The 144,179-nt window shown below is 42.8% G+C and overlaps 2 protein-coding genes across 4 annotated transcripts; one reads left to right on the plus strand and one right to left on the minus strand.

Moving 5' to 3' along the window:
• The first annotated feature begins 30,789 nt into the window (after positions 1–30,789).
• ERO1B (endoplasmic reticulum oxidoreductase 1 beta) lies at positions 30,790–76,444 on the plus strand. Of its 2 annotated transcripts, XM_081296946.1 has the most exons (16): positions 30,790–31,216; positions 41,803–41,922; positions 47,375–47,458; positions 50,868–50,909; positions 52,602–52,684; positions 56,193–56,266; positions 60,479–60,599; positions 60,699–60,745; positions 63,508–63,519; positions 65,828–65,854; positions 68,084–68,176; positions 68,297–68,543; positions 69,365–69,434; positions 69,605–69,691; positions 71,068–71,201; positions 73,526–76,444. In XM_081296946.1, exons 1-16 carry the CDS (start codon positions 31,115–31,117, stop codon positions 73,584–73,586), a joined length of 1,404 nt encoding a protein of 467 aa, XP_081153072.1. In that variant the 5' UTR covers positions 30,790–31,114; the 3' UTR covers positions 73,587–76,444. The 2 variants fall into 2 exon arrangements, with proteins under 2 accessions (XP_081153072.1, XP_081153071.1); XM_081296945.1 differs by lacking the exons at positions 63,508–63,519; positions 65,828–65,854; positions 68,084–68,176; ... (3 more) ...; positions 71,068–71,201; positions 73,526–76,444 and adding an exon at positions 61,059–61,149 and having other exon boundaries at positions 30,804–31,216.
• Positions 76,445–85,567: 9,123 nt separating this feature from the next.
• On the minus strand, positions 85,568–121,429 carry GPR137B (G protein-coupled receptor 137B). 2 transcript variants are annotated; one of them, XM_081299664.1, is made up of 7 exons: positions 120,763–121,429; positions 103,620–103,669; positions 95,217–95,439; positions 93,157–93,207; positions 90,757–90,885; positions 89,525–89,649; positions 85,568–87,964 (listed from the first exon to the last, which is right to left on the minus strand). In XM_081299664.1, exons 1-7 carry the CDS (start codon positions 121,174–121,176, stop codon positions 87,853–87,855), a joined length of 1,104 nt encoding a protein of 367 aa, XP_081155790.1. In that variant the 5' UTR covers positions 121,177–121,429; the 3' UTR covers positions 85,568–87,852. The 2 variants fall into 2 exon arrangements, with proteins under 2 accessions (XP_081155790.1, XP_081155789.1); XM_081299663.1 differs by having other exon boundaries at positions 93,157–93,306.
• Positions 121,430–144,179: the final 22,750 nt, after the last annotated feature.

The following is a 144,179-nucleotide window of genomic DNA, read 5'->3' on the forward strand; positions in this document are numbered from 1 at the left end:
GCACCAGGAGCCACAGTTATTGGCCATGCACTTGTTCAGCCCCATTCCAGGCCCTGCACTGCAATGCAGTGAGATACAGAGAGATGAAGTGTGAGCTCTGCTGTCGCAAAGCTGTAACCTGGCGACTCCTTTCACCGTCCGTCCCCATTCTGCCTTCTCAAGTCACTGTCCCATGCACCTACAGGATTGAAAATGTCTGAATCTATAAAATGACCAGTGTCCCCAGTGGGCTCCTGAGGCTGGCCTTGCCTTGAGTGGAGAAAAAGAGGCAGGGCATTTGGGCCTTTTCATTCACTAGCTATTTTGTAATCTGGTGGTAGTTTCTGGTTTCTGAAGGTGGGTGTGATAATTACAATGGCCAAGATGTTGTTTGTAAGAAGATTGGAAAATTGTGGAAGAACAGTGAGCCTAAGTGATCCTTCTCACTCTTGGGAGACAAGCAGATCCCAGGAATATGGCTAGTTACTGAGGAATGGCGAGGTGCTTCATGGAGTGGTTTGGAAAGAGGAAGCAATGGGAACATCTCTGTACTATTAACTGGCTTCCTGTGCAGGGCCTCTGTTGAGCATGGCCTTAGGGATGCAACAAGCTTTGCCAGCCATTGAACTTGAAGTGTTTTTCATCCTGAGCACAGCATGCACTCCTCTCTAACCTAGACAGTATGTTATAAAAGCAAACTTTCTTCAGGCTGACAATTTTCATTTTGTATCTTCATTCCTTCATTCATTCATTCATTCATTTTGTAGTACTAGGAATTGAAAACAGGGTCTTACACATGCTAGGCAAGTAGTCTACCACTGAGCTATATTGCCAGCCCCTTTCTCAATTTTATTTTGAGATGGACTTGCAAAGTTGCCAAGGTTGACCGACCTCAAACTTGTGATCCTCCTGCCTCAGCCTCCCAAGCAGCTGGGATTCCAGGTGTGCTACCGTGCCCAGCTCAGCTTGTTTTGTATCCTCTTTTAGAACTGAAAATCATTTTAAATGAATCCCAAATTTAACTAATTTATCTTTACTTTCTGTTCAGTAAAGTCAACCTCAGTTTTATAGCTCCACAAATATTTAAGGAAAACCCTGAACTCATTGTACTTACTTTTTCTGTTGTGCACTTGCCAAGGAAAGGAGAAAGTAAGTATCAGAAATCTTATCACCAACCACAAATTGCAATCTATCCCAAAGTCAGGATGTAATTCTCCACATAAATCACCAGCCTCCTTAGAAGTCTCACCTGACTTATAAAATCACTTTTGCGCCATATAAATAAGAGCAGTTACCAGGCACCATCTAGTTTATTAACCACCACTCAGCTAGTCCCAGAAGTGCAAATGAATTGCTTGTAAAACATTTTAATCTCATCACCTTGGCCCTAATATAGAATTACCTGATTCCTAAATCAAGAACTCACAAAATTTTCATTAATAGCCCTTGGTTGTTACATGGAAATGTAAGTGTCCAGAGCAATTTTCCTAATTCATACAGCTGTTTAACCATTATAGTAATTTTTAACAGTAAGACAGCCTGTGAGGAGGGTTATTCACGAAAGGAACTTCCCTGCACTCTGGGCGATAACCCTGGCCGAGGGGTCACATTAGCGACGTGTCTGGAGGCTGGTGGACCTTCCAACAGTGGGACAACAAACCTGTGTAAAGGTGCTACAATCCTGCTTCTCAATGGGGTTCTGTCACCTTGTATGCCATCGTTCCTGACTCAGAAGGCATTGTCAGAGATCAGATGGACAGCAGTTAGTTTACAGATCTCAACTGGCTTTGTCTTTTTATTCTAGATAAGGCAGCTCTTCATTCCATAAAGCAGGACAAGTGTACCCATGAGCTGAGTAGAGAGATGAGTCTGTAGGTGGGAAAGGAATGAAGAAAGAAGAGGCTGGTCACTGGGAAGTCACTTTGCTCATCAGACAGGGACAGGGAAACAGAAGTAGGACACAGCTGACTGGGGACACGGGGTTACCCCAGGTTGGTGTTTTGTGTAAGGATCAAGGCAGAGAGAATGCCATCCTCTTGCCAATCAAAACTGGCCTGTGTGGGAAACCTGGCTGTTGTCTTTTTAATCCTGATTTCTCAGAAAGTCAGATAAATAGCTGGGTTTCAGCTTGGTCACTGGAACTTCAGCACAAGTGACTCCATTTTGATCTTCAGCCTGGTCTGTTGGGGCCTGGTGCAGGAGCTTCTTCTGATACAATGGTCTCCTGAAGTTTTTATGTAACAGTGTGAACAACTTCTCAGAGGGAATTTTCATGCTGTCGAAAATACTTTCAATGGGGCTGTGGATGTAGCTCAGTGTGAGAGCAACTGCCTAGTGTGCATGAGGCCCTGGTTTCCTCCCCTAGCACCATCACACACACACAAAGTAATCTTAAATGCTGTGTCTGAAAAAAATCAGTAGGTACAGTTTAAGCCCTACACTGGTCAGAGTAATCAATGACTGGCAGAGTGGCTCGCTTGTGCAAAAATTCAGCAGGAGCCAAAAGAGCACAAAACAAGGAGTGGATATTGTTTGCAGACAGTTTTCCACAAGTCTCTCAGATGTTGTTGAGACACTGAAAGCCTTTGTTTCCAACTATCTTTCCAGTGGTGTCTGGTAGTGAACACCCTTGAAACATACAGTTGTGTTAGCCAGCTCCCCATCACTGTGACAAAATACCTGGCATAATCAATTTATAAAGAGAAAAGGTTTTGGGGCACGGTGGCACACACCTATAATCTCAGCTACTTGAGTGTCTGAGGCAAAAGGATGGCAAGTGCAAGACCAGCCTTGGCTATTTACCCAAGACCCTATCTCAAAATAAAAAAATAAAACAAAAAGATTAGGAATGTTGTTCAGTGGTAAAGCACCCCTAAATTCAATTCCCACTTAAAAAACAAAACAAAACAGGTTTATTTCATGTGCTGTTTTGGAGTTTCCTGTCTATGATTAACTGACCTATGGCTTTTGGGCCTGTGGCACAGCATTACATTATGATGAGAGCATGTGTTGGAGCCAGACCTCTCACTCCATGGCTCGGGAATTAAGAAGAGGAAGAGACTGGGTTCCACAGTTCCCTTTGAGGGCACCCCTATGTCTTCAAGACCTCCCACTAGGTCCTCCTCTCAAAGTCTCTACCATTCCCAGGAACCCCAAGCTGAAGACCGAGCTTCAACCACAGGCTTTGGGAGCTGTGTTTTGAGATCCAACTGCAGGAGAGGCAGTGTCTCTTTCCAGAATAAAAGGTGGGTTTGTTTACTACCTACTTTGGGGAAGGATTATACAGGCTTATAAAAGGTATGGGTTCCCTGTGCTCAGGGTTCCTCAGCTGCCATGCAAACCTATACTGCATGCAGAGCTGGCCCTTGGGTTCCTCCATGTCCCTTGGGGGACCGACATGGATATGAAGCTCAATCCACCTGCTGTGCTATGGTAACAAGATCCTTTGATCCTGATCTCAACACCTGGTAATGTCTGCCAGCATCCAGGAAGCTGTAGCAAGTCATCTGCTTAGCTCAGGGAGGGTGAAGTTGTAGTCCTAGATAAAAGGTCAAGTAGGCAGTTAACTTGCAAAAATGGAGTTCACAGGATTGTGGTGGGAACACCCCTAATTTGCAGATGGAGAATGTGAACCTTGGACAGGAGCAGCTTATTGAGGGTTATGCTAAGGTCACAGCAGAGCTGAAAATAGAACCATGTCTATATGTTAATAGCTAAGCAGCTTATCTGAGGTCATGGCAAGTCTGTGGCAAAGCTGAACCAGAACCAAGTCTGTGCTTATGGCTAAGCCTGGGGTGAAGCAGACTGTCCTGGGTTTGATCTTGGTTCTTCTCTTTATAACTTCTTGTTTTGTGACCCTGGTGGATAATTTGATTTGGGGTAATAATAGTATATGCCCCAGAGAGTTATTCTGAATCTTAAATCTTGTCACAATTCTCAATTTTTAAGCTTTATCACAATTCTTGGTGTACACAAATACATGCATACACACACACACACACAAATGTGAGGCATTAATATTAAAATAACTTACTAGCAGGCTGAGGTTGAAGCTCAGCTGTAGAGCACTAACCTAGCATGTGGAAGGCTCTGGGTTCAATCCTTAGCACCACATAAAAATAAATAAATAAAATAAAGGTATTAAAAAAATAACTTACCAGAGCCAGACATGGTGGCACATGCCTGTAATCCCACTGACTCAGGAAGCTGAGGCAGGAGGATCACAAATTCAAGGCCAGACCCAGCAACTTAGTGAGATCCTGTCTCAAAATAAAAAAATAAAAAGAATTGAAGATATAGTGGCAAAGAGTCCCTGGGTTCAATCTCCAGTACCCACCCCTCAAAAAAAAAAAAAGATAATTAGCTAATTGATTAGTGCATTCGTGCCTCCTATTGATTGGCTCTGGTGTCAGGAGTTCATTAAAACAGAGTTGTCCTATGAGAACCCAAGCCCATCAGAGAACACAGCAGAAACCCAGCCCCTGGGAGGTTTCTTCTCTGCTGAGCCTCTGCCTCTGCACCTGCGTTCAATCTATAGCCCTGCAGAAGACAAAAGCCAAACCAAAATTGATTTATTGACTCAGCACAGGGACAGGGACATTCCACAGGGACCACAGGCTGCTGCTTGATGTGAGGGAGAGATGTGTCTTGCCACTGCTGGGCTCCTGATGGGTTGGCGGCCAGCCTAGGGAAGCAGAGGTCAGATCTGGGTTGGCTGCTGTGTGTGGTGCAGGTTTGTACAAGTAGGGGCTACTCAGGAGGGAGGTGTCACAAGGCAGGGTGCCTTAGTCACCGGGCACCCCCAGGAACAGATGGGGACAGCAAAGCAGGCCCACAGGCGTCACTGGTGAGAGCAGCGGCTGCTCAGAGAGGTTCTCGTGGAATTCCAAGCACAACTGTAGGCAGTCGGTGTTTTAGCTTTCTGGTTCCCAGTCATGTCCATGTTTTAATGTTGACAGACTTACTCTTTCAGAGTGTTCTCCATCGGAATGTGACATGTTTGTATGTGCAATTGTGGAAACTGCCAAAGGTCCAGAGTCCGTCATGGGTCACAGGTTGGGGAACTCCAGCCTTGTTCCCATCCTGGGCGGCTCTCCAAGGGTTCACATACATTGGCTTGTTGTTTATTCTTAAATTTTAACTGTTTAGGCCAGGCACGGTGGCACACATCTGTAATCCCAGTTTGAGGAAGGAGGATTGTAAATTCAAGGCCAATCTCAGCAATTTAGCAAGGAGGATTGTAAATTCAAGGCCAATCTCAGCAATTTAGCAAGTCCCTGTTGCAAAATAAAAACAGAAATAAAAAAGGTCTGGAAATATAGCTCAGTGGTAAAGTGCCCCTGGGTTCAATCCCCAGTACTATTACAAAATTTTTTGAGTGCTTATGAGTGTTAAATTACGGTAAAATAAAAGCCCTTAATTGGCTTTTGGTGAAAATGCTGCAGAAGTTACACCTAGAAGTTACTGATGAACTTCTAAGAACTGCCAATTTGTGTGTCGCTAGGCAAAAAGAGAGAAGTATTTCTGCCCCCTATTTTGGAAAGTCTGAGCCAAGTGCTAGGGTGAGCAGGTTCCCAGGACTCTAATTTGAGGTAGAGAACTTGGAGACTCCATACAGGGAGGCCCTCCAGAAGTCTTGTATCCTTGGGCTTTTCTAGAAGCAAAACTTGGCTTGAGGTCCAGACTTTGGAGGGAGGACCTAGGACCATGTGGCACATAAGGGCATGCTCTCTGGCCAGGCTAAGCTCTGGAAGGATGCAGCTCAGGCCAGCCTGGAACCTCCTCTGGTGTTGAGGGTTGTATAATCTCCACTCACCAGGTACGTGGTAAATTTGGCTCTTTTGGGAGGCTGTGCAGGGCCTCAAATTCAGGGAACAGAAAAAAACTGGCTTTTGTGTTTCCTCCTCCTCCTCCTCTTTTCCCCATGTTATGATTTTCTTTCTTTTCTGCTTTTCTGTGCTGGGGGTCAAACCCAGGGTCTTGTTCATGCTATGCAAGTGCTTACCACTGAGTTTAACCTCAGTCCTGCATTTATCTTTAAAACCCTTTAGAAATTGAAAAACAGAAATCCTGGTTTTTATATCTGACCATGTATCTACCTTTATCAGAGATCTTCAAGTTACTGTCTAGCATACTTTCATTTCAAACTTGAGGACTCCCTTCAACACTTACTATAGGGCAAGTCTAGTAATAAAATACAATTTTAAAATCTGGAAATGTCTTAATTTCTCCCTCATTTTTTGAAAAGTTTTGCTGGCAATATAATTCTCAGATGACAATTTGAATATGATGTGTCTCAGTGTGGATCTCCTTCCTTCTTGGAGTTTACTAGGCTTCTTGATGTATAGATTTATGTCTCTCATCAGACTTGGAGAGTTTTCAGCTATTATTTGTTCATAGAAAATCTGTTCCTTTCTCTATTAGCCTTCTTAGATTTCCAAAATGACTATATTGGTCTGCTGAATGGTGTCCCATAATTTTGTTATGAGGAGATGCCTCAGAAAGCACTCTAAGTCTGAATTTCAAATCAAAAGAGAGCTTTATTTACCTGGCCAGGGACTATCACCCACTTCAGAGACTCAAATTCTGTGGGAGAACAGCTGCTTCCTGGTCCATCCAAAGAGAATATAAGGACAAAAACCACAGCTCAGTCACTTGCTTATCATCATGTAAGCTAGCCAATCATAGAAATTAAAACATTAATAAGTGGTGAAAGGCGAGTGACTCACCAGAGATGGAGATTCTACCAAGAGATTTTTTGGGGGGCTGCCCAAAGGGGAAGAAAAGGAGAGGCAGAGAGCAGGGAGAGAAGAGGAGGAGGGAAGAGAGGGAGAGGGAGAGGAAGAGAGCAGAGAAAAAGAGAGCAGAGAGAGGAGAGAAAGAAGAGGAAGAGGGCAGAGAGCGTGAGCTTGCAAACTTTGGCTTCAGAAGGGTTGCGTAGGCTATGCGGTGGGTGCTGATTGGCAGGGTGACTAAGGAATGGCAAGAGGACATTGTGTCCTGTGGAAATTGGTAGAGAAAACTTTTGAATTTGGCTCCCTTTGGAGAGGAGGGGGAGGGATAAGGGATTGTGTGATGTTCTTGGGGAGAGGGAACCTCAACTTCAGTGGAGAGTCTCCCACACACCCAACAAGTGGGACCTGTGGGCTCTAGGCAGGACTAGAATTTTACAGTCAGCAAGCAAGCTGTAAAAAGAAGCAAAAAAAAAAAAAAAAAAACAAAAAAAAAACCTCTAGCTTTGCAGTTCAGTTGACCACAGTCCTGGGATCAAGCAGGTGCTATACTGTCGCACACTGAATTTGGGCGGGGGTTTCGGGGGGGAGTACTTCAAAGTCATGTAGACCCACAAGGGCATTCACACCCAGGATGCAGCTCACCATGACCACTGCTGAAACTTGAGTAGGGTACAATTTTTGGAGTACAAAGTACAGAAAGACAATTTTTATAAGAAAACAGCTTTCATTTCAGTTTCTCAGAAACAGCTCTTGTAACAGTTTTCTATAGAAGGCAGCAAAATGGAGTCTTAGGCCTGTCTATGACAGTTTTTGCTTTATAATTGTCTTATCTCACTTATCAAAATCTTATATCTATAATCTATATTTCTTACTAATCTGTAACCTACAATTTACACTCTTATTGATTGTATTTATCAATTCACACCACAACAATTTAGCTTCACTGAAGAAGCACAAACATTGGAATTCCTAGACAAAGGCTTTAAAACAATTGTTTTTCTTTAGTGTTTTTCTTTTTGTTTCTCTGACTTAAAAATAACCTGTCTCCATGTCTACATTTTCAAGTCTGCTGTTGAACCCTCTCTACTTTACAAATTATTGTGTTATTCTGCTCCAAAATTTATGTTTGCTTCTTTTAAAAAAAAAATAATTTTGATCCGTTGATATTCCTGTTTCTTTTGTATGTCTTCCTAGTTTCCTTTAGTCATTATACATGTTTTTCTTTAAGCTCTTTGAGCACATTTAAGACAATTGGTTTAAAGCCTTTGTCTAGTAATTCCAATGTCTATGCTTCTTCGGTGATGGGTTTTGGAGATTTATTTTACAGTTTTGAATGGGACATGGTTTTGTGTTTCTTTGTATGCTTTTTGTGGTTGTTTGTTTGTTTGTTTTGAAAACCTGGCATTTGGGAAAAACCAGTCTTTGCAGCCTGATCTTTTCTGGGAAGGACCTTTACTAATTATTAGCACAGCAAGTTCTGAGACTCGACGTCAGCCCAGGACTTCTTAGGGCTTTGGGAGCATATTTCCTGTCTGGGCCTGTGTGTTCACTTATTTTACCCCTCCCCCCCAATACACACAACACACAGCTGCAGGGACATGCCCTGATTTTCCGGTCTGAGCCCAGCTTCTTCTCAGGGTCTTGGATGTTCTGTTGTATTTCTCTACCCATAATGCCTCATGCCAGGTGTTGGAGGCCCACAGTTCCCTGCAGCTTTCACAGGCAATGGTGCCTGCCACCCTTTTCCCAGCCTGCTCTCTGAGCCATGCTGCCTTTCCCTCATTTAAGGACACTAATATAAAACTATCTTATTATTATTTAGTTTTTAAATTTAAATTTTTTTTTTTAGTTATAGGTGGACACAATATCTTTATTTTATTTTTATGTGGTGCTGAGGATCGAACCCAGTGCCTCACACATGGTAGATGAGCGCTCTACCTCTGAGCCACAACCCCAGCCCTAGTTTTAAAATTTTTAATTTGGGCAAGGATAGCTGGGAAGGCTGTGAATGGGATAGAGAAATTTGAGAGTCCTGTGCTATGAGAAGGCCAAGTCAGCGTTGGTACCATGTGATGATTCTCAAGCAAAGGGCTACCAAAAGGCTGGGTGCCAAAGAGACCTCAGGATGCTGGGCTTAAAAGACTGTTGGTCGGTTGCTCCCTGAGAAGTTCCCTCTGGGATATGAATTAGAGTCCTGTCTCTCGACTAGTTGTGCAGCATTGGCCTGTTCATTCTTGATTCTGTCACTGCATGACTTGGGTCATTAGTTTATGGCAGTTGTGTCCAGTACCCTTGCCCCTATGGCTTCCTCCATCTGTAGAAGACAGGAGCTCAACAAGCCTTTCACCTCAGCAAAGTTGGCCGTTGAGGAAAAGCACTCGGAGTGGGCAGTGGCCATCCTCATTCCAGGAATGATGGGTGCATCATCCCCACCCGGCAGGGGGAGAAGGTGGAACCATTGGCTGTATCCGATAACCAACTGCATTCTATCATCAGCCTAGAGATGGATGAGGTAAGGGTGTGAGAGCAACAGTCCTCCTGATACACAATGGAATTTCCTTGGGAAATTTGGGTTAGCACACAAAAAGACACAAGCTATTTTGAACTAATATTTACTTCTTAATTGTAGATGATTGTTATTTGTGACATTAATGCTCTGGATCACAGTAAATAACACTTTATGAAATTCATATATACCTGTTGGAAGATGTTAGAAAGACTTATGCTGAATGATCAAAAGAGATGTCAAATTATTACAAGGAAACAGAGAGAGGCTACTACAGGTTTAAAATTAATATACAACATTGTTTACCTCATCTTGGCCTTTGAAAAACTTGCCTTCTTGTTTTTATTTTTCTAATCCTGATAAAAAAAAAAAAAAAAGCAGGGCCTGGGGTTGTGGCTTAGCAGTAGAGCACTCACCTAGCACGTGTGAGGTCCGGGGTTTGATCCTCAGCACCACATAAAGATAGATAAATAAATAAATAAAATAAAATGATTGTGTCCAACTACAACTGAAAAATAAATATTTTTTAAAATGTGAGAAAGGTGCTGAGATTGAGACACTAGCCCCAGAGGGGACTCTCATCTCTGTCATTTGTGTCTTTCCCCTTGTGTCACTAACTTCTACATCAACAATACGTAATACGATGAATATTGTGCCCTCTAAAATGTGAGAATAGCCCCTAACATGTACCCTGTGACAGGAAAGACCCTGGGAGCAGTGGATCCAGAAGGACAAGACCAACATCTGCCTAATAAAGTTCACTCCCGTCTCTCACTGTCCTTTTTTGCTTTTTTTATGGGCAATAATGCCCTCAGGCTTGCAAATAGCTGCCAATCCTGCTATAAAAATAACTGTTCTTTGTTCCATGAGCTCACAAAGCTAAACCTGACTTAATGGGTTCAAGAGGAGAAGGGATCCAAAATTTATTTCTCATTTGAGTTTCAGTGAAACCTCGCATGGCAGAATCCTTACTGGACTCTGTCTATCCTTCTCCACTGCCATCCCCAACCACTGCCCCCTGTTCACATCTACAGGTTTGCTGAAGGCACAGCCACTTTGGTGCCACCCAGCCTTCCCCTATCCCCAGGTATTGTTCCAGAGTTAACACCTGCCCCAGGCCCAGTCAGTCAAAGTCACCAACACATTCCCCTCACAGATGAGGTGACTTAGGTGCGAGATGGAAGAAGCCTGGGAGCCGAGGGTGTCCACGCCCTGCCACATAGTCGGGAAGCAGAAAGGTCTGGTCTGCAATGAGAGATGGCAGTGGAGAGATGTTGAGAGAGGCCTGGAGGGCAGAGAAAGAGCGAGTCCTGCAGCATCAGGTTGTTCATTTTTGATTTGTTTCTGAAATTAGACATCTTTGTTTTCCTGTTTGAATAAGCCAACTTAAAGAACAATACAATAAAGACATAAGACAAGATGGATGTATTTCAAAGAAAGCACTTTGCTGTTTGCTACAATCTGAAGACAAAACAGAAAGCAGAAAGATTTGTTCCAAATCAATGTTAATATATCGATGAGTCATTAGTATTTTGGAACCAAGTACTTTCTGTGCCTTCTTTACTAATGTCTTTCTTAGAAGAAAGATAATAAACAGTACAAGGCATAATAATTGAGGTAGTTTTGCACAAAAGAAAAGGAACAGCACCTGGAGCCAGACTCTCTGGTATGAATCCCAAGTCTACCACTTTCTAGATGTGACCTGGGCAGGAGACCCAACTTCTCTAAGAATTTTGAGGGTTGCCAGAAGAACTAGTTGTTGGTGCACATAAGGCACTGATAACACTGACCGGCATGCACAAAATACTGAATGAATGACAACTATAAGTGGGTCCCTGTTGACGAGGTGCCTGGAGTTGGAGGGGCCGGGTGTACTAGGTGGGGGAGTCTCACTGACCAGAACACCAGGAGGGCTCTCCTTGGACCAGAACCAGCAACGTTGCGAATACCTTGAAATCAGCTCTCTGCCCCCTGGCCCTCCCTTACATTTCAGAAGGCTATTTTTAATCACCAAGCATTGCAGAGCATTCATATTTAATGAGAATAATCTGTATTTCATGAAGATACTTCACCTTCTGCACAGTTTTCACAAAAGGACTAAAAATTGTTTTTAAAATATTTTTTTTAATTAGATAATACCAGGTATGGCAGTACATGCCTATAATCCCAGGTACTCAGGAGGCTGAGGCAGGAAGTTTGAGGCTAGCCTGGGCAACTTAGTAAGCCCCCTGCCTCAAAATAAAATAAGGACCCCACATTCCAGGCTCACCCATGTGTGGCAAATGGCAAGGATGCATTCTTATTTAGGATTGGATGTATTCTTCTGTGTATATGTACCATGGTTTTTCTATCCATTCATCTGTCAACAGACACAGAAATTCCCTCCTGGACAGAGACCCAAAGGAGATGGAATCACCCCCCTCATTCAGTTTCCTGCCCTGCGGAGTTTACTGCAGCATTATTTTGGTGACCTTTTTGGAGGAAGTTATAACATCCTTTGTTAATGAAAGCCCACTTTCCCTCTTGCTGCCTTTTCCAGAGTCATATTTAAACCATCTAAAAGAGATCTTTGGGATATTGCAGAAACAGGATTCTCATTTTACTTAGCAAAAATAAGTCTTTTAAAATCTTAGATGTGTTTTTCTGAAACAGGCAGGAGAAAGACTGTAAAGACAAGGTGTCCTGGTGCTTTCGGCTAATAAAGTGAGTTTTTGCAATGCAGACACTGGTGAAGTTAGAGAGCAAGGCTATAAGGTCATCGATGGTGAGGTGATCATCACAGCGATGGTGTAGATATTAGAGCTTAGGTGACTATGTCAAATTTCTACAACAAACAAATTTTAAATCATATCTCCCTATAATATATACAGTATCTGTTATGGTTTAGATAGGAAGTATCCCCCATAAGCTCATGTGTGAGAAGATGCAAGAAAGCTTAGAGATGAAAAGAACTTGATCAGCATTGATCCCCTGATAAGGGTTAACTGGGTGGTAACCGTAGGCTGGTGGTATGTGGCTAGAGGAGCTGGGAGTGTGTTGTCAAGGTTTGTACTTTCTCATGGTGAGGACAGCTCTGTTTCTCTGCTTCCTGGTGCAATGTTCTGAGCCGCTTCCCTCCACCACACTTATATGACATGATGTTTTTCTTCACCTGCAGCCTCGAGTAATGGAACGGGTGTTGTGATGGGCAAAAGTGCAACATCTGCAGTCAAGAGGAGAGATAAAGAATGTCCACACACTTCTGCCCTTTTCAATGTTTTATTTACTCAAATCACTTAATACAGGGCTGGGTTGTGGCTCAGTGGTAAAGTGCTCACCTAGCACATGCAAGGCCCCGAGCTCAATCCTCATTACCACATAAGAATAAATAAATAAATTAATTAATTAAAGGTATTGTGTCCACTACAACTTAAAAATAAATATTTTAAAAAATCACTTAATACAATTTCATTCTACAGGTTCTTAATCAAGGAATGATAATTCTTAATACTGGGCACCTCAATAGACACAATCAATTCAAAGCAAACAATTCTAAGTTAACTCTAAGCACTGCAAACACACTTAATCATGACAGGCCTATTAAGGACATTGCCTCTGTGTGCTAAGCTTAAGTGCTAGATTTCCAAGTCTTAAGTCTTAGATCTTAAGTCCACTTACTCAGACCACGGTGATCAAGTCAGGAACCCATAGAGGCTTCTCCTGGGGTGGAGCCGATGGTTGGTTGGGGAGATGGCTGTCAGGAGAAGTGCTTTTCTCACCAGAGAAACTGCTGTAGAGTTTGAGGGTGGTGAGAACAATGCAGAGGATCAGGCAGAGGAGAAGAGTTGGGATGTCAGTCAAGATCCTCATCAGGCTCTCAGGCTTGTGTGCATCAGTGTAGGTTGGTTGAAAGTCTGTTCATTTGCTCCAACATTTATAGTAAATTTTGGGAGCTTCTGCTCACCCTTGGGTCCCTATCAGCTGTTACCAGGTTTCTTAGTGACATCTTTCATTTTTAGAGAGAACATATGGTCTGGATTTCCACCCTGATATCACACTTCTGACTCTTATCAGGCTTACGATAAATGATATGTGACTTCACCCTAACTCTTACCAGGATTGTGGAAAGCGACTTGATTTTATCAGGCTATGTCTGATGACATATCTGAGGGCTCTGTGGTTTGCCTGGTGAGACTTCAGGTTTATTTTAAGATGGAGTTTTAAAATGGAGTTGCTTAGACTAAGGCCTAAGGCCATCCTTACAGCGAGCTATCTATGAATGAGACCTCTGAAACTGTGAGTCCCCAGATAAACTTTTCTTCCTCTAAAATTGTTCTTGTCAAGTCTTTTTCTCACAGCAGTGAAAAAGCTGACTAAAACAGTCTCTTAAGACAAACTTGTAACCTTAGGCCCAGTTACGGGTTAAATTCTACAGGACAGGGCAAAACATTTTGGCACTCAAAAAAAACAGATCCTTAAAAGACCATGTTTTACCTTTTATAAAAACAAAAACTCAGGCTGGGGTTGTGGCTCAACTGTAGAGTCCTTGACTAGCACGTATGAGACCCTGGGTTTGATCTGCTCAGCACCACATGAAAATAAATAAATAAAATAAAGATATTGTGTCCAACTATTACTAAAAAATAAATTAATAATAATAATAATAAAACTCAGGGGCTGTGGTTGTAGCTCAGTGGTAGAGCACTTGCCTTGCATGTGTGAGGCACTGGGTTCAATCCTCAGCACCACATAAACATAAATAAGCAAAATAAAGGTATTGTGTCCACCTACAACTAAGAAAAATATTTTTTAAAAAAACCTCAACTTTGTGGTGCTAAGACTCAGAATGCGTTCTGAAGTTTACCCATTTGGCAAATATCCTTTTCTCTTGGTGTTATCATGGTAACTCATAAGTAAATATTTTCCAGCATCTCTTTTTTCTCTGTCTGTGGGTGATGGCAAGTTCAGTGTTGCATTTTTAGTTTTTTTTAAATTTTCATTTGGTACAGAGTATTGAACCCAGAGGCTGCTGAGCACATCCCAGTTCTATTTATTTATTTATTTATTTATTTATTTATTCATTCATTCATTCATTCAGTCAGTCAGTCAGTCATGCGACAGGATCTCACTAAGTTCTGAGGCTGGCTTTGATCTTGTGATCCTCTTGACCTTGTGATCCTCTTGCCTCAGCCTCCTGAGTCTCTGGGATTACAGGTATGTACCACTGCACCAGGCATTGGCGCTGCATTTTTAAAAAATGCCTGCATCATTGATTGCATCCCTCAAGGCAATACTATCCTAATGTGGTTTTTGCCCATGGCTTCAAACTTAATAAGAGCTAAGTCAAAGTATCTAGTATTTGTACTTTTATTTTTCCATACAGGGCATCAATTCTAGAATGGTCATCTGAGATTCCTGTGGGGTCAAGTGGAAAATTAAAGCAAAATCAATGGTTATCATTATGGCAAATGTGAGGGGGAGCCATGATAAGTCACAGGGAGCTGTCACAAGGTATAGAACACACATACAAGACAACCATGCAGAGCAGCTCACCACGAGTGGTAGGTGAATATGATCCACCAGGTTTGCATTGGACTACAAAGGTGAGATTGCTTGGCCTGTGGCAGTGAGGCCGGCTGCACCTCAAGGTAAAAGGTGCACTTGAGCTGGGACTTGAGGGACCCGAGGAGTAGAAGGATTAGAGTGGGAGGGACCAGCCAACATGGAAGGAGGATGGGGATAATTCCAGGAGAAAAGGGCTGGAGTGGGTTGATTAGACTCGAGTGCTTTCAGATGTATCAATCTGTGTATACCTTCACAACATCCCTGGCAAGAGTGAGACATAACTACTGACTCCCTTGGCCCCATCCAGAGCTGCTGAGCAGTCACTGTGGCCACAGTGCCATCTCCCTATACCAGGACTCTTCCACCTTCAGTCATCTTGTGTCACAGACTTTCCAACTGATTTCCTCTCTCAGATGGAGTACTTCCCTTCAGTGTAGGTTAGGATGCTTCAGCTCTCCTGTTAGCCAAAGAACTAACCGAATCTCCACCTTCCTTGCTAGTGAAAGGAAATGGTCCCTGACTCATGCATTCAACACCAACTGGCTGTGTGATTTGGGGCAACTCCTCCTCTCCTCCAGTTTGTAACGACTTGCAGTTGCTTGCAGTTTGTTGACTTTTTCTTAAATTAGGTTGTAAACTTTTATTACAAATTAAAAATGAAGTTCTTATAATCATAACTTGATCAGATATGAAACAGTTTAAAAAATCTTTAAGGGTGCCGCACCTGCCCACAGCTGCCACCAGTCAGTCTGTTCAAATTAAGAGGGACTGATTAGGCTTTTGCTTAATTTCTTGGTATCTCAGCATGACCTGGAGTTACTGGGAGAATTCAATCATTGCCACTTGCACAGTGAGAAGTGAAGTAACGGCAACGCTGTAGGTGCTGCCGTCTAATCCAGCTTGAGTTGCAATAGAGCATTGGGTTAGGGAAGGTACAAAATTGCATGATAGGAATAGGAAGGAAGAGGCTGCAAGAATTCACTGCTTTATTTCTCAAATCTTGGGGGACTGTTTGTGGGACTTGCATCTTGAAGGTGTTTGACAAGAGGATCATAATTTTGACTCTGGCTAAATACATGTACTGCTATCAGTATAATCAGCACAATCTACTAGCTCTGATAGTTGGTTACATTTCTAACAATTTTGTGGATTAGCTATTGCAAGCTTGGACCCAATGGTACTCATGTTGCACCATACAAATAGATAAGAAACCCCTGGAATGGTGTAGAGCAAAGGTTCTCAGACAACTGGGCAGTGTCTATAAACATTTTTTACTGTAAGAATTTGGAGGGTGCTACAGACTCTTACTGGATAGAGGTGCTGTTAAATATTCCACAAAGAGCAGGACACCCCAACTCCCAACAAAAGAAGCCCTTGGCCCAGAATGTCTATAGATTGTTTCAATCAGCTTTTGCTTCACTGTGACCAAAATAGCCAAGAAAAACAACTTAGAGGAGGGCAAGTTTATTTGGGGCTTACCATTTCAGGGGTCTTAATCCATAGAAGGCTGACTCCTTTGCTCTGGGCCCAAGATGAGGCAGCATATCATGGTCGAAAGGCCCAGTGGAGAAAAACTGCTCAGCTCAGGGGGTGGGGGTGGGGGTGCGGCGGTGTGAGGAAGCCGAGAGACAAAGAGGAAGGAATCCCAGGGAAGATGCATGCCTTTGTGACCCACCTTCTCCAATCGTGCCACACCTGCCTACAGCTATCACCAGTCAGTCTGTTCAAACTAGGAGGGACTGATTAGGTGACAGCTCTCACTTCACCTTTGACTATTCATTGCATTAACAGGAGCTTTTGGGGGCCACCTCATATGCAAATGCTGATGTAGAGCAAGGAATACCAAGACTTAGAATGAGGGAGATTCTGACTTGATGCCATATGTGTGACTCTCTCATCCATGCCCTCACTATGTCTCCAACAAGGTCAAGATTATTTATATCACATTGCAGAGGAGGTTTTTAATTAAGGAGGCAAGACAACCTGAGGGTTATATTAGTCTCCCTTTTGCCTTGCCAATCCCACATGCTTGTGGATATATTAATTTTAGTGGCAGAGCTTCAAGTTATATGAAAGCTCAGAAATATGGACTTTTCATCACCAAAGCTGCCACTGCTGAGTGCATAATTTTCCAATTTGCTGACCACCATGATTCATACTGAATCCCCAATCTTGAGATGACCAGCAATCTGGTAGTAAGCCAGGGACTTTGAACTTCTTTCTTCTGGGAAAGGAGAATGATCTTTCCTTCACTAGGACAGGCCCATTCTCATCTGAATTTGCCTTTTCCATCTGTCCTGTCTGCCAGCATCATTATCTGTGGATCCTCTTTTGCAATAGGAAATGATCAAGAAAGAAGCAAGGGGGTGTCATTTGGGACCGTAAAACACAGTGCCAACTTCCAAATTGGAAAGAATGATCAAAAGACTTTTAAAGATCCTAAATTGGATAAAAATTGTTTTACAATGTCTGAAACTTGACTGCTTACAGAAAGAGAAGTGTTATGAAATTGCAAAGAGATCTGTTACATTGCAGGTGGGGTGTTTGGTCGACAGTTGAAAAGTTATGTAACAAAGAAATTTCTTTCTTTCTTTGTTTTTCTTTTTTATTTTTCTTCTTCTTTTTTTTAGTAATTTAGAAAAGTAGAATTGTGCTTTGTGCAATGTGCTTTTAAAATAAATTGGAAATGCATTGGTTAAACCTAGGAGGAAGGATCTGATAACCCTGATTAAATATTAAAGCAATGCTGCAAAGAAAACTGCAAAGAAGACTACCTTCCCTCGTGATCACAAATTGACTGCTAGTGGCTTGCTGGACACCATGCTTCTTCACTTACCTCTGTCCCAGTCACAGAATGACAGCCCATCCCATATGTCTCCCTGTACCAAAGGGGTCACTTTTCCTAGTCTGAACCACTAGTAGTTGCTAGGGGGTGTCATGCACCAATTGGCTTGGACTGAAGTTTCTGACATTACTATTATAAGGCTGATGGAATCACCATATTTGACTGAGACGAATCAGGACCCCATTCCTGTGTCATCTCTTGTGTCTCACGAGTTGTGAGGGGAACAAATGAATTATGGTGGAAGTTTGGGTTCTGATGCCAAGAGAGAAGGCAGGGATGGATGCTGAGGGAAGAGCTTCTGTGAGGGGCAAGCTCCTCTTTCCCTTGCAGAGGTCACGCTCAAGTATATCCCAACACGGGGACCCTAACTCCCTTCTTGTCTGTTTTCCTGGTTGTACAAAAAGCCAGACACAAGCAGGTGGCAGTGCCAGCTTCTGTTTCGGTGAAGAACTTCGTGCGTCTTGGAGTGGGGCTGAGAAGGGAGAAGAAGCCTTCCGACCTGCAGAGCCAGGAGTCCTGAGAAAAGGAAGCAAGTGGTCTCGAGTAGCCATCAGGAGAGAGTCCTCCTGTCTGTCCATCTCCCAACTTTACTTTTGGGCTCCCCTATTTGTGCATTCCACCAAGATAAAATCATAAAACGATGGATTCAAATTAATTCAAAGCATGCACTGTATCCGAGAGGTGGCAGCCAGTCCTCTACTGTGCGGCTCCTGGTAGCACAGCTAAAGCTGACCCACAGAGGATCACACAGGGACTCTGACCCAAATGAACCTGGAATCCACTCTTCCTTCTAATTTCCTGTTCATGGGTTTTTATTCAGTTTCAGGTGGGTTTCTGTTACTTGTTTGTTTTTATTTGCCCAAAACATCCAAATTGATACACTGTGATGGGAGCAGGTGGGGGGCCTGAAGAGAACAGTGAGAATCTGGGAAGGGCCTGGGGCTCTTCCTTCCACACTATTCCTGCTAGCAGAGGTGCACAAAGACCACTCACCCTACACCACAGAGAGCCCTTGGGTGGGGAGTTTGGCCCTTTACCAAGCACAGATCCCTGTAGAGCGCTGACTAGGTGGGACTGCAGCAGCAGGAGAACAGGAGTGCCAGCTGTGTTCTTGTGACCAATCTTAATCTAAGTTTCTGTTTCCTTCATTTCTTCTTTTTTGTTAACATTTCACTTCTATTTCTATTGGCATTATTATTTCCCCATTATTAGCAGGTGTTTGGGCAGTGATAAAGTTCACTATGGACTTCAAATCATCAAGATAGGACTGCAATGGAATAAGAGGTCGAATGGAACTTATTGAGAGATCATAAACTCAGAACCAAGTTTTTTTTTTTTTTAACCTGTGCTGTGCTAGGGATTGAACCCAGGGCCTTGTAAGTCACTGAGTTACGACCTCAGCTAAATTTTTACTTTCAGATACAAAAGACGGCATGACTTTGGGTCACCTTTCATTGAAGAGGGGACAGGAGTGTTTACAATTATATGTGGAAACTCGTAAGCCCTGGGACAGGAAATTTTTGGAAAGCCTCAGAAATCCTCAGAAGGATTTGTGAGGGCACATGACTAGGCTGGTGTTGGAATACAGGTGTGTCTCTTTCTGCCCAGTGCCTGTCGTTTGGAGAAGTGTGTTCACCTACTCCATGTGGCTCTTAGTCCAGGTCCTTCATGAAGCAGATGGCAAGATGGGATTAATTTGTGTAAAGAAATGTATGTGGGGAAATGCCTGACAAGAAAATGGGGAGGAAGCCAGGAGAGGCTGGGAGAGCACCAGACTCAGTCTGATGAAAGAAGAGGGGAAACAGGAAGGAAGACGGGGTAGAACAGTCTTAGAATAAAGCACAGCTCTGAAGTCTGTTCCAGGGAGTCTTGCTCCTCGAATCTGCCTTTCCCAAGAAGGGGCTTGCCTCGTACTCCTACTGGGGCGATTGTTGACTAGGAGCTGCCTGAGAGGGAACCTAGGCTCAGTGCTATCCTCAGATGGATTTCAGAGCAGCCTCAGGCTCTCAATCATTTAGGTCCCCTGCCACTGGGGATTTGAGAGGTGTATCCCCATCAGCTGAGCAGTCAGTCACAGGAGGGAGCACCCTGGCTCCCCCCACACACACAGGGGAATGAGACTAAGTTGGGCCAACACACACCTCTCAGGAATTTAAACCTCCCTGGAGGAAACTCACAGAGGCCTTGAGGTGTCAGAGTCCCACAGTGGCACGGTCTCTGGGGAATACCCCAGCTGCCTTGATTCCATTTTGAGAAACTTAATGGGTCCGCCCTTTGATATGTGAAGTTTTCAGTATAGTTCCAATACCCGCATACCTCTTTGTTTTAAAATTTTTTAGAATTATTTTTATTGCTTGTAAATTTCCAAGAACCCTAGTGGAGGTGGGGGAAAGGGAGCTAGTTTTTTAAAATAAATGTTTTTAGAGATATATAAAAGGAGGCTGTACTCCTTGAACAAGCTTACAACATGACGATAACAAATCAACTAAATCGAATAAAGTGCTACTCTGCACACTTGATGGTAACAAAATACTTGAACTTTATCTGGAAAAATACACCAAAATATTAACAGATGTTACTTAAGACAGTTAGATGGTAGTAGACTATCACTTCTACATTAGCTGTTTTTTTATTATATTTAAAACTTTTAAAAAAAGCATTAAAAATGAAGAATTATTACAAAACATTTTATACACAAAATTGCTAAGAACAATATGCTGAAGACTTGTGATATGATAAGCAAATGAGAAGTGACTCTGGATCCTCTCTCACGGCAGAGTTCTCTCCCCACCAAAACAAGCGTTGACTTTAAACTTGGGGCTGCTTTGCCTGGGTGTCGCTTTGTTCCTCTACTCCACATGTACATAATGACAAATGATATAAAGTATTGTTAGATTTTAAAATTTATTTATATAATGTTACATCGTTGATATTCTTCTGAAAAGCTAATTTTTCTGTTAAGCATTATGTTCAAGGTCTCATCCATGCCTGTGGTTCGTTAGGAAGTATTTCACTGAATGAGCATACCATGATTGATTCATTCTCTTCTCCATGAGCAGTAAGAAGGATTCCACTTTTCTGCAATTATAAACCTGCTTCTGAGCATTGTGCACCTGTACAAGAATTTCCATGCCTAAGAGCATGTTTGCTGTGCCCTAAGGTATTAACATTTGAACTATACTAGGTGTTGCCAGTTCCTCTCTTAATAACTATTAGAATTTACTTTCCCTGTCAAACATACAGAAGATTTCTCATAGCTCCATGTCACTGAAATACTTGGTATCATTAGCTTATTAATGTGGTATATCCTACAATGGAATATTATTGGGCAGTAAAAAGGAGTGAAGGGCTGATACACGCTACAACACGAGTGAATCTTGAAAGTATTAACTAAATGAAAGAAGTTGGCCTCAAAGGCCACATATTGTGTGATTCCATTTCCGTTGAGATGACATGTCAAAGACAGAGACACAAGTAGATTAGTGACTGCCTGAGGCTGAGGGAGTCCTAGGAAATGGGGCATGAATGCCAGTGGGTAGAGGGTTTCTTTGGGGAGTGACGGAAATGTTCTAAAACGGGTTGTGGTGATACTTTTACAACTCTGTGAATATGCCCGAAACCACTGAGCTGCACATTTCAAATGGGTGAATTGTATGGTATATAAATTTTATCTCAAGAAAGCTATTCAAAAAATGTTTAGAGACTGCTGGTGTCAATAAGTTAGGAAATACTTGCAACAGTAATGGATTAATTAGTGGAGAAATAGGAAATAAAAAGCTATAGCTTTTCATTGTTTTATTGGAGGTAGAGTTTGAAAGAATGTAAAAATAGAGGTGACTAAGAGTGCACCCCAGATGGACTTCTGGACAAATGGTATTATGAACTGAAGTGATGCCAACGTAAGAGAGGGTGCAGATTTTGTTGGTGCCACTTGTGTCACCAACCGCTACAATTTCAGAGCCTGCCAAAGCCTACTGATGTTGAGTGACAAAGTGCTTTGGTATTTTCTAAAATGCACTAAGTAGATGGCTTGCCTGCCCACCCTCCTTCTCTCTTTCCTTCCTTCCTTCACTTCCTCTCTACCTCCCTTTCTTCCCTTCTGATGTACTGTGGTTACAGTATTTTGTGAAAATAGAGGTGAACAAAGATCACGAGTTGTCTTATTGTAAGTATTTTAAAAGACAAAGTAATGTGTGTATAAATATGATTCTCCCAGGATTAGGTCTGCAAAAACAAGACTTCAAATGACAATGTGCACTTCTTGTTCTCTTTGGATGGCGCACCTGTTTATCAGCAACATTTTCTCATTCCTAGTTGGAAAATGATAAGTCATGTTGCTTTTTATGTGGTACAAAACAAGCTCCAAGAGACGCCAAATATAACATAAACCTATAATTACTGATTACTTATGGGAGAGGAAATAATCTTAATTACGGTGTTGATGATGCTACTATTTTGGTTCATAACCACTTAAATATGAATGGGTTTTCATTATATATGGGACTATAACTATAGATTTTCCACATATCTTGATTGTGTTTAACTGTTGTCAGAAATGAGTTGTGAAATATAACTCAAAGTACTTCAGAGTAAGATATTCTCTTAGAAAGTATCAAATCAAGGAAATATCTAATACCACATATCCCAGTTTGGAATTTGAAAACTTTCTCATGAAGAACATTCTCTGTTCCCAAGCATTTGGGAGGCTAAAGCAGGAGGATCCCTTCAGCCCAGGAGTTCAAGGCATTCCTGAATGAGACCCCCATCTGGGGAAAAAAAAAAAACTTATGTACATACTATTTCGTGAGCTTTCAAGAAACATTCCCTTAATAAGAGCAAAAGCTGATCGACATTATAGCTTTCTGCAGGTATGACATTTGGGGCATATTACCTATACAATTCTGGCATCTTATTAATTTCTCCAAAGGGTCATCTGTGAAATAAAAAACGTAACCCCAAACCTTACGATGTATATATTTTCTGCTGTGAAGATGATTTATTATCAAGCAAGTCCTGCCAAAAGGCCACTTGACCAAACAGTTCTTCTGGGTTCCTCACTCATACCGTTTCCTTAATGGCCTCCAGGGAGATGTTAGCACTTAAGCAAGGTGAAGTTGTTTCCCTTTACACCTGGACGAGGTCTCTAATTGAGTGAATGCCATGAACAGTCTTCATGCAGAAAGTTGCTAGGCATCTGGTGCCAACGACTGACGTCAGGCAGGAGAGGAGAGGCCGGAATAGAGATGTCCGCTTCACTAGCTATGAGGAATGGGGATGTCAAAACATTAGTGGAATGGGCTGTGGGGGCGGAGGGGGTGATGGGGAGGTGGCACACATGCCCATTCTAATGGCAGCAACATCTGCTGGGCTAGTGCTTTGGATATAAATCTGAACTGTCCTTATTGCTAAATGCCAGTAACTAACTCAACTTTTTAAAAAAATCTGTGGTTCAACACTTTGCAAGCCAAACAAGATAGTTCTGTGAGCCATGTGAGGTCTCAGGCCATCAGTTTCAAACCATAAGAACATAACATTTCCCACAGGAAGTTGAAGAATCTTGAGGACAAAAGTTGCTCTTTCTCAGGCAAACCCATAGCCAATGGTGCAAGGAATTCTTGCCTCTGGTCTTTGTGCATATCCACAATTAAGCTTTGCACAAAGCTTTCTGTGAACGAGGCCAGCTCCCTCCCCGAAAATGGAGTTCAAAGGCAATGTTCAATTCTTTTAACAGTTTTAGAATAATCAGAGTCACAAGTTAATCTCCTAAGTTGAATAAAATCATGGGGCTGTTGGCATTATTTCTGCCATAGCTGTAAGAGCAGAAGAATCATGAGATATTTGCTCTTCTCTCCTCTACATATTGATTAGTACTTGGCCTCTTTACTGACAAGTCCCTGGAAGCCTGGAGTATGACTGCTGGGGCAGAGGTCAGGAGCACCACTAGAATCTAATCTTCCACTATTGGGCCCTGCCGCAGTCGGCTAGGTCAAATAACCAGGAGGTGACAAGCAACTTGAAGGTTGAAGCGGGAACTGCTTTACTCAGTGGGAAACTCAGTGGGAACTGAGCGGGAACTCAAGGTAGCTGGCACACAAGGTAGCGGGCACCCAAGGTAGCGGGCACCCAAGGTAACAGGAGCCGCTTTATTGTGGAGCAGCAGAGGTATATATACCTAATTGATTACACACACCTTGACTCAATTAGCATCATCCAGATACAACAATCAGCCAATAAGGAATCTCCACCATCTTAATGGCTCGGTGGCGTTGCCTCACAAACCACTCCTCCTGGCAAACTGCCAGGTGCCATCTTGACTTGATTTGCGATCCCCAACAGGGGCCATTGTAGTTCTGTAGTGATTAGGAACATGAGCTCTGGTCGATTTTTTTGTTGGGGGGGCAGTGCTGGGGATTGAACTCAGGAGCACTCGACCACTGAGCTACATCCCCAGCCCTATTTTGTATTTTATTTAGAGTCAGGGTCTCACTGAGTTGCTGAGCACTTCACTTTTGCTGAGACTGGCTTTGAACTGCCTCAACCTTCTGAGATGCTGGGATTACCAGCATATGCCACTGTGCTCAGCTCTGGTCAAATTTTTACTCCCCCTCTGGCTTCAAGGCAGTCTGAACTTAGGCAAATTGAACCGTAAAATGGGGATAAAAAATACCTACCTATGAAGTAGGTTGTGTATTATGATTAATACATTGGTTGTTAGTGCTTATGGGGAAATATTATTTTGGAAAGTTGAGGAAACTTTTATCATCAAGCTGCCTTTATGTGGAGATTGATGACTATTATTTGAGCACCTGCTACTTAGAAGGCCTTTGCTAATAGAGAAATGTCTAATTGATATAAATGGGGTTTTTGTTTTCGGTGCTGGGGATTGAACCCAGGGGCCCTTAAACACTGAGCCCCATCTAGCCTTCAAATTTTTACTCCCTCACTTGCTTCAAAAGTGAGGCTCAGAGAAGCTACTTGGCTTGTCCAAAGTCCCACTACTAAGAAAAAAAAAGTAAATAGTACTGTAATTTGAATTTCAGTTTGTCTAATCCCAAAGATAGTATTGGTATTGTGGTCTTTTTACCCTACTCCTCAAATTTCTATAATGATGTTAGGTTTATTTGATTATTTAATACAAGTGATTTGTGTATGAGCAGGTTTTGCTGCAAATCCTGGTTGCATTTGAATAGAGTATATTAGGGTAATTGATGGAGATAATTCTAGGCAAAGAGCCTTCTAAATTATTAAAACACAGTGGAGCCGGGTGTGGTGGCACACACCTCCAAGTGGCTTGGGAGGCTGAGGCAGGAGGATCAGGAGTTCAAATAGAGCCTCAGCAAAAGCGAGGTGCTAAGCTACTCAGTGAGACCCTGTCTATAAATGAAATACAAAATAGGGCTGGGGACATGGCTCAGTGGTTAAGTGCCCCTGGGTTCAATCCCCAGTACCAAAAACAAAAACCCCATTTATATCAGTTAGACATTTCTCTATCAGTAAAGGCCTTCTAAGTAGCAGGTGCTCAAATAATAGTCATCAATCTCCACATAAAGGCAGCTTGATGATGATCATTTATAGATAAGGACACTAAGGCTGGAGATGAAAGACTTGAACAGGTCGTTCAGTGAGTTGGAAACAGATAGCTAGACTCAAGTCCACATGTGTCAGCGGATAGACCTGTGACCCCTGAACAGGAACTTCTGGTACCAAATTCCACCCTGCCTCTTGCTTCTTCTATTGCTTTGGGGAATTACAAATTCTTTCTGTGTTTCGACTTCCTCCTTTCTGAAATAGCAGAAGAGTGGCACTTGCCTCAACACCTACTTGTTCTGACCCACGGAAAGCATTTGCCACAAAGCCTGGCACACAGCAGGCACAGCAGTGGCAGCTCTCACTGAGACTGAATGCCAGCACAGTGCACATTCAGCTGTCAGTCATTCAACAAAGACATGAGCAAAAACTGATTAAAGTGGACTGTTTTATTCCTGTGTCCTCGAACAGGGATGAAGGAACTCTCTGGAGTACCTTTCACAAGGCACACATCCTGTTTTTTTTTTTTTTTTTTTTTTTTTTTTTTTTTTTTTTTAAAGAGAGAGTGAGAGAGGAGAGAGAGAGAGAGAGAATTTTTAATATTTATTTATTTTTTTTAGTTCTCGGCGGACACAACATCTTTGTTGGTATGTGGTGCTGAGGATCGAACCCGGGCCGCACGCATGCCAGGCGAGCGCGCTACCGCTGAGCCACATCCCCAGCCCAACACATCCTGTTTTCGAGGGTTTTCCCTACATGATCCCATTGCCTCCTAATAGCCCCACCTCTAAATACCATCACATTAGGGTCAACACATTCTAGGGGGCATAGCATTAGGTGTACAGCAGTCACAGAGTCTCGATTTTCTTCCATAATTCCACAGTGCTGAAGACAGTTTTCTTATCTCTGATTTAGCTCAGGGTTCCTGGTTGCAGCCAGATTTAAAGTCCCCACACTCCTTTCTCATAATTTTGGTCAGAAGACTAAATTGCTGACCATTAATGTTTAGTAAGGTAACTGGACACAACTACTCTTGAAACTCTCTATTGAAAGCACACTGGGAAGGTACAATGAAGAGAGATCACTGGAGGGTAGTGATTGGATATTTGGTTCTGTTTAAATCTATGTGGTTAGAATTTATTCCAGCTGATAACAGACTTTTCCCTTTGTGACAAAAACTTAAGGATAGAAAAGTTTACTTTTAAAATGATTTCCTTTAGGAAAAGAAGAATGAATAGATGGAGCACAGGGGATTTTTAGGGCAGCAAACTTATACTGAATGATTCTATAATGGTGGATACCAACACCCCATCAGACATCTGTCCTAACCCTAGAATGTTCAACATAGGAACAAACCCTAATGTAAAGTACCAACTTTGGTTGAAATGGTTTGTCAGTGCTGGCTAATTGACTGTAACAAATGTACCTTTCTGGGAGTGGTGTTGACAGAAGGGAGGTTTGCATGTGTGTAGGAGGGGTACATGGGAACTCTCTGTACTTTCCACTTAATTTCACTGTGAACCTAAAACTACTTTTAAAGATTAAGTCTATTTTAAAAATTATTTCAATTCTAAAAAAAAGCTTTCTGATGTAAACATGTTTATGAACAAGCAGAACTTCATGATTTTTAAAATGTTCTTTTTGTTTTTAAAAATCTTAGAGCCATTTTAAAAAAATAAGTTAGTAAGTAAATTTATTAGAAGCACAAAGAAGGGATTTGATAAGAGAACCTCTGTGGTAAATTATTTTGTATAGTGAATAAATTTGATGTTTTGTTTTGTTTTAGTCTGTATGATAAAACAAAACAAAACATCAAATTCATTGATAAATCCAGGGATGCTTTGAGCATCACAGACTAGAAATTCCAGATTTTAAAGATATCTTTAAAACAGAACCCTGGGGGCTGGGGTTGTGGCTCAGTGGTACAGCGCTTGTTTAGCATGTGCAATACACTGGGTTCGATTCTCAGCACTGCATATAAATAAGTAAATAAAATAAAGGTTCATGACCAACTAATAAAAATATTTTAAAAAAACCACAACAGAAGAAACTTGGGGTACAGACTCTCTCAAACAGTTGCAAAGAACTCTCAGAAATGACTGGATGTTTTCTCTGTATTTTCTGATTGTTTTATAACTTTGTGCAACCGCAGACTGGTAAAAGGAGGTAGAATATTCTAAGAAATAGGCAGATGAAGGAGTGTAACTCACTGATAGAACACTTGCCTAGCATATGCAGGGCCCTGGGTTCAGTCCCCAGCACTGGAAAGAAAAGAAAAGAGAGGGGGGGAGGGAGGGAGGGGAAAGGAAAGGAAAGGAAGGGAAAGGAAAGGAAAGGAGGAAGGAAGGAAGGAAGGAAGGAAGGAAAGAAGGAAGGAAGGAAGGAAGGAAGGAAGGAAGGGCGAGCGAGCCTGATGATTTTATGGGATAGAATAGAAAGAGAATCCCTGCAGTTGTGGGGGACTAGGAGAGGTATAATTGGCCCTTTTCATTCTTGGAGGATGAGATGATTCTCTAGAATGTAGTTTACTATGGTGGCTCCTTCCACTCCTGAGGGTGACTGTGGACTGTCACAAACAAGGAGAATTCCACTGAGATTCCAGTTGTAAGAGGTATCAGATAAGAGGCACTTCTAGTGCCTTGCACAGTATGTACTAAGCATATATCTTTTTTCCGGGGCGGTGGGGGGGGCGGGGAAGCACTGGGTTTTTGATGAAACATTCTAAATGGAGAATGGTTGTCCTTTTCAAGTAGCAAAAGATCCTTGCAGAATGTGACTCTGTGAGAGGGTGTCAGAAGTCCCTAAATAGAACAGAAATCGTAATAAATGGAAACCAACGAGCAGGTGATTCTGTTAGGGTCAAGTGGAATCCAGACCCAAGTCAAGATGCTGGCAAGTGAGCGAGAATGACAGAGGAGCTCAGGTCCCACCAAGCTAGGGCTGTGCAGTGCTATCCACAGGCACTGGGGACTGGGAGAGGGGGACTGCGAGGCCCTAGGGGCAGGCGCGTGTCCCCTGGAGAAGCAGCAAGAGGGGAGGGTGTGGCAGCTGACTGGACTCCATGCACACACTTGCTTAAGCTTCTGGAAAAACAGCTTAATTTGGCTTCCCAATGGTTCGGGGTACAGATTGCAGAAGGAAAGAACTCAGGCAGTACCCACACTGAACTATACCATCCCCCCAGCCACCTTCAATGCCCTTGACCTCCTCTGCCTGTCTCTGTCTGCAGTCCCCACCTCCGTGGCCTTGTTCCTGTTTCCTGTGATGCTTATTTTCACACTGTAGAAACCCATGGTATTGGCCTTCCCGGTGTTCAGTCCCATCCACATGGGCCCTGCGTGTGGATGCAGGGGAGAGCACAGTGGGTAGAAGTCAAGTAGTCCCGGTGTGCAGGTGGAACATACATTTTTGTGATTATGTGAAGGCTTTTGCATTATAGAAGTTAGGTGGGAATTAGAAATTGGCAGAATTATGATTCTAGTTTTCCCAACTTGGATTTTCCCTCTCACCAAATCATACATTAACTTCTATGATGTTTGTTATATAAAAGATTTTATCCGAGTTACATATATCACCTTGTAAACACCTTTAGAAATGGCAGTACTTTTAACTGATTCACACTTATCAGCTTTAATGCCATTCAGTGAAAATACTTGAGAGTATCACAGCTGAGTAAATATTAAAGAAAAACAAAGAAAACTTTAGGTAGAATGACTATAAAAAGTAATAAGCCAGCCAAGTTCTTTGATTTAAATTACTTTTAATCCCTATTACTTGTCAAAAGAAAAGGGGAAGAAATCCCCTTAGTAAAATTCAGAAATGTGATCACCAAGCAAAAACTCCCTTCTAACTAAGTCTCAAATAGAAATCCAGTTTTTTAAAAATTGCAGTGGTCAGTTGTTGACACACCAGGACAATCTACAAACACAGTTGTTCAAACACAACAGATTGCCCTCACTCTGCAGATCCATTAATCACAATTCAGCTTGCTATCAGAGAGAAAGTGACTGGTGTTATTAAATTTCCACCCCATTACCTTGACTTTTATTTAGAGCCATTCATCAATAATTTCCCTCTTCACTGGAAGCCACAAGTTAACCAAGCCAGAAAGTCATCAAAGAAATACAACAGACTTGATAATATCTTGGAAATGTAAATGGTTAGTGTGATTTTGTTAATTCACAAAGTTTCTTAACCATCTCAGTCATCTATTTAAGATACTTTTTAAGCCTTTGCTTCAAAGCCCATCAGCTAAAATACATCAAGTAGCATAAGAGGAAAACTCTTGAAGTAACAGTATCCAGCAATTGGCCTCCTCCAGTGTGACAAATTGTTCACTCTTTTTAACGGTCCCCCAAATCCACCTCTATTTAAGGAACCACAACTCCTTAATGATAGACTGCTAGTTTCATTTCACTTGGTTGTTCAAGAAACTCCTAGTTTCATTTCACTGACAGAACTGACTTCATGAGCAGGTGACATGGGCAGTCACTATGGCCCTGCATTTCGTTTAACACTCTGCTTTTCCTGTCACAACATTCTTCACATTTTTTGAAGAAGGGCCTTACATTTTCATTTTACACTAAGCTCCCCAGATTCTATAGCAGGTCCTAAGGAAAGATGTGAAAGTGCTCTGAAAAGTGTTTGCTAAATTTATTAATGTCCTGCCTCCAATTAATGTCCCATGTTCTCATCTCTGGAACCTGTGAATGTTGTCCTATATGGCAAAAGATACTTTGTAGATGGATTAAGTTAAGGATTTTGAGATAGATTATCCTGGATTATCTGGGTGGATCTAGTGCAATCACAAGAGTTCTTATATGAAGGAGGCAGTAGAGTTAGGATGGAAAGTCATGTAAGGGCGGAAGCAGAGTAAAGGGGATAGTGACTGTTATATGAGGTCATGAGTCAAGGAATGCAGGTGGCCTCTAGAAGCTGGAAAACCAAGGAAACATCTCCTAGAGTTTCCAAAGAGAACACAGCTCTGCAGATCCAGTTTGGACTTCTGACTTCCAGAATGCAGGATAATAAATTTGTTTTTAGTCATTTAATTTGTGGTAATTTGTTATAGCAGCCATGAAAAAATAATACATACTACATGAAGTGATGTGTTGCTCATTTTGTAGAAATCAAAGATGTTGATAAGCAAATAGCAGCTACCACTTATTGAGCACTTCCTATGTGCTATGCACTGTACTAAGCTCTTTATACATTTATGAAATCCTAGAACAATATTTGAGGTGGAAATTAAAGCCATATAACTAACTAGAATGTGTCAGATTTGGGATCCAGGTTCAGTCTAAGTCACTCCAAGTCTTCCTGTGCGTTTATCTTCGTTCCCATATTTCCCAGTAAACTTTGGCCTGTCCTCATGCTTTAACGTGCATTATGTGTGCACGTGTCACTGCAGCCGTAGGGGTGGGACCCGGCAGGAGGTGACATCCACTGGGGAGTCTGAAGGAGGAGGTGCTGAATGCCGAATCCACCTCGTCAAGACGCTGCTGGCGTCCAGGCAGCCGAAGGAGACACGAGGCTACAGGAAAGCGAAGGAGACTTTGCGGCTCAGGCCGCTCGGGAGACTCCCTGCTCCTCGCCCGCCCGCGGGTGTTTTGGAGCCCGCGTGGTCTTGCCTCATTGGCTGCCGCGGGCCCGAGAGGCGGGGCAGCCTCCGCCTACTAGCTCGCGATCTGTGGTGCGGCGCCGCGGGGGCCGCCGGGACCACAACTCCCAGAAGGCCGCGCGCTGGGGGCGTGTCCGCGGCCGAGGACGCGGGGGGCGGGGCCGGCGGGGCATGAAGCGGGGGCGCGCGGCGCTCCTACCTCAGTCGCTGCTGCCGGGTGCCCGAGAGCGTCCCCTGCTTCCGACCGGCACACAGACCTCCGCCCCTGGAGGCGCTCCGCCGCCCGCCACCATCCTCGGGGGTAGTCGTCCGGCAGCTCGCCTCGACGGGCCCGGCCGGCCTCGGCGGGGGAGGACAGCATGAGTCGGGGGGCCCGCCGGGCCGGCGCCGGGCAGGGGGCGGCGGCCGCGGTGCAGCTGCTGGTTTCTCTCAGCTTCCTGCCGCGCGTCGTCGAGGCCCAGGTGAGCCGGGCGGGGGCCGGCCGGGGGCCCTCGGTCCGCCGTGAGTTGGAGGCCGGGGCGCAGGTGCGGGAGGGAGCGGGGCGGGGGCGCGCCGACAGGTGCGGGAACGGCGGCGAACCCCGGCGGAGCGCGGGGCGGCCCTCGGCGGTGGCCGTCGGCAGCGGAAGGGGCGACGTCTCCGAACCGCTCCCGCGGGTGTCCTGGCGATGTTTCGGCGGCCGGGAGCGCGGCTGGTTGGGACGGGATGGAACCGCGGCCGTCGTGGAGGAGGGCGCACGGAAGTGGGACACCCCCCTGGCCTCCGGGCGCCACCCGGGCCGAGGCAGCGACCCGCCCAACGGACCCCGCGCTCGCCTGGAGGAGTGCGGTAGGCAGGCAGCGCGCCCCGACTTCCTCCGAGGCGGGCGCGGGAGAGCACTCGGCTTTGCCCTTGTCCGGCGCCTGGGTCCAAGAAGTGGCGCCGTCAGATGAGCCGAGTACTCGAGCTGGGGTCCGTGGTCTGGGCTCGTGCGGGGAGCCCTTGCCCTGCCAGTCTCGGGGTAGGGGGTGTTCCCAGAGTGCTGAAGTCGGAGGGTTAGCCGACCCTCTCGGCGTCTTCTATTTATAATTCTAGCAAACTGCCAGGTGCTGCCAGGTCTTCTCTGCACCTGCTGCAAAGTGGCAGCTTTGTTGTGAGGAAGGAAAAAAAAAAAGTCTCAGGTGGCCTGATAATGAGGGGAGATGTGAAGCAATTAATGCTAGTTGCTAAGAAAAATTGACGGTAACTGAGTGTAACTACGCAAACAATTTTTTCTTACTTTATTTGGACACTTTTTCTTGGCTTTATGTTGTCCAGCACTAAATCCCAGAATGCCATACATTTGTGGGCATGTTTGAATAATTTTCAAAAGAATGATTTGATAAAAATAAAAGGGGCAGGCTGGGGATATAGCTCAGTTGGTAGAGTGCTTGCCTAGCATGCACAAGGCCCTAGGTTCAATCCTCAGCACCACCCTCCAAAATAAATAAATAAATAGATAGGCGAATTTTTGGTATGAGTAAAGAGCAAATTAAAATGCAGATTTTGTGGCCCTACTTCCAGAAGTTCTGATTAAGTGAATCGAGACAATGACGTAGAAATCAGCATTTAAAATAAGCCTTGCAGATAACTGTAGTGCCGTTACTCTTTTGACCATCTCTTGGACTCGGCTTGGCAAACACTGAAATTGTGGAAGTCTGGACTTATCTACCAGATTTACGAAAAGTAAAATTTCCACAGTGTCTTTGGCAAAATTTTTTCTAATTACTAATTGAGTGGAATTTACATTTATGTATTTTTCTAAAATGGGATTTCTTGTTTTCTATTTTTACATAGCATATATTAATTGTATACTTAATCACTAGAAACTTTTAGGTTTCTTCACCTACCACTAATTATGTATAATTAATTTTAAAATTTTACCTGTATTTTTTTAAAATTTTATTTTTTTAGGTGTAGATAAATGCAGTACCATATTTATTATGCAGTGCCATTATTTATTTTATGTGGTGCTGAGGATGGAACCCAGTGCCTCATATGTGCGAGGCAAGTGCTCTACCACTGAGCTACAGCCCCAGCCTTTCACCTGTACTTATAATTTCCTTATATCCAAGTGAATATATATATAGTTCAACAGTTAAACATTTGTGTTTAAAGTAGTATCATGCCAAATAGACTTCAAGTGGATATATTTTTTATTTCCAGTGGTACTTTCTTTCTTTTTTTTTTTTTTAAAGAGAGAGTGAGAGAGGAGAGTTTTTAATATTTATTTTTTAGTTCTCAGCGGACACAACATCTTTGTTGGTATGTGGTGCTGAGGATCGAACCCGGGCCGCACGCACACCAGGCGAGCGCGCTACCGCTTGAGCCACATCCCTAGCCCGGTACTTTCTTTTTTTGAAAAAATATTTTATTTTTTAGTTGATCACAACACCTTTATTTTGTTTATTTATTTTTATGTGGTGCTGAGGATCGAACCCAGGGCCTGCACCCGCTAGGTGAGGAGGCTACTGCTCAGCTACAACCCCAGCCCCTCAAGTGATACTTTCTAATGTAGTGTCTGATTATATTTAGACAGTACTTTAACCCAAAACATGCTTAGTTATACATTATCCTATTGTGTTTGGTACATCTCTCAGAACTTGGGCCATAGTGGTAACTGAAGTTCAGAGAACTTGAGTGATGTTAAATTGGAGCCCTACTACAGACTTCTTTTTGCTTTATACAGTTTTTTTCAGTGTATTTGTTTCCCTGCAGTATAGAAAAGCAGAGAGAGAGAACTAAGTAGAGCTAAGTTCTTTCTCTTCTTGAATATATACTAAATTGGTAAAAAAAAATAGTAAAGCTGAAGGAAATAATTAGAATTTTTGAAAAATGCCTCTGTTCACAAGGAAATAGTCATTTAAGGATATATATATATATATATAAAATGAAAGCAAGGAAAAATTTTTGAGCACACAAAATATTTGTATCCCATGCTCCATTTTCTTATAAATGTGAACATGTAGGAGCTGAGGCTTTGGCTCAGCGGTAGCTCACTTGCCTGGCATGTGTGAGGCACTGGGTTCGAGTCTCAGATTATTTATTTGTTTATTTATATGTGGTGCTAACAATTAAAAAAAATCTTAAAAATGTAACTATGCTTTGTAGTACAGTACGGTGAGCTAAACAAATAAGTACAAGTAAGTGATAGAACAGTATTTCTAGAAAAAGTAATTTCAACTGGGGATATTGGAAATCCTAAAGGCCTTTCTGAGGAGGCATGAATTCAAGGAACCTTCAAAGACTCAGGCAAACTGAAAGCCAGCCGATTATGCTCTACCAGTACATTACTCTGGAGATTCTCTCAAACCCTTGGAGCTTCTGCTATAACAGTTTTATGGGGTGGACTGGGCAAGAAATAATACCTATGTCTGCCCAAAGAGAGGAAACTGATGAGAGACTCCATTTTAAACTTGTAGTCCAAAAAGCTACATCCTCAACATAAGAGATGAGTAATGAATCCTGCCATAAGAGGAAAGTAAAGAAACTTGCTAGAGGAGGGGGGGAAAACTCCCTTGAGAATTTGTAAGCCAGCCCTTACAAGGTTTGCAGGCTTACTTCATACCACTTACGCTAGGAAAGGTTTCATGTAGAAAATTTAATTTATAGCAGTTCCAAGTTTGTATTCCCCAGGTTACCAGGGAAAGCAAATATCCATTCCCTCTGGAGAAATTTAATTTTAACTCAATCATAAAGAATTTTTGAAGATAAAGTGTCAGGAAGAATAAACATAATAGTTTTTTAAAAATCTGAAAACAGGGCACCATGAATCAGGTGCAGATCTTGACCTGCAATGGGTCCCCCTAATCATTTTATGATATTTCAGTTTTATGGTGGTATGAAAACAACAATCATTCAGCACAAACTGTACTCTTTTCATGGGTAGTTGTCACTCTCTCAATGCTGAGCAATGGCAGTGGGCTATAGCTCCCTTGTGAGCATGAGCGTAAACCCCTGTATTACACAGGATACTGTGTTTCTAAGCTGTGATATCTTGTAAGTTAGGTGTCACAAAGGCATTTCCACTTGATAATTTAAATTTCCAGGATGTATTCATGTTGTAAGTTGAGGAGCATCTGTATTAGAAACAGAAACATAATGACCTTAGATCTGAAATTATCAGATAGTTGAATATCTTTGATTACTATGTTTAAATAAAAAAAAGAAGCTTGAAAGTATAGAAATGGAATAAGAAATTTAAAGAATGACCAAAAGGATTAAAAAATAATAGGTAAAGAAATAAAATTTCAATGGATGGATTAAATAACTGATTATACCCATCTGAAGAAATGATTTTTTTTTTCCAGTACTAGGAATTCAACCCAGTGGTGCTCTACTACTGAGCTACATTCCCAGCCCTTTTTATTTTTTATGTTGAGACAGGGTCTTCTAGGTTGCCTGTCCTTGAACTTGAGTTCTTCTGCCTCAGTCTCTTGAGTAGCTAAGATCACAGGCATTCACCACTGTACCTGGCTTGAAGAAATGATTATTGAATTAGCCATTTCCTGTCTTTTTTTTTTCCATCACTTTCTCTTCCATCCTTACTCTCGGCTTCATGCGGAACAGAATTGGAGCAATCAGAAGAGAACTTCCACAGAGTAATTCACATCTATCCACTTACAAGTCTCTTTACCTATAGGTTTGATTTCCTATTGGTTACCATGGATGAACTATTCATGAATAGTTCTTGTCAAAAACCAGTTCCTCCACATATATTAGGGCCCATATCTTTCCCCTTCAAGGACATGGTTCCAACAGTGTTCCCTTTCTCTTTTGGATCATTGGTTTTTACTTCTCTAATGAAATGTTACTGTCATCATAAAACAAGTATTGGGATAAGGGTGTAGCTCATTAGAAGAACACTTCCCCAGCCCTGGATTTGATCCCCAGTACAAAAACAAAAATATTGTTTACATCTTCTTTGTTGATCCACTCTTCTTTTCTGCCCCATTTTTCTTGTTCTTTCAAGAAAAATTGAAAAGCATTGTCTTTATTCCTCCTATTTCTCTTTGTTCCATTCCAGTCAGACTTTTGTCCCTAACACTCTCTGAAACTGCTCTCATCAAGATTACCAGTGTCCTTGTTGCTAAGGCCAGTAGTTTTCAAACCTCAGCTTTACCTTTTGACAGCATTTTTCATAGCTCCTCATTGACATTTCTTGGAGTACTTTCTTCTTTTTTTTAATATTTATTTTTTTAGTTTTAGGTGGACACAATATCTTTTATTTCTTTTTATGTGGTGGTGAGAATTGAACCCAGTGCCTCATGCATGCTAGGCGAGCGCACTACCACTTGAGCCACATCCCCAGTGTCAGTGTCTCTTCCTGACCAGCAGGAGAAGCGGGGAAAGCATGCCCTGACCAGGATGAGCCAAGAAAGGCAAAGGTCCACTGGCCACCAGCACCCAGCCCTCCCTTGCCGGAGGACAATCTGATGCGCCAGGGAGTCAAAGCAGGATCTCCTTTATTGAGGAAGTACACACAGCTTATATACTGCACAGGAACCAATCAGGATAAAAGTCAGAGGGGTGGAGTGAGTTCACGTGTATACCCATCCCATGGTCTGTAAGGGAAGGCACGAGCTGTCCACGAGGGCAGAAGAGTCCTGGACCTATCCTGGTGGTGGTCTGTTTTTTCGCTCACCACACACAGCACCGCCTCCTGGTTGATCGCCAGGTGCCTTCCCAGCCACATGTGCGGCCCCAAGATTGGGAAGCGGGCAGCAAGTCATGCCCTATACCCAGCCCATACTTTCTTCTTTTGACATTCAGGATACAATAACTGGCTGGTCTGAGTGCAGTGGTGTTTACAGTACTTTACTAGTGTCCTTCCCGTGTGATGGACCAGTCTTTCTTAGTATCCTTTGCTTGTTCCTCCTCTGCCCTTGACTGCCAGTCATTTAAACTTCAGAGTTCACATTTTGTACTGTTTCTTTTTCACCTCATCTAGTCTCTTGCATTTAAATACCATACCATCAGTATTTCTAACAGATTTAAGTCTCCAGATTAGTATTCTCAATTCTACATCTGTGTTATCTAACTTTTCTTTTAACATCTCTACTTGGGTGACTAATAAGTATCAATAATAAGACTTGATTATTAGGAAATTGCTGATTTTTCCTCTCAAATTTACTCTTCCCAAGACCTTCCCCTTATACATGTTCCAGCAAACCTGGCCTGCTTGTTCTTCAAACATTGCAAGTATGTTTGTTTATTATTTATGCGCACAGTATAACTGTATAATTTGACCAACATGCAAGTGTTTTCTTCCCTCATGGTATTTGTACTTTTGTGTTCATACAGTTCACCCATCTCTTCATATCTTAGTTTCTGCTGAAGTGTCACTTTATCTGACATGTCCCCTTATCTAAAATGTCCCCATCTCTGATCATAGTATATACAAGAAAAACCTCTCTTTCCTCAGCTGATAGTCCATATTACTTTTACCCTTTGCTTAAGACTTTCCAGTAGCTTCCTGCCTCACTCAGTGTGGTATATTGTGAATATACATTTGGTTTTTGTTTGATTGCTGGCAGAGCTCCTAAAATGCTTGGAATTTTCTAAGTGATGAAAGTATTAAGTGATAATATATTGTTCACAATGAGTCCCTTTCAATCATACCTGAGTTTATGCTAATGAGGTGACTTAGGGTGAAGCTCGTATTTAGCCTCATGATGAGCATGATCACCAGAAAGACCAAATGATTCAACTCTGGAGCTGTTGAGAGTTGATGAACTTGTGGGGTATGAAAACAGGTACTGGGAGGGTGATGAGGAGAGGGCATAGAAGCTCAAACCATCTCCTACTAATACTCTCCCATTTGGTTGTTTCTGAGTTGTTTCCTTCATAATAAATTGATTAAAAGGTAATTAAAGTGCTTTTCTGAGTTCTATGAATCATTCTAACAAATTACTGGACCTGAAAAAGGGGATCCTGGGACCCAGATTTATAGTCAGTCAGTTAGAAGAACGAGTGGCCCAGGGTTTGAGATTGGTTTGAAGTTGGGGCAGTCTTTTGGGACTTGTGCCTTAACTGATTAGAGTTGGCACTGATTCTGGATAGTTGGTATCTAACAATTCAATTCTGATACTTAGTCTCTTAGATCTGGAGACTTGGTTGGTGTGAGCAAATACCCTAGACTCAGTAAACTAAAGTCTTACAATGGTCTCCTTTATTTTCTCCCATTCTCTTATAGAATATAAGCTCCTCAAGGGCAGAGATTTTAGTTTTTTTCTAAGTCCATATTCTCAGCATGTAGAATGATACAAAGTTTGATAGTAAATGAGTAAGTGGAGGGTAAATGCAAATAAATTATTCACAAGGAAATCTCAAGAGACGACAGGATAATAAATATTAAAGAGAACTCCAGAGACATAATAGGATAGAGGCAGAAGGTCTAATAGAATAGGAAAAAATTTGTATTGATTCCTTGTAGTAGGTCAGTATGAAAAGGACAAGTGAACTGAAGATGACATTGCACACAATAATAAATACAAATGTCTCCTAAAACATGAACATAGTGCCTCATTAGTGCAAACAAACATAAACCAGATACCATTCCACACTTTAATATTAGATTGGCAAAAATTAAAGAATAGATTAATATCAAATATTAGGATATAGCTCATCATTAATGCCAATCCATTGATGGTGACATAATAAATTGTTAGATGGGTCTGGGGATGTGGCTTAAGCGGCAGCGTGCTTGCCTGGCACGCGTGCGGCCCGGGTTGGATCATCAGCACCACATACAAAGATGTTGTGTGTGCCGAGAACTAAAAAAAAAAATAAAATATTTAAAAACAATTGTTAGAACTATTTTGGAAATCAGCCTGTTCTTCCCTAGTAAAGCTGAAATATACTTACTGCACTCTACTCCTAATCATTACAACCTGGACAAATTCCTGCATATGTATACCACCATACATATACAAAAATATTCGCATAGCATTTGTAGATCCTAAGTATGTTGTATTATTTTCTTATTGTTGCTACAAATCAACACAAACTTAGTGACTTAAAACAACATAAATTTATCTCCTACTTTTGGGGGTTAGAAATCTGAAAATGAAAAAAAAAATAAATTCTGATATTGTGATCTAAACTTACTTCCTAAGTACTGAACCATTTAGACCATTATCCTACTGCCTGCCTTTGCATTATGCTTGTCAAAATTCTGTTATTTGTCTAAGTTCTCAAGACACCTCCCTTTTGCAACATTTTGTGCTATAAAACTGTAGTCCTAGGGGGAAAAAAAAAAAGAAATCTGAAAATGGTTTTACAGGGTTAAAAATCAAGATATCAGCAAGGTGGCATTCCTTCTGGAGACGCTGGTGGTGGGGGATCCAGTCTTCTAGAGGCTTCTGTAATCTTTGGCTTGTGACTTCTTCCTCTATCTTCAAAGCCAACAATGCAGCATTTTCTCTAACTCTTCTTTTACAAGGAACTTTGTAACTGTTGTACTTAATAATCTATATAGTTTTCCCATCTCAAGATCCTTAATTATATCTTTAAAGTCCTTTTTGTAATGTGAAATAACATTGCAAAGCTGCAGAAATTAGGGCCTGGATATCTTTGGGAGGGCCATTCTGCCTACTGTGTGAATCAATAATAGAATGAATAAATTGTGATTATTTTCATATAATGCAACACTTTTAACTGGGAAAATGAATGCACTACTATAAAACGAATCATTATGGACAGATGTCAAAATAAAATGTTAGCAACAGGAGTACATTACAGAAGAATTCTCATATTTCATTAACATTAAATTTCAAAAATGGGGGAAAATTCTTAAATACATTGTTTTACAGGGAACAGTAAAGCAGTGTTTTTTTTTTTTTTTTTTTTTTTTTTTTTAAGAGATGGTGTCTCACTAGGTTGCCTATACTGCCACTGAACTCCTAGGCTCAAGCTATCCTCTTGCCTCAGCCTCCTAAATTGAACAAAGTGAACAACTCAAGAAAAATGCATAAGAAATAGTGATTACTGGGCTGGGGTTGTAGCTCAGTGATAGAGTGCTTGCTTAGCATGTGTGAGGCACTGGGTTTGATCCTCAACACATAAAGACAAATAAATGTATCCATCTACAACTAAAAAATATTAAAAAGGGAAATAGTGATTACTAGATAAAATACTTTAAAATCTAGAGAGTATTTTGGTTTGCATTTTGATTCCCTCACCCCATTGTTATCAGGCTAGAATTTTAAGTCTTGTAAGTAGTGAGAACAATGAAATGAAACAAAGCATAAAGAACTCCAGAACCAAATTCTTGATAATGATCCCTTATTCTTTATCTCGAGATAATATAGCTCTTAACTTTATGTTGTAGGGAGTTTGGGGCCACCTTTACACTCCTCCGGAGAAGGATATAACTAGCAAGGGCTAGTTTCCATTCCTGGATCACTAAATAGCCTGTAGCAGCCTGGGGCCCGTTTTTGTTCTCAGTTGAAAATTTGAAAGGAAATAGTTGTAAGTTCATATACAATTTAAAAAATAAACTGGCTGGGATTGTGACTCAGCGGTAGAGCGCTTGCCTAGCATGCGCAGGGCCCTGGGTTCGATCCTCAGCACCACATAAAAATAAATGAATGGGAAAAAGGTATTGTGTTCAACTACAACTAAAAAAATAAATATTAAAAAAAATCAGAAATGCCATGTCCTTTTTATCCAGTTATCCCCCTGTAACAGCTTGTGAACATATCTGGTATCATAAGGAGGACATGTTAGTAATAGAATCTGTAGACTTTATTCAGATTCCTCCAGTTTTACTTGCCTCATTTGTATGTGTTCTGTACAACTTTATCACCTGTAGCTATGAGAATCTACCACCACAGTAAAAAATACTCAATGATTTCCTTAACACTTTTAGAAGTCCTTCCTGTTGGTTTTTTTGTAACCATACTACCTCATCCTCACCTGACTCCCCACTCCCACTCTGTCCTCTACTATAGTCCTTAAAGCCTGGCAACTAAAATCTTTTCTGCATTTCTAAAAATTTTTCATTTCAATAATATTCTAAATGGAGTCATACAGTTTTAAAACTTTGGGGATTGACTTTTTTACTTGGGATAATTCCTGGAAGATTCATCAAAGTCACATATCAGTCGGTCGGTCTCATTTTTAACTTAGCAAAGAATGATTATGGAATTTTTGAATTTTGAATTCACTTTGTAAATACTAAATTTTCTTCTTGGCTTAATGGATACTTTGAGTAGTGGACAGGAGCATGAATTTTAAAGTCTGGTGTGGATTTGGGGATAAGTTTCATTTTTACTTTGGAAAAATTAGGTTTGCCAAAGTTTAATTTCCTTTTATGTAAAATGAGGATAATAGTACCTTATGTATAGGATACTTTTAAAAGTAAATGAAGAGGCATATTAAAAGAATACTGTGAGCCCAGGGAAATGGTTCATGCCTGTAATCAGATGAGTCTGTAGCCTGAGGCAGGAGGATCTCAAGTTCTAGGTCAGCCTTAGTAACTTAGTGAGACTCTGTATTGAAATTAAAAAGGACCTGAGGAGGGCTGGGCTGTAGCTCAGTGGAAGAACGCTTGCCTAACATGTGTGAGGCACTAGGTTCAATCCTTAGCATGACATAAAAACAAAGGTATTCTACAACAACAACAAAAAGAAAATGATCTGAGGATGCAGCAGTGTTGTTCTAGTCTGTGACCTCTGGGACAGTCTGGGAAGAGATTGCTTTAGATTTCAGTGGCTACTTGGATTTTACGTGTGTGTAGGTAAAGGAAGGAGAATTCTCCCCGCCCCCATTTATTTATTTATTTATTTATTTGTTTGTTTATTGTAGTTGGACATAATGTCTTTATTGTTTTTATGTGGTGCTGAGGATCGAACTCAGTGCCTCATGCATGTGAGGCAGGCGCTCTACCACTGAGCTATAACCCCAGCCCTGAGAATTCTTATTTTTCATTTTGACCATTAATCTTTTATATAATAAAGCAAATCTATAAAGGTTGAAATATCAGTAATTTACATATTTAAATTTTATGTACATATGCAAATTTTAGGTGGTTGGAGTTCTGGACGATTGCCTATGTGATATTGCCAGCATTGACAATTTCAATACCTACAAAATCTTCCCCAAAATAAAACAATTGCAAGAGCGAGACTATTTTCGTTATTACAAGGTAAGGTTGTAATTTTTTATTCTTTTGATTACAGAGATTTCTATAATGCTGTCTCTAGATGTGAATTTTATGATGCTTTGGAAAATCCATTTTGCTTCCTCTCAGCACCCTGTATGTTTTTTATCATTTGACTATATTGAGTATGATAGTGAAAACCTGTTGGTTTTATTAAACATTAAGAATCTGAGCCAAGTGCTACAGTTACCTAAAACTCTGGGTAGAAGAGGAGAGGAGTGGGTAGCCATGGAAGAGAAGAGGAGGCAGGATGAGCTGAAGCGGATTGAGAGAACAGGCAGAAGCCCAAGAGGGCATACTGAAGTGAAGGCTCCCGAGAGCCTGCTGATCTCCCAAGTCTAGGAGAATAAAGCTTCCTCCTATGTGGGGGGGGTTGGGGGAGTAGTCTGAGCCTCCTTCCTCTGGGGAATTCCTGAGCTTTTAGTTTTGGTTTTGAGGCACACCATTCCTCCCTTTATAGAAGCTGAAAATGCAAGAGACTTACTTTGTCCACCTTCCTTTAAAGTAGGTCCTGCCATCTGGACACACTACTAGACTTTGGGTTGTGCTGATGGCCTCACAGCTGAGTGCTGGCATTGTTGGCAATGCAAAGTAGGGCAGCAGAAGATGTGGATTGAATATGTCTGTCAGAGGGCTGGCAAGCCAGGCTGAGGCCACAAGTCCAACATCACCATACTGCAGAATTGGTTCTGAAATCTAGTAGTAGTACTACTTTAAACCCTCACAAAGTACTAATATTAGTTTAAGATAGCAGCAGCCTTTAAATATGGCAATAGTCAATATTCCTAAGAACAATTATTTTGAATTTTAGAAAACTATTTTAAAAACTGTTTTAGGGGCTTTACCTTTGTTTTTCCTCTCAGGATTCATTTGATTTATAATTTACTTGATTTTCATTTTTAGTTTATTCTAAAAATTGAGCATGATGATTATCTTCTTATCCTGATTCTAGATAGACTATCTTAATCCTTTAAGTATTTTTGAGGGTAAAGAAACACCATCTCTTCTAATTTGTCTTCCTGTACAACCTAAAAAACTGCGAAGAGACGTTGTACAGGAAGATAAAAAGTAAAGATTTAATACCTCCCCCATCTGCTTTTTTAGTCAGGACCAAGACTGTTCAAAAAATATGAATATTTCTGCTTCATACAAAATTCCTTAGGGATGTAGATTCTATGAATTTATTCCAAAGAGTAATCTGTACCTAGACAAATTATTTAGTGTCTTTTAATCTAGGCATTTTACATTCAAAGGAGACAGTACTTCCAATTCCCACCACTAAATCTATGAGTCTGTGTTGGGAGATAATTTCTCATGCTTCCTTCCTACTATTAGATTAAATTATATGAAATTGTTGCCTAAATGGTTGAAAAATGGTTACATATGGTTCAGTCTAATACAGTGGAGAAAGCATTTCTTCTGTCAAAGACTGTTTTCACAGAAAGTTCAGGACACATCTCCACTTAATCTCTCATAATCCCCATTCTTTCACCCTTTCTGTTTTGGGGTTTCATCTTCTATTTCTTTATCTCTACAAGGCCTGGTCAGTAGGTATACTCAGATATTTGAATGAGTGGATATCTCATTTAATCATCACACTCAAATGTTAATATTATCCACATTTTTCGAATGAAGAAATAATGTTTTAGGTATCCTAGGTAGGGTACTTTTATTGGCTAGCAAAACAGTTTCAGAAAAGCTATGGAATAATTTACAAAAATGAATATACTTCAGAAAAGATGAAACTACAGCAATCACTAATGAACCATTTACCTTTTTTTTTTATTTTTTAGTTGTCAATGGACCTTTATTTTTTATTTATTTATATGTAGTGTTGAAAATCGAACCCAGTGCTAGGCAAGTGCTCTTCCACTGAGCTATAACCCCAGTCCCCATTTACCTATATTTTTGTAACAAAATTTCTGGAGGAGGGAGCCTTGATTATTTCCAGTACGTTCATGTGAACCCTTCATCCAAAGAAGAAAGGACACCTTAGTTGATAATGCATTTGCATGAATATAAGACAAGTCATTGTTTCTCAAAGGTAAATTAGGGGACTGTTACAGAAAAAGGAAAAAATGGAAGGTGGATAGGCAAAAATAGCAATATATAATAACATATAATAGCTATTTGTAATAATAGCTGCTCAATATATAATCTCATCTTTTCTCTTATCCATGTGGTTTAAAAAATGTTCCTGCAACGCAGTGAAATTCTTAGGTATATAGACAAAATATACTCATACTCTCGCCCAAAAGAGAGTAATGCCCTATTCTAGTTTATTGCACTTAGAACCAATTCTAGAGTGTTAGTGATAGCTACTCCTCTTGTAATTCTGCCTACCTGTGAAATTAATAAAAAGGAAATTTAACCAGTCCTAGTATACTCTACATACGATAAGTGGCAACAAAGGAAAGCTAAGAGGTTAGTTTTAAACACATATTTATAATTCAACAAGCAAGGAAATAAAGATAGAAACAACAGTCTACCTTTATTTGTAGCAAAGTGGAATGCAGCCTTGCCAAGGTGGATCTCTTCAGCTGAGGTTGTCTGCCTTCAACATTTCCAGAAGCTAGGGTAATTATAAGCTCTTCATCCTGGAAGGAGGTCTGACTAGTGTGTTACGGTGTCTGCCACAGTTCACTTCTTGGCACTGTTCATTAGTTAGCTTTTGTTGCATAATAAATGAGCCAAAATTTAGTATCTTATAAGTAGTGCCAACTGAGAAGGTGTCATTTGAGGAAAATCTAAAGGAGGTAAGAAAGCAGACTAAGTGGATATTTGGAGAAAGAACATTCTAGGCAAAGGCAAGAGCAAAATCCCTGAGATTGCAGTGTGCCTGTATTTGAGGAACAGCAAGGTCAGTGAACAAGGGGAGGAGAGCAGGGCCACCAGATCATGTAAGGGATGATCAGTCACTGTGAGGTGAGTTGGTGGATTTTAAGCACTTGCCAAAAGATCACTCTGAAACATTGAAAATGAATTGTAAAAGAATAAGGAGTAAGAAGGGGAAACTAGAGAAAGGCAATGGCAGTGATCCAGGAGAGATGAGATGATGGCTTGCGTCACTGTACTAACAACGATGGAAGTGGTAATTGTTGAATCGAGTGTTTCTTATTTTTCTTTATTTTTTAACTTGCCTTAGAAAAAGTCTCCTATTATTGTAATTGCATTCTGTTCCTCCCTTTAGATTTATTGATATTTGCTTTATATATTTAGGTTTTCTAATGTTGGTACATGTATATTTATAATTTTTATAACTTCTTAATGAATTAACCCCTTTATCATGATATGATTTTCTTTGCCTCTTTTTATAGTTTTTTTAAATCATTTTTTATATTTATTTTTTAGTTTTTAGGTGGACACAGTATCTTTATTTTTTATTTTTATGTGGTGTTGAGGATCGAACCCAATGCCCCGCGCATGCCAGGCGAGCATGCTACCGCTTGAGCCACATCCCCAGCCCTCTTTTTATAGTTTTTGACTCAGTTTATTTTAGAAGCCTATACCTGTCCTCTAATAGTATCTTTCCATCTCTTCATTTTCAGTCTCTGTGTTCTTAGAGTGAACATAAGTCTCTTGTAGGTAGCATATAGTTAGATCTTGTTTTTTTTTTTTTTTTTTTTTTCTTTTTCCTGTGGTACCAGGGATTGAACTCAGGGCAACTGAGCCACATCCCCAGCCCTGTTTTGTATTTTATTTAGAGACAGGGTCCCACTGAATTGCTTAGTGCCTTGCCATTGCTGAGGCTGGCTTTGAACTTGTGATCCTCCTTCTGAGCTGCTGGGATAACAGGTGTGCGCCACCATGTCAGGCCTACTCAGTCTTTTGATTAGAGAGAATCCATTTAAACTCAAGATAATAATCTTGATAATAATCAGTAAAAGACTTACTGTTGCCATTTTGTTAATTGTTTTCTGGTTATTTTTAAGATCCTTTGTTCTTTTCTTTCTCTCTTGATGCCTTTGTGGTTTGATGATTCTTAGTGGTATTCCCTGAATACTTATTTTTTAATCTTTTGTGTGTCCATGAAGGGTTTTGCTTTGTGTTAGGAATGGGGCTTACACAGAATTTTGGAGCAGGCTGTTTTAAGATGATAACAATTTAAATTTGATCTCTTGCATAAACTGTATACTTTTACTATGCCCCCACAATTTATTTGGTACTGGGGGTTGAATCTACCATTGAGCTGTATCTCTACCCCTTTCTTAAATTTATATTTTGAGATCAGATCTTTATAAGTTACCTATATTGGTCTTGAATTTTCCATTCTTCTGCCTCAGCTTCTGGAGTAGCTGGGATTACAGATGTATGCCAGAGAGGTGAGTAAGAGGCCAGTTTAGGGAAGGGCCCTGTGGAGCTTGCTGATGACTGGATTTGCTTTAAGGGTTATGGGAAGTCAGAGAAAGATTCTTGACTGGGATTGATGGGATATGATTTGCTTTGTGAACTAACTATGGAATAGATGGTGTGTGGAATAGATGGTGTGTGGAATAGATGGTGTGTGGAATAGATGGTGTGTGGAATAGATGGTGGTAGAAGCAGGGAGACTATTAGAGTAGCTTAGGAGTTAAGTGTTGATAGGGGAGGTAGTGAAAAGTAGATAATTATATAAAGGGAGGAAATGAATAAATAATCTAGATCTTTGGTATAGGCAATCCATCTGTCTAATTGAATTACCAGGTTCCCGTTATGTGTAGAATATGAAAACATAGAGATTTTATCATGCTTAAATTGTCTTATATGACCTGCTGGCCTCTTTCTATCCTTATTTCTGTTCCCCTCTAAACATGAGCCCAACTAATGGTTCTCAGTTCCCAGAACCATCCAAGCTCTTTATTGCCTTATTCAGATGCCTGTTCCACCAGCTTTCATTTCTCCTGAAATGTTACCTGAGTCCTCAGAAGCCGCCATCCACCAGCCTGTTACACAACTCTGGGTTTTCTTTTGTAATTCTGAGCTAAACTTGAAATTAAATAAACATACACTAATTTAATTTCTCTTTCCTTCAGTATATTTTAAGTTCAGGAGGAGTTCTTTTCCTGCTTCTGTTTCCCTGGATCCTAGCCCAGTGATTGACATACTGCATATGCTCAGTACATACTCCTTCAGAAAATGGATGCATAAGAGAACCCTGAAAAGAAGGTTGGAAGACTATATAGTAGTCCTAAATTGCTGTCAGGTGTTCTTCAGAAGAGCAGTGAATTTGAAAGTTGTTCAAGTGTCACAGGACTAATAGCCATTTATTTCAAAAATTGATATTACATTTGGGTGTCTGAAAAAACTCAGTCATTTAAAATCTGAACTGTATAGGTGCCATACAAAAGGAAGCTTTTTCTGCCTACTCACTACCATGTCACAGGTAGTCAGTGACATTTGACAAACATTCTGTAATTATAATACATGTTCACCAAAAATAATTTATTCTTTTTCTCAGGTTAATCTGAAGCGACCATGTCCTTTCTGGGCAGAAGATGGCCACTGTTCAATAAAAGACTGTCATGTGGAACCCTGCCCAGAGGTATAATAAATAAATAAAAATAAAACAATAGCAAAAAACTTGCTTTCTCTTGACTTGAAATAAACATAACCTCTTTATTTTAGACTGATGTCAATGGATTTGAACTTAAAAAATTCACATGCTTTCAGCTCTGCTTTATAACCAGATTATTGAACATTTATTTTATACTTGTCACTAAAATGGGTTTAGAGATACTTTTGGATTGGAAGTATACGTACTCTGTTTCTGAAATGGAAGGAAGGAAAATCAGAGCCTGATGTTGGATTAGATACACTATTATTGGCTTTTATTTCATACTTTATTGAATGTTTATATCTTGTTTCATAGACCAAAATGGGGGGAAAAAGTACTGGATACTATACTTCAAATTTAGGATGGGAATTTCAGTGGGTAAAGTGAGAACATTTCAGATTTGGAATTGTGTTTTCATTTGGCCTTTAACAAGTTTTTTTGTCCTTAAAAATAGTAAAAGAAAGGGTTGAGGTTGTGGCTCAGTGGTAGAGTGCTCGCCTAGCACATGTGAGGCACTGGGTTAAAACCTCAGCACCACATAAAAAATGAAATAAAGATATTATGTCCACCTACAACTAAAAAATAAATATATTTTTAAAAAAGATGGTAAATTAAAAGAAATAGTAAAAAAGAAAAGCATGGGACTGATGTCCATTCTAAAAGGAAAATTCTTTTTTTTTTTGTACTAGAGATTTAACCTAAGGATGCTTTCCACTAAGCTACATCTTCAGCCCTTTTTGTTTTTTAAATTATTTATATATATATTTTAATTGTTGATGAACCTTTATTTAATTTATTTATTTATATGTGGTGCTGAGGATCAGACTTACTGCCTCGTACATGCTAGGCAAGTGCTCTACCATTGAGCCACATGCCTAGCCCACCCCTTTTTATTTTGAGATGGGGATGTCACTAATTTGCTGAAGCTAGCTGGCTTTGAACTTGCAGTTCTCCTGCCTCAGCCTCCAGAGTCCCTGGGATTACAGGTGTGCACCACTTTACCTGGAAAATTATTTTTGAAACTTTTTTTTTTACTTTTGAGACAATGCTTTGCTAAATTGCCAAGGCCTGCCTTGAACTTGTGTTCCTCCTGAGTCAGCCTCCCAAGTCACTGCAAGTTGCTGGGAAATGAAATTGACCAAATTATTCTATTCTATTGTGTGCATGTATAAACATGTAACAATGAATCCCAATGTTATGTGTAATTGTAATGCACCAGTAAAAAGGTAAAAAAGAAACTGTTTCTTACCATAAAATTAACATCAGTAAAATACTGATGTCTAATCTATAAAACTGAATTATAGCAAAAACTGTTAAAAAAAAGTTTATACATATGGTAGGCAAGTGCTCTGTCACTAAGCTCCACATCCAGCCCTGCTTTGCCCATTTTTAAATGAAGTTGTTTTCTTACTCTTGAGTTGTGAATTGTAAGTTATTTGGCTTTGATATAGATTATGTATTTCTAAATTGTTTGCTTTTCAAGTCAATTCACTGTCTATCACGGATTATCTTCCTTTTTTAAGTTTCTAGTAATAATAAACTGTTTAGTCAGCTTTTTTGCTGCTGTGACAGAAAGACTTGACAAGAATTTTAGAGAAGGAAAAGTTTGGTGCTCATGGTTTTAGAGATTTCAATGCTCTAGTCTGACGCTTATGGTCTCAGAGGTACTCTGTTGCTCTGGGTCTGAGGTGAGGCACAACACCATGGTGGAAAGGTTTTGGAGGAGGAAAGCAGCTCAGACATGGCAATCAGGAAGTGAGGAGAGAGCTCCATTAACTAGGGGAAAAAATATAAACCACAAAGGCATGTCTCTGGTGATCCACCTCCTCCAGCCACACTCTATACCTACTTATAGGTACAGCCCAGTTAATCCATATTAGGGGATTAATGGCACTGATTGTGTTAGGGAACTCATAACCAATTATTTCACCTTTGAACTTTCTTTCATTGTCATATACATGAGCTTTTGGGGGACAACCATAACAGAAATTAAAGTGTTAAATTATAGAAGAACCCCAAACATAGGAAATCAAACACATAGACATTTAAAGATCCCCATTCCTCTTCTCCAGAGATACTCACCTTCTTATTGATTCTTCATGTAAGGTGAAGATTTTTGTATTTGTCTGTCTTTGGGGAAAAATTTATTAGGCATTTCATATTGTACCCAACCTTGTGATGCAGTTTGCTTTCTAGAATTTGAAATCTAATTTAATTGTGAAGGTTACTTTGTAGTTTACAGACTGCTTCATGTTATTTGAATTAGTGGCAATTATCAAGTCCAAGTTTTATGGTTGATTTTAGTAGTTTTTTTTTAAATTTACCATTGCTTTTAATAATTCTTTTGGGGGATGTTTTTGTTATTTATGGCAATTTCTGCATGACCTGTATCTAAAATTTGATTAAGTCATTATGTTCTCCAGCAAATCTTTTATAAAGCTTCTAACTTTTAGCAAATTATACTGACAGGAGTACATACAGTAGTCAGAGGGTGCTTCCGGTTAATATTTATTTCAGAATATAAAAATTCAGAGTCCTATAACTGTGACTATCTAGATTTTACTTGAGTTTTATAATTTTCTCTCCTGCCCCCTATAGATGTGTTAGAAAAAAATACTTAAGTGATAAAATATTGGCAGCAAGTAATATTTTTATCTACATAGTCTCATTGATTAGAGAAAATAATTTATCATGATCATTATTTGTATTCTTCATCCTGACGGGAAATATTTGTTCTGAATATTTTGTTAAAATTTATGTAATATGAACAATTTTTAATAGGTAACTTGCAGTTATTTGCTAGCCCATAAGTAGTCAAGTTTAGAATTCAGTCCTGAGTTGATCAAAGGATCAATCTGGGATTGTTTTCTTTCAGGTATGATTTTTGTTCTATTTGGAAATACTTTATAAATTCATTTATTAAAGCCTAACATGAATGATTAGCTTTGTGGAAAAAAATGCTGGACCTAACATTTTTTCCATTGGTAAATCCTAGATTATGTAGATTGATAAACCTTAGGGTTGCCTGTGAAATCTGATTCTTCTCTTCTTGTAATCCATAATTGCCTAAATTTTAAATCTCAGCAGAAATTAAAGTTGAGCAAAGTATATGAAATATTTTTGAAAAATTTAAAAGCTTCCTTTTCTGTAGTTAGAAAGTTTATGGAAAAGTGTCAGTTTTTTACCTTAAAATAATGTGAATTATAAAGAATAAATAGCATTAAAAATTATTAGAGCTGAATTTTGGACACTTTGACATACTAGTCTATAAACAGGTATAATTCTTTGCTTTTATCCCAAGAGTATTATGAAAACATTTTGAATGAATGTGTATTTGCTCCCCATAGGATAAAATGCTTTGAATCACTTTCTAAATTGTTGTTGTTGTTCTTTTAAGAGTAAAATTCCAGTTGGAATTAAAGCCGGGCTTTCTAATAAGGTGAGTCACTTCTTCCTTGAATATTTCTGCTTTACAAAGTAACACTTGTCATTTATAATACTTGACAATTGTTGCAGCAGAAAACCATAGTATAGTTAGTTGGGCCTGGAGATGTTTTGCCTCTGGATTCCAAGTCCCTAATCCTTGCAGCAAGCAGAAAGGTCCTATATTCCTAGCTTGTTTTGAAGTTATTTCAGGTCTGTCTGTGGAACTTTTAGAAGAACTTTGAACTGTAATTTAGTGTCAGATCACCTATTCAACAAGTGTTTTTATCACAGGGTGCTTTTAATCTTCTCTTTCAATTAGTCTACCTGTTAGATTCAGGATTCTATTGGATGAAGAAAATAATTAGGCTCTTTTGAGCAGAGTGCATTTTTAGATGTTGTTAAACTGCCCCTTATTAAAGATTACCTTTTTATTCTTAGGAGCATGCCATAATTAATTTTTCCATTTATATTTTTGGGTACCAGTTTACTTTTGGTTTTTCACTGTTGGACATGTGTAATGAAGATCATCATACCCTCTTTCTGCCTTCCTCTTGTGCATCCTCTCCATTTTCTTCTTGCACTCTTGCCCATGTATTGTATGTGCTCACTTTCTTATATCTTTGTTTCAAATCTATAATAAAACCATATAAAGGCAGTTAAAGCCCACAACACCTCCTCAATTCCATATGTTTTCTCCCCCCTCAGAAACCATTTTTCTGTGGTTTTATATTCTTGTTACGCTCTTATCCACAAGTATTATGTAGATTATTTTGTGTAATTTTTTTTTTAAATTTAGATATTTATTTCTTTATTTCTTCAGGTTGAAAACATTTTATTAGTTTATACTGTTAACAGTGTTTTCCTTCTCTCTCTCTCTCTCTCTCTCTCTCTCTCTCTCTCTTTTTCCTCCTTTTTTGGTAGCAAATTTGGGCCTCTTCATCTCTATACTGTGTGTTCCCCAGCTCTTTTTAGAAAGTGTCTCACTAAGTTGCCCAGGCTGCCTCAGCCTCCAAAGTAGCTGGGATTATAGACATGTGCCACAGTACCCAGCCTTTACTTATTCTTAGGTTTTGAATTTTTTTCTCTTTTGATGTCTGTGGATCTTGTTCATTCATTCTGATAACTATATAGTAGTCAGTTATATGACCTTATACGGAGTAAAAGTCCTCTATACATCAACATTTCACTTGTTTCCAGTTTTTGCTATTGCAAAAAATGATGCACTAGTATTTTGTTTCATTGTGCACATAGGTAATGTTCCTCTAGGTATGGGTTTAGAAGTAGGATTGCTGGACCATAGGCCATGCCTGTCTCTACATTACAAGACGGTAACAAATAACTCTGGAAGGTGATCCTGCCTTTTGTTTTTAAATAGTTGCCTTAAATATGGTCTCATTAATAACACTGCTAAAGTTTTAAGAGTTTATACATTTTTATAACTCTAGATTGTATTAAATTTCTATCCCAAATGAGTTTTCCAATTTGTCATCACCAATGCACTGATGCCAGTTGTTAAAATGTTCATCCTTGCTTGTTTTATAGGTAGAAATTTGTGCCTCGTTTTTATTACTATTTATTATATATGTTAGGCATTTTGATAATAGGATGTATCTATTTAATGTATATCTGTATTGACAGATTGTTCTGCTAGTGGAAGCTGAGCAAGAGAAAGTTGTTCTTAAACTTATGGTTAACTTCCTTGCAGTACTTGAAAGTGGCAAACAATACCAAAGAATTACAAGATTGTGAGCAAGCTAATAAACTGGGAGCAATTAACAACACATTAAGGCAAGTTTAAATTATTAGTATTAAAAGATATTCTCTTGTTTAGTTTAATATCAATAATCTTTTTTCTTGAGATTGTGGAAAATCATTTTTGCTAAACATTAAATTTTCAGCTAATATTTGATAATAATAAACTTAAATTCCATAATAATTTTGCCTCTTTCTTGGCCTTTTTGTTTTTAAATTTCTGTGATGTATCATAAATAGCAAATATATTAAAAAGTAGAAATTTAGATTACTCAGGGCTTATGGGTTTTGAAACTTTTTTATAAATAGTAGTTCAGTCTACATATTTAATTTGAATGTTATATTTTGAATGATAATTTATTACCATAAGTTTCATAGATTTTTTTTTCTACTGACTTCATTATTTACTCTAAGCAGACATTTGTTTTTGAAGGCCAATATAAATCATTTATAAATAGTTCCAGCTTATGCAGTATAAAATAACTGAATGTAATCTGTTAGGAATAGATTATTACAGACATTCTTTTTAACTTTCAATTGTTTGTATTTGTGCACATAATTGATAAGACTCATAATAAATTTAGTAATCTTATTTAAATTAAAAATATTAATATAGAAAAGTAAAAGGGGTAATATAATAAATGCCTTTATAACTCATTTCAAATAAACAAACCTCCAGAGCAGAGAGATTGTTCTTGTCCTTCACATTTTTGCAAACAGTTGGTAATGTTTGATTACTGAAATGGCTACAGAAATTACTGAATGCTATGGAAAAAAGTAAAACAGGGAAGAAGAATATAGAAGGTTCAGAGTGAAGGGGGTGGCACTGTTTGAAATTGGGTGGTCAGGGGAAGACCTGAGTGATAACAGGACATTTGAGTATAGTATTGAAGAAGGTGAAGGCTGAAGTTACCATATGGCTGCCTGGGAGTGTGCATCCCAGGTAGTACCTGAAGTGTTCCTTAGGAGACCCGTGGCAGGGCATGCCTAGACTTTGAGGAAACACAAGAATACTGGTGTGGCTGGCCTACAGGGATCAAGGGCAAAGTAGTACAAGACAAGGTCAAAAAATGTAAAGGGTGGAGGTGGAGTGGGTGGGGTGGATGGAGATCTTGTAGAGCCTGGAAGGTACTTGTAATGAATATTGCTTTCATGGGAGTGGAATGCAAAAGGATCTTGAGCACAGGAATGAGAGTGTGTTTAGGGAGCCCTGTGCCATGCTTTAGAAGCCTGATTATGAGATATTGTAGTAATCCAGTTAAGACCTATGGTGGTTAGACAGTTGACAGCAGTGGAAACAATGGGAAGGTCAGATTCTGGACATATTTGAAGATAGGGCTGACAATATTTGCTGAAGGATTGGGTATGGAGTATGAAAAAGGAGCTTTATGGATGACTGTGAGATTCATGTTCTTGAGCATAGGAAGTTTTTTTTTTTTTTTTTTTTTTTTGTCTACATGTAGTATTCTATAGTATTTCCACCCTACTGTTGTTATCTGGATGTTTTCCACTAGGAGAACATTTCACAAACATTTTAGTGCACGTGTGCATTTCTAGGGAGAATATTACTAGGAATGAAATTAAGTACTGCCAAATGGTTTTCCAAAATTGCTGTATCAAGTTACATTACTGCGCTAACAGTGCCTAAAAGTTCTTAGTTCCACATCTTCTCTAACAATTGGTACTATAATTCTTAAATGGCTTCATTTTGAGGTATTATTGGCATACAATGCAGTGCACATATTTGAAATGCATATATACACATAAAATATCATCACAAGACAGTTTATCATATCTGTTCCCTTCCCTTCTTATCTCCTGGTTTCTCATGCTGCTTTTAAAAAAAAAAATACGTGTGTGTGCACGTGCGCGCGTGTGTGCGCAGTTGGACACAATACCTTTATTTAATTAATTTTTTTTTATGGTGCTGAGGATCAAACCCAGTGCAGTGCACATGCTAGGCAAGAGCTCTACTGCTGAGCCTTTTCTGACTACTCATTTCCCAATTGAAGACTGTAATTCACAGCAGCATCTTTATGGAAACATTGGGTTAAATCCAAGAAAGTCTTATGTAAATAGCTTTGCATCCATCCCCAAACTGTCTTTTTGAAAAGTTTAAATAGGTGACCTCTGGTTCCTTCTAGCCCATGTATAAATCACACTGGGTGAGCTCTGTTAGCTTTAGGTAAATATTCAGTTCTTTTCCACTAAAATGTCTTTAGGTAAGTATTAGATTGAAGTACTTAGCAAAGCCTTATCAAATAATAGTGCTCAAAGAAAAATGTTTTTGCAAGTCAGTCATATTGTTAACCAGAAAAAAGAAATTGACTTATTATTTTCAACATAAGATTTATCTTATTAAACAACAATAGTTATGTCATTTTTAGATCTTAGGCATTCTTGTTGTGGTGTCATATTTCACCTGAATCAACTATGATACAAAAGTTTTCATTAACTTATTAATTATTCCCATTGAAAAAATATCCTACATTAAATTGATTGAAAAACTATGTAGTGCAGCCAGCCTTACACACTTCATTGTTCATGGTTATGTAGCAGTTTATCTAAATAAATTCTTGGCTGTGATAGTACTACATTTAGGGATTATCTGATTTAATACTTTATACATATTTTTTACCTTGTTTTTTCCTTTGTGTAGTGAATAAGGAAGGGAAGCAACATGATGCTTCTCTGATAGATGTTTGCCATCATGTGTTCAAGACAGAAGGCCTGCAAATAGATAAAAATGGATGTGGGTCAGAGTTTGAATTAATACAGTTGTTCCTTTTCAAGTTAGAAATATTTGCCATAGATTTTGCTAAATGATGAGATAGAATGTAAGATGAATGATAACTCCATGATGAAAGTGACTTTGGTGTAACTAATGATAGTACATTAGATTGAGAGATTGTAGAAATGCTGTTCTTAGTATTTTGGATTCTATCAATATAGAAAGCAATTTCAATTTTTAAAATTTTGAAAGTTAATGTAGTTCCTACTTAAGGAAAAACAAACATTACTATAATTTCTAAGTCATTTGAAAAAGCCAATTTGATTTTATGTTTATAAGTTTTATGTATTTATAAATTAATTTTTTGTCAAAATTATTAATATTTTAATGGTACTGGGGATTGAACCCAGGGATACTCTACCACTGAGCTACATCCCCAGCCCTTTTTTAAATTTTAAGACAGATTCTTACTAAGTTGTCCAGGATGGCCTTGAACCTGGATCTTCCTGCCTTTGCTTCCTGAGTGGCTGTGATTACGGACATGCAGTACAGTGACTGCCTCAAAATTGTTTTGGAGCTAGGGATAATAATCATTTTAATATAGTTAAGAAATATAAATTACTTGTGGAAATTACTATATCTGTGTTTTTCATATGACTTGTTTTTATTATTCATGTATCCACTAATAATGAAATTTGTGATTCATCTAATAAAAAATGACCTTAGATTATTGTTTTAATTACACTTGAATACATTGTTAGAATTTTTAATTCCAAGGTGAAAGATTTTTCTTTTTATTCCTCTTTCCTGTAGTAATCAAAGCAAAGAAGCTTTCATTGACTGGGCAAGATATGATGATTCACAGGATCACTTTTGTGAACTTGATGGTAATAAAAAAAATTGTTGTAATTAGATTATCTTAACTTTATCCTTTTTAGTAAGACATTTAAATAAAAATATAATTTGAATTACAGCTTAACACTGGATTTTGCTATGTAGGTCTTATTTATAATAACATATATGGAGAACCTGTGTTCCTGGTGTTAAGCACATTAAATACTTTTGTCTTTACAGCTAGCTTAATGGGTATATATAATTTTATGTCTGAGAAAACTGAGTGTCAGAAAGACTAAACAACTTGCTCCAAATCACACTAGCAAGAGGCTGAGGCAGAATTTAGTCCTGAATTCAAAACCTGTGTTCTCTCCACTACAACATACCATGTCTTATGCATCTTCATTTGAGGACACTTGGTTATAATATGTGAACATATTATAAAATGTTTACACTGGAATTTGCTGGAAGTTTCAACAAACTCATATAAAGATGTCCTCCAATATTGGGAGGATGATAATTGGACTTCTCCACAGCAGTGTCTCTTTCCAAGAAAAAATACACAGAATACTATTCGGCAGGGCAACTACCACTTCCTTAATAGAAGGTAATTGCTGTGACTCAAAACTTTTGATCTATAGGATATTTCCATAGAGCTGCTGTGTAGTCTGAAACCATTGATTTGGCCTCTCTTCAACCTTTTATTTTCATATTGTTAAATTTTTGGTGGCAGGGAAGAATTGGGTTCAAGCATGCACAGTTGGAAATGGATAGAAGTTTTCTGAATTCTTCAAGGATCTAAAGTAATCATACCAATTTATAAATGTTTAAAAAGGGTTCACAGGTAGAATTGTGCTATTCTATTAATTGTGCTATTAATCTGTGAAGTATATTATAGTGGGCTTCTACTATAGGATGGTGAATTGAGAAGAATAATGGAAGATGGAATGTTATCATTGCTTATAAATTTCAGCAAAGAAATTAAAAATATTTGCAAGATTTCTTTGCTAATTTGTATGTATATACATATATGCAATTAAGGAAATAGTCTCCATTATGATATTTAGAATTGGCAGGTTTTGTTAGCAAGACATTGTATCTATATTAAGAACTCTTATCACTGCTTACGCTTATTTAGTCTTTTGTTCTATTTGAGTTTGGTGTTTAACACTGTGGTCACTTCTTTCCAATTTATCATTTACCTGTTTGATTAAAATAAAATAATTCAGTCGTGGTTATTTAATAGGTTTTCTGATTAGTCATTTCTGTGAATATATACATTTTATAGTAAATTGGGTATTTCATAAAATACTACTTAGTTGCAAGCATTATTTGTATAAATAAGTTGATGTGCTACATTTCCCATTATTAAATACATGTTAACTATTTTTTAAAATATTACTTTCTTAAATTGCTGAAATGAAAGAGATATCCTATAAGAATTTAAATAAAATAAAATCACTCTTTAAGATTTTTAGAATTACATATTTTAAATAGGAATTTTATATTTTATGTAATTCTTATGCAAATAAAACCATGCTACTTACTAATTGGGTTGCTGCTACTCTTTTGCATAGTAATGTTCATCTGTTTCCTAGTGATTTATAGATAATTTTTTTATTATAGTCAGTGAAGCTTTTAGAATCATTGTTTAGTTATTCCTGTTATCAAAATTCAGTAGATTAAAATTAAACTTGAAGAAAATTAACTCCAGTTTATTAGGGAAAATATCCATGTTTCTATTTCTTGCTGTTTTGTTGTTGGTGTTGTCTCTGTTTGAATGGAAGATGATCTCTAAAGATCAAATAGTTTTTAATAATTTGGCAGTTTAATAGTCACTAAGGTAAGCTGCCCTTCCTATCCTACTCTTATTTTTTGCTATTGTCTTTATTCATGGCTTGACTCCTCTCTGGTTCATGTTTCTGCTCAAATGTCAAAGAAGGCTTCTCTCATGTCTATACAGAATAGTAACCAGGGTCATTCTCAGACTCTCTGCACTTCTGGTTTCCATCCACCCATCCCCCGCACTGACAACCACCTGATGATATGTGGCCTTTTATTTAGGCTGTGAGTTCATGGTCCTCTTCAGTTAGATTGCAAGCTGCTCAAGGGCAAAGGGCTTTCTCTTGCTGGCTCTCTACTGTATTAGTGCCTAGAATAGTGCCCTGACTGGTAGGTGCTTAATAAATATTTGTTGAATGAAGTAATTGGTTCATAAATCACCTAAATGGCATGATAGGTTTTTATTTTCATTTTCCCCCGTTTATTAATACATTTAAAGTACTGTTTAGAATAGTAGTTTTAAAATATGAAGATAAATGACTTGACAGCTTTATAAACTTAGATTCTCCTCTACTGTGTAGACCTTGTTTTAATAGTTAGTAGCAGTCTGGGATAGGGTTGATGATTGAGGGCTGTAGGCTTAATTATGAGTTCATAACATAATATTTTAAATATGTGATAAGCAAAAAACCTGAATCCTAAATTGATTATTCTTTGTTAATATAATGTTTTAAGAGATTGGTGGGTGACAGGACAGGGCTGAATATCTGACACACTAGAAAATGTGGCATGACCTTAAAAGCATTACTATTAAATTAGGGCAGTGAAAGGCAAATTCATTTGAGAAAAATGGTATTCTTAAGGAGGAAGAATAAGACAATAGTTCAATTTGATGAATTCCCATAATTAGAAATCTTGAGTCAGTGAAAGTCATTGAATCCCTAGGTAATAGTTGACATATACAATGAACAGCTTTGTAGAGGGAGGAAGAAGAGAAAATTTTCTTGAGGGAGGACATAGTACTGGGGGCAGAGGTCCTCTGTAGGCCACTTTTTGACCCAATGTAAGTTAACTGTTTTGTGTACTTTTATTTATATAGTGGAATATCTATAATTCTAGAGCTAGAAATAGAGCCAATATCTTATATTTTGTAAAGTTTGTTTCCATTTTCTGTGTTAGACATATACCATCTAATAATGGCAATTTGCAGTTACTTTTGTATTTTTTCTGTATCATAAAAATAGCTGATAATTCTTGGAAGACATGGATCAAGGTACCAGTTTCTCTTTATTCCCAACCGTGGTCATCAAATATCCAATGAGTTTTGTTTATTGATAGGAAAGTGTACTGTTAGATAAGGAAAGGAAGAGGGACATTAGTGATCACATTTGGCCCCATTATAAGCCATAAGTCTGTGTACTGTTTATTTAATCTCATGCCACCAAAAGGTGAGAAATACATTTATGCCAATGTAGGTGAGACTTGTGGAGCATAGTTACAATAATTTTATGGTCAGAAGTTTTTTTTAGGTATGAATTTATATGTTTCCTTTTTTGACTGGGAATGTGAGCCTTAGTAATTAGAATGTTTTTCTTTTTATCTCTGTTAAAATGTCCAAATAGTAGAGATTTAGGAAATCCTTATTTGGGTTTCATTGTGGAAAATAGTCAATTTTATGTGTTCGACAAATTTTTGAAAATTGCTCCTACATGTACTATTTTGAGAGTGAAAAACCACAATATATTAACACTAGTAAAATGAAGATTTTTAAAAACTAGAGCATTGCTCTATGAATAATCAGATTTGAATCACAAAGTATTGAGCCAGGTGCTTTTTAAGACCCATGAAGAGAGAGAGAGTAGCAGCGACTTTTTTTTTTTTTTTTAAATGGCATTAAGAGTTGAAACCAGGAATGCTCTGCCATTGAGTTCAATCCCCAGCCTTTATTAATTTTCTGTTTTTGAGACAGGGTTTCACTAAGTTGCCTAGGTTGGCCTTGAATTTGTGGTCCTTCTGCCTCAGCCTCCCAAATAGCCAGGATTATAGGCATGTGCCATTGCACTCAAGGAAATCTGTATTTTAAATATAAAATGTCTTAAAAAATCAGTTTCCAAGCCCATGGTAGTTGGGTATATATTTAGAGAAGAAATCATATAAGACAATAGAACTAGTTATGGTTCTGTTAGATCTGTTCATTCCTAGGTGGCTAAAACTAATAAGGTGAGGGATGTTCATTTTCTTAAGAGCACTGAGTATCCAAAGGAAAGGGAAAAGTTGCTTTTTTGTTTCAGATAGTTTGTCCAAGTTTTACAAATGCTGAGTCAAGTACAGTCACAAGTGTGTGAACCACTCTACCATGTAAGTTGGCAGTGACTTGAAAAACAGCATTTTCCCAGCTTTTGGGTAGCTCTGTTTGCATTATAATGCCAAATTCTAGGCAAATGGTGAGACATGGATGACTTTATGAATCATCTCTTGTTCAGATGAGAGATCTCCTGCTGCTCAGTATGTAGATCTGTTGCTGAACCCAGAGCGTTACACCGGCTATAAGGGGTCCTCGGCGTGGAGAGTGTGGAACAGCATCTATGAAGAGAACTGTTTCAAGTAATGGGGGGGGGGGAGGAGATATTTATTTCTGTTCTGAAAAGATTATGTATAAAAGTCAAACCATTTTATGTTTTGGGTTTTGTGTTCTTTTTTTAGGCCTAGATCTGTTTATCGTCCTTTAAATCCTCTGGCCCCAAGTCGAGGTGGGTTTTTATACATTTTCATGCTTTTGAAAATTGTTTATATTTTTATATTTTATATTTTTTTAATTTGAATGATTAACAAAATATGAGATTATTTTGTAGGTAAGTCTTAAGATTCCTATACATCTTCTATAGTTATCATCGTTTTTTGAGTGCCTGCTATGTGCCAGCCCTAAAATAGGAACTTTACATAGAATAAATTAGAATATGTGAATAATCCACATTCACCAGAGCTTTCCTGGGAAACTTTAAAAAATCTGAATGCCCTGTAGCAGTGAAGGACCTAGGCATCCATGTTTTTTAAATTCTGCAGATGGTTCCAGTGTGCAGCTCAGTTTCAAAACCAGTGGCTCATCACAGTGCTTCTGAAACCTGTGTGTGTGCAGATTCCCTCACAGCCTGGTTAGTGAACAATAGGCTCTGCTGCTGTAGGCATCAGTGGGGCACAAAGTCTGGATAAGCTCCCATGCACTGCCTGGAGTGCTCACCCCCCAGCACATTTTGAACAGGAAGAGAAGGAGTTGAGGCACTCAGACTGCACTCAGCAGAGCTCTATACCTCATTGTCCTGTAGGGGCCTTTTGCTACATGGACCACTTAAAATGTGGCCAGTATGAAACTAAGTTGTAAATTTTATTTACTTTTAATTCATTCAAATGTAAGAGTGTAAGATACTGTTACCACTAAACAGAGTTGTCTTGGTAGTTTGTTTTAGTAGGTAACATCAGTGCAATGCCATGTGCACTTTTTACTTTGAAAAATGTGACTGTTAGAAAAGCTTTAGGTGATGTATGGCTGGAGTGATACTTGGACCTACAGCATTGCTGAAGTCAGCTGGGATGTGCTCATTTTGTCCTCACTGAAAAACCAAACCCTGGGAACAACCCTCTTATTGACCTGCCAGTTCAATGTTTTCTTTAGACCAGGATTAAGAAATTGAATTTCCTGGGCTAGATTTGTATCTTTGGCCTTTCTCAGGGCCAGATAGACTTGGAAGAATTGAATGCATAGGCTGCTTATAGATGCTCACTGTCAAAATGTGGGAAATGTTCTCCAAATTCATTCTGAACTGCCTGGAGAAGGGAATTGGACCTTTAAAAAGGCTGCCATGGCTTCTTACCCTTTTACTGCTTTCACCTTAGAACTTTTCTCTTCAAACCTAAATGTTTTAATTATACAATTTTTTTTAATATTTATTTTTTTTTAGTTTTAGGTGGACACAATATCTTTATATTTTTATTTTTATGTGGTGTTGAGAATTGAACCTAGCGCCCCGCGCGTGCCAGGTGAGCGCGCTACTGCTTGAGCCACATCCCCATCCCCCAATTTTTTTTTTTAAAGAGAAAGAGAGAGAGAATTTTAATATTTATTTTTTAGTTTTCAGCAGACACAACATCTTTGTTTTTGTATGTGGTGCTGAGGATTGAACCCGGGCCGCACGCATGCCAGGCAGGAGCGCTACCGCTTGAGCCACATCCCCAGCCCCCCAAGTTTTTTTATATTTATTTTTTAGTTGTACACAATATCATCTTTATTTCACTTATTTATTTTTATGTGATGCTGAGGATCGAACCCAGGGCCTCACATGTGCTAGGCGAGCGATCTACCACTGAGCCCCAGCCCCAGCCTCATTAATTATACAAAATTTTATAAAAATTGAAGCAACAGAAGTTATATAAAGTGAAATAGAAAGCCTCCTCCCTTGCTTTCTGATTCACAGTAGAGTTTGGAAGGAATTCTTCCAACCTTTTCCATTGTTACCTTTTCTAAATTTAAAGCAGAAAATACAATCATTGACTTAAAACCACTGAGTACTGGGGCTAGGATTGTGGCTCAGCGGTAGAGCATTCCCCTAGCACAGGTGGGACCCGGGTTCGATCCTCAGCACCACATAAAAATAAAGACATTGTGTTGTATCCATCTACACCTAAAAAATAAATATTAAAAAAAAAAACATCAAGTACTAAGAAACTCATTTCCATGTTATGATAAATCAGACATGAAACTGCTAGAAAAGAAGAGAGGAACGAAATCGTTATGTAGAAAAGATAATGAAAGAAGAGGAGAAAGGAAGGAAAAAAGTATGAAAGAAGAAGAAGAAAGCTAGGCCAGAGGAGAGGCTGGGCTCCAGCTGTCACAGCTTTCCTGAAGTAGTTCCACAGCTCTTGCTGATCTGCTTGCAAGCCGTCATCACTGAAATGCTAGTAGAGAGCTCTTCAGCCTTCTCAGCTCTATTTCTCTGCATAACTCCTGAGTTGTAATAGCTAGGCCTCTATAGCTATTTTTCTAAAAGTTTTTGAGCACCAGAACATTTATTTCCCTCCAAAACACACAGTGGTCCATCAGAGATCCTCAAATGAAGCTGGCAGAAGTGATTTGTGGAGCCGAGAGCCCAGCCTCCTGGCCTTTTCCCACCTCTTGTGGCCCAGGGGCAGGCCCTCCCTGTGCAGGGCTGTGTTAGAGAGCAGTAATGGGAGAGAAGCTACTGTATACCCTTGCTAATTACTGAAATTAGGGTTCTTTATGGTTGTTTTAGTCACTTTCTGATGTCTTATTTTTTGCATAAAACATGGAAATCTTTAGCCTATATATTCTTATTATGCCATGTTTCAGGATGACTAAACACTGACCAAGGTTCATGATATAAGGAATACTTTAACAATAAGTTTTAATCCTATATTAAAAAGGATTTATTTTGGAACCTGAACTAAATTGAACTTGAAAATAAAGGCATTTTCTAAATTTTTTAATTTTCTCTTTTAGGTGAAGATGATGGTGAGTTGAAACTCTTGTGTTTTATGTTGACTCCAAGTATAGAAGAAATTATCAAAATTGGATTTTTTCCTCTTTTGATTCAAGAGAAAATGTTGATCCTTCTTTTTTTTCTTCAGAAAATAGCTATCAGTGACTGACAGAAAACAAGATTTTTAAAAATAAAGTTATTCTGTGTTAAAAATATATATATAAAGACCCTTTATCTAAGTGTGTAATATAGAAATCGGCTTCACATTCTAAGTTTCCTATTTTCTGGTTATTAAAATCTATTTGAATATATTCTGAGGAAATGTAGTACAGTTAACATAGTTTTACCTATAATGTTACTTCTTTATTTTCTTCCTGACTTCAAACTTTATAACATCAGTTCTCAGTGTAATACTTAATGAACAGTTGCTTACTTCAGGTGACTGAATGAATATCCATCATAAGATACCTCAAACAGCTGAGGTAGTGACTTCAGTTGAAGGTTTCCTTATCTGTGATCAAAGTCAGTGCACTGGGTAGGAGATGGGAAGAACACTGGGCCTTCCCTCAGGAGCTGACATGCATAGGAAGAATGATAAGCACTCTGCTTTATAATGAAGCTAAGAGGAGAAGTGTGTGGTTACCGCTATAAACTGGAGGTGATGCAGCTCCTCAGGTAAAGCAAGTCATATACTGCTGGAGTGATACGGGAAAGCTAACTGGAGGTAGTGGCTTTTGAGATGAATTTTAAGTAAAGGAACAGATTTGGGCCAGATTTGGACAACACAAACTTGGAGGAAATAGCATGAGCCTACAAGATGAGCAAGGAAAAGTCAAAAAGCCTGTTGGGAGACAATAAGACCACCCTGTTAGCAGTGGGAAAGACTATGTTATTGGTCCTTTGAAGTGCTGGATAGAGGCCAAACTAGAAGACTGAGATTTATCAGGTAGAGTTGAGATTTTTTTGAATAAACAGTTGAGATAATAATGATCCTTGGTAAGTTAAGTTGAATGAATGACTTTCTAGAGAGATGTTTGTGTAGTTTGTAAAGTATTAAAACTTAGGAGACAAAGGAAGTCCCATCATGGAATTAATCTCCTAGACTCTTTACCCAGCTTCTCTATATATTGGGTTTCTGTCACTCTTTTCTCAATTAAAAATATAGGAATTTAGGAGGTATAATAAAAATTCTATCCTTCTTGACTGACATCTTTTTTTTTTTCCTACCAAGAACAATATTGGTCCAGGAATAATTCTTTTTTAGTTCACAAAAATTATATATATTTATATGTCGAGCATGATGTTTTGAAGTGTATGCATTGTAGAATGGCTAAAACAAATTATTATATGTATTTCCTCACCTTTTGTGTGTGTGTGTGTGGCGGGGGTTCTGGGAATTGATTCCAGCGCCTTGTGCATGAGAGGCAAGTACTCTACCAGCTGAGCTATATCCCCAGCCCGTAACTTATTTTTAATGGCAACACTTAAAATCTTTTTGCAGCAGTTTTCAAGAATATAATACATTGATATTAACTGTAGTCATCATGTTGTATAGTAGATCTCTTGAACTTACTCCTACTGTCTGAATTTTTGTATGCTTTGCTATTCTTCTGAACCCCAGAAATAGATATTATGACATTAATACACAAATTAGTTAAGCTCCTTTCTAGTCTGTTCATTTGCTTTTCTGAAGAATTTTATTGAAAATTAAAGGTTTTAAAAATTATCCTTTGAAACTTAATCTTAGATTATTGAGGAAATATATCTAGCTTTATTGGCAAAAGGAAAAATGAAGTAAATAATAATTTGATTTTTGTATTCACTATTTTTTTCTGGAATTTATAAAAAGTACTGTGATTTTTTTTTCATTAAAAGCAAACTTATCCTCATGCTTTTGGATATTCAAAGCTTCAAAGAATTAAGATTTACTTAATATTGAGACTGAAATGTTTTTTAAAAACATTTTTAATTATTAAAATATCATTTATATGAACATTCTCCAAGGGCTGGGGTAGCACAGTGGTAGAGTGCTTGGCTAGCACACATGCCACATGCGGCCCTGGTTCAATTCTCAGCACCACATAAAAATAAACAAAATAAAGGAATCTATTTACAACTAAAAATATGTTTTTAAAAAACATTCTCCAGAGTTACTTAAATTATTTGGGGGCTTTATTTTATAGAATTGTATGCCTGTTTTCCATTTCACCCAAATCAGACATTTTTAGAGATAACTGTTTAATTTATCATAATAAGTATTTTATAGACCTAATTCATTCTAATTTATAAATGAACATTTAAAATATTTTAACCTGATTCTCTCTCTCTCTCTCTGTCTAGGAGAATCATTTTATACATGGCTAGAAGGTAAACTTAATGTCTGTTTTTTAAATTTATTGGCTTTTTGTACAAAGAAATATTTAGTATGTTTTTGTAAGTTTTAAGATTTTATTACCTAGACAACAAATTTTGACAGTGTTTAAAATAAATTAGCACATATTTTTAGGTTGTATATTTGGGGATAAAATTATATGAAAAGTTTGAGGATATTGGTCAGCCAAAAGCCAATGTGTGAATACACAGGCCAGATACTATCATTAGGCTTCCATAACTGTTCCCTAGTCTTATTCATTTTGTATGTAGTGCTCAACCAAACTATTTTTCTAGTAACCAGTAAGCAAATCTGTTTTTAAATAGAGGCATTCACCTTGGAAGGAAGTACTTTTTATGTGTAAAATTAGGGGAGACATATTGAATCCAGAAGGTTCTAAACATGTTTGCCCATGTTAATATAGTCCAGATTTCTCTAATTAAAATTAAGATAAAGCATTATAGATCCCAGTGTATTAGATGTTTTATCATTCCTTTATATTCTATAATGAAATATAAAATGTTACTGATAGAAAACTTAAATGTTCTCCCCGCCCACCCCTGGCCAAAGGTATAGACAGAGGTTTATTTAGGAAAGTAGGTACATATTTAAGGGAGAAGGGGGTGGCAGTCTCAAAAGAGGTGCTTTTAGGGTGAAATGAGGAATATGCACTTAAGGGAGAAGCAGGCTCTCTCCAGAGGGAGAGACAGCAAGCAGCCTGTTGGTGTGAAGTGAACCAACATTTTGATCATTTTGCTACTTGATAACAGATTTGATGAAAATTTTCATGTTATGTTAAATCTATTCATAGTGTGTTTTATTAAATCTATTCATAGTTTGTATCCCTTGTTATTATAACATTCAAAACTGTCCTTATTTTTAGGAGAGAGCTATATAGTAGAACTTAGTTTGTACTTTTTGGTTTCTGTCCATGACAATTTAAGTATTCTAGCAAGAATTCTGAATTAGAGAATGAGATCTGAAAAGAATTTTTTTCCTGTTTGAGGCTGCTTCCTCTGTGGTAGGGCACAAAGAGTAAATTAATGATCTGAAAGATCTTGACAAGATGCAAAGTAACCCACATAGATATTCTTACACTGAGAAAATTTGCCCAGTCTATAAAATGAGACTATACCTTACTTTCCAATATTGAAGCTCATTTCCCCCATGGAGAAGGTATTTAAAAACAAAATAAAACAACAAACCCTATTGGGTAATGAAAAAGGGAAAAGGCTAGTTGCTCTGCATCCACTGGATTCTTAAAACTTGTTATTCTCTGTTTTCATATATTTTTAAATTTTTTTTTTACAAGGAGTATTACTTCATCATGATGTGTGCTCAGTAAATTCTTAGCCTTAGTCATAGAAAGCCAATGCTGTTGCCTTCTGGGAGCTTGCAAGTCGCACCCTGAGAATGTGCACCTGCGGGAGCCTGGGCCTTTTATCTTACTCTGCATTAAGTTTTCATCATAAGTCAGTTTATTCGAAAGCCAGAATCTATGTTGTCTTCCAGTAAGAGAATCTAAATCTAATTGTTTATGTATTAATTCTCTATTTTTAATGTCCTTGAATCTTTAAAATAAGTCCATGTAAATAGAACCACCATTTGACCGTTATCCCACTCCTTGGCATATATCTAAGGGACTTTAAATCAGCATACTACAGTGATGTAGCCACATCAATGTTTATAGCAGTTCAATTCGTAATAGCTAAGCTATGGAACCAACCTAGCTACTCCTCAATAAAGAAAATGGGGAATATATATACACAATGGAATATTAGCCATAAAGAAGAATGGAATTATGGCATTTGCTGGTAAATGGCTGGAACTGGAGACTATCATGTTAAGTGAAATAAGCCAATCCCAAACAACTAAAGGCCAAATGTTCTCTCTGATATGTGATATACACTAAGGGGGTGGGGAGAATAGAAGTTAATTGCATTAGACAAAGAGGAAGAAAATGGGGATGGAAATAGGAAAGATAGTAGAATGAATCGTACATAACTTTCCTATGTTCATATATGAATACATGACCAGCATGTACAACCACAAGAATGGGAAGCTATACTCCCTGTATCTATAATATGTCAAAATACATTCTACTGTCATTTGTAACTAAAAAAAAAAAAACAATTAAAAAATTTTAAAGTCCATATACTGAATCTTATTGATTCAATCTCTTATCTAAATGGGCATGATTTCTTTTTCAATATTTTTCTGAATAGGTTTGTGTCTGGAGAAGAGAGTCTTCTATAAACTTATATCAGGACTTCATGCCAGTATCAATTTACATCTATGTGCGAATTATCTTTTGGAAGGTAATTAGATTTTTAAGTGGAAATTTTCTATTAGTGTAAAGGTTATTGGGGGAAGTACATATTCTTTAGAATGAAACATCCTCTTTACTAAAAGAACATAATGTATTTCTCTCTCTCTAGAAACCTGGGGTAAACCTAGCTGGGGACATAATATCAAAGAATTTAAACGCCGCTTTGACCCTGTGGAAACAAAGGGAGAAGGTCCAAGAAGGCTGAAAAATCTGTACTTTTTATACTTGATAGAGCTTCGAGCTTTGTCAAAGGTGGCCCCCTATTTTGAGCGTTCAATTGTTGATCTTTACACTGGAAATGTAGAAGATGATGCCGACACCAAAAGCCTTCTACTGAGTATATTTCAAGATACTAAGTAAGAATCCTGAACTCTGTTCAGATGAGGTGGTTCTTGAATGGCAATAAAAACTGACTACTAAAAGTCAGGAAAAGAAATCAGACCTGAGAAGGCAAATAAATGATCAATGGAATGGTAGCATTTGAAATTATTTCTAAAAATGCTAAATATAAGCATCTATAAAGCTTTGTTGCAGAAAGTTCTATACTTGAGAGCAGGCTATGTTTTATTTTTTTAAAATTGATTTTATTTTTTTAAATACACGGCAGCAGAATGTATTACAATTCTTATTACACATACAGAGCACAATTTTTCATATCTTTGTATAAAAGATTTTTAAATTTTATTTTTTTAAATACACGAGAGCGGAATGTATTATAATTCGAGAGAAGGCTATATTTTAAAATATGACTTAGGATTTTATGTAGTACCAGAATTTAACGTTCTTTCTACCAATTTTATGTTTGTCCTGATATTTAAACTTGAATGGTATCATGCTTAGTCTATCAAACTTAAGTGTACTGGTTAATATGAGCATGGAGAAGTTAGATCAAGAAGTACTTAAATTATTACATTTTTTAAGAAAGTGTTGTATATTTTTCACAGATTGATTTTCATTTTTTAGATATTTTGTCATGTAATTTCTTTAAAATATTAATCTTAAAATTTTAAAGCTTTGTCTTTATTGAAGAATGTATATGTGAATTCTTTGTCACCTTCCTGTGTTATAAGAAATATGAATTTTAAATACAGGGAAGAAAAGTCTACCAAAGCTCTAATATAAGATGCCTGAGTTTTTCATCTGTAACTTATTAATTATAACATTGTCGTTTCATCAGGTCATTTCCCATGCACTTCGATGAGAAATCCATGTTTGCAGGCAACAAAAAGGGGGCCAAGTCATTAAAGGTAAAAAAATATATATATATATTATTGAATGGGGGAGCTGGTGGGGAGCTGTTTGCTGTTGTCTTTTAATCTTGCTCATCTAGATCTTTTTATTCTCTAGTTCTCTGCCTTTTTGTAGTTAATTTGATTTTAAAAGCTTAGTTAGACTGAAAATATTTTCTGCATGATAGGAAGAATTCCGGTTACATTTCAAGAATATTTCCCGTATTATGGACTGTGTTGGATGTGACAAATGCAGATTATGGGGAAAATTACAGGTATGTGTAATGTCTTTTCTTTTGAAATTAAAATTTTCCACTGAGTTCAAAATTTTTATTAGAATGTCCTCATTGTTTATTGCATTAGAGTTTAGAAATAGGCAGATCCAAAGTGCAGTTTTGTTTTATTTTTTTATTTTTTAAATAACTTTATTTATTTTTTAATGTAGTGGTTAGGATTGAACCCAGTGCCTCACACATGCTAGGCAAGCACTCTGCCACTGAGCCACAACCCCAGCCCCAGTTTTTGTTTTATTTATGAAAAATATCATTAAACTGTGTTATATGCATATGTTTGTATAAAGATGTTTTTTGTAGTCTGTGTTAATGATTTTAGTTTTATTGTATCTGTATCTTTTGATACAATGTTGGGTTCATTTCTAAAGTTGGTGATTGTGAATAGAGTTATATATGTTTACACAAAAGGTAAATTATAATTATATAAAAGTTAAATATCCAATTTTGTCATTGAATTTATTTCAGTAGTCACAAGAGACCACCTAAGGACAAAATATGAAAGCTCTGCTAGGTAGGTCTGTTACCCTGAACAATGAAAAGGGATTGTTTGATGTTTTATTTTCTTTAAAAAGGATAATAAGTTACAAAAAATCAAGAGGCGGTTATTTTAATGGAGACTACACTAAAATAAAAATTATCTTTTCCTCTGGTGCTGACAATTGAGAAATTAATGAGTATACTTATCACTAATAATCTCTAAGGTTTGAATTGCCTGGGTTGTTTTTTTTAAAAAAAAGAAAAAGAAAGAAAGAAAGAAAAGAAAAAAAAAAGCTTTCATTGGGATTGGAAGCCGAGTTCAATGGTAGAGTGCTTGCCTAGCATGCCTGAGGCCCTAGGTTCTACATCCAGCACTGCTTGCTCTAAATAAATAAATAAATAAGTGCTTTCAAGGTTATAAATCAAACACTGTAGTCCTGATGTGATGTTTTCAAGGTTGTAAAATAGGCATTTACAAGTCTTAAAACAGCTCAGTTTTCCTTAATAGTTTATTAGCTAAGGTTATCTCATTCATAACCTGCCAGGAGGCACTATGTTGTGCATAGTTTAATATTTTGGTGAAAAGCTCAGTCCATGTGAGTTTCTTGTCATCACAATGACTTGGGTATTCCTTTAAATCTTTTTTTTTTTTTTTTTTGAGAGAGAGAGAGAATTTTAAAATATTTTTTAGTTTTTGGTGAACACATCATCTTTATTTTATTTTATTTTTATTTTTATGTGGTGCTGAGGATCAAACCCAGCGCCCTGCACATGCCAGGCGAGCGCAATACCTCTTGAGCCACATCCCCAGCTCCATTTAAATCTTTATAGTAGTTCTTATTATATAAAGTTAATTGTCAGTTCATCAATGTTTTCTTTAGACTCAGGGTTTAGGAACTGCCTTGAAGATACTATTCTCTGAAAAAGAAATCCAAAAGCTTCCAGAGAACAGTCCATCCAAAGGCTTCCAGCTCACTCGGCAGGAAATAGTTGCTCTTCTAAATGCTTTCGGAAGGTAAGAGCCATTTCCACTGCAAAGACTTTGTTCCCATTCAGTTCCGAGCAAGCTGCAAAGATCATCTTCTCCCCTGAAGTGCAGTTTGTTTTGATTTGTTGACAGAAAGATGTTATTACTGTATTATACCTGGACTCACTTTGCTTAGAGCAGCTTCAAGGCAGGCAAGTCAATTTCTTATTGATCATAGGAGAAGTTAATAGTTTCCAGTTGCCAGGATGTCTCAGTTTGCCTCCTTAATTCTGTGGAGATGATATTCTCTGAATAACCTTGTCATTAGGGGGCTATGATTTGTTCAGGTACCATAATAGAATTAAGAATAGTGGTCATGAAGGTTATCAAAGGAAAAAAAAATTCAGCCCTCTTTTCCTGCTCTTAATTTCTTAAGCCATTAAGTACCTTCTTTCTTTTATTTATACCCCATTTATTTGTCAGATATGTAGTCTTGCTTGTTTATACTACAGTGGTATCAAAAATAATTTGAATTTACCTACAGAGATAGATGCAGTGCCAACGGAGGAATACAAAATAGAAGGAAGAGTTGCAGAAAATAATACTATGCTGTTTGGGAAAACAGGGCAAGAATTCAAGTCAAGGAAGATTTAAGAACAAAAAAAAAAATAGGGGACCAAGTGATATAGAGATTATTGCTTATGTTTTCTTATTATGCATTTTAAATCATATAGGTAGTTAACTTAAAAATAGATTAATTACACTTTTTCATCTTTTTTTTTTTGAGGGTGGTGGGGGGCACCACAAATTGAACTCGAGGGCACTCGACCACTAAGCCCCATCCCCAGCCCTATTTGTTTTTTATTTAGAGATAGGGTCTCACTGAGCTGCTTAGCGCTTTGCTGTTGCTAAGGCTGGCTTTGAACTTAGATCCTCCTGCCTCAGTCTCCTGAACCACTAGGATTACAGGTGTGCACCACTGTACCTGGCCTTTCTTATCTTAATAGCAATGATTTTTACTTGTTGCTTCCCTATATTTAAAGATGATGTAGGTTGAGATTTGAAACACAAAATGAACAAAATCTCCATTGTTAATTTGCATTTCATGAAAATTCAGTCCACCCACTTATGAAGCCTGTAGAAAGATAACAGGAGAAACTGAATGAAATTTAAATTAATTTAAAATGAAACTGAAATGAAAAGGATTTTAAATAATTTAAATGTAAGTCCAAATAAAATTAAACTTAGGAAGAAGAAAAAATTGAGAATTTCATTAAAATATCCCTGGGTCTCATAAATGCACACTTGGCAGCTTTATTTCTTTACCTAGAGACCCTGATCTTTATTTTTCACTGGAGAGTTCTAGGCTTGGAATCAGGTCTTCAAGTCCAGGGATTGTGGTCTGTCATTTATTAGCATTGTGGGCTCAATAAAGAATCACTGCTCTGCTAGCAAGTTTCCTTTCTAAACTGTAAAATGAAAATGATGAACCATCTTAATGGTTAAAACCTACCTACTAGTTGAGTGACCTTGAGAAAACATTTATTTGAGCCTTGACTTTCTTAAAATGTAAAACCAGGATTAATTATGTCTATCTTGTAGCATTTTTAATGTTTACTGAGATCTTACATGTTATGGGCTTAGAACATTGCCTGATATACCCTAAGCTCTCAATAAATGGTAACTTTTTAAGCACTTGAGTAAAGAAAGGAGCTTAATATATACCATGTATTACATCGCCCTAAGCTATAGGAAGGAGAAACATTGGATGTTCCTTATATCAGCTCTGACATAAGGAGAATTGAGCTTGTAGAATTACTTTTTTGTGTTTCCCATCCTAGAGTTTTATTTCTGGCCTGGGCTGATGAGCTTGGATTTATGTGTTTTGTATGTCAGTAATCACAACTGATAAACAAATTTTAGATGAATACAGGGAAGAGGGAGGTACTAGGCAGGAAGCAGTCTTTACCCTCAGCATTAGTGTGTTTGAGGGGCAGCTAGAAAGGAGTAGTCAGTGTTTGGAGAGGTATGTACATAATGAATTTATGAGGGGAAACAAATAATCTGAGATTCTTTATCATTGTGAGTTATTTTCATATTACTTTTTCTAAAGTCTGTTGATAATAAGTAACTGGCTTCCTTTGCCCCTTCTAAACCAAGACCAAAGGACTATAGTTTTGTGTTTTGTCAGTTTTTGTAAGAGATGGTAGCATACTGATTTAAAAATTGGAATCCTCAGTGTTCAGTATTATTGTTTGTTTTTAACTTTAGATTTTGCTTTCAAATTGTGGCCTTTAACATTATCAGGAATTTGAAACAAGTAACATCATATTAGCTGTATGTACTAATATGCTTTTCTTTTTCTCCTATAGGCTTTCTACAAGTATAAGAGAGTTACAGAATTTTAAAGTTTTATTACAACACAGTAGGTAATAAAGGCTTTTTATATGTCCAAGTAGAGACGTACAGTGGCTTGATGAAGCCTTTTAGTCTTGGACATTCAGCAGAGAGAGACTAATCTTCTAAGACTTCAAGAATTCTGAACTCTTAAAAGAGAAAATTCAAATGTTCACTTGAATATTTATGACCTTTAATAGATTATCATTTAGAAATATTTATAAATGAAGTATATACTTTTAAGATATGTAAATTATACTAATTCTATTTAATTTCATGTGTTTCTGTTGAATATTCTTCTGTTCCATTTGTTTTGAATTGGTTTTATTTTTATTATATTACCCTTTATTTCCAGTTGTCAAACTTTAAATGACTATTCCTATCTTAGTAACAGAGTTCAGTCTTTTGTGGAAAAGAACAACTAGGGAACCAGTGTTGGTTAGGACTAGGATCACAAAAATGTGTCTGTGATTTAACTTGTTTTTAGCCTTGCCTGGCACTTTGTGTGTCACCTTCTATAGTGTGGGGCTGACCTTGTGGTCAGTGGCCAATTCAGTGAATGGAACAGGGGCTCCTTAAAGATCCCCAGCACTTCTAGCTCCAGTTCCACGGTTTTTGATATTTTTGTTGAGGATGTAGTTTTGTTTTTTGCCTAAAGGACCTGTGTTGGTGAAGGTAAGTGCTGACTGCACAAGGGGTCCTGTCTATGCACTGGGCTGGCACAGGAGCATTCCTTACCTAAAACAGATCACCTTCTGACTTTGTTCCTCTCCTAATTTTAGATATTGTCAGTTACTTTAAGAAAAAAAAAAAACCCTGCATATTTATTTAATGGATTATTTCTTGAAAAATTTGAAGGGAAATATATGAATTTATGCCAATTACTTTTATTCACAAAACTTGCTATTTTAAAGTAAGTACTTTTTAAAGGATTTAATTTTGAATACAATCTATGCAACCCTTTAGCTCTCAGTGCTATTGTCTCTGGTGATATATATCAGAGGGAGATCAGGTCAGGCCTCTTCTAGGCTTCCTTTTCCCTCTCTTTCCATTTTTAGCTCATCCGGTATCAGTGGTACTTTGTGTGACTCAGACCAACAGACTTTTAGGTCCTAGACTGTCACTTTCTAATCCTGGGATTTAGTCGTCAAACAATATTTAAAAGTCTTGATTCTTTTAAAGGTGTCAGTGGATATAATGGAATTAACTTGAAAGGTTGAATATTCATGTAGAAATATCACAGGTACAAAGTCTAGTTTCTCCTTAGAGTCTTCCATCTTCCCTAAAGTAAATAAGTGCTCTTAAACCTATATCATATGCTGCCAGAGTCTGATATGTGTTCCTTTACAGTTTCATGGCATATTTTAAAATTATATTTTTGCCATCCTGTGGAACAGTATAATTGGGGGAAGAAGGTCCAACTAGAGTTATTTATTTTCTTACCCAATTTCTAACCTTTATGAATGTGGGATTTTGTTGTAGTTGGGGGGTAATTTTGTTAGGTTGAATAAAAAGATTGGCTTGATTGGAGCTTCCTCCATTTTTTTCCTTCCCCCCTCCTTTGGGGAGGTTTTGAGGAGGGAAACCTTAAGGCTAAGTGAATATCTAGTCATCTTGCTAGTAAGAATAAGAATTATTCTTCACTTAGTGATCATTCAGTTTCAGAAAATGTGAAAAATTTGCACTTTGTTTATTTTTATTGTAAATTAAAGATCTCTTTAGTGTTACTTCACCATTCCCCAGTTAACAGCTACTATTTAAACTCGTATTTACTAGAGAAAATTCTTGGTCATTTCCATTTATTGCATTTTTCTTTAATTTGTTTCAAGCTTAGGAAAATATATTAGAATGTGCTCTGGCATATTAAAAGATCTAGTTAAGCTAAAGTTACTTTTGGTTTTAATGAATTTTTTCACTTCTAAGAAAATAAAATTAAGTATTCTGCATCTGAAATTCATCTGATTACCTTTATTTTATTTACTATAAATCAGATTGTGGGAGCAGTCTACGTTTGTGTGTGTTGTGTGTTTCTAAAGATTGTGTAGACTGCAGGAACCTGCTTTGTGAGTCTGGTGACATTTAATGGTCCTTGAGATGTAAACTGCTCCCAGTTCACTCACTTTGGCTGTGAGGTGGTGACTGAAAACTGATGGCACGGTGTTTGAAATGCTCAGCTAGTGAGCATTTCTTGGAATTTGTCTGTATCTCATCACTTAATGTAAAAATCCAGCACTTGACCATATAACTGACAGAAATGATTGTAGCAGCTGATGATCTAATGAACAAGGAGAAAAGGAACCATTCCTTCCTTCAAATTTTTTTTTTAAGAGGCATCTCTGTAAGTTAGACAAACCACATACTGTGTTCCTTCTGTTTTGATTCTTGGATTATGAGGAAGATCATATGGAAGAATAACAGATTTCAGTTTTGAAATTTGACAAGTAAAATGCTCTGACTTTAAACATTGTGCATTACTCAGTTTTGTAATTTTATTATGTATGTGAAACACTGTGCCATGTTTTCGACTTTGCATAGGTGCCATTGTATGTAAGAAAGGACAGCTCTTTTGGTCTTCATCAGCATTGCCTTCAGCTGGAAACTTGAGAAAAAGTTCACAGTAAACCTCCCAGCAGTTTGCAGACTGAAGTACCTACAGAAACCATAGCTATTCACCAAAAGACACAGGTTAGGTGCACGGTATTGTGGAAATTCTTTTGTACAAAATTCAACACATAAGATCACTAGTACTCTATTTTAAGTAACTCTTACAGGTGCAGCTTTGACTTTTGAAAAAGAATTCCAAATAATTTGCTGTTGTACCCACCAGATTATAGAAAATGTGGATTAAAGTACGTGTTTCTGCAATCTTTTTCTGTCTTATTTCCACCCCCCCCCCCCAAATTTTAAGTGTTTCTTTTAGGAGATGAAGATTTGCTTGTCATTTGTGGAGTGGGGAGAAAATATATTTGCAGGTGGTCTGAGGTGGCTGCTTCTAGTCATGATAGCAAGTGTTGGCAGGCATTGTTTCATCTTCACAGCAGCACTGGTAGGTGATAAGAAAACGGAGGACAGGATAGGCTCACTAACTGGTCCAGAAAATCTGACTCCAGAGCTCTCAGTGTGGTCTGTGTCTCTGTACAAGTGGCCTGTTACTTTCGACTAAAAGATATGGAGGTTTTTAACATCTTTCAATTTGTATTGATTCATAAGGCTTTTAAAATATGCTTATTTTATTTAATTTTCTGAATAGGTAATACATTCATATGGTTAAAAAGCCAAAAGATAACAAAAGTTATACAGCAAATGTCCTCATATCATAGGCCCAACTTCCAGCACTGCATACCCGCTGCCCACCAGCACTATATATGACCTCCGCTCTTGGTTTCTCATGTTTCCAGCCACACATCTCTGGGCATATACAAATATACAAATGTAAAGCGTTTTCTCATTTTTACTTAGTGACATCATATACACATCATTTGCTTTTTTTTACACATACTATTTCTTGATGGCCTTCACGTGTTACAAGATGGCTTTGTTATTTTTGAATAGCTGCGTGGTATTTCATCACATGGATGTGCCATCATTTAACTGGTCCCTTATTGGTCATTTGGGTTGCTTTCAGAATTTTTATGTATGTCATCTCACATCTTAACCCACAGCCTAACCATCACAGATGTTATTAAAATGCTGGATTCTATCTTCTGATAGATGAAAAAACTGATCAATATGTTTATATTCCTATGACTAGGGTTGAACACCTTCTAATATGCCTAAGAACATTTGTTTGCTTTTGTGTTCAAATCTTTTGTGCACTTTTCTATCACGATTATTTTCCTTACGGATTTCTAGTACTAGTTTGTTAGGGATAATAACACTTCAGCTATAATGAACTGCAGTTTTTTGAATTTGTTGTTTGTCATTTAGCTTTGCTTATAATGGTTTTGCCATGAAGTTTTCTATTTTTATCTATCCTGATAACTTTTTTTTAGTATTTTCTGGATTTTTAAGTCATGGTTATAATGCCTTCCTCAATCCAGGACAATGGAATAATTCACCAATTTCTTCTAGAACTTTTATGGGTTTTTTTTTTTTTTCAAACATCCAAATTTTGATCCTTTGGAATGTATCCTGGTCAACCCAATTTTTTCCCACAAATGATTACCTAGTTGTCCACTCAGTACCTTTAACAGTTCATTTTTCCCTCACTAGTTTGAGAGCTACCTTTTTTTTTTTTTTTGAGAAGTGTTTTTATAATGCTGAACTTGAACTTGAACTTGCTGAACAGACTTGTCCTGCCTCAGCCTCCCAAGCAACTGGGACCACACACATGTGCTACTATGCCTGGCTGAGAATCTATGCTTGTCATATCTCAAGTCCCATATGCACTTTTAGCTCTACCTGGGTTCTGTTTCTGTAACTGGTGTGTAAATGTAGCAGATGCTGTTTAATTATACAGGCTGTATTTTTTAATATCTGTGCCCTGGTCGTCTTTAATTCCTTCTCGTCTGTCTCGCCCTCTCCATTTTCCCCCAGTGTGTCTAGCTATTCTGATTTGCTTTTCTATATGAGCTTTAAAAATCCTTAAAACGTGCTAAAACTCTGGCTCAGTGTTCTCTCTCAAGGGTTGCACTTGTCACTGCTTACTGGTAAAGATCTTTTTTCTTTTTTTTTTTTTTTACTACTAGGCTAATTATTTTAGTATTGCATTTGCCAAATAAGTGAAGGCAAATGGAGGCACAACACTAGTGCTCATGTGGACAGAATTTCATCTTGGTGCTTCTATTGTAGGATTTAGTCTCCAAGGATGATTTGAGGATTATCTTATAAAATCCTCATTACCTTTTATTGAGCTTTTGGGGATGTGCCAGGTCCAAATCTTATGTGTTAAAAGTACGGTCTCCGGTTCAGCAAGGCTCAGAGATGCTGCTTTTAGGACATGATTACATCATGAAGGATCTGTCCACATCAGGCGATTAATCCATCCACTGAAAGCTGAAAGACTGCTGAGAGGCGGGACCTAGTGTGTCACTTGGGTGTGCTTGAGGTAGGTTTATCTTTTCTGTGCCTCCCACCCCCTCGCTTCCCTGTTGCCCAGAGCTCAGCATCTTTTCCCTAGGTTGTTTTCCTCCTCTAAGTTAATTTTTGTCAAGTATTTTGATTATACAATGTAAAACAAGAAGGAAAAGCTCTTAAATAAGTACTAAACTTATAAAATCAATAAGCAATAGATACAAGTATACAAGGCACCTTAAAAAAAAAATCTACCAAAACAACAAGAGGTGAGTATTCACTCACCTCTAGGAACTGGAAATACAGCAGTGAATAAGCAACAGATGTCACTGCCACCATGTAACTTACTATTCTGTTAGCTAACTGGATTATTCTGTTTATATCTTGGTACCTTTTCAGTATTAATGTCAGCTGAAGATGACAAATGCCAACCTAGAATCCCATCTAGAGAAGACTATGCTTGTCATATCTCAAGTCCCATATGCACTTTTAGCTCTACCTGGGTTCTGTCTCTGTTTCTCTAATTGGTGTGTAAATGTAGCAAACACTGTTTAATTATACAGGCTGTATTTTTTAATATCTGTACCCTGGTTGTCTTTAATTCCTTCCTGTCTCTCCCGCCCTCCCCTCCATTTTCCCCCAGTGTGTCTAGCTATTCTGATTGGTAGTACTGGGTGGAATGAACTGTATAGTATCTTCCTGATATTGCCATCAGGCTCCACAGGTAAAGTCACTTCCCTGACACCACTCCTCAGGGCAAAGTTGGCTTCACCAGGCAATATTCTGGGATTGTGTACCTTTTCCTGTGGCCTTTACAGCACATTTCTCTTAACAGTTCTTATCTCTGTAAACCTGAAGTCCAGATTCTGGGCTAGTGATTGTACCAGGGAGAAGCACTCTGTGGCTACTCAGTTCCATAGGTTGAATGGCCCTGAGAAAGCAGTGTTCATTTATCCAGACAGAAGACATTAAGATATAAAATGGCGCTAAGAACACCAGGCCTCAGGACTGCACAGGGTCTAGAGGGACTGCTGGGGGGCAGGTGAGACTAATGAGCAAAAGGTCATGCCCATAAGGAGAAACGGGGAAAGGGAGGACTTTGAGGGTCATAAACTGGAGAGATGGAGGTCACATTTCAGGAGAAGAAAGCCTCTGAACTCCAGCTCTGCCCAGGCTAAAATTAGGGCCAGAAAGTCTATTGTGAATTTTTTAAAAAGTTAATATTTGAGTGGTAGTGCACCCAACTCCAAAAGGACAGACCAGATTTGAAACTAAAGGATTGATTGCCAAGGTATTAGTTGGTGTCAGGGAAAGTAGAGAGCAGGGGTCAGCCATGGCTCAAGAACTAGAAAGTAGTAGGGAATCCAGACCTGGAGAAAGCAAGTAGATGCCAGGAGCTGTTGAGTCACTGGATTTGCATCTGAGGACTTTGAACCTGTAACTTGACCTGTGCAGCACTGCATGGATATAGCACCATGTCCTGGCCCAGAAGGATGGGGCAAAGATACAGCAGTCAGGTACAGAGCTGGGCTGGGGCACAGGGACGTTTTCAGCAGATGTTAGATATTTTGAGCAGGGCTTTGGATAGGGCTTTTCATGTGTCCCTGATGAGGGCCAAGAATAGGGTTAACATACAGTTGCTCCCGAGTTCACAGACCAGTGTAGCAAAACAATGACTATAGACATGGAATTCCATTCCCTTATGCACACTGTCCCTTTTAACAGGTTTCCTCACTTGAAGTGGTTTATTAATATAGAGTCTTTGAGAAGAACTTTACTGTTTATCCTGATCATTCCAACAGCTCCTCCATCTGGACCTTTAAGTTGTAAGTAGTTTATGCACAATTGGAAACGTTTTTAATAAAATTCTCACATCGGATACAAAGTATAAATGTGTATCACATTTCTCCATACCAGTGTATAATATTATCATATAGCAATCTAAAGTGCAAGGATTTTTAAAAAAATATTAAGACCTATTTAGTTCTAATGTAGGTTTACCTATTAGGAAACTAGAAGCAGGGCTCAGGATATAGCTCAGTTGGTAGTACGCTTGGCTTGCATGCACAAGGCCCTAGGTTCAATCCCCAGCACCAAAAAATAAAAAGTTTAGTGGTAGAGCACTTGCCTAGTATGCCTGAGGCCCTGGGTTTAATCCCCAGCAACAAAAGTTTAAGAAAAGTAGTTTTATAGTAGTAATCAGTATGTAGATGTAAATGAAAATCTTTCTCACAGCACTTCTGAATCTTTGGAGTTAATGCTTATTTGGTGTAATAGGGATTAAGTGTGGGCTCAATAGCAAGGACTCCAAAGACCAGTTATGAGTTTTTGTTAAGGTGGAATGTGGGAGGGACTAGTGAGTTTGCCTGATCTAAGCAGATGACTGTGGGACCAGCACAGTATTAAAAATGTGGTAACATTCAAGAGAGAATTGGCATAACTAAATATAATGGATACGCATATTGTAATAATCAGAACTTTTTTGTGAAGGGGTACTGGGGATCAAGCCCAAGGATGTTTTGTTTTACCATTAGGTTACATCTCCAGCCTTTTTATTTTGAGTCAGGGTCTTGCTAGGTTACTGAGGCTGGCTTCAAACTTGGCAGTCCTTCTGCCTTAACCTCTCAGGTCACTGGGATTACAGATGTATGCCACCAGCTAAGCAGAACTCCTTAATTATATAAAATGGAAACAAAGCCAATGAAAAATACCTCCACAGAGCAGGTAGAATGATTCATTGCAGAGGTGGCTATGTCTTTAGTAGTCACACAGAAACATTTGCGTGCAGTTTTTTAATGCTGCATTGGACTACAATGGTGGTACAGAATTTTCAGTAGTACTACCTCTTCTCCAGGCACTTTTAACTTGCACGTTATCAGGGTTTAAATTTCATTTTACTTTAAAACAAGGGAACATTGGGCATTTTATTGGAATATAGGTTTTCAAAATAATTTCTAATTGTCTTCTGTATTTCTGTAGCATCTGTTGTGATATTGCCTTTTTCATCCCGTATGTTAGTAATTTGAGTTCTCTCTCTTCTTCTCTTCGTTAGCATGGCTAAAGGTCTGTCGATCTTATTTATTTTTTCGAAGAACCAACTTTTAGTTTTGTTAATTTTTTCAATAGTTTCTTTTGTTTCAATTTCATTGATTTCCGCTCTGATTTTAATTATTTCTTGCCTTCTGCTACATTTGCTGTTGTTTTGCTCTTCCTTTTCTAGGGCTTTGAGTTGGAGTGTGAGCTCATTTATTTGTTGGTTTCTTCTTTTTTTGAGGAATGACCACCAGGCGATGAATTTTCCTCTTAAAACTGCTTTCATTGTGTCCCATAGATTCCAATATGTTGTGTCTGTATTTTCGTTTATCTCTAAGAATTTTTTGATTTCCTCCTTTATGTCTTCTGTAACCCATTGATCATTCAGTAATATATTGTTCATTTTCCATGTGATGTAGGGTTTTTCCTTCCTTCTTTTATCATTGATTTCCAGTTTCATTCCATTATGATCAGATAAAATGCATGGTATTATCTCCACCCCTTTATATTTACCGAGGGTTGCCCTATGGCATAATATATGGTCTATTTTTGAGAAGGATCCATGTGCTGCTGAGAAAAAAGTATATCCATTTGATGATGGTTGATATATTCTATATAAGTCAGTTAAGTCTAGGTTATTGATTGTGGTATTGAGTTCTATAGTTTCTTTATTCAACTTTTGTTTGGAGGATCTATCCAATGGTGAGAGAGGTGTGTTGAAGTCTCCCATAATTATTGTGTTGTGGTCTATTTGATTCTTGAATTTGAGGAGAATTTGTTTTATGAATGTCGCAGCACCATTATTTGGTGCGTAAATATTGATAATTGTTATGTCTTGTTGGTGAATGGTTCCTTTTAACAGTATATAATGACCTTCTTTATCCCTTTTGATTAACTTAGTCTTGAAGTCGATTTTATTCGATATGAGGATGGCCACCCCTGCTTGCTTGCGAGGACCGTGTGCGTGGTATATTTTTTCCCATCCTTTCACCTTCAGCCTGTGTATGTCTTTTCCAATCAGATGTGTCTCCTGGAGGCAGCATATTGTTGGATTTGTGTTTTTAATCCATGATACCAGCCTATGTCACTTTATTGGAGAGTTTAAGCCATTAACATTCAGAGTTACTATTGATATGTGGTTTGAACTTCCATCCATGTTTGATTGTTTATCCTTTTTTTAAAAAAATTTTTTAGTTTGTTTCTCCATGATTGTCTTTCCCCTCGCCCTCTGTCTTTACTGAGGCACTTCCCACTGATGGTTTTGGTTATTGTTTTTCATTTCTTCCTCGTGTAGTGTTTTGCTCAAAATGCTTTGCAATGCTGGTTTTCTGGCTGCAAATTCTTTTAACTTTTGTTTATCATGAAAGATTTTTATTTCGTTGTCATACCTGAAGCTTAATTTTGCTGGATACAGAATTCTTGGTTGGCATCCATTGTCTTTCAGTGTTTGAAATACATTGTTCCATGACCTTCTTGCTTTCAGTGTCTGTGATGAAAAATCTGTTGTTAACCGTATTGGTTTACCCCTAAATGTAATCTGTCTCCTTTCTCTTGTAGCTTTTAATATTTTCTCTTTGTTCTGTATATTGGATATCTTCATAACAATGTGTCTTGGCGTTGGTCTACTGTGATTTTGTGTGCTCGGTGTCCTGTATGCATCTTCAATTTGTATATCTGTTTCCTTTTTTATTTCTGGAAAGTTTTCTGTAATTATTTCATTCAGCAGGTTTCTCATTCCCTTGGTTTTAATCTCTGTACCTTCTTCTATCCCAATGACTCGTAAGTTTGGTTTCTTCATGTTATCCCATAACTCTTGGATATTTTTCTCGTGATTTTTTACCAGCCTTTCTGAGTTGGCTAGACTCTTCAAGATGGTATATTTTGTCTTCATTATCTGACGTTCTGGTTTCTACTTGCTCCACTCTGTTAGTGATACTCTCAATTGAGTTTTTAATTTGGTTTATCGTTTCCTTCATTTCTAGAATTATTGTTTGATTATTTTTTATAATCTCTATCTCCTGATAAAGATGCTTAACTTCTTCCTTTATCTGTTTATGAAATTCATTCTCAATGTGTTCTTTCACTGCTTGGATTTGCTGTCTTGTATCCTCTTTAAGGTTCCATTCCATCTGTCTAAGGTGTTCCTTGAGTTCTTTATATGACCATTTTTCTGATGACTCTAGGTCCTCCTGAATATTTAGGCTGTCCTACATTGTTTGTACTCCTTTTCTTCCTTGTTTTTTGAAGCTGCTCATGTTACTTCTTGTTCTGTTTGACTGCTGAGTTACTGTTTACTCCTGTAAATTAATTTGATGTTTGGGAGGAAAGGTATTTGAAGGGAAGGGAAGAAGTCTCTAAAGAGAATGAGAGTAGGCAGGTAGAATTCAAGGAAAGGGGGGATAAGAAAAATGAAAAGAGTAAAGAAGAAAAAAATAGGAACTAAAAAAAAAAATTAACAAAAAAAACAAACAAAAAATAAAATAAAATAATATTTTAAAAAAATATTTTGTAAAAAAAAAATTAATAAAACAAGAAAAAAATGAAAATGAAAATGAAAAACCCAAATCAAAAAAAAAAAAAAAACCCTAATAAATGCCTTCTTAGAGTTTGATTAACTTCTCTTCCAGTAGATGGCGCTGTGCCCACCGGGTCAAGTTTCTCCTGTCAATACGCGGGAACCAATCACTGTGCAGCAGCTCCTCCCAGACTGGGCGAGTCTCCAATCCTGAGTGTCTAGGGCCTCCTCTTGTGTCTAGTCACTTCCCACTTTTTCTTTAGCCAGGCCCCTCTCACCACAATACTGGCTACACGCCAGGTCTGCTGCTCCCGGGAGCCCTGTTTTCATGAACGACTGGGCACTCTCTTCCAGTTTGCCATTCCCTCAGATCTTAAGTTTGTAGAGCTTGGGGCTGAGAATCCTCAGCGGATTTTACTTGCCCTCCGGTATCCACTTCCCCGTAGCTGGTGCAAGAGACCTCAGCAGTCAGCCCTGGTGGGAGCGGTAGGCGGGTCCGCACCACTTCTGATTCTCTTGGGCTGGCTGTAGCACTCAAGAGAGAGCTGGGAGGGGCCCTTAAGGTTTTCCTGATGTGTGGAGAGGGAAGGCTATGGGATCACACACCTTTAGCTGCCGGTTTCAATGAAGTTATCTCCTCTGCAACAGTCTGATGACGTCGTTTCCCTTTGCCGGGCGACCAATTCAATGGGTGGGTCCTTCTCTCCCAAGCCCCGTTTCAAACCTGTGGCCACTACTTATGAAGGCTCGGTAGGCATTTACCTTCGTATGATGAGAAGGGCTGACCAGTTGTTTCAGCCGGATGAATTAATGCCGAGTCATAGCTGTTTGTCTGCGGGAAGCAGGTGACCAGGAGTTTGAATTCAGCGGATCAGGGCTCAGTGCGTGTTCTCAGATCACTTGGATTTTAAATTGTCACTCATCTTATCAGCTGTTTCATTTAATTCGGCAGCTCCTTCGCGCGGTGAAGAGTCTGCTCTATGGTGCTCCGCGGGAAGCGGCAGCAGCAGCAGCGGTCTTCGGAACCCCTGGGAGGGGGTGTGGGTTGGGGGAGGGGAGGCGGCGCCTCGGGGCCGCGCCGGCCGGGTACCGGACACGCAGGAGAGCGGGCGGGGTGGGGGAAAGAAATTGAGATCTAGATTTAGAGACTGAGCTTGGGAGGAGAGACAGCTGGGGAGAAGCAAGGCGGAGAGGCGGAGAGGAGAAGGAGATGGGGCCGATAGAGCCGTGCAGCTGGGGCTGCAGCCTTACTGCTCGTGCTGAGGTCGTGATGGACTCCCTCCACCTTGGCTGGATTAGTGGCGGATTCACTCCACCTAGGCCCCTTTCTTGACACGGTGCTGGGTTTTTGTCGACAGATCTCCTTTAATGATCTTTACCTCATCTTTTCAGACGCGGCGGTGCGGAGCACAGAGCGGCTTACTCACTTCCCGCCGCCATCTTCTCTATCACATTGGGCATTTTAGAACCAGAAATCAGTCCTCTTCCCCTCTTAGCATTCAAAATTCCACATAAAGAACAGTTTTGCTAGCATACCTTGCAGGGCAAGTAAATTCAGAAGCTTGGGAAACTTGCTTTTCCTTTCTACAATGTTCCTGCAGCATCTTGCAGCTTGTAGGGTACATGGTTCTATGAGAGGATGTGAGTCTGATAGTTGTTTATTCCAGTGTGGGTTGACATCATTCCTAAAAGTTTAGCATTACTTTTTTTAAAGGAGGAGGGCAGAACGGGCACTTAAAATATTATCTTTCCCAACAAAAAAATAGTTCATGTAAATATTAGCAATCTATCATAAAAGTGGATTGTGGCTTCTGTTACTTGATGCTGGGGATTTTGCTTTTCCTGATAGTAACAAGATAATTAAACAGTGTTTATGTACTGTTGGATAAGTACAATAATTATGTGATCTTATGATATTGCACTTTAAAATACACCTGTCCTTGGCTGACTAAATAGTGAAGGATGCAGGACATAGCAAAGACTTATATGGTGCATCTGCCTGAATTCTCCCAGCACAGTGGGAGACAATGTGGCCCAAAGGCAAGCAAGAGTCTCCCTGTGATCCTGGAGTTCTCTTTCCTGGGTATATATGCACTTTGCCTTAATACTATGAACTCCTTAAACATGAAAAAGAAAGTGACCACGATGGGGGTTTCTTAACACTGTTTAGAGTAACAATGTATAATACTGTTTTGAGGCAACCTAAATGATTGGTGCAGGCTTTGCTTCAGTGTAAAATTTTCCCTGGCAAGTAACTATTTTAAATGGTATTTTAAATAATAGTTGACCCAGATTATTCCATGTACAGAAAGACTGTGTTCTGAGATTACGCAGGGTAAAGGTTTTCTGAAAAACCCAATCATGACTCATTTGAACTTTGGAGATCCCAATTTTAAAGACCATCAGAATAAGAAAGTAGAGTTGTTTATGTGAAGTTAATGTCCAGAGATCAGTTATTCCTGAAGACCAGAGTGGGAAGTAGGAGCTACAGAACTCATAATCCTTACAAATCCTTCTCACTTGTCCTTCATTCTGTCCTAAGATGAAACTTCTAAGGTGAGGCAGAATGGAATAGTCCTTTCTCTACAGCAATGATACTTCCTCTAGAACCAGAGGTGTGTGGAAAATCGGAGCATTCAGCCTCCTTGTGGGTAGCTCGAGAGTATATACAGTGGAGGTCTGGAGGTTTTACAATGGCACTTTTGGTCTGGGATATATTTCATAGAGAGCTCTTTCAGCAATTGTCTGGAAAATCCCCCTCCCCAATAGCTTATTGCAGCCCCACTGCCATGTCAAACCTTAAGCTTTCAGCTGAGCTGCTTGTGGAGCTGTTCAAGAGGCATTTTAAACGTGGTTGGATATTACAGAAAAACTATCAATTCTAGAGAATTTCAACCTAAAGGCATATTAACGCCTTCTTGGGAACCTCATGGTTTCTCCTTGAGAAGTGGATGTTTGCCGAGTTAGGAAAGGTAGAATCTGGCTGCACTCCTGAAGTAATGGATATTTAATTTCATTTTGCTGAAAAAAATATGCAAAATCACTATGAATAAAGCAGAGGTGGTTTAATAGTGTCAGTCAGCTACATTGTTAATGTAATCAGCTTGTTCTTACCAAAGTGCATGCATTGGTGTCCTTAAAAGGAAGTACCAGACTTTTGGCAAAATATAAGATTGAGACCAAACATCTGGATCTTTAGAAGACTCTGAAGAGCCATTTTCCTTAAAGCTGATAATGTTCCATGTAATTTAACACTGCAGTCACAATTGGCTTTCTGGATGTGAATTGTATTTTAGGAGTCTACTAATGTGGAGGAATCCGAGTGACCTTCAGAGGTAAGGATGACTTTAGTTCAAAAGCGTTAAACCATGTATTCTGTGCTTTTAAAGTGAATTATGCATAAAAGATGTGCAAACTACAACATATATTGCATAACATTCTCAAGGAAAAACCCTAGTATTCTTTAGCATTATTATTTAAGTTATATAAAATACATTTTTATAAAAGTACAGATTTTCTTTAAATTATACCCAATGAAATAGCCAGGCTCGCTTATTAGTACTGAAAATAAGAATTTATCAATCTAAATTATTGCTTTGTCCTATCGAGCCATTAGAAAAAAACTAAAATAAAAATCAAGTCCTATTTCTTAGGGGAAAAGTGCCCCCCCAAAAAACTCAGCTATCATTGTCTTTCTGTAGATTTTCAACAAAGGAATCTTCAATTAAAGTGTAACTGATGCTACCCGTGGCTTGGTTTGTCAGGATCCAAAGTTGAGTCTTGCTGTGAAGGTCCTCCTTGTGCTGGGAAACTGTTAGTTTGTTGTCCCCAGTCATAGTAGTCTGGAGCAAAACTTTAAAAAAAAAAAAAAATCACTGTCTTAAAGTGGCATATTCCGTATGCATTACATGTCTGGTTAAGTAGATGGAACTGGTATACACTAAGCCCATTTAGAACAGTCCTGTGCACCATGCTGGCAGCCTACACATGGTCTATTGAACTTTTTTTAAAAAGTCAATGGATCTTTATTATATTTTATTTATACACGGTGCTGAGAATCGAACCCAGTGCCTCACACATGCTAGGTGAGCGCTTTACAACTGAGCTACAACCCCAGCCCCTCTACTGAACTCTTCAGAGCGCAGCATCACTAGAACCTAGAAACAAGTCACTATGTATAACACATTTCCATCAACGAATGAATGCTTGTGTGAATGATAGCTCACAACCTTTGTGTGCCTGAACAAATAACTTCTGTGCCTCACTTTCCTCATGGGGCTAATTGTGGAGACGGAAGTGATCCCCATTCTCCTGGCTTTTCTGTCTCTTCTAAGGCAAGGATCCTCTTCAGAGTGCTTTTAAGGTTTTCTAAGGACTTTCCTATTGCTAGCATAGGGCTAGGAATATAGCTCAATGATAGAGGGCTTGCCTAGTATTGTCTGAGGCCCTGGGTTCCATCCCCATCTGCAGGGGTGGGGGTGTATATCTTATCAAAGGTACACTGACATAGAATAAATCTTTAAACTCAGCAACAGGAGGGGCTCAGCAAGCATGAGATCACAGGGCAGTGAGCATAGCTGAAACACCTGGACACTAAGGAAGGCTCTGACTTTAGAACATCTGATTAGTCTGCTTGGATTTCCCATGTTCCGTTTCCGTTAAGTGTTTTCATGGCCTAGTGTTCTCTTTCCCTCTTAGAGAGTCAGAGTACACCTGTTATGGTTTAGATGTGGTGTCACCCAAAAACTCACATGTAATACAATGCAAGAAGGTTCAGAGAAGAAATTATTTGGTTTTGAGAGTCTTAAACCCATCAGTGAATTAATCCTCTGATGAAGTTTAACAATGGTAACTGAAGTGGTTGGAGGAGGTGGGAATTGGGGGTGGCTTTGGTGAATATATTTGTATCTGGCAAGCAGAGTCTCTTTGCTTCCTGATCACCATGATGTGAACTGCTTCCTTCTGCCATGATGTTGAGCCTCACCTCGAGCCCTGAGAAATGGAGCCAGCCTTCTATGGACTAAAAGACCTCTGAAACCATGAACCCTCACATCAACTTTTCCTCCTCTACAGTTGTGCTTGTCCGGTCCTTTTGGCACAGTAGCAAAAAATGCTGACTGAAACAACACCTTAGTCTCTGGGAAATTCTGCAGTTGTTTTTCTTTTAAACACCATTTGCATTCACACAGCACAGCTATTACAGACATGCCGACCATGTAGTGTTTAGGACACTGTAATAATGTCGTGGGGCTTTAAGATTTTGTCAGTCCTTTTTCATTCACACTTCACTTATGTAAAATAATCTGCTAGAGGTCCTGCACCACCTCTAGCTACGTGGTTTTCATGAAGGAATCCATTTCAGTGGTGTAGCTGTCTCCTCCTCATGAGCCCTATATGTGAACCAGGGTCTTACCTGCCCTGAAGTCCCTGAGGGGCAATATTCCAGGCAAGGTCATCGTCACTGTCATATCTTCGAGGGTTGTCAAAGAAATATGATCTGGGATTGAATCCATGGCTGGGGATCATTCCAGGGTTGGTCTAGAAAGAGATAATCATTCAGCATCCTTCCAGATACTATGCATTACCCAAGATTAAGATGTTCAGATCACTTCCTTTACGCTGGGGTGATCACTACATCAGCATAGATAAAATCCATCTTGGTTTCAACAGTGAGTTGTCATTGTTTAATCCCTCATTAAAAATGCCCAAATTAGCCAAACTTGGTAGTCCTTTTTGGATATAAACCTGTATAATCTTGTGGGCATTCATACAAAATAAAAACAGTGATGAAATCATACTGGGAAAGGTTCTTAACCTATTTCTATTGCCTGTCTCTATGGTTATTTCATCTTGTTTTTGCCCCCAAATTGAGTTCATTTCTCAAAAACTCTGAAATGTACATTGTTGAATTTCATCCCAGTTCTGTATCCAAGGGCCTCTGGGTCAGGGTATGCCTCAACCCCCACCCCAGCCTCACTGTTCTGTATTCCTGGATCATCAGTGACTATCCAGAGAAGAGTAAGAATAAAGCAAGTTATTATCCTCGGGGTATGAGATAAGGACCAGCTTATTTGTGGATTTCATTCTATGCTTTCATCCACCCTTTTCTCACATAGCCCAAATCCACACACGAGATTAAGGAGGTGAAATTCTACCACTAGCTTGAGTGGCTGGAATAATCTGATGCAAAGCCCCCAGTAGAAGCTTTCTCTACCTAGTTTTAGCATTTTCTGTCCTGCCCCCATATATATATTTATATAAAGGTAGTTGAACAGAAATGTGACCAAACTGCAGGAGTGGCTTTAGCCCTAGTCCCTTTCCACACGCTGTAGGGTGAAAAACTGAATTTATCATTTCCTTTGCTAAAAGAAAAGCATATATATTTGGTGCACAGCAAATCCAGACTCAAATACTAGTGAGACTTTATTGCATTAAGAAAAATAATCACACTCCCCAGTCTACAAGATGCATTTCTTTTATAAAATAAACACATAAGGGAAAAGAAAGCCCCCAAATAGCCAAGGCACTTGTATCACAATGGTATAAAGGAGGCTCTCTCCTCTACGCAAAAGCTAGGAAAAGGTTCTAACTGCAAGTCTCGTGAGCAGAATTGGTGGTTTTGCTAATATAAAATGGCATACTCACAAGACCCTTTGCAGGATTTCTAACTCGGAAGAAGTAAACTACCAAGGAGGTGGGTAAGAGTTCCCACACGAAAAGCACCACTCCAAACACCACATAGCCAGTGTCTCCCAGCTGATTCTTCAAATCTGCCTATAAAAAGGGGAGAGATGGCATCATCAAACTAATGGCAGAGGAAATACATTTGATTCCATTCTTTCTGACTTAAAACAGAACCATAATATGGTACGATTCCTTTCCGCTAAAATGTGCATTGTGTAATGGTCCCGGCCTTTCAGGATTATTTGAATCTGTTAGGAATGGATAACTTGTCTTATATAAAATACTCAGACACCCAATTTCTGATGTTTTATTACTTCATCCCCCAAAACTCTTGTGTCCAATTTAACTTGCTCACTTAGATCTATGCTGATTTTCTTCAACAAGTAGACTGTTAGGTTGCCACCTCTTCAGTTCTTGAGAGTAGTATGTGACTTATCCCTTAACTCTCATCCCTAGAATAAACATAAATTTTTAGGCTTCACATAAGCTATACCCTTTAAAGCTTACTGTAGGCTAGCTAGTCTATCAAGTCCTTATAGCACTAGATGTTGGGCTTTGGCCCAGGGTAATGGCCAATGGGGCTCAGCAACACAAGTGTTCTCCATCAGACAGGCGGTCCATAAGAAAAGGGGACCCAGATGTGAGAAACTCCAGAAAGAACAACATTCCAAACTAGGAGAAGGCACTCGAACCAAGTTCTAGAGGGCCGGGCACCTAACTTTCTTTTGTCTTCTCTCTAATGCATCATGTAGAAGATAAAGGAACCAAAACTACTCGTCTTGCTTTCCAGAAGGACCCTGATCACACTTCACATCCTTCACCTGTACTACAGCTCAGCCAACTTTTTCCAGTCTGCACCAAGAACATGTGCAACTATGGCCATTTGTTTTATTGTTCCTAAATTATTTGGGCTGTGACACACAAGTCTAGATCATAACAAAATAATTCCCCCCAAACAAAAGCATTTTAAAAACTGATTATATATTCTCAATCCATGGTAATTATAAGCTCTTGAAAGAAAAATGTTTTGTTAAAACTAAATCTTTGTTGTTTAATGGAGCTTCAGTTTGGTAAGATGGAAAGGTTCTGGAGGTAGATGGTGACAGCTGCATGAATATTCTGAGTGCACTTGGTCTGCACACGTTAGGACATTTAATATACATTCTGCAATATGCAAATCCTTTGTGCATTATGAAAGATGTATTCATAATTGGTCACTATTTAGCTTAGGTTTTTATATATTGGAATTTGCAAGGCACACCCTGCCAATGCCTGGCCCAGCTTTCTCCCCTCTGCACTTGTGGCCCTGGGCTCAGTCTGGGATTGCTGTGTTATTGCTGCTGTTCAATTCTCCCAATGATGACATCTCACATTGATTTCATTTTGTCCTCTGATCATCCTGGTCATTTTATTCTTTCTCCCACTGTCTTAATTCAGTTCTGCTGGGATTTTAGCAAAGGACTTATAGTTTATTGTGCACTTTTTTTTTTTAAGAGAGTGAGAGAGGGGAGAGAGAGAGAGAGAATTTTTAATATTTATTTTTTAGTTCTCGGTGGACACAACATCTTTGTTGGTATGTGGTGCTGAGGATCAAACCCGGGCCGCACGCATGCCAGGCGAGCGCACTACCGCTTGAGCCACATCCCCAGCCCTATTGTGCACTGTTAATCCAAGGAAACCTAAGGAGCCCATCAACCCAACAGTCTTCTAGTAGAGAGTCATTTCTGTACTGTGTAGGTGTGTGTGTGTGGGGGGGGCACATGCGCGCACGCATGTGGGTGCATCATCTGCCTGCAGACCATAAACCTCCCCCCACCCTGGGGCAGAGGCATCTGTTAATGTTTGTGTCCTGGCACTCTGCACAGAGCCTGACAACGAAAGTCAGGATATGTCAAGTGAGTGAATGCCAGCTCATTCTCATCCTTGACTCTTCTGAGATATTATGAGCATGGATTTCAGACATTTCACTACCTGCGTTCCTTTGCTTACAGTTTATAACTTATGAATTCATAAAATGTGAGAATCATATTAGACCCCTGGTGCTGTGAGCTTTTATTAAACCATAATATCCTCATCACTATTGTATACATGCTCCATTAAAAAGTCTCAAAACTTCGTACCTATGCCGTATACTCGTGTGTGCTTGTGTGCATGTGCGCGCACACACCTACACATAGCTCACCTAGCTTTCTCAGAAAATGTTTCAAGAGCAAGATACTGTGGCCCATCGGACAGAGGAAGGTGCAGATACCACAAGGGAAAGTCCTCTCAAAGTCACTCAGCTATTCATCACAAGTGAGGGGCTTACCCTCTGCCACCTGGAGTGCCACAAAGCAAACCCCTTGTGGTATCCTCACTGACCTGGTCAGATACATTGTACCAGTCGTAATCGAAGGAGTGGACATTCTCAATCTGAGAAAACGACAAGATGAACAGGTTATAGCACGCTCGCGAGGTGTAAAGCAGGATGACGGTAACACCAATGGCGGTCACTTGACACACAGAAGAGCCCTGGAAAAGAGCCAGCAGGGGTGGGTCACACCAGGTCCAGGACACTGGCCCCATCCCTTTCCCTCACCTGCTGTCACCCAGAGCCTCAGGAGCTCAGGCACTGCAGGAGCGCCCTTCAGGGCTTCTGTCAGAGCTCCACACCCAGGCCCACTGTGTCCACCCCTCCTCACATTCTAGGCAGCCTCCTGTGGGGAAGACCTGGGCCTTGGTTGGAAGATGCTTTTAATAGGGTTAGATATGAGCCCTTTGCCCAAGGCCTACACTGTGAAGAGCCACAAAGCCAGAGGGCTTCTCTAAAATCACTGCCTAGCACATGAGCCCAGGCTGGGTCGGGCTGAGGGACACAGCGGTCTTAGAGGGACTGGCTAGGAGCAAATGTGCTGAGATGGTGTACCAGATGTACTAGATGTGAGCTCTTCCTCAAAATCCACAGCCTTCTAGGCTGCAAATACAGGAGTCCTGATGTGACCCTGGGATTACAGGAAATCTGTGACTCATGCCCCACCTTAGAAAGCTATCAATTTCTAAAGTCAGTTAAAGAGCCTTAGCGAGAAATGGATAACTAACATTACCAAAAAACACTAGAGTTGATTTTTGGGTTTTGCATTTGGAAGTCATTACCTAAATCCAAAACATTATTTTGCCAGTAGTTCTGTTAGCTTGTGTGTCATATGGGTGAGCTAAATGGCATTTTGACAATCTATGACTTAACTCCAACTGTTAAAAATTAGTTTTATTTTTTTTAAATCCTTGAAATAGCCCCTAAGTGGGAGATGAAACAGTAAAGGTAAAATCAAGTCTGAAATTCATCACAATTTATAAATCCAAGAACTACTTTTTCACACTAACTTGCAAGATTTGCAAGAGGTCAACTAAATGAGCATCCTAATGAGGGCTTCATATGATTGAAGTTAGATGCACAGATTTTAATCTGATCCCTTCTGAAGACATATAGTGGGAGACAAGCTGCCCTTCATATCAGATATATTCTGGCAGATGGGCCCCAAGAAAGATGGACACAGGTATGCCTTGGGACTCCAGGCCCTGCGCCTCAGCAGCACAGGAGCTACAGTTGTCACTCAACCATTTGGTGAGTGGAAAGGCAAGGGGCTAGGGCCCAGGAGTACTCCCGGCCCCCATGCTCACCAAGCTTCTGGGCTGAGGTTCAGTCTGTTTATGAAAGAGATCTGGGGAACCTAGCTGACCACAAGCACTGCAGTACCAGAGCATATTTGCCCTTCCTTCTAGTTGGGGACTAGGCTGTGAGGCACAGCAATGGGAGAAAAGAACAGTCCAGGAGCATCCCTCCTGTTCATGTCTAGTTGTCTCTGAATATTCATCAGAAGAGGAATGTTCTGAATTCCAGGAGCCATCCCTACTGCTAAGGACAGGCTGCTCGAGGTCTGTCTGGCATCTGACTGGATCTGAGGGTCCCCGGCAGTGCAACAGCAGCACAACACCACAGTGTGGATCTCAGCTCTGCACCTGATAGCCATGTGGCCAGCAGCCAGCTATTTGAGTTCTCCATGCCTCAGTTTTCTGACCCATAAAGTGGGGATGAGATCTTGTCTCCTCCCAGAGCTGTGAGGGTTACATCCGCTCATGCACATGACTGTTTGCTATTAGTGCTGTTGGTACAGCCCATCCTACCCGCCTTTAAAGTGTTGGGTTAAACTCTGTATCTACAAATCAGACTGTATACACCAACACACTGAGCCATCTGGCACAGAGCACTTCCTGCCTACAAGGTTCAGTGAACTCCCACTCCCCTGTCTGGCGACCACTGTGTGGTTAATCATTTGCAAGAGGACAGGCGTGAAAAAGATCTGTGTTGTGTCCTGTTTGCGAACCAGGAAACTACTTTGAGGACAGATTTCATGAGAGGAATCTTGACCACATTCCCACCCTACCTTCGACTCCAGGTAAATGTTGGCTAAGGACATCTTAGAGATTTTGTAGAGACAGATGGAGAGAGACACAGCACACAGCACGAAGAGCGTGTCATTGATGGCTACTCGCACAGAGACGATGACCTTCCTCTCCCAGTTGCCAGTCTTCACCAGCACAGCGCAGGTTAAATTCACCAACAGGAAAACGAGACTAATGAAGAGTGAGGCCAGGTAGAGGGGCAACCTGGAAAGAACAAGAGGGAAACTGAAGGCATCGGGTCCTGCATGCTGTACATGTCAGAGGGAAGTAAGTCTTCATGTGTTTTAGTTAATGCACCAAAGATAACAACAAAGAGCTCAGACTCTTGGCCACAGACATTTCCAGATACAAATGACAGACTAATCACAAATTCTGCCCCTAAGGGTCCTTCATGATATTCCCCATCTCTAGGAGGTCACGAGGAGAGCTCTCTCTAGGAGAGCGCTCTCAGATACGGGCTGGCTCATGTGAATGGCCCCAGAACACTCCCATGTACAAGGATTGGGGCATGTTGAGAGTCAAAAGCTCGAGCACAGAGACAGGGATCCAATGTGAGCACTGGACATTCTGCATGGTTAGACCAAATTGTGGGCAAATCAGGCAAACTGTAACCTCTTTGAGTTTTAGTTTCCTCACCTGAAAATAAGACCACATGATCCCTACTTCACAGGTTGGTCATGAGGATGAAGGGAAGCCAGCCCTCCTTAGCCACGGGGTACATATCCCAGACTCAACCACACGAAGACCCAGGTAATTTGTGTGTCTCTACTGAACACGTACAGAATCTTTCTCTTGTGATCACTAGTGTGACATCTATACATAGCATTTACATTGTCTGGGTACCTTGAGTAATCCAGAGATGACTTAAACTGCATGGAAGGACATGTGTGGGTCATAAAAGATAAGTCCATGGACTTGGCTGTCAGGTCCCAGAAGCAGTCCCCACAGACACTAACGTACAGCTGTTTGTGTGATGTAGTTATTTGTACAATGAAGTTTGTTCCCCCAAAAAGTCATTAATAGGGTCCAAAATCATCAAGGGAGTCCATTAATGTGACTGAAAATGTGCCATAGCTAGACAGATACAACTGTTTCCCGGGCCATTTTCAAACTCAGTTTAGAACACGCCATGCCTGAGACCTGTGTGCAGTCAAGCTTGTCTGCACCCCACCCAGGAGGTGTGCAGATGAGGATTGGCCTCTCAAGCTCAGAAAAGGAATGGTTTGAGGATGTCCATGAGTCAAGTCAGAGGACACAGAGCTCTCGACCAGAGGATTTTTTGAAGCTACACAGGGATTGATGGCATCTTTAAAAGCCATCACAGATCAGAACGAGGGAAACCTGGATTCTAGGCCCAGCTTCAGATATTACTGATGACAGGGCAGGGTGGGGGACAGAGACAGGGAGAGAGAGAAGATAGATGGAGACAGGTACAGAGGCAGGGGAGAGAGGCTGAGGCCAGTGCCCAGCCACAGGCTTGCATCCTGCGTGCAGCTACAGTGTGAAACGATACCCCCACTTACTTGGACCAACGTGAAAGGGACTTTTATGTCTTGGAATACTTACTCCCTACCAGCAAAGTCTCTCACGGAACTCAGACCCTGGGTTCTACCAAAGTGCTAAGCCTGCCTGGCTCCCACAGGCCACAGCCCTCAGCCTGGCAGTGGTCACCCAGAGCTGTGCCAACTCCCCCACACTCTTGCACACACCCATGATTTCAGACATCTGCTTCCCTGTGCTGGAGCCTCACAGACTCACACAGCTTCTAACGAAAGGAAAGACGATGACCTGCTCGTGCCTGCCCCTACCTAAGGCAGCAAGTTCAGTGACACCCAGGCTCAGGCTATTCTCCACCCCATTGTGCCCGCAGGAGAGACAGGGGCTCCCTGCATGCATTTCCAGAGGGAAGGAGAAGGACTCATACAAAATGCCTTACGCTGGGCCTCTGAACATGGTCTGCCCTCCCATCTCCTGGAAACGCTGCCACAGCTGCTGGAGGGTCTCTTGCTGAGGGAGGACAGGACAGGAGGAATGACATCTGCCCAGGAGGGGAGAAAGGACTGTAAGTGCCTCTTCAGGCCTGCACTCAGGTGCTGGGGAAGGTGCCACGGCACAGACCGAGTGTGCCCCACAGGCAGGGACAAGGTGTGCAGACCCGTGGGCTGAGAGGCACAGGCAGGCCATTGGGGATGGCAGAGAAAGGAGTGTGGGCAGCAGCGCAGGGGACATGCAAGGATGAGCAGCAGAGGAGCAATTGAGGTGACTGCTGGAGTCTGAGGAAGCCATGTGTGGCATGGCGCAGAGCCCAGACGAGACCCAGAGAAGCAGTTCCACTCCGGGAAGCTCTGATGGAAGTGCTGGCCCCTGGCCAAGGAAAGCAGCACAGTCAGGACTCAGGGACCTGGACTCAGGCATGGCGAGAGCTGCTATCCCCAGCAGGGCTTCCCTGTGAACAGAACCCCCTGGTGCTGTGCCTGGGGTCTCCTGAAGTCTCAGTGACTCCACTGTGGGTCACCAAGCACTGGAGGCTTTTTAAGCAGGAACAAACGACTTTGGAAAAGGAAACATTAGCGATGTGCCAAGAACAGGTACCTTTCCAGGTCATGGTCAGTGATCAGGCCCTTCAAATCCACTCACTCTCTCCTCTGCCACAGCCTGCTGTTCCCTCAAGCACCCAGCATCTCCAACGAGACTATGGCACCCAAAGGACCTGGACCCTCCCAGGCACCCAGCCCCAAACGGCTGAGCCACTGCATGTGAGTGCTCCCGGCTCCTGCCTGCCCCGGCCCACAAGGCTCTGCTTCCCATTCCTAGGTCTCCACCAGGATCTTCTCACCATAGGGACACTGTCCCCTTCCTGAAGTCTGTGGTGTGTCCTGGGTCAGAGTCAGGAAACGAGGCAACACACGTGCAACCTCAAGCCAGTCCCCTCCCTCCTCTCTGGAGTTAGGCAGGTGCCCAAGCCCATCTCTGAAAGGATGCCCATGGGATGCTGGGTAGTGCCAGGTTCATGGGGACTTGTTACAGATTTTGTCTGTTCTCCATTGTGTATTCTAGGGACAGGGACCTCAGGGCCACTTGGAGTCACCAATCTACATTCTGATTCCTGGAAGCCATTTTTCATGCTTCACAGAGTTTGCTGTGCTTTTGTGAAGAATACACACTGCAGATGTGGAGAACCCCCCTCGCAGCAAGGGGGTCCCACACACAGGGCATCCAGTGGCAGCCACAGCCCCGGGGAAAGCACAGACTGGCTGTGGACCTTTCCGTGTGACTCCTCAGAGTTGTGGTTTCATATGATTAAATTACAGATGTAAAATTCTTATTCCCCTTTTATTGAAAAAGCAATGTGCCCTGGGAACACACCTCTAGGGTAGAGGGTAAGGAGAACAGGCATGGTGCGCTACCCGGCATCGCTGGGCACCACTGGGTGAGGCACCCACTATTGGCACAGCTACTCCCAGTGTTCCCTTTCCCATCTGGGTTTCCACACTAAGCCACCAAGCCTCCACTCCACTCCTTCCTCCCCTGCCTGTCCCGCTGCCTGTGCACAAGGAGAGAAAGTGGTGTGGTAGGCAGGTGGAGCAGGACATCACCTGAGCTGAAGCTGTGACATGACACGAGTCTCTGGGCCACTCTGAGCTCTCAGCCCTCTCCTCTTCTCTGCAGAGATGATTTGCTTCTTGGAGGACTTAGCGGGACCACAGCCTCCCTTCTCTGCTTTCTCTCTTGTTCAACTCTCAGGGCCTCCCCAACCAACCCCAGTCTGCCTTGTTAGATTGACAACCTCTAGTCTTTGCCGCCTCCTGCTATCACCCACTCCCCGGCCCTTGTGACACAAGCATGTAAATAGCTCTGCCATCTGGTCACTGGATTCAGAGGCCTGCTCAGCCTTCCTAGGTTCCCCTCCTTCTCCTGCAGCCCTGCACCCCACCCATTCCTTGTCCTAAGGAAGGCGTCCTGGGAGTGCTCTCCAACTTCCACCACAACTTTTCTATGACCAGTTCAAAAATCTCATCTCAGGCTCTGCCTCTGCCCTAAGCAGACTCAGGCCCCAACAGCCTGCCATTAGGAGGCCCTGTCCCTCATGCCAGTGTGTCCTAGACTCAGCTCCTGATATTCCTAACATGCTCTGAGTTTTCTCCTTTGTGAGACGCAACATGATTTTTCACAGAGCTGTGAACTGTGAAGGTCATCTTCAATTCCCACTCCTCTGTACAAGCCATGGTCAAGTCCACAGATTCTTCACCCACTTCTCCACTCTACACCTCCTTTGCCAGCTTCACGGCTGCCACGCTGCCTCCCAGCTCTGGCCAGAATTCACCTCAGCCCTCAACAACCCTAACCCTAACCCAGTCACCAAGGCAGGTCGTCTATGGATGCCTCCAGACAAGCTCCCAACCTGGCTGGGTGTCCCCACCTGTTGGGGATCACAAATCAAGTCAAGATGGCACCTGGCAGTTTGCCAGGAGGAGTGGTTTGTGAGGCAACAACACAAGCCATTAAGAGGGTGGAGATTCCTTATTGGCTGACTGCTGTATCTGGATGATGCTAATTGAGTCAAGCTGTGTGTTATCAGTTAGGTAAACATACCACTGTTGTTCCGTAATAAAGCAGTTCCCGTTTCAACCTTCAAGTTACTTGTCACCTCCCAGTTACTTAGCCCAACCAGACTGTGGCACCCACCTGCCATCCTCAAGCAAGCTGACTGTTCTGCTTGCAGCCTTCTTCCCCTTGATTTCTATCAAATCCTATCCCTGAGCCTCTGGAGGTCTTGCAGCCTGCTACACAGAAGTCTGCTATCAACTTGAAGAAAGAGGCTGTGCTGGGAGATTAGAAAGAATTTGGAAAAAAATATGTATGATCTCACGTAAGTTAAAAAGTCAGAATGCAGAACTGGAAGTATGAGAACAGCTCTGTCCTGGGAACTGCACGTGAAGACCAGGACCTGTGACAGGCTACCCAGGGCATCGCCATAGAGTGAGGAGGCTTACGTTGAGGGGAGGGGCTCGGTAGGTGTGTTTTCTTTCTTTTCACATGTTTATACTATTTGAGCATCTCTAACCCCAAACTCTGAAACCCCAAAGGCTCTGAAATCAGAAACTTTTTTTTTTTCTCTACAGTGCCTGGGATTCACCCCAGGGCCCCACGAATGCTAGGCAAGGACTCTGCCACCGAGTCACACTCCCAGCTCTGAAATCAGAAACTTTGTGAGCACCGAACAATACCTCAAAACGTTTTTAGTTTCAGAGCATTTCAGAATTCTGACTTTGGGATTAGGGATGCTCAGCCAGTGAAGTCTATGCAAACAGTCCGAAATCCAAAAACAGCCCACCCTGGCAAAATGAGGGAAAATAAGAAAGGAAGAGAGAATCAAATGAGCCAACATCTGGGAGGATCATTCTGTGAGACCAGGAGAGTCAGCGTGGCTGGTAAGCCATGAGAGGTATGTGTGGCCACTGCTCAGGACACTCCACCCACTAGCCCCAGAGAGGCAGACATGCGCACCGCCAGCTCAGACATTGCCTCTACCAGGAAGGGGGAGTGACCAAAAAAACCAATGGGTTGCAGATGTTTGAATTCCTCTCCTAATATCATAGATTTCTTAAGGGAAATGCAAAGCCAGGCTCCTTACATTTTGTACTTATTCAAAATCAGAAGAGGAGAGAAAACACTTGAAAATCCTTAAAAATCAAAGTACTCTTGAATGTTCCCATGCCCTGCTCTGCATTTTCTGAGCCAAAGAGATTAAGAGAGAGACTGGGAAAGAGGAGAACTGAATCAAGTTGGCACCAACCCCAGCAAAACTCTGAGCCATCTCATGTGTTAGGAGAGGGGGGCTTTTGGCTAAGAAATAAAGTGGTTCTTGGCTGGGTTGATATAAATTATCTTCAAAAACAGAACTACTGCCGGAGCAGCTTGGGATGGTAAGCCTGAACCAGTTCTAGACTAATGGCTCATGTTTCATCTCAGATGAGTCATGACTGAATTAGGGAAGCCAGCCTGTTGAGAAGCCACAGAACAAAGCATCTCAGGGACAAATAGTGGCTTAAAACGTCTGTAGTGGCATCTAGTTTAAGAGAAATGGGAAGTTAAACAGATGATACAAAGACTGCGCCCCAATGTGAATAACTCCTAGGACCGTATTATACTTGGCAACTCAATTATAGGTCTGAGTTAACAGGCTTCTCCCACTGAACCTCTCCCTGCTGCTTCAAGAAAACCTCCACCTTCTCTGGCTCAAACATTCACAGTTAACGTCTGGATCCCACCACAGTCCCCTACTTCCCATCTCTCCCTCCATCTCTGCAAGTCCCCCTCCCAATGAGAACAGCCCGGGGTTTGCAGCCCTGCTGCAGATACTCTGCCCCAGGACCCCAGCCCCAGTGCTCCAGCCCAAAAGCTTTTCTAGCCATTTCCTCTCTAACCAGTTTTTTCCTATTCTACTTCTGAGAGACGCCTAATTACCCAGCCTCAACCAGTCATTTCCAGGATGGAATCAGCTCCCTGATCCAGGCAGAATATATTCTTCTCCATCAGATTTCACTCATTCCTTATTCTAGGCCTCTCAACTGATCTGTATTTGTCATCAGAAGTGGGAGGACCATCTCCTTGGACTCACAACAGGTTGAATATTCTCAGGTTTTACACACATCTAGATTTTCAAATATCTGCATATGACTTGGGGTCAGAGCCCAAGTCTAAACAAACAAAAATCCATATATGCTGTATACAGAGCATGAAGTTAATTTCACATAGAATTTTTAGTGTGCCTACATTTTCACTGTGACCCCTTTCTTGAGATCAAGTGTGGAATTTTCCACTTGTGGCATTATGATGCTCAAAATTCATTTTGAGGGCATTTTGCGGGGCTTGGGGTTTTTAGATTAGGGATGCTCAGCCTCTTCAGGACCAACTGTCATTTCCCAGCGAGCTCTGAAGTTCCGGTTGAGCAGTCTGGTGGAAATGAAAACTGAACTATCCAAAAAGCAGTACAGAGAGCTCAGGAGAGGGGGAGGGAAACAAGACAAGGCAGCTCCGGCTGGCCCCAGCCACTTGTGAACTTCAGAGGAATGTTCTCAAGTCACTTCCTTGCATGTAAACTGAGAGACACTACATTAAACTCTCAACATAATTCAGATTACATACATATCCCTCCCTATCCACAGGAACTAGTCTCAGGACCCTCAAGGTTACCAAAGTCCACGGCTGCTCAAGTCCTTCTATAGCAGTGGCATGGTATCTGCACAGAACCTGCACTTCTGCCACACAGTTTAAGTCATCTCTGGAAGACTTTTAACACCTAATGCACTATAAACACTATGTAGACAACCGTTAGACTGTTGATAAGGGGGAAAGTCTGTATGTGTTCAGATGGAATATAATTTTTTTCTGAAAATTTTTTGATCCACTATTGATTGAACCCATGGACATGGAGCCAAGGATAGGGAGAACCAACTGTATTTAAATAAACGACTTTAGCTTATTTTTAAAGTAACAAAATAATTTTTCATCTTGATCCGGATGGTGACTCACCTTTCCAAAATGTGCTCCTGGGCCCTGCCCTCCCACAGGCCTTTTCTCCCACTGCCCCTCCAGCCAACTCTGACTATTCTGTAAGCCACTGGCTCTTGGCTTTAGGGAGTCACAGATCTTTGAAAAATCTGACCCTGTCCACAGGAAATGCATGTGGTGCCACCTCTTCCCATGCAGCCTGGGATGGAGATGTGCCACACTACAGGCATGGGGCATATGCTGCCTTTTCCGATTCTGCAAAGTTTTGTGTCACTTAGGACATCTTTATAAGCACAGTGAACACTTCTCACCTATCCTCCCTTCTCTGTGTTCTGAAGGGTCAAACCTGGATCTCTCTGCTGGATGTGGATGAATACCAGCAGGAGGCTGGCAGCAAGTTACAATGACAGGGCAAGGGAAGGAGGGGTTCTGGAAAACATGGAGCCTGCCCAGCGTCAGCAGCTAGCAAAGGGGGCTGCAGAGAAGAGGCACTGCCACAGGGGCACCTGACCAGGGGTGCGTGGGGTGGGAGGGGAACCTGGCCCTGCACTAGCACCCACAGGAAACCCATTTCCTTCTGCGGAGGCCCTGTGCCTCTCCAGTGGCCCTTGGGCCTAGACAGTGTGCATCTACTAGGTTCCCGACTACCTCCTCCCTGCAAGGCACCAGGCTCTTGCTGAACAAGGTGCACCCACTGTGAGACCCGGAAAGTCCTAACTCAGAGGCTGACTCTCACGAGCAAGACAGACAATCTCCCAGGCAAACGTCACCACACAGGATCACTCCAGGGGCTCGCAGAGGGGTACCAAGTGCTTCACATACCAGCGCTTTCGTCTTCTGCCATGGAGGGAAACGTCCCGGGCACTTACCGGTATTTGAGTAATTCTGGAGAGTACTTAGACTTGGCTTTGAAGATCACCTGCAATGACAGGAAACAATGAGGGTAGTGTACCAACGCTGACACAATGCCGCCACCACCTGGAACCCGCCTGCCCGCACACCCAGGCCTGCACACCTTGCCTGAAATAGATGCCCACCTTCCGTGAGAACTTCTGTTATATACACCGATTTTTCAAGTCGTGCTTGTAATTTTAAATGTTTGAAGTAAAGGTATTTAAAAATGGTTAGAATAATTTAAAAAGGACAACCAAAGTGAAGGTGGCACTGATCTACTACCAAGTGCTTCTCTTACTTTGACATTCTTGGTTGAGACCAACAGTCCACCCTTTTCACTAGAATTTTCACTGGCACCAAATTAGCATTGCTCAAATGTGCCCACCTACCCAGATCTCCCCATTTGCAGTGTCAGATAACAAAACATCTTGGGAGTACAGAAGTATTGAACTGGATTGTTTTTCTCTAAGAGAAATACTGCAGTTTACACTCTCAGGAGCTTCAGAAGCCTGCCCAATGGCTGGCGTGCGGGCACGGTGGCTGGCATGTGGGCATGATGGGTGTGGCATTCCGCCTGGCAGAGCTGTGGAGCAGACGAAGGGGAGGCAGAAGCAGAAACCTACTCACTCCCACTAGGGCAGGCACAGCTGCCACTGCATTCATGGACGAACCTCACCGGGCTTTTGGGGGGCCAGGCAGAGCGACAGCATGCGAGCTCCCGGGCTAGCTCTCCCTGGACCCCTGGTGGTGGGTGCACTGAGGGAGGGAAAGGGGGGAATCAAGAGTGGAGAGGTGAGGATCTCCCTCCAGAGATGCACACGGCAGCTCAGGAGACCCACCTTTCATAGGGTCTGGACCCTCCAACCAACATCTCCCCACCCCCTTGCCAGCCACCCTCCTGCTCTGTTTCTATGAGTTCATCTTTTAGAGGCTACACAGCAGTGGCACAGGCAGTACTTGTCTGGCTAGTTTCACTTAGCATGATGTCCTCCAGCTCCACATCAGCAATTCCTGGAGACCTAACCCAGCCTGGTGACAACAGTTAACTGCACCATGTCACATACTTGAAATCTGTTAGGAGGGTAAAGCTCAAGTGTTCTCCCTGCAGAAAATGAGAGTAACCATGTTCAATGACGAGAGTCTCCATCAGTGATTGTGGGCATCATTCACTATAGATACACACGTCAACACGTCACATTGCACACCCTGAATTACATGATTTTTGTCAAATACAGCTCAATAAATGGGGGAATAAAAGGACTCAATCCCTACTTCTAAGCAAACTGTTCCATATGGACTTTCTAAACCTGCCCTTGACCTCTGGGCCTTTTCTCTTGCAGCCCTATGCCACAATGTTCCCAGGAGCCCCACCACCCCTTAACCTGCATCACCCTCCTGGGAATCCCCTGGTGACATGCGCCCGCCCTCTGCACACGGCACTCCTCTCAGGATCTGCTCAGTCCCTGCAGTATTTGTCTAAGGGACTGATGCATATCACCTGAGGCCAAAGAAAAAGTGTCCAGCAGAAGCTTGGGCTCTCATGTGTAGGAGGCACAGGCAACCCTGGAACCACAGTGGGAACAATTGGGTACAGTTGTCCCTTGTCTAAGGAGGAAGTGGGAGCTGGTTTGCTGGACGGGTATCTGAGGGGAACCCCAGGAAACCTTTAGTGGACCTTGGGTGCCTGAGGATTCAGAGAGACTGTGGGCTGATATGTGGGGCATCCTTAGGAAGCTTCTAGAAAACATTCTTCTGATGACTTTCTCAGCATTTCTCAGAATTTCATATACAGAGGAATTCCCTGGGGAACTTTTGAAAAACCAAGTCCCAGGCCCCCTTTTGGAGATCCCAGTCCAGAGGGCCAGGAAGAGGCCCAGGGATCTCAAGTTCACTAAGTTCTCCACATGGTTCTGACATCGCCGGCCCAGGACTACTGGGGAGATGCTGACCCTAGAGAGAACAAGCTTCCTGACATAATACACTGTGGAGCTGTGGATCATTAGAACATTCTGACTGGTGGTGATTCAAACGTAAAACCTTCTAAAATGGCGGAGTGGCCACCCCCCGTAAGTCAGAGCAGTAGTGTCAACATGTGAGGTGAGAAGCGGGACATGGGGAACACACTGCTGCAGCCAGCCCCCATCCATACCACGTTGTCACCTTGAACTTCCAGGAATGTGCCACCAGGGAGGACTCCAGGCCAAAGAGTCGCTGAGGGGGTGGTTACAGGTGTTCCCACAGGTTTCAGTCAGGCGGCTCCCCATCTCCACCTCCCCAGCAGGTGAGTCTGCCAGCTACCTGGAGGGATGCTGTGGTTTCTAACAGAAGTCTCGTCACGATCCTAAACTCCTTTTGGAAGTAAGTAAGGGGGTTCACCCATAAATACACTGAGATCTTTGGGGCTCTGGTCATGGCACTACAGGTCAGTGTCCCTGCCTGAGTCCTGACCACCTGCCATGGGAGGGGGACCAGGCTCATGACCTTTGGTACGTCCCTGCCGCCCACAGTAAGTTACAGCCTCACTTAGGAGCAAGGAACTGATTAATACTGACTCGAAAATTCTGCTACAAAATTTAACAATGATCCTTACAATTCAACGAGGCCTCCTGTTAGTACTTAGGATCTTGTTTTTAATGACAAGAGAAGCAGCTACACTATCTTTTTTAAAATTCGACCTTGTCATAAAAATATACAACTTTCTTTTCAGATTGTGTGCCCCGATTGTGGGGCTCATTGGAGTCAGGGGACTCACTCTGTCTACTCTACCCAACACCTGACACAGCTGCACTGCAACTGTGTCACCCTGTGGGGTCTCCAAGGGAGTGGCAGCCTCAGCCAGGGCACAGCCTGGGAGCACCATCCTGGGGATTCAACTCTGTACAAAGTGCCATTGGGAACGAGGGAAGAGGATGTGACAAGCCCTACCTTCAGCGGGCTTGGGGCGCTCCTGGAGAGGCAGGAGCCAGACATATAGATCATGGCAACAGAGGACCCCGGAGGCTCCAGCCTCACCTGGTCAGAGCAGAGACCGGGCTTGCAGGTCATGGGCTCAATCTGGGCTGCTACGTCAGCCCTTCTCTGCTCCTTGGCACCTGCTGCAGATGTAGCTCTTGTCACAGGAGAGACAGAGGAGGGGTCTGGGTGGATTAGGGTTCATCCATGGCTACTCTGGGGTCTCTGCTCATTCCCACTCGTTGGGCAATGCTGTGTCTCTTGCCTGGGACCTGCAGAATGGCATCCCCAGCCAAGAGCTGCAAATAGGCAGAGGGGCCCATTGGCAGTGAGGCCCACCTGTCCCCCGCCTGCCACCACTGCCCCTCCCCCACTCCTTTAGAGAGAAAGCATTTCCTCACTTCCCTCAGTCCCTGGCCCCTGCAGCCCTATCCCTTTCTAGATCTCAGTGAAACACAGAGTTTCCTAGGATGGTCACCAAGAATTCCGTGCAGTCTTTGAGTCTTACAAACATTCATATGCTTTGTCCTAATAAATTCCACTTGTAAGAATTTACCCTCAGTTTCTCAAGCTATTCCAACAGAATTAGAAATTAACCACAAATGTTATTGAACATAATGTCACATGACCAATTTTAGAAATCAGTAGGAAAACACTTGTTTCCCTCCAGGAATTCTCAGAACCTTTAAAAAGCTAGTATATTGTCAGTCTCCAAGAGGAATGCACAGGACAAGCAGGTAGGTGGCCCCAGGAGGTGGCAGCCTGAAGCCAGGCCAGGAGTGTGGGGGTCCCTAGGTAAGAGATGCTGAGGACTCAGCAGAAAACTAACATCACTACAGAAGGAGAGGGGGTCAGGGTTGGGGACCAGAGCAAATGGCCAGCACTATGACTGACAGAGAAGGTGAACACAGGTGTGTGTTTAAAAGCAAACCAGACACACGGTAGATCAGAGGCTGCCTAGGCCCAGGGGTGGGGGAGTTGGGGAGTTACCACTATTGGGTACAGGATTCTTTTGGGGATGATGAAAAAATTTCTAAAATTGATTGTGGTGGTAGCTGCAATCTCCATAAATACAGTCTCAGTAGGACTTCTATCTCAATGAAGCTGCTAAAAATAAAAGGCCTAGAGAGGAAGTCCAGCAGGCCCCCTCAGTCGCAGTGGCCTCTCTGCTGGGTGGGGACGATCTGCAGGAGGTGAGGCAGGATAATATTCCACCCACTCTGGGGAGCAAAGGAGGGCCCTGGGGAAGTTCACGGCCACTGGCAGGGGAGGAAGTGGGAGCGGTGAGTCAACTCCAGACACAGCTACTCCTCAAACATGTGTGCTGTGACAGGCAAGACGTCACTCAGGGGTGCAGGGTCCTCGTTCCTAAGCCTGGGTGACCCAAGTGGGACCCAAGGAGGGTGAATCAGGCAGAGGCAGGGCCCACCGAGGGCCCCCTGGAGAGGGTGGAGAGTACTGGGGGGCGAGGTCACGCTGCAGGTTCCCAGTGGCTTAATGGAGACTTGATAGGAATGGCCAGTGAGTGCGGAGGGTCCTACCTTCCCTCCAGTCCCAGGAAGTCTGCACAGTTCTGAACATACCAGACTTCTCAGGGGTTGCCTATGGTAGCAACAGGGACAGAGGAGGGGCGGAAGCAGAGCTGGAGGACAAGGTGAGCTGCAGGTCTCACGGGTGCCCTGCAGACACAGCATTTCGCCTGCCCTTAGCAAGCTCCCTGTGCTTTTACCATCACGGTCTCTGCTTTTTAAAGTCCCACCTAGAACCCCGGCGGGACTCAGCAGGCCTGTGACGGTAGCCTGACCTGGCTTCTCTGGTGGCTGCTGGAAGAGGGAGCGTGGGAACCCCTGTGGTTACAAGCTGGCCTCCTCATCCCCACTGTGGTGGCCCTGGGCCCCAGCAGTAGCCCCACGCCCTTTACCAGGCCCTTGCAGAGGACAAGGGCACCCAGGGCACTGCTGCTAATATGTTTGCTCCTGCGGAAGCAGAAAGGCCTGCAGCCATTGAGCCCTCCTCCTGACCCATACATCATGGCCTGCTCCATGCCGACCGGCACCCCCTCCGAACTCCTGCCGCCATGTTTCCCATGACTACAAGTGTCATTTGCCATCTCACAATCATTCTAATGTTGCATTGGCTGCTGCTGGCAGATCTGTCCCACGTTATTCTTTGTGGGTATGACAGTGTCCCTTGTGCATTTAGTGAAACCCAACCCAAGAGCCCTCTGCTGTACCCAGAGGCGGTGCAACTAAATGAAGCACTGTACTGCCAGGCTTGCCAGTGGCCCTCAGTGTGGCCACTCTGCTTTGTAAACCCCAATGCGACCTCCTTGGAGGCACCTCTTCTGCGACCCACCTCCTGAAATGCTGCCCGCAGAAAAGGACAGACACAGGGCACTGTGAATCCCTCACCCTCCGTAAGCTTCACACCCTGACCCGGGGGCTTGTGGTCCTGCCAGCAGGCTGAGGCCCCCAGAGAGACCCTCGAGTAATGAGGGGGATCTGAAACTGCATGCGCCAAGTAAGCTCAAGGCCAAAGAAACAGTTTCTCTCTCAGTTTTAAAATGTATAAATGCAAACTCCTTTGAAAATATCACATATCGATGACTTGTTTTTCTTGGTACTAGAATGGAACCCAGGACCTGGCACATCCTACACAAGTGCTCTACCCTGAGACTCGCTCCAGCCCCGTAAACATTTTATTATAATATTTCATGTATACAAAAAAAAAAAATCATTGCTGACCCTGGTGTGTCCACCACTCAGCTTCACCAACCTTGAGGCTCTGCACACTTGTACCCACTGCTTTGTTGTTAAAAACAGAAATGGCACAGGCACCCTGGCCAAGCCCCACTGGGCTCTGTGCTCTCCCAGGTCATCACAGTAGTCACCTAGCTTTGGTGGCTTTATACCCAGCAGCCTTATCTGTTACTAGGTGTGTCACTCAAATGACCTTCAGGACGTCCTGCATGGCTCTACCCTGCTCACAGAGGTACCAGGAGACCCACAATCCCCCCTGGATTGCAACTGGAACATGTCTCTGTTGAAACACAGGACTCTGGCTCACGCATCTTCACCAGGCCACAGTGTTGGCCACGGTCTCAACTGGCCACTGCTGCATATCCACCTCCAGCAGAGCTGCCTTGCGTTGGCTCAAATCCTGGCTCAACCAGCTGAGTGGGCGTGGGATAGTCACCACACCTTTCTGTGCCTCAAGTACCTACCTCATCTGTACAGGAGACGAATAACAGCACCCACTTCATGGGCTTTGGAGACACTGAGGTGAATTAACCACGTAGAGCACTTAGACAAACACCCGCCCCTGACAATTCTTCTGTTTGTTGTCCCTATGCTGTGGCTGCTAGGACTGTCTGTCCTCACACGTTCCCAAACCATGTTCTCAATGCGCAACTACGGGTCTGAGATCACTGGAGCTTTCTTGACCATAAAAGGAACCCTAACGCTCGGAAAGGTGAGGAACAGACACACTCAGCACCTGCTCTTGGTGACTCTGTGCTGCCCACTTCCTAATACACTGGGGAAATTGGGCAAGCCCTGAGGCCACAGTCTCCCGGGAGCCAGTCACGAGTCAGCTGCCCCAGGCTGTTCCCATATGCAGGGAGGGCCTCCTTCAGTAGAGCAGGGGGCAGGACAGCCAGGGTCCCTCAGATCCAGATGGAGGACTCTCCCCTTCTGCAGGCTTCCCTGAAGACCAGGAGGCGGCTCTCGGGGGGGAGGGGGGGGGTCTGCCTCAAGGTGGCCTCTCCAAGAAGCCAGGGAAAGGCTGCTGTCAGTTGTTTTTCTTTCCTTCCAAAGGTCCGATGCAGGCTGTGGGTCTGGGGGCTGAGGACGGGGCAAGCATGCTACCCACGCACACTCCTGTGTCCGCAGCACCAGTGTGACCGGCCCCCGAGGCTTCGCTGGGCACACAGCCCCACAGGGGAAGCTGGCTGGGGTTTACAGGGCAGCTGGGGCTGAGAGGTAAGGACACCCATGTTCCCTACCCTGTACCCACCCTGGGGACACCTAGAGGATTCTCAAGGGAGACTCCAGGGCAAAAACTAATCTTTCTGCTCACATTAAAGCAACTGAACAAGAAGAGAGGTAACTAATGAAATCCTCTGGAGACCAGAAACAGCGGAGCATGATAGGGAGGAATCAACCAAGAGAGATTCATAAGCTAACCAACTCAGACCACCTGGGGCCTGGCGACCAACTTAAACCAGCCCCCAGTGAAGTCAACAGCAATTGGCCACCAGCCGGCTGCTAGAGTTCCAGGAAGCTATTGCAAAGGAAGAAAAAAACTAAGGGATTGTGTGGTATGTCCCCTTTGTTTTCTTCTCTGAATGCAGCTAGTGATGGGAAATGCTGGTCACCAGCAAACTTGCAACTGCCCTGTACAGGTCCTCGCCATGCCGGCCTTGGAGATGGGGTCTTGCTCTGGGCATGCTGTAACTAGTGGCTGTGTGGCAGGCACTGTGGCTTGACCTCCCAACACCCCTTCTCTCCTTCCTACCATTGCAGCAGAGCCCCCCCCATTCAGGGCCACAGGTCATGCAGCTAAGTGCATCCTTCCCAGGATGCCCCTTTCTGCACAGTGAGACTCAGCAGAAGTCTGCGAAGGATTTCTGGGGACACTACACCTTCCAGATATTATGGTTTCTGCCCTTCCCTTTCCCTGGCTCCCTGTCTGGAATGTGGGTGACCATGGGGATGGGACAATCCTCTATCCAGTGAGCTAAGAAACGAAGAAGACCCCACTGTGAGGGAAGGGGCACTGCCCAGCCTAGACTCTGGTTCTCACTGGGTGAAGAAATAATGCCCTTTAGTCCACCGAGTCTGGGTGGGCCCAGGTACACATGGCCAAATACAAACCCACTGGCCCCAGCCTCTCCCACAGGCTGGCCCTCACACAGCCTCCCCCTGTGCACAGACACGAGGAAGGGCCTTCGATTCCACTAGCATCACTTCAACTGGAATCAGTGTTGGTGTGTACAAAGGGCATTGTGTCATTTCCTCCTCTTAACTTCCTCAAAGAGAGTTCTGAAGATCAACCAACCCAGAGACACCTTTGGTTCTTGAAGCTACAGAACCCCATTAAAAGACAAGGAGCATGCTGGGGCAGCCCCGGTATGCCCCGTCTGTGTGGGGCCAGCCAGGCCCAGGCCCTGGTCTTCATGGGTCAGTTCCCCATTCTGAGCCCAAGGGGCGGCCTGCTCACTGTCAGCCCTGTGCTGACTCAGAACCCAGAACCCCACATGGGGCAAGCTTCCTCCATCTGCACTCTGTAAACCCCAGAGCGCCCAGGGGTATTCTCAGCCTTCTCTGATCCCATGAGAGCTCCAAGGTGCTGTTCCACTGACCTGTGACATACCACTTTTATGCGTCTGTGCGTGCGTGCAACTGTGTGTGTGCACATGTGCCCCAGGAGATAGGAGGTCAGCCTCACAACTGGACACTCCACTCTTGATACTCAGAAAACATTCCAATAAGTGCTTAGGGACAGCCAAGGGCCTTCACCTTCACAGACAGAGGCCATCTCCACTTGCAGCCTCCCTTCCTAAAGGACTCTCCTCTCTCCAGTTCCTCAGCCCAGCTCCCCACCTCACAGAGCCTTGAGCCCATCCAACAGCACCAGCACAATCTGGCTGCCCCACAGGGCTGGCAGGGCACTTGGTCCCCATGCTGGTAAGTCACCCACAGGCAGGCGGCCCACAGGGGACAGGGGCTCAGGCTCTTGGGAAACGTGACTCTCCACATGAACCTAAACACATCAAACACTGGCCCTCAGTGTCCCTGCTTTTCTGTGTCATCCTGTCCACTGAGAGCCAGGCCCCAGGGATGAGCCTGGTCAAGTCCATGAACATTCTCTGAGGCCCGAAGTAAACTGCTGACCTCTCTGGGCTTGTGTCTGGGTGTCTCTCTGTGAGACAGGGTGAGTACAAATATTCCTTACAGTGCCTTGCAGAGGGCGCCTGTGTCCGCTGCCTGGGGACCCCACAGGTTTCCCTGCAGCCTGGCTTCCAAGGTGGCAGTGCCATGCAGGCTCTACCCATCCAGCAGAGGAGCCCCCTGACCCTGGAGGGCACGTTCCACAAAGTCAACAGTGAAAATGCCCAACCTACCCCCAGCCCACAGAACCACCTGCTTCAGAATGGAAGGTTTTCCCAGAGAGGCTTTCCCTTGCTGGGCACACTGCAGTGTTAGATGATGCTTCTGGGTCCTTCCACTGGGAGGAGGGCCACAGGAACCCCTGGGGGGAGAAGCCGCGTGGTGCAATGGAGCGTGACTCTCACCTGGGACCAGACCTAGGGCTGCTCCCAGTGCTGCCCCCAACTCACTATGGGACCCTGGGCAGGGCTGTAAGGGACAATGGTCAGGAGGGTGAAGGACAAGCCCACCCTCAATCAGGAACAGGGAAAGAACTGAGGATGGCTGACCCTAAGCAGGAGAATGCACTCTGTGACAGGTTGTCATAGAAGAGGGACCTCCTGTGCCGTGCTTGACCCCAGAAGAGAAGCAGAAATCATCTGCACCACTCTTCACCCTCAGGGTGGTCTGAACCCCAGAAGCTGCCCTGAACACACACGGGCAGGGCTCAGGCTCCAACCTACCTATAGCAGGTGCAGGAAGAACAGCCTTATGGCTTCCCATACATAACCGGAGACTGGCAGGGAGCTGACCTGTCACCCAGCTCTGTCAGAAGATGCCCCAATTCAGCAGCATCCAATAAATGGCTGCTGGGAGCAGGGCCAGGGTAATGGGGTAGACTCCCAAAGACCCAAGCTATAGGCAGCAGCTCTGACCGAGCCCTGTTCCCCAGCACAGAGCCAGCCTCTCTTGGTGGATATCTGGTTTTGGAAATATTTTTATTTCATTTTCCTGAAGTAAGATTTTTTTTTAATCATAAAAAAATTTACTGCACATGGATCTGACTTATACTTAAATAACATCAAAGCCACTGATGTTGTTCTGAATGAGTGTCCTCAGGGAGAATGGTGAAGGTGAAGGAATGTATACAGCTCCCAACACCCCACACCCCACATCTGGAGTCACCCCCAAAGGGGCCATAGCTGAGTGACATCAGCCGCTGCACAAGGGAGAAACTATCTACACAAAGTCTGTCCCCCCCCCCCTCAGAGCCAAGTTCCACAGAGGCAGGAACCACTCTCAAGCTTGACTCTGTGCACAGCGTGGCCGACACGACACCCAGGGGCAGCAATGGAACACCCCACTGTCCAGCCGCCATGGAACAAAAGGCCTTAAAAAGGATATGCCACGTGCTACCACGGGATGAACCTCAAAACCATGTGCTAAGCGAAGAAGTCAGGCACAAAAGGACCTGTATGATCTTGTGAACTCTCCAGAACAGGTCAAACCAGGGCAGAGGGCAGACTGGTGACTGCCAGAGGAGGCGGGGAGGAAGGGAGGGAGTGACCGCTTCATGGGTGCCCAGGCTGGACGTCATGGGTCCCCCAAGTTCATATGTCAGAAGCTTGGTCCCCGGTGGGGTGGTACTGAGAGGTGGTGAATGATACTCCCTCAACCCAGGGAGGAGCCAGAACCTGCTTCTGACTTGTCTGAATGACTTGCCCAGAAAAATTAGAGAGTAAGGCGGGAGGGATCTTGGAAAAACACACAGGTTTGTGGTAACCCGGGGCCAGGAAACTACAGCCCCCGGCTAATTCCAGCTTCAAAGTGTGAGCTAAGAATAGCCTTTAAAGGTTATTTTAAAGAGAGAGAAAAAAGCACAGGCACAGACCACATGTGGCTCCCAGGCCTAGAGCTGGCAGAGCTCAGGGAACCAACTCCCTGGTGGAGGGAAACTTCTCAGGCTCCATCTGTCCTGGCAGGTTACGATGCTAAACTCCAGCAGCAAGACAAATTAAAAAAGACACTGAGGGAGCCTTTGCAGGCCTCTGTTAAGGCCTGTGTCCAGGTACTGCTCGAATTGTTTGCCATGACTATTCCCATCCTGAAAGAATCGGCCACTGGCAGGTCAGGACCAACGGGCATTCAGCCAGAAAAAGGCTTCCTTCTCCCATGGAAACACAAGGTCACCAGGGCCGGATGGTGAAAGCAGCTCTTGGGACGCCATGGTTGGGCTGTTCCCAAACCCCACGACCCTCGCAGTGATGGTCTTCTCTGGTCAGTCCTCCCTTACTGCCCCACCCCTGCCCTCAATTCCCTATCACACAGAGCTGAGCAGCTGCTGGGAGAGACAGCCTAGTGACAGCGTCTGCTGTCAGACATGACAGGAGCCAGACTCCTGAAGTCACCTGGACAATGGTGTGACCACAGGGGTCTGTCCCTGCCGCTGCTTGTCTGACGGTGGAAAGCTAGGGGAGGGAAAAACACAGCAGACTCTGCAACACCTAAGATGAGGGAACCACTGCAGGGAGCTCCAGGTGACAGCGGCCCAGCCTCCGCTGGAGTGGAGGCCAAGAGGGCCGGACTGCTGATGCGCTGCAAATGTTCCAGGTATGAAAGAAACGAGCCCCCCTCAGCTGTCAGAGGATTGCCCTGAGGCACCCAAGCAGAGCAACCAACAGAGAATAAGGAGCTGGTGAAGAGGAGAGGCCTGAGGACCTGGGCTGCAGTCACAAAGCTCCTTCACAGAGGGGGAGTGCAGGGTGAGGAGACGAACACAGCCTGCACATGCGTGCACACACACACACACACACACAGGTATGTACAGGTACACAGACACACACAGGTATTCATACAGACCTGCAGAGTTGGCAGAACCCTTCCTACCACTAACCACACACACTCAGACGCACAGGTACACACCCAGGAGCACACAGTGACCACAGGCAGCCAGTGCTAGGCCAGAGCCTGGGTATGGTGCTAGAGGCCAGGTGAAGCATAGTCTCTGCCCTGTGTCAGTATGTGGTCCCAACTCTGCAATGAGATCCCTGGGGGCCTGCAAGCCCTGTTGCTTCCCAAGCATCATACTTCTTCATGATCACCCAGAGGCCGCGAGGTCTTCCTCTTCCCGGGGCCCAGCACAGGGCTTGGCACATGACAGGTACTTGACCAGACTGACTGCCAGGGGCCACAGCAAAAGCCTCTTATTCCTAAAGTCACTGCGTCCCTTTCTGGGAGTGGGGGTGGAGGCACAGTCCCTGGTTAAATGCGAGTTGCCTCCTCATTCCCATCAACAGGGTGAGCAGCATGCTGTGTGAAGGCACAGGGGATGCCGAAGTGGCAGCCAGGATTGCCAGCTCATCATACCCTCCCCAAGGGTGTGCCAAGAGCCACCGCCACTCAGCAAACAGGACAGCAGCGACTTGGAGGTGAAAGTCATTCTGCCAGTGTGGTGGGCTGGTACAGACCAGGGCGTCCAAGCAAGAGCCTGGCTCAGGAGTGTTGGGACAAGGTCAGCTGAGTTCTGTACTGCAGTAGAAGGAAAGCAAAGAGCTCCAATCCACACAGCGTCTCCTCAAGCCTCTCCAACCCGCAGGACAAACACTGTGGTTCCCGCTGCCCTGGTACAGTAGCAGCCTCAGAAGTCGGTACAGACCTGAACCCAGCACAGGTTCCCCACCTCTCCAGTTACAGAGCTACCTCCTGATTCACAAGCCCTTGCTGGCCCATGCCCATGCTGAGCTCCTAGCAGCCTCCACGAAACTAAGACTCCTACCATGAGCTTCCAGTTCCCTATGAGCTCGGTGCCCCAGGGGTTCCCGGTACCAGCCCACAGGAGCACACGACTAACAAAGCATCCCTGCTCCAGCCAAATGGAATCGTGTGAAAGTCCCAGCAGAAACCAGGACACCCAGACCCCAACAGATTGGCCCTGAGGCACGAGGAGCATGTCCCTTATCATAGCACCTCTCTGCCACTGAGAGGGTCACCTCTCCATTTCCTGCCTCCAACCACTGCACAGCAAATGGCAGGAATTTGTCCTAGGACAGGACTGAGGGAGGCTGGGCCCGTTCCATCTGACCGAACGCAGGGAAGCAGAGGTGTTGCGAAGCCTGCTGCCACTCCGCCACCCTCCGCACCCGCTCTGCAGGCATACCTGCCCTGCCCAGCAGCTGCCCCCTTTGCTTCCAAGTGTCTCCCTAAGGTCTGGTGGGAGAGACCATGAAGCCTCGTGAGCAGAGACCCCACACACCTTGGTTTTGAGGATCCTGTCCCACTCTGATTCCCCTGTGGAAAAGGGGATCCGAGTCCTGGCACAGCACGAGGCCTCAGGCACACCTGGTCCTGCGACCTCCCCAGGGGGGACTGTGTCAGGCTCAGCTGAGCCCAGAGTTGGCACCAGGGCCTGCTGCTGGATACAACAGGTCCTAATGCTCCATGTCCCAAAAGAGCTCAGAATCTTTGAGCCACATACCCCTGCTGCACGCTGAGGGCCTGCAGAGAGTCCGCAGACCAGTCCTGCTGCTGGCTGCCTCCTCAACACCCAGGCTTATTAGGAGGTGGAGCAGAGACAGGAAAGGGTGCTCAGCAGTCTGTTGGCAGAGAGCACCTCATCCCGGGTCACCAAGGGAGCCTGGACAAGCACCTACCAAGCTGGAACCTGCAGGCCTAGCAGGGTAGGCATCAGAGCAAAGGGGTGGGGGAGGGAGGCCTGGCAGAGCCTGGGCCCCACAGGTCTGTGGGCACCAGGACCTGGTGGTGCCTGCTTCCACCTGGGATTTCAGCAGGTAAGAGGGTTCCTAGGAGGGAGGGAGAGGGAGCAAGAGGGGTGGGCCCAGGAGAAGACGCTGGTGAATACCCGTCACCTGTGCAGCTGAGTGGTAGAGAGGCTGCAGTAGCCCCATGGCTTCACGAGAAAAGAAAGGTTGAAAAGGGGGCCCAAAGTCACATGGCTGCCCTCCTGGAAAAGGGATTGGACAGAAGGGAGACAGCAGAGGGGTCAGGGTGAAGTTGAAGCCCACCATGGAGACACGGCAGGGGCAAGCTGGGGTGCAGTCTGTCCAGGGGTGGACAGGCTAAGCCGCAAGACAACTACCACAGAAGATGCAGGGGCTGTCCCCTCCGGTTAACAGCACCAGATACTCCCTGCTCTCCAAGCCCCAGAGCTGAAGCCAGGCCTGCCCTGGACTGGGGTGGAGAGGAGATTTAAGTTGGACATGAAGATTTAATAACCTACAGGTGTGCCTAAGAGGTCATGAGGGCTGAAGAAGAGGTTTAACCAGGGAGAGTTTAAAAACAGGAATTTTGGGGGAAAAAGTAAAGTGGGCCTGCTCAGTGATCGGGCTACCGTACGGAGTGGACTATAGGCAGGTGGGGCGGGTGCTGAAAGCTGGGCAGTGCATGAACGAGGCACAGAGGCGTCGCCGGGATGCAGGGTGTGGGAGAAGACGACTTCACACCCATCCACCTCACGGCAGGCTGCAGGGCACTGGAGATAAGTGGTCTCATCTCTGAGTCTCAGGGGAGGGTAACAGTGCCCTCAGTGGAGAGGTTAAGTAAGATGAGAAAGTGTCCTGGCAAAAGGTTCCTCCACCCCCTTGGACCCTGCTTCCGCTTCATTTCCAATTCCAAACCTCCGCCAGACTGCTCCCTTCCCAGCCCATCTCCTGCCTCAGAACCCACCACTCTGAAGACTCAGGACCTGCTGGAGTTCCCCAGGGCTTCAAATTCCACTCCTGCCATCCCTTGAATCATGACTTAACTGCCACATGTATACTTTGTATTAGCCCAACTGCCTCAGAACCACCACTTAACTGTGCCAAATGTATAGTCTCTATCACTCCAAATGCAACTGAATCCCTACTTATTTGTGCTGAATATATATTGTATCTCCCTAAATCTTAAGGTCCTGGAGAACAGGTGTTTGCATTTAGTCTGGGTATGTTTTCCATCCTGAGAGATTTAAAATGCATCATAAAGACAGGCCTTACTTGTCAATTTCACAGATGTGGGTGTAAATCCTGGCTGAGTCATTTAACTCGTCTGTAAAATGGACAATGTGGGGCTTGTTCAGAGGGCTGTTGTGAAGCATGAAGACAATCTGCTTAGAACAGCGCCATGCACACCATTCCCGTCCCAAAGCAGATTTACTTGGTCTGAGATGGAGCTCCAGAGCAGTAATTCTTAAAGCTCCCCATTTAGGTACTGCCACTGGCTAAGAATGCTGTATAGGGCAGTAAGTGTGTGGGGACAGCAGGAAAGCACAGGCACTGTTGGGCTGGCGTCACAAGGCCAGCCTCTTAATGCCACTCTCCACCCCGGAAGTTCCAGCGTTCTTTTCTGGAAGCCAGGAATGGTTCTGCCTGCCAGGGTCCGAGATGCGGCCCTAAGTGCCACCTACTCTTGCCAGCCTCCCTGGACCCTCAGGAAAACGCCCTTTGCTATGACATCTGCCTGTCTGGGAAACATAAAGAAGACAAGGACCATGCCTTTGGGCCTCCTGGCCAGAGTGGCTCTGTCTGCCTGGTCATTTTTTCCTTTGCTCAGCATTTACTCACCAACCAGCAGACAGTGCAGAAAATGTGCCGCCCAGGCCCGGATCGGCTCTTAAGTTCAGGATTTGCATATGATTACCACAGACCCATGGCAGTTCCTCACGTTTTCCTCCTTCCCAAAAGGGTCAGGAGTGGAGATCTCAATGTGTGATACTGTTATCGGTTCTTGAGGGAACACCAACTTACCTTCTGCATCTTCCTGGCACCACCCAATTTTGATCCAATTACAAAGGCCAGTGTCTGCAATGTAGCCAACTGCCTGAATCGATTTGCAAGTTTAAAAGTAGTATTTGGGGAGCTAGAGGGTGGTTCAGTGGAGGATACTTACCTAGCATGTGTAAGGCACTGAGTTCGATTCTCAGCACCACATATCACTGACAACCAAAGAATATTATATATATATGTTAAAAAGGAGTATTTGGACAGACAATACCACTACTACCTGGACAGGAAAATATGCTGATACACCAGACACATAAGAATGCTCTCAGGGGCTGGGGCTGTAGCTCAGTGGCAGAGCACTTGCCTAGAATGGATGAGGCACTGGGTTCAATCCCTAGCACCACATAAAAATAAACAAATAAAATAAAGGCATTATGTCCATCTACAACTACAAAAAAATAAAAATAAAAAAGGCTCTCAGCTAGACCCACTGAATGTAACGTCTACTAAATGTCACATCTGCCATTTTAAGCCAAAATATTTCCTCCAACATTTCAGCCGGTGCCTCCCACTACACCAGAGCAATTATTTTTTTCTTTTTAAATTCAGTGTCATTTTGAGAAAGAGATGCTGTTAAAAGGCATGGGATGCCTGCAAGCTGCCCAGGAGACAGCTCTTAAATTACCCTCGACAGATGACACAATTGGAGCCTCTCCCTTGGGCAGAGTCCTGGTGAGAATGGACATTTTCATACTTGGAACAGCTAATGGGAATAGAGATAATGAGGATGGTGGTGTCCCTGTGCTGTTAAACCCTCGTGCAAGCTCGGCATTGTACTTGCAAAGTGTTTACATTAATTACCATACTTTCATTAAGCCAACAGGTAAACCAGCAGCCAAATGAGTTCACATGCAACCTATTAGCTTTTTAACAATATGCCTCATAAAATGAATCCTGCTCCTGTAACAGAGCTCCGGTTAACTTTTATGGCTTTTTTCTTGGGGCCTTTCAAATGAGCTCAGACAGCAAGCCTGACCTCCTGCCACAGCTGGGGAGCTGGGTGTGACCCCAGACTGCTGTTAGGCAATCCTGTGGAATGAGTTAGTAAGTCGCACTTCAGTAGGGCTCCTAATCCTGAGGTTCAAAACAAACACCTCATCAAAACCAAACCTGGTCCACCCAGCCATTACTTAAAAAAGGTAGTGTCCGGCCTCAAAGTGGGGCCAATATGCAGATAACCTTCTCAGGCCGGGCTTCAGTGCCTTAGGCTTAGGCAGATGGCTGGAGGGGCTGTAGAGTTCGAGCTTTCCTGGGGGGCACCCTCCATCGGTACCAAATCTGATGCACGCAGAAGATACAGCTTGGCACCGAGCGCAGAGGCGCCCAGGTGCCCACGAAGTGGTGCAGAGCCAAGGGGGCGAGGGACCCGCGGCCCCAGCCCTGTCTTCCGTCTCCTTGCGGAATTACTCAGGAGAAGGAGGCAAGACAGACTCAGAGACCCCAGAACCGGAGCCTTCCTCCATCCAGGCAGCTCCACCAGGTGAGAGCCGGGCGGCGCGGGACCGCGTCCCGCGACTCACCTGCGTGAAGTAGAGGTTCATCAGCGTGAGGGTGAAGAACTGCAGGCACACGGGGAAGCAGTAGAGCAGCCAGAAGACGAAGGGGCTCAGCGAGTTGGCCGCCACGAAGTCTCTGAAATAGAAGGAGAACAGGACCGTCCGCAGCGAGGCCCAGAAGAGGCAGAGGAAGAGGAAGACGCTCTGGTAGCTGAGCCGCTTGTGACGGTAGCGCAGCACCAGCCAGAGCTGCGCGTAGATGAACACGAAGAGCAGCGCGTAGAACACGGTGTAGACCACCGTGAGGCCGAGCTTCACATAAGGGGGCACGGCCGGGGTCAACGTGGGCGGCAACGAGCCGTTGCGCGCGGGGTCCCAGGGCGGCGCCTCCATCGGGCCGGGGGCGCTGCGGCGCGGCCGGGGGCGCTCGGGCCTCATCGGGGCTCGCCGCCGCCCCCGCGGGGGTCTCGGCGCATCGCGCTGCGCCGCAGCCCCGAGGCCGGAGGAAAGAAAACAAGCCGCACTTCCTCCCGCCGCACCACATGATTCCCTGGGCGGCCTTTGTCTGCGATTGGCAGCGCCGCGCCCCCAGGCCCGCGCGCCCGCGCACGGCTCCGCGGCCCGGCCCGCCCTCCGCTCCGCACTGCGCGCCCGCGCCTCCGGGGCGCCGTTGGCCCGGCCCGCCGCCCACCTGCGCGTCCCCGCCCGCCGCCCACCTGCGCCCGGGCCGCCGCCCACCTGCGCCGCAGGTCCTCGGGTCGCCCCGCCCAGCCGAGGGTGGGTCCGAACTCCAGTCCGCGCTCTTGGCGGATGACAACCTGTTTGCACTTCTATTTTCGTTTAAAAGCAGACACAAAACTAGGGCTCTGCGGCCGCGCACCGACAGCGTCTGGGTGATGTCCACTCCAAATCCAGGAACGCCAGAGTCAGGGCTGGTGTCTGAGGACCTTCAAATCCTCCCGAGGAGGGAGCGGCCGGTGCCTGAGCAGGGCGGCTCTGGGCGCCTGGACGCGAGCTGGGCTCTTTTCTTTTTCTTTTTTTTTTTAAGGGAGAGGGGGGAGAGAGGAGAGAGAGAGAGAGAGAGAGAGAGAGAGAGAGAGAGAGAGAGAGAGAGAGAGAGAGAGAGAGAGAGAGAATTTTTAATATTTATTTTTTAGTTTTCGGCGGACACAACATCTTTGTTTGTCGAACCCGGGCCGCACACATGCCAGTCCAGAGACCCTCCGAGCGCTGGTGGCCGAGGCGCGCGGGCGGCGACTGGGGCGCAGCCTGCCAGGTCCGTCCAGCCGACTCGGTAGCGTGGCCTGTCCGCTCCTCCCAGGCGGAGAATTGACTCAGTTTACTCCCCCGGGCGCCACACTACTGCTATGCTGGGAGTCCTAGGAGTTGGAGAATGTACTGGGCGGAGCAAAGAAGCCGGGGTGCCGGGTGGAAGCTTTGCTAGGCAAGCAGTTCGAGTAAACAGAAGAAAGGGACCCGATTTCCCAGGCTCCAGCGATTTCTTGTGATTCCCTTTTTCATCTTAAATTGAAACTCAATTTCCTGCCCAACGGTGTGTGCTTTTTCTTGAGGGACTGGTAGATCCTGGATTGAGCTTTTCCTTAAAATCGCCTATTGTTTACCAGCTCCCTCAGGGAACGAGGCCAAGTGCTCCTTCGGAGTCCTTCCATTCTGTCACTACTGAAAGAGGACATGCGAATTAGTCCCACCTTCTGACCTTGCTCCCCTCATTCCTTTTCTGCAGAGAGCAGCTGGGATGAGCTTTCTAAAGAGTACACCTACCTTTGTTGCCCCATACTTAAATTCCCCTCACCTGCTCCTCGTTCTGAGACTGAGTGCACCCCTGACTCATCTCCTGAAAAGGGATAAGCAGTGTTGGTACCAGCTGACACTCCCCAGGCAAGACAACTCTTCCACACCTTCCTGCAACAACTGGCCCAATCCTCTTGATCTATGAGGTGTCATTTCCTCCGGAAGGTCTTTACAGACCGCATCACCCACTGTGCCTTTGCTTGAGATCAGGTGAGCCCCATCTGTGCTTCCAGAGCACCTTTGCCTAATTGTTAGTCACCTGACTTGTTTCTAAGTTTCCTTGGGGAACTTTCTTATCCCAAGCACTTGCCTTGTTTACCAGTGTCTCCCCTGGGACATTGGAAAAACCATCTGTCCACATTTTATTATATGGAAAGAAAATCGTTTGCCATCAGAAGTCCAGCTCTAAAATTTCTCCTAAATGGTGCCAGTTTCTATGCACATGACTACCTCATGATCCAAGATGGTTACTGGTTCTCCAACTACTGTGTCCACATCTCAGGTAGATATTAGGGAAAACAGAAGAGGACTAAAGGGTACCCCTCTTCTGCTTAAGGAGACCTCCAATGCACACAATGCATCTACGTTCAGCTCACCGATGGAACTTAAATACATTAGTAGGCTAGCTACAAGAGAGGTTGGGAGATGTTGTCTCTATTCCCTGTGGCACTGTGCTCAGCTAGAGGCCATGGTTCTGCTCTTGTTCATGAAGGGAGGATGGATTTGGGAGAACGCATAATCTTTACCACACCTTCAAAGCAGCCAAAAGGAATGCCAAATGACTACTTCAGTATCCCTCTTTGACTACCAAGTGTTGAATGTATTTCTTGCCATCCTTTCAATTCTAGAGATAAAGATGATGTACAACAAAAATACTTCCATTTAATACAATGGAATATCTTTTAACAATTGAAAAACGCATTTTTTTCTGTGTCCAGTTCCAAGCTCAGCAGCTCTGAGTGATGGTCACTCATTATCTATCACCTCCCATATCTCATGCACCAAGCTAATAAGATATCCATCACTAATTGGTCCTATATAAAACAGTAGAGGACAAGGGCCAAATAGCAAAGGCGATTATTTTATATCAATATGCATAATACACAAGAAAGAAAATGTAAGTAGAGGTTACAGTCCTTGATTTGCAACTGGTCTTAAGGCTATTGATTGGACTCTATGACTCCTAATGCACATTACAGAACCTCCCTTTCCCTTTGTCAGACATCTCAGGTAGCTAGGAGCAGCCCTCATTCCTGAGGGGTCAGAGTTTTTTATTATGATTTGCTGCTGGACGTTCCAGGAGCAAGATGCATGGCCGTGACTGGGTTTTATCCATTCACCTCCTTTTGCCCATTATAAAGAGCAACCCTACTTCCCCCTGAAGTCACAGCTACCCCCACCATCATAGCCACCCCATCATCATGCCAATACTTGCAATTCACCCCCTCTCCCCCCACCCGAGAGGAAAAGTCTGAAATAGCCAGCGTCTCAATTTTCATTCCAATGGAAATTATGCTCAAATCCCCAAAGTGGAAGAATTCCTTCTCGTTACCAACACCTTCAAACTAGCACAGCCCAGAGGAGGAGAAACAGAAACAAGAAATTTGCAAGTAGGTCATTGGGTGTGTTAGTGACAGGCACGCTCTCTTGGTTCCTCCAGCCATGTGTTCTATGTCAGCTTCCAGCTCAGAGAGTCCACACCATAGGATGGTGACACTCCCTTTCCAGGCAGTGTCCACCAGGCACTGTGGCTGAGGCTACAACTGATTATTCCCTTGGCTGCTACTGAGGGACAGAAATTAGCCCACCATGGTTCTTCTTTTGGTTTAAAACAGAAGGAATACTGTGTTTTGATGAATAAGGCATTCCTTAGGAAAGTGTGAGGATGCTGGCATAGGCATTGGTGGGTAAAGAAAGTCAATCCAAGTTCAAAAACCCTGTATTATAGTGGGGACAAGTTGCTGATATCTGCCAATAAAAGATGTCCACATAACCTCCCTCCAAGTGGGGCATCTAGGACCACACTTAACATTGGCACCTTTCAGAAGACTCAAAACCGGCTAGTGAGGAGCTGGGGTTGTGGCTCAGCGGTACAGCACTCGCCTAGCATGTGCAAGGCCCTGAGTTCGATCCTCAGCACCACATAAAAATAAATAAAGGTATTGTGACCAACTACAACTAAAAAATAAATATTTAAAAAAATATCAAAAACAAAACTGGCTGGTGATGCTGGTGAGAAGCAGGTCAGTGTTGGGAGGGGAAATGGGTTGTCAAGAACATGGATGGAATCAGTCCCTGTCTGTGTGTCTACAAGCCCATTAGATGAGCAGGGGCCTAGCTAGGAATAGAAAGTGATTTAAATCATAGAGCAGGTCACTCCGTCTTCCTGAATGTTGAAAAATGTCTAGCATAGCTGGGTGTTTTGGTGAACCTGACTTGGAAGTCTGATGGATCACAGTAACATCCATCTCGAGATGGGTAGCTCCGACTACCTGATCATTAAACTTCCCTGATCAGACTTTCAGTCTCTTCTATAATCCGGTAATAAGCCAAACCTTTTTCTCAAAAATAGTTATTTGAGAAAGAAGGTATGTATTTGCTTCAAATGTTGTAGTGGGCTTGCCATAGCCCCCTCCAACTCCTCCTTTTGCCATGACACTTCGAGCACCATTAGGCCGCATTGAAACCAGAAAAACTTGACTCCCTGTTTTTGCCTGTGCACAAGCTTCAGGCCTTTGCAGTGGAGAGATGCATCCGCTCTTAGTGGTAGGCCCCACCAGCTCACCATCAAATGACTCCTTCTCTCAAGGTTCTTGTCTTACCAATTCAAAAAGTGAAATACACAGACCAGAATGAGCATAAGAGGAGGATTTATCAGAAGTAGAAACAGGAACAGAGCTCTTCCAGACAGGAGGGAACTTGACACCAGAATTTCCCCATCTGGGTGTGCTAGTCTAGGGCTTTATTAGCACTTGGGTCACTGCTTTTGGTACAAACTTGTGCTGATTAGGGTTTGGCAAAGTAATAATGCCGTTAGCCCTGAGTCCCATTCAGTTTATGTCCATTTTCTCCCTCCTTCAAGAAGCAGGAAGCTGGAGGGCGAAGTCATTGAATTGCACATGCTGGGGGGGGGGGGGTTGTCTGGTGCTGCATGGAGTGCACTTCTACGAGGGCATCCCATTGTGTATGGGCCAGGCTGCTATGGGTCAATGGGTCAGCTTACTTGGCTCACCTCAGCGCTGGCCCAGAGCACCTTAGATCTGCCGCACCTCACCTTCATGGCCGGCTGTGCTGCCACTCTGCCACCTCACTGCTCCCCTGCTGCTTTTCTGCAGAGAGCTGGCTGCATGGCTTGGTGGCTGGGGAGCCGTGACACCATGAGTCATAAATGACCAAACAGATGGCATTGCTGCTGAACCAGAGGAAAGTCTCCTCAACCTCTGGGCCCCGTCTCAACATCAGCACCCTTTTGATTCACCCTGTAAAGGGACACAGAAGCACACCCTATGTGACAAACATTGCTTCCACATTGAGGCCTGCAAGCATTGGAACCAGAGTGAGGCCCACAGCTCATCCTTAGCCTAGGAGGACATAGTTCAGCCTTGGCACTGGACCCACAAGAAGGCCTTGCTGAGGCTGCAGGTCCCTGTAGATTCAGGAGACCGACTCCCACATGGCCTTGTGCATGTCTTTCCTGTCTAGAATAGCTGCTATCCCTGTTCTGCAGGTCCTGTGGTATGATGTCACTGGAGTACTGGGCGCCTTGGTGTCCTGAAGAGAAACATTGTGGTAATTAAGATGGCTGCAGTCTGACTGTGGCTTGGGGCCAGAGGTGACCTAAGTCTTAGGCGAGATGAGAAGGTCTCTTATCAAATGAGATAAGGTGGTTGTGGAAGTTCTCCAATTATGGGAAAAGAGAATAAAGCATTCTTCTCCAGGGGAGGGGCTATATGGGCTTGTTGTTTGGGCTATGTTAGCCTTCTGAGAATCTGTTTCCTTCTTGAAGACCCCTCCGTCTTCTATTCCAACCAAAAAGTTAAATGGGAAGTGATAGGATTAGCCGTTTCTGTAGCATTCAAGTTCAAGTGTGGGAGCCCGGTGTGGGTACAACGCTGTTGAGATGCCTTCTGTCTCATCAAGAGTTTTACTTTTGCTGTCATATAGATTAAGCAGGGCCATAGAGGCTGCCCATCTGTTTTGGTTCCAGGGGATCATGGTCAGTTTTAGTCATGGCCATAGTGCCTGCTACCAAGACAGCTTCTCCCTTTCTGGTGACCTGCTCATCAACTACAGCAGCCCTCAACAGAGTCACATATCTATCAAATAGCCTTGGCTTTTGAGCCAGGGGCATTGTTTTTCCCAGTGACAAGGGAAGTTCTTCAGGTGTCTCTCAAGGGAGCAATTAGGGGCTTGGTGAGTGTGTCACATAGGATATATCCATACCAGCATTCTTGCTTCTATACTGCACTGGAGAATGTCAGGCATCTCAGCTTCTCTTGGGTGGCAAGGGCTGCCCGGAAGTTCAAGTTTCACTCAACCAACCAATCAACCACTCAGGCAAGCAGGACACTCCCTGTGCTCCAGGAAGCACACTGCACCAGCATCACTTGCTAAATCCAGAGTCCTTTCCCTCCATTCCTGGTTTAGCACCCTCAGAATCCAGTCCTTTGTCCAATGTAAAATTCAAACTCTTTCAATGACTTGATGGGGGTCCATCGGCATCCTGCTCTGTTTGTGTCTGAAGACAACAAAGAGTAGGAGGTAGAGGGGACACCTTCTGTGACAAGGGAAGCTTTGCATACCCTGAGGCCTCAGCACTATCCGCTCCATGTCCAGCCTCCCACTCTCGCTCCACCATTGATCCCCCAGTCAAGGAAGAAACCAGAAGAGGCTGTGCATGTAGCAGATGTTATATCAGAAACCCACGGGCTGTCCCTTTGAATTTGGTTATGGTTAGCAAAGTTATTGAAAGTCCTTGGCTGTTGGTCTGTGCCTTGAACTGGCATTTAAGTCCTTGCTGTTCACGTCTCACCTTCCTGGCCGCTTCTCCCCACAGTTCTTTGTGGGAATTCTTGTGTCTTTCATGCAGCTGTCTGGCAGCAATTCCTGTTCCTCCAAGTTTTAATTCAAGGGTGATCTTCATTGCATTGGGTGACCGTCCTTGCAGGTGACCACAAGTGATCATTTGTGACACAAAATGTCTTAACACCATCTGAATGGTCCTCAGACCCAACCAGACCAGAAACCACCCCGTCCCCTGACTCTCTGAGGGTGTGCTATTGCGAACACTGCAGGTATCATTCTTTTGTATTTCCCAGAGTCCTTGGTTGCAAGCACAGGAATAAGACTCAGTTAACTTAAGCAGAAAAATAATTTATTAAAAGGCACGTTTTGTAACTCGCAGAATTCTCAGGCTGGAGTAGCTTGGAGACTGAGAGGGATGCGCCCAAAGTAAGACTGCAGAGCAGGTTCTGTGGGTTCACCACTGTGACCACCACTGCCTTTTGGTTGGTAGTTTGTGCTTCAGACAAGCTGCCTGGGAATGGCCCACTTCATTTAGGAAAGCAGAAAGTTGCAAGTAGCAAAAAATCTGGCTAACAACAGGTTAATTATACATTTTTTTTCCTGACTGATTTAGACTTTGATTGTTGCAAACTTTGTATCAACTATCCAAAAATGTCCCCAGGGACCTGGCTGGCTCTTTCTTCTTGACCACTGATAGCATATTGACTTTAATCTTCAGAGTTGTCCCCTTTTGGGGATTTGCAGGCAGAGCCATTATATTGACATTCAAGGCAGAGACTGGGAGAAGGCAAAAGGGGTGGCTTTGGAGTCAGAAATCCCAAGTGGAACTTCCACCTGCCTCTCTGCGGCCACAAATGCACCACGCGCCCCTCTAGAGATATGAGGGAAGCCTAGAGAACACTCTGTTTTGGTTCCTGGCCTGACCGACCTCTAGAGCCGGGCAGGGGTGCAGGGTGCTGGGCGAGTGAGCCCTTCTCAGTGTAGATCCTGTCTGTTTCTTTGAATCTCCAGATCCTGGAACAGGAGTATCTTATAGGCAGAGCCTGGACATGAGCCGCATTTTGGCACCAGGAGGGACTGGGAGCTGACAGCCTAGAGCCTGGAGCTCCTGTGCCAGGAACTACTTAATAAAATAGAGAGTTCCCCAAATGTGGGTGGGGAGTTCCTGTGTGGGAAGGCCAGGCTAGTGACAGACACCCTGCCCTGTTATAGATCTTCCTAGATTGTTTCATGTGCGTAGTTCAAAGTGAAAAATTAACATTTTGGACAATGAATAATCCATTTGCAAGAAATTATTATCTGTCCCCAGGAATTCATTTATGCTTCCTTTTAAATGGTTGAGGGGTGAGAAGAAGGCAGGACAAATAAGGGGTTCCTATTTTGCTCCTTGGCTGGTGTCTGAGATGCAGCTCCACCAGGTAGTTTGCCAGCTCCTACCCTGACTGAGCGCCCAGGTGTCTAGAATCCCTGTGAAGCTGCTCCAGATCTACTGACCAGCACACGGGTCCCAGGTCTTTGCCAATTCCCCAGTTCTCCCTACCTAGTACACCTAGCACCTAGCACCTGTGTGTCCCAACCTAGCACCTGCCTGTGCTTCACTGCAGGGGACTAGAACTCGGAGGTGGCAAGTAGCTAATTTCAATAAAACCCATGCCAGTGTTTTCTTGGGAAAGAACACTTTGTACTTTCTAGTACTGCTGATCCTGACTATAGAAAAGAGTTAAGGTTAGGAAGCCTATAACCAAACACAGGCTGCTCAGTCTAGAGTCTTCTAGAAGGAGCCTACTAACCAGAAGGAATTTCAGTTCCCAAGGAAGGCAGGCTGCCTCAACAATGAAAGCTTTTACCTAACAGTAGGGAATCCCAGTGTCTGGCAGGGCTGACTCCCATTCAGAGATGTCAGATGAGAACCCCTGAAATGGCTACAGTAGCCACTTTTTGTTCACTGTAAAAGCCCTGAAAACAGCATCATATGGCTCCCAGTCCCCAGATGCCAGCAGGAAAGAGATTGGCCTTGCTCTGGGCTCTGATGCATCCTGCTTTACCAAACCTAGCGTAAGAGAAACAGGGGGGTTTCCTGGTTTCTGCCATTGGTGCACATGGGGTGTGGGGTTCATTCCTGAATGAGCAACTGATTGTCTGGCTGTAGTTTTTGCTCTTACTGTTTCCAGACAAAGCCTCCACTTCTTGTGGATTTTTTGGCCTAAATTGCATCTTAGAATTTGGATGCTGAGATTCAAAGATTTTAAGAATGCTGGGATTCAGAAGTAAGTGAAATAACATAAAACAAAAGTGTTTCACAAGCTGACTTTATTCTTGTTTAAAGGCCAGAATTTTTGTTTTAAATGTTCCTATTTAATGATAAGTAAGATTTTTTTTGTGAAATATGTGTGAATTACATACCGATGATTTTAATCTCATGCTTGTAGTTCCTAAAGTGAGAGACCATTAAGCACATCAGATTTTTTTTTTTTAAATATTGACTCAAAATCCACACCGTTCAGTGATTTTTTTTTAAGTGAACTATTGCCATAAAACTGTTACACCCTTGGCATTCCTCTGGTAATAAGTGTATTAGGTCTTAATTCAAGTAGATTTTTACAATAAACCCCACATCTTGGCATTCCTTAACCAGAATCTAGGCAAAAAGGCAGATGTTGGAGCTTTCCTAAAGCTGCTCTGAAATGCTCCTTTAATGATTCAATACTTTCATTGAAACTTCAGTATTAAGTGGATCTGGGATTTAAAAGAGTGTGTGTGTGTGGTGGGGTGGGGGGTAGTATAAGCTGGGATCCACAGAAGTCAAGAGCATGGAGTATTTCCCATTTGCCTGAAAACAGAATGAAACTTTTGCTACAAATGAATCCCAAGAAGCATGTGGGCCTCACACTGTGCTCTATGGACTTCACTGAGAGTGATTCGAGTTTTGGTGCAGAGAAGGACTGGGTCCTCACCAAGCATTCTTGGGAGGGGTATAGGCTGCCCAGCAATGTCAAGGTTCTTTGCAGGGCCTGGGTGTGAAATCTGCACACGCAGGGGAATTAGCTGTGGTGGTTGCACCCAGGACTTCCTGCACAGGGCACGCTTGGCCACCTGCAGTGTGGAGTCTCCAGGCTCCAGTGAGCTTGAAAGGTGAGAGGTGAAAGCTTAAGAGTCTGCACGGGGGGGGGGGGGGGGGGGGGGGGGGGGGGGGGGGGGGGTTGTGAGTCCCAAAGCTTATTCAATGCTGAAGATTCTCTTTAAAAAAAGAGAAACAAAATCCTAAACCCCAAATCAGGTCCTCAAGTGACTATTCATTTAGAACAACAAATTACACATTCTAACAAGCTGATGCATATAAACATCCTAAGATCTGGAAAACAAGGTGCTATTTTTAGCTACCTGGCCTGGGGCATCTCTAGATACCCATTCCCTGTGTTTTGTTGGTTCACTCTGGTGTTTATGGAAGAATGATTCTGCAATATAATTTTCTGTGGAAGGAAAAGAAAGAATTATTTTCTCTAGCATGATCCATCCCATTTCACTTTTCTCACTGAAGCTCAGTAGTGGTGATTTCGGTTTTGTAACTTGTTAGTCATTGGATTTTTTAGAGTTATTTTCAAGTTCAGGGAAATTTCAATGAACTTTCATTATGATCCATAAGACTTCAGGGCATCTCAAGTTCTCTTGTGCAGTGATTGATTGTTTGTTGTTGTTGCTTTGTGTGTGTGTGTGTGTGTGTGTGTGTGTGTTACTGGTGATAGAAACCAGGTCCTCATGCATGATAGGCAAGTGCTCTGCCACTGAGCTACACCCCCAAACCCAGCAATTCATCTTCAGTAGTCTTTGGATTTGTGACATTACCCAACTTGTTGCCATGTCCATGTGGTGACGTGCTGTGGGTTGTTTTGTTATCTCCTGTTTCAGCCCACTGGAGCACCACTGAAAGAGAAAAGGAGCCCCTCCAGGGAAGAAGGCACTGGGCCCCAGGGATTTGCTGCCCAGGGCACCGTTGCATCTTCTCTCTGCCTGCAGAGCTCAGGGGCTGCTTTGGGCTTGGGAAGGGGAGAATGACCACCAGAGGCCAGTGAGCACCCTTGAAAGGCTACCCCTCCTGCACCCTTTCCTGAGGACCAGTGCAAGGAGGAGAAAAAAGGTGAGGGAGGTGAGCCACAGGGCCACGAGGGGCAGCGCTCTGGGCTCCTGTCCTCTGGGGCTCTGGGGATCTGGGGATCTGGGTTCTGGGCTGGAGGATTTGACCAGCAGAGCTCACCATGTGGACAGTTTCCCTGGGAACAGTTGGACCCTTCTAAACCAGATAGAGAACGTGGTGGCATGCAGAGGCAGGTTCTGTATGGACAGATGACAGTGCTTCCACGGCAGGAACACAGCCCGGGATAGATGTTCCCAGAGAGCTGCTGGTGGCCTCTAATAATGGGAAATCAAATGAAAGAAGTGAGTAGGGCAGGAGGGGAAGCCGGGCTGTTCCCTGGCAGTACTGACAAGCAAGCTGGGGAGTCACAGAAGGTGCAGCAGCTGCTTCTGCCCCCAGTGAAAGCACAGAGCCACACGGTGGCCACAGCAGTGGCCTGACCAGACACCCGGTCACTGGAGCACCACCAGCCCTCTGCTCTGACACCCTCCACAACCAAGCCCCAGCGGTCATCTTCAGCAGCCCTGTGAGTCCACTGGCAGGGCTGGTGAGCAGCCAGCTCCTTATCCTGTCAGCGAGCTGAGCAGATGTGTTGAGCTGGAGAAGTTTCCGGAACAGGGTGAGACCCCAGGCAGACAGAGTGAGTGCTGAGCGACTGAGGTTGCTCACAGCTCTGAGTGTGCTGGGCAGGATGCACTGGCTTCCCTGCTTGGAATAAGCCTGGCTGGTCCCCACTGCCCATGCTGTCCGGACTTGGTGGTCCACCTCAGAGAGTGGACGTGAGGATGGAAGGAAGGAATGAAGCCCCAGACGACGTGCTCAGCCCACATCTGCAATGCAGGGGCCCCCTGTAGACCAGAGCAGGCCCCCCAGGCCTCATCATGTAAGGATTATTCGAGTAACTAAGATGTCGGAGGAGCACCACAGAGCAGGTCACCCTTTGCTAAGAAAGACGAGGTGACTCTAAGTCACAAGACTTCTCCACGGAGGAGGCGTCAGCTCGGTTCTGCTAGCAAATCTTTCCCTTGCTCATTCAGTTCTCTTGGGCAACTACGGGTATCCAGCTGGCCCACACCCTCCTGCCGCAGTCTGGCTGGGCACAATTCAGGAGCCACTTGTCAAAAGAAACGAACTTTATTTTTAGAACCACACACCGCCAAACTGCACAGCTCTTCAGGAAAACCTTCAGAGCCCAACTGCCACCACCAGCTTCCCACAAGCATCTCAACCTCCCCCACTCCTCCTGCTCTTGAGGCTGATTGGCTGGGTCACGTGGGCGGAGCCAAAAAAAGTCCCCCAATGAGCAGCTCCGTGGTCTGAAAGGGCGGGGAAACAGCCCAATGAGCATCACTGCAGAGGAGCCAATCAGTTGGCAGCTAGAAGTTTGCTGGGGCTGCTGTGAGCCAATCATCAGCTGGCAGCTGGAAGTTTGCTGGCAGCTGGAAGTTTGCTGGGGCCCCTCCGGCTGTGGCTCTCAACATCTCCCCCTCTCTGTTTAAACAACAAGCGTGTGGCTTAGGGACCGTGCCTGCCTTAGGTTGTCCAATAGTACATATGGTCCTTACCATTCATCGGATGAGCTGACCTCTAGGCGTCAGCCTCCTGTCTTAGGTTGGTACCATTGCAATTGGATCTTACCCGTCATTGACTACCGGTCCAGCATACAGTCACACCTGTGGATAGGTCTTTGTACCAGTGGGGGGGTGAGGTTCTTTGCCTCGCCTCTGTTGGCCCCCAAATTTTAGTTGAACGACCATGACAAGCAGAAGGGAGGAAGATACACCAGGCTAATTGATGGCTCCTTTTGGAAAAATTGTACCACTGATGACACCATCAGCAAAAATACCCCAACACTACCACAAGTTGCTGCACCAACAGATAGTTCACAATGCATACAAGTGAGTTCACAATGCATACAAGTGATACATAGTCCAGGCAAGTTCTGCAAGCAGTTCAGTGATGGCTATTGCAGAAGCTGTAGATTGGTTTTATCTTTGTCTTCACCGGCACTGGGATGAAGATAGGAATTCTGGCAATAATGGCTAAAGAAAAAATTATGTAACATTCCAGAAGGCACTAAAAGAAAACAATTTTCTTAACAATTTACATTATCTTGAACAGAATTATTAAATATAATGAAAAGGAAAGGTGAAAGTAAGCAAACAGATCTGTTAAACTCCTTTTTTGTTCACATATTAAAACAATCCTCAACAGCTGTTTACCCAATTTAAATTAAACCATTTAAATCACGTGAATAAAAAAAATATTTGGATCCATTTTTTCATGAGCGCTCATCATATATGATATATGGACATACATACATACAAACATACAACATAAAACACAAGTGTGCACACATAATATAATACGTACAACACATAACATAATAGTAAAGGCCTTATAACTTTTTACAGGTGAAATCTCCATTGCAATGTTTAAAAACTCTATAGTCAAAAAATAGAAGTGATCAGCAAAACAATAACCTAGGTCTGTATGAGCTCAAAAAAACAAAATAGAACTTCATGATGTGGGAAAGGGTAATAATAAAATAGATATTGAAAAAAGCATCCTGGTTCTGTCGAAGATGTAAGGATAGCCAAACTGGAGTTTTGGATATCAGCTGTTATGGATTTGAGCCAAATCATCTTCTTTTTGGTCTGTAGAAATCGCTTTAGTTAATCTCTCTGGAATCCAAATCGGCTGCTGTTCTCCCTGTGGAAACACACAAACAGACCTCCGACTCCAGACAATCACTGGGTCAGGACCTTAGTTAATCTCTCTGGAATCCAAATCGGCTGCTGTTCTCCCTGTGGAAATACACAAACAGACCCCCGACTCCAGACAATTACTGGGTCAGGACCTTTCCATTGTCCTGTTAGAATATCCTTCCAAAGTACCTTGGGCTTATGTACATTTTTTGGACACATATGCCTTTCTGCAGCACTAAGCCCTGATGAATCCAAATTTAAAAAGTTTAGAGTAAAAAGGGTTATTTTAAGTTTATCTTTGGGGAATATATACCCCTTCCCAATTCCCTCTTTTTGCTTTAATAAGTACATTTTAATAGTTTGATGAGCTCTTTCAACTATGGATTGTATGGGATTCCTGTTATATGAGTAATGCCAAATGATGAGCAAAATTGTTTAAAAGAGGTAGAAGTATAACCAGGGGCATTGTCTGTTTTTAACTGTTTTGGAACGCCAGCAGGTCCCATAATAACCTTCTCATTATTAATGGCTCTTAAATCTTACAATAATCTCCATTTACCAGATTTTTTTTTTGGTGACAAAAATGGGAGTATTATGGGAGATACAGAAGATTGTATATGTCCTTCCGCTAATTGTTGTATGACCAGGTCATGGGCTGCTTGTATCTTTTCTTTAGTCAGGGGTCACTGAGGAACCCATACTGGTCTTTCTGATTTCCAAGTAATTTTTATTGTCTCAGTGGCCTTTTCTGAAAATCCAACCCATGTCTGTCTGTTCCTTGATCTATTTGTATTGGTGCTGCTATACCTTGTTCTTGTTTTTCTAATCTTTTTCCTTTCCTAAAACCTTGTCTAGCCATAATAGTGGGCACATTTGGATTGATGTTATTTGTTAATGTCAAACCTAATTAATCTAGGACATCTCGTCCCCATAAATTTATGGGAAGATGATCCAATACATATGGTTGTATAGTTCCTTCACATCCTTCAGGATCCTTCCAATCTAATACCATTGCACTACTATGGGGATTAGTTGCCACTCCTAGGCCTTGAAGCGTTTGAGTGGCTTGTTGTAATGGCCAATGTTTTGGCCATTCTTGACGAGAGATGATGCTAAGGTATGCACCTGTATCCAGTAGCCCATTAAATTCATGTCCTTGAATATTTAGTTTTAGCATGGGGCGAGAATCTAAATTTAAAGAAAGCATAGCCCAATCTACACCTGTGGAGCCTAATCCTTTTGAACCTCTTTCTACAGTATGACTGGAAAATTTATCATGTAGGCTTGGTATTATTAGTAACTGTGCTATTCTATCTCCTGGTGAAATTACTGATATACCCTTGGGAGAACTGGCTATAATTTTTATTTCACCTTCATAATCAGGATCAATTACCCCAGGACTTATCATAAGTCCTTTTACTACTGTTCCTTTGGGAAGAGGTCCTTTTACCCCTGTGGGTATGATTTGAACTTCCATCTCTGGCCCACACCCTCCTTTCTTTCCTTTTCTGTGTGGCCTTCAGGTGTCCTCGAGGTGCCTGTTGGTACACTTATTCCTTTTTCCCTTGCTAACAGGTGCTGTCCATAAACTCCATGGGGGGGGTGGCAGAGAGAGAATGATCTCATATCAGCAGATGGAGGTGAGGAGGGGGCTGACTGATGTGCACAGGTGGTGGTGACAGTAACCCAGGGCTACCCGTGTGTCGGTGTGACAGCGTGATGGGTGGATGCAGTCTGCTGGGCTCCTCTCTGGCTCCTCTAACCACTACTCGTGGTTCTCAGGTGGGTAGTCACCTAGAGGTGATTAATCCCTGGCTCCAGGACTGAGAATCCAACCCACGGAGGAGGAGCTGTGGAATTAGGAAGAGCTCAAAGGACAAGCAGGAAGTGGGGAGTGAAAAGAAAAAGAGCCAAATATGGGAGAGCAGAGGGTTCAGGTAGATGGAGAGCAGTAGGGCCACTGGTGGTCCCAGGGATCAGAGCCCGAGCAGGTGAAGGGAGCAGGACCCTGAGTGGTGCTCACCTAGGAAGCCCTGTGTCAGCTCTGGGCCACGAGGTAGCATTGCCCTAGGAGCCTAGAGGTGACCACCAGCTCCACCAGGCTGGGAGAAAACCATTCTGCAGGCCACATGGCTGAAGCAGTGGCCCCTGGAGCCAATGACTTTACCCTTATAACTCCCCACTGCCCTTCTATCCTTTAATATGTAACCAGCCCTGGACTCTGGTCAGTCCAGGGAGCATGGTGAGCCCTGGGGCAGGTGACAGCTAGTTCAGTTCTGCTTCAGTAAGGCCTGCTCCAGGTGACCGCTTTCCACTGGCATTCTATCTGTGGCTGTGTACAGGACAGGCCTTGGTCTGGACCCCTCCCCCCCCCCCCGCTGACCCTGCAATAGTAAATTGTAAAGGGGTGGGTGCCAGGCTGCGGCTGCCACCTCTGGGAGCAGCCCAGGATGGGACCTGAAGGCCCAGTCACTTCAGGCTGAGAGCCACATGGACCTCACAGCTGGTTAAATGCAACTTGTGCTGGTGGCTAGTGGCAAGTTCTGAGACAGGAGATGGTTATAGCAAAGCCCTGGGCCCAAGACAGACAGGCAGAAGCTGCTTGCACACAGCAGTGCCCATCAGCAGGTAGCTGTTGAAGATTCACTCAGTGTAGGGCACAGAGCAAGGCAGTGGAAAACCTGCAGGTGTGAGGCAGGACCTTGTGCGGCCAGACAGCCCAACGTGGCACCAGGCAGCCTAGGGGGGACAAAGGGAGTGTGAGCTCCTTGATCTCCAGAGATTCACCACCCAGTAGAAGTGGACCTGACCCAGAAACAATTAGAGCTTCAGAGTCTTGGGATGGGGCAGGAGGAGAGCAGGCTGGGTGTGATTTGCTCAGCAGACTCCAAAAGAAGACCTGACAGGACAGGGGTGGAAGCGAGTAGGTGTGGCTTACGGAAAAAGGCAGACCCCCACCCCCTGCCCCCAGGGTTGATGTGGCTTTCATCCCAGTGAGCCAGGCAAGCTAATTCTTCACCCCAACAGCAGCCTGGCTTGCACACAGTGGGAATGCAGGCTGCAAAGTTGCACTCCATGCAGCTCTGCGGCTCCAGACCCCACTGAGTGTGTACAAGTCAATGAGTTCACCCTCCCACCTCCTGAAGCAGGGAGAAAATGGAACTAAGGCAAACCTGAAAGGGATTCAGGGCTGACCAGTAGCATTAGTACTTTTTAAACCCCAATTAGCATAGGTTTGGACCAATAGCAGTGACCCAAGTACTATGTGGGCCCCTAGACTAGTGCACTTAGGCAGAGAAAAGCTGCTGTGGCGTCCTCTCTTGCATCGCAAGTGTTCTGGTTCTGTTCTTCAGTAAATTCTTCTATGCCACTCATTCCTCCTGGTCTGTGAATTTCATTCTTTGAACTCACAAGACAAAAGCCCAGAAAGTGGGCCACTGGGGTCTGCCACAACATTGAAGGACATGGTGACCATTAAGAGCTACGCGGCTTCTGGCTGCAGAGACCTGCCGTTTATGAGACCCCACCAGTTAGCACAAGTGGAGGAACTCTGGTCCCACCTACCAGCCACAGTGGGAATACAGTTTCATTTTAAAACTCTGGTTTTAGTATCGAACAAGTTATTTTTTCTCTTTAATCCTCAATTCTCTAATCTGGAAATCTTGTATTTCCAACTCTGATGTGGCTGAGTTCATATTACATGAACTAAGACACATGAGGATTTTGGAGAAGGAAATGCCTGTAACCCACAGCAAAGTAGCAACACGGCTCCCGGCAACCAAGCCACACAGCTGGTCCACTGGTCCCTCCTGAGATGTGGCAGCGGAGTGGTCTAGCGGTAGAGTTGCGGCTAGATGGGTTGGAGTGCAGGCGGCCAGTGTGGAGCCTGCCACGCATGCATGGAGGTCCCAAGGCCCTGCAAGCCAAGGCACACTGACCTGCCACCCTTTGGTGACCAAGCCCTGGCATGGTATGGATGCCTATTGCAGAAGTCTGCTGCGGGCAGCGCACAGCCTAGAACCTGCAAGCACAGACCATCCGATGACCTCAACTTGCCGAGTACTGACTTTTGGTGAGAAAATAGAAGTTGGGTAGACCTGAGTGCAAGTCAGGACTCCAAGAGTTGACCAATAGGGCTAGTGTGTTTCCAAACCCTTATTAGCATAAATTTGGGCCAATAGCATCTGTCCTTTTCCAAACCCTAATTAGTATAAGTCTGGACCAAATAGTAGGGACCTACGTGCTCTACAGACCCCTGGACTAGCACACTGGAGAAAACCTGCTACGGGGGGCCTCCTGTGTTGTGGGAGTTGTGCTTCTTTCCTCAATAATCCTCCTCTTATATTCACACATCCTGGTCTGAGAGTTTCATTTTTTGAGTTCACTGAGACAAGAATCCTGAGATTGGGGGTAAGCTGCTAGGGTCTGAGGCAACACTGGAGGGGGTAGCCCACAATTTAGAGCTGCAATACTTATTAGCTGCCGAGACCCGCAGCTTGTGCAGACCCCACCCACCAGCAGAAGCCCTGAATCAAGTTTCATTTCAGAAGTTTGATTTGGTAGAACATGGGGTGTCCATTTGGGGGGGGCAGCGCTGGCTGCTTTTCCCTGTGGGTTACACGTCCCCTTCTCCTCAGTACCAACCCGTGGGGAGATCGTAGCTAGCAGTGCAGGTCTAGTGAGCAGTCATAATTCAATGATTAAGTTGGGGAAAACTACTTGCCACCACTAAGGAGGTCACCTAGATTGCTCAGAAGGTCCTCAGCACTGACACCCTCCCCCAATTCTCCCAGTACTTTGGGGCTGAAGGTGGCTTTTAGAGAACTCTGATCTGGGCTGTTTGTCAAATGCCTTCTAACAAAAAGCCTTGCTGTCCAGGTCTGGGATTACAACACCCACTTTATTTTCTTCATTGTCCTGTGACCACTCCGGGACTGCAACGATTTTCTGGCAGTCATAACCTTCCCAAGGACCCTCAATGGAGAGGATCCTGACAGTGGGAGACAGTGGGAAGGTCAGGATCTTTTCCTTTCTTCAGCAAAAATCGACAAAAATCTCGATTGCTCATGGCAAAGTGTACCTACATGTCACGGTGATATCGGCTTCCCTTTCCCCAGATTCTAGTAGGAGTGCCTGGAATCCCACGGGGCTGCAGCACAGCAACAGGACTCGGTCAATTTCCAGTGACCCTCAGTTTAGAGTACTGTCTTCTAAAACAGTGTCAGCACATTGCCACGCCCTACACCTAGAGGAGGATGTATTTACTGCCCTGGGAGGCAAACAATAGATCCTCTGCCCCAGAGAGGCACTAGTTTCTTTGCTAAAGGTATTTCCTATACAAAAACACATTGAGAATTGTCCAGAACAAAGCTGTCGATGCTTCTACGCAGAAGGCATGAACACATGCAAGAAAGCCCTAGAGACTTGTCTCCAAACAATACCACCGGCCTTGTTCCTGCACTGTCTTATTATTTGGCAAATTTAGTGCATTTCACATCTGGGAGATCCACAAGAACATAGCCAAATGGGATCCACTAAAACATACCTACATGTCTTACTCAAAATCCACTCATCTTGGGGCAGGTGCTGTAGCTCAATGGTAGAGCACTTGCCTAGCATGTGTGAGGCACTGGGTTGGATCCTCAACACCACCTAAAAATAAATAAATAACAGTATTGTGGGCTGGGGTGGTGGCTCAGTGGTAGAGCACTAGCTTAGCATATGCGAAGCCCTGGGTTCCATCCTCAGCACCACATAAAAATAAATAAATATAATAAAGATATTGTGTCCAACTACAACTAAAATATATATATATATACATATATATATATATATATATATATTTTAAAAGAGTATTGTGCCCATCAAAACCAAAAACAAAAAAAATAACTCATCTCAAATAGAACCAACACTTAACCTCTGGTTTTGTCTCATTTTGTGTAAAAATACAAGAATCTCCCCATCTCCGCTACAGGAAATGCTTGTGCATCTATGTGACATTCACAGGTGTGTCCTTAAAGTCCTCAGAAGCATCAGGGGTGCCTAGACACTGCTGAGAGTTATATGCATGTTGGAGAACTGCAGATCGCTGGGTAACACCCCTCGACAAGGCAGGGTCCGTGCTCTTCAGCCTGGAGCCCCTAGATACTTTGCCTTGAAGGGCTGTTTCTGATCCCTTCTTAAGCACAGGTTGGGAGCTTTGGAAGAAACTAGAAGGATCAGAATGATGGTTCTGGATTTCAGTCTCCCAGGTCCTTGGAGCTTCTGCTCACTTTGCCTTGGCTCAGCGGTAGCTCCGGGCCCCAGTGTTCATGGCAAACCCTGTAACTACGCAACTCTCTGATTTCACCCCTGTGCCGCTGAGTTCTTGGATCTGTTTGTGTAGGCTGTAGGTAGATCCACATCTTTCACACAGGTGAAGTATCTATTATCTGAAAAGCCTGAAACTAGAAGTGCTGCAGATCTTGGAGGTTCCTGAATTTGGGGGTCTTTACTGCATGAGCATCCCTAATGAGAGAATACAAAATCCAAAATTCTCTGAAATCCACAGCTCTTTGAGGAGTGAGATGGATGCACAGTGCTCTCATTTTGGAGCATTTTAAACAGCAGATTTGGGTTGGTGTGCTTAGCCTCACTCTCTAAACATTTATAAGCTTTATTTTTAGATCCATCCATATCCTTTAGCCTGGTATGACAAGAAAATAGATTTGAACTGTACGAGAGCCAATTGCATGCCACATTTCTTTTTTAAAAAATTTCAATCTTAAACAACTATATATGCACAGGAAGTTTTGAAGAATAGACTGGAAACTCGCTTGTGGTAACATATAGACAAGATTCTGAGTATAATAAACCTGTTAGTATCCAAAATAACAGAAAATGTTTCTACCCCAAAGCTGCCATTATCCTTGAGATTCCTATTGAGACAATGACTGAGGATTATTTCCTTTTTTCTTTTTTAATTAGAGCTTTATAGTTGTGCATAGTAGTTGAGTTCATTCTGACAAACATGTATGGAATTCAATTTCAGTTCATGATCCCCCCATTCCCTCCCCTCTCCCTCCCCTCTCCCATTCTCCTTCTTCTCATCTACTAGCCTTCCTTTTGCTTGTCTATAATTTATATTCAATTGATTCTTTCTACCTATGTACAAAGATGAGGTTCCCAACTTATATTTTTTTAGAGAGAGAGAGAGAGAGAGAGAGAGAGAGAGAGAGAGAGAGAGAGAGAGAATTTTTTAATATTTATTTTTTTAGTTTTCGGCGGACACAACATCTTTATTTTGTATGCGGTGCTGAGGATCAAACCTGGGCCGCACGCATGCCAGGCGAGCGCACTACCGCTTGAGCCACATCCCCAGCCCAACTAATATTTATATATTCTTTTTAAAAGAATTCATTCTGCATTATCTCCCCTTACGCTTTTCTCCACTCTGCCTCTCAATTTCCTTCAATACTTATCTTCCCTTTACGTTATCCTATACTTCCTCTCCCTTTCCTTTATTTTATTCTAGCTTTCCCATATGAGAGAAAACATTCAAACTTTTGAGTGTCTGAGTCTGGTTTATTTCACTTAGCATGAGCTTCTCCATTCCCATCCATCTACTGGCAAATGCCATAATTTCATTCATTTTTATGGCTGAGTAGAACTCCATTGTATTTAAATACCACAATTTTGTAATTCATTCATCTATTGACAGGCATCTGGGTGGATTCCATAATTTAGCTATTGTAAATTGTGCTGTTTTATAAACATTGAGGTGGCTGTGTTGCTGTAGTATGCCGATTTTAGATCTTTTGGGAAAATACCAAGAAGTGGGATAGATAGTTGGGTCATATGGTTGGGTCATATGGGTCACATGGTGGTTCCATCCCTTTACCAAGGATTATTTTCTAATTGTGGTTTCTAATTGTGTAGCAAAGCTCCTTTATGTGTAAAGAGTTATTCTAAGTCCAATATCAATCACGTGCAAAGGTTAATGCTGTGGTTTCGATGTGCTACTCCAGGGCCCACCCCATGGCCACATCTGACTGAAGGAAAGCAAGACAGGCTCAGGATTAGGATAGTGACAGAGACTCCCTCGCTTTATGCCAGAAAGAGGACACAATGATGCTTTAAGGTATTGGACACAAGACAAAATTGGAACTGGAAGTTAAAGACACAACACCATTTATATAAGCAAGTGTGGAATCCTGTCATGGAGACCATCATGTTGACATGTGGAAAGTCAAGGAGGAAGGCGTAGCATTAACAGACTTTCAAACTCAGTTTGAAACTCATTAATAATATAGCTTTTTAATAAATCTAAAATAATAGATCAAATTATTTTATAAACTGAGGAAAACAGACCTTTTGACAGGTCTCCTCATGCTTTGACATCCATCATGGTCCAAAGCCAGAAGGTGGGCATGGGTTTGTATGACTCCAAATCCTGTGATGTGAGCATGGAGCCTCTCCGGATCTCCTGCTCTGTGCCTTGGACAAGGAACAGTCCGCAGCTCTAGGGTTGCCACATTTGACTGCACTCGTAGTTCCGATCTGCACAGGAAGCAAGCAGGTGGTCCATTTGGGGACCATCCCTCATACACAGCCTGCATCCAACATGCACGGGTGTCTGCATAAACCCCTGGGCCCTCGAGGTACAGTATTCCTGGTTTTGTGCACACACTGGACCTGTTCCAGCCACAGGGCACTATTTGGGTCCCCAGAGGGCAGCCCTCACCGCCACCAGGGCAGCTCTCTGAATCTGCCTCTCTAACGTCACAGTGGGTTTGGAGGTCATTTGCTGTAAGAAGCCCATTTCAGCTCCATTTGAGCTAGAGTTCCCTTCTTTGTGTTCCCACCTTGGCCCAGGTGCACCCTCAGCACACCGAGCTCTTGGGGCCTCAGTTGTCCTCTGCCAACCTGCAGGAGGTCTGGGATGGCAGATGGGGAACACTGCGGGGTGGAGAAGCCATGGGCCTTGGCACGAGACACCTGCATTTGAGTCCTCTGTCCACGTGGGACCCTTTGCAGCCACCAATGCTATCTCTGTGTCATGTCCCTCTCACCCTGTGTTGCTGGGAGTCCTGGGTCACACTCTGAATCATGGCACCTGATAGAATGCTCAGCACGGAGAATGACCATCCCACATCCAGTTCCACCTATGGATGTCCTGAGCCACAAGATGAAGTCCACATGAGAGTTCCAGCTGTGACTGGATGTCCCTCTCTATCCTGTACAGCTTGGCAGGTCGTCCGGCAACATCTGGACCTGGGCTGTCCAAGGTGGAGGCGTTGGGCCAACTTGACTCCTGGGCACTTGGATGTGAGAGTCAGCACTGAGGGCCCTCTGGGGCACAAGGCACCCCTCAGTCCGAGGTCTCGGAGAAATGGACGAAATAACGAAGCTCACTGATAATAATCCTCAATGCTGAGCACATTCAGTACTTAACAATGTTTCACATTACTAATTTCATATATTTTTATTGTTTTAAAGCATCAGGGTATTGTCTTAGTTTCAAGGTGTGTTACAGTGCAGACCTAAGTGGGTTCAGATTTTCCAAATGCAGCTTTAGAAAAATAACAATATTTTTCTTCGTATGATGCCTTCAGCTTTACAAAGGACTTGCAGCCTAAGAGCTTTGCAATCTACAAAGTGCTGAAATAATTTAAATTACATATGTAATTCCAGTTTGCGGCTTTATATTTCTATGGGATAGCCATATTCTTTGTCCTCAGAAGCTGGAAGCTTGCATCCGTTCATTCACTAGTAATGTGAATTTT

The sequence above is a fragment of the Spermophilus citellus genome (genome assembly GCF_964194105.1).
Source record: "Spermophilus citellus genome assembly, chromosome: 6".
NCBI classification, from domain to species: Eukaryota; Metazoa; Chordata; class Mammalia; order Rodentia; family Sciuridae; genus Spermophilus; species Spermophilus citellus.

Coding starts and splice junctions, on each gene's coding strand:
- ERO1B (XM_081296946.1), top strand. CDS start 31,115: ATGAGTCGGGGGGCCCGCCGGGCCGGCGCCGGGCAGGGGGCGGCGGCC. Junction 31,217..41,802: donor CGCGCGTCGTCGAGGCCCAG/GTGAGCCGGGCG, acceptor TGCAAATTTTAG/GTGGTTGGAGTTCTGGACGA. Junction 69,692..71,067: donor GATTATGGGGAAAATTACAG/GTATGTGTAATG, acceptor TGTTTTCTTTAG/ACTCAGGGTTTAGGAACTGC.
- GPR137B (XM_081299663.1), bottom strand. CDS start 121,176: ATGAGGCCCGAGCGCCCCCGGCCGCGCCGCAGCGCCCCCGGCCCGATG. Junction 95,440..103,619: donor CCAGAATTACTCAAATACCG/GTAAGTGCCCGG, acceptor TGTTCTTTCCAG/GTTGCCCCTCTACCTGGCCT. Junction 93,307..95,216: donor ACATTTACCTGGAGTCGAAG/GTAGGGTGGGAA, acceptor GCTCTTTTCCAG/GGCTCTTCTGTGTGTCAAGT.